This window comes from Microcebus murinus, chromosome 21 (assembly GCF_040939455.1).
Source record: "Microcebus murinus isolate Inina chromosome 21, M.murinus_Inina_mat1.0, whole genome shotgun sequence".
Classification (NCBI taxonomy): domain Eukaryota; kingdom Metazoa; phylum Chordata; class Mammalia; order Primates; family Cheirogaleidae; genus Microcebus; species Microcebus murinus.
Window position 1 is genome coordinate 24499447 of NC_134124.1, and position 143367 is coordinate 24642813.

At 42.5% G+C, this 143367-nt stretch overlaps 3 protein-coding genes and 1 non-coding gene across 10 annotated transcripts; 1 reads left to right on the plus strand and 3 right to left on the minus strand.

Annotated features, from left to right (window-relative positions):
• Positions 1-23497: 23497 nt before the first annotated feature.
• Positions 23498-42714, minus strand: C1QTNF2 (C1q and TNF related 2). Of its 2 annotated transcripts, XM_012786341.3 has the most exons (4): positions 42549-42714; positions 29776-29850; positions 27706-27958; positions 23498-24280 (listed from the first exon to the last, which is right to left on the minus strand). In XM_012786341.3, the coding sequence occupies exons 3-4, from the start codon at positions 27947-27949 to the stop codon at positions 23667-23669; spliced, it is 858 nt and encodes a 285-aa protein (XP_012641795.1). In that variant the 5' UTR covers positions 27950-27958; positions 29776-29850; positions 42549-42714; the 3' UTR covers positions 23498-23666. The 2 variants fall into 2 exon arrangements, with proteins under 2 accessions (XP_012641795.1, XP_012641794.1); XM_012786340.3 differs by lacking the exon at positions 29776-29850.
• Positions 42715-58370: 15656 nt separating this feature from the next.
• On the minus strand, positions 58371-69025 carry FAM200C (family with sequence similarity 200 member C). The gene is made up of 3 exons (XR_012914001.1): positions 68589-69025; positions 67687-67764; positions 58371-65324 (listed from the first exon to the last, which is right to left on the minus strand). It is a non-coding gene; the product is annotated as a family with sequence similarity 200 member C (transcript).
• A 2041-nt stretch (positions 69026-71066) lies between these two features.
• SLU7 (spliceosome associated SLU7) lies at positions 71067-86396 on the minus strand. 3 transcript variants are annotated; one of them, XM_075996255.1, is made up of 16 exons: positions 86281-86396; positions 83834-84019; positions 83038-83191; positions 82616-82696; positions 82162-82326; positions 81126-81194; positions 78216-78263; positions 77919-78050; positions 77581-77678; positions 77355-77422; positions 77082-77221; positions 75983-76144; positions 74154-74258; positions 73931-74002; positions 73700-73816; positions 71067-73046 (listed from the first exon to the last, which is right to left on the minus strand). In XM_075996255.1, exons 2-16 carry the CDS (start codon positions 84001-84003, stop codon positions 72867-72869), a joined length of 1761 nt encoding a protein of 586 aa, XP_075852370.1. In that variant the 5' UTR covers positions 84004-84019; positions 86281-86396; the 3' UTR covers positions 71067-72866. The 3 variants fall into 3 exon arrangements, with proteins under 3 accessions (XP_075852370.1, XP_020139240.2, XP_075852371.1); XM_020283651.2 differs by having other exon boundaries at positions 83834-84014; positions 86281-86369; XM_075996256.1 differs by having other exon boundaries at positions 83834-84009; positions 86281-86363.
• Positions 86397-89151: 2755 nt separating this feature from the next.
• Positions 89152-97712, plus strand: PTTG1 (PTTG1 regulator of sister chromatid separation, securin). 4 transcript variants are annotated; one of them, XM_075996257.1, is made up of 6 exons: positions 89152-89310; positions 89722-89823; positions 90124-90307; positions 92437-92540; positions 96705-96863; positions 97576-97712. In XM_075996257.1, the coding sequence occupies exons 2-6, from the start codon at positions 89733-89735 to the stop codon at positions 97653-97655; spliced, it is 618 nt and encodes a 205-aa protein (XP_075852372.1). In that variant the 5' UTR covers positions 89152-89310; positions 89722-89732; the 3' UTR covers positions 97656-97712. The 4 variants fall into 4 exon arrangements, with proteins under 4 accessions (XP_075852372.1, XP_012641801.2, XP_075852373.1 ...); XM_012786347.3 differs by having other exon boundaries at positions 89153-89310; positions 90124-90308; positions 92447-92540; XM_075996258.1 differs by having other exon boundaries at positions 89303-89353.
• Positions 97713-143367: the final 45655 nt, after the last annotated feature.

Below are 143367 nucleotides of genomic sequence, written 5' to 3' on the forward strand. Positions count from 1 at the left end.
AAGCTATTATGCCATATAAGCAAGGCAATCTTTTAAAAAATATCCAAAAACATCATACTACTAATATTAAATGTGACGGTCAAGTCTAATAATATTCCTCTGATGAAGTAGGTTTTTAGCATCAAAAGCTTTAGGTGGAAGGTCAGATGGGGCCAGGCTTGTGTCCACAGTCCCAGAGTTTTGGGAGGCCAACGTGGGAGGATTGCTTGAGGCCAGGAGTTTGAGACCAGCCTGGGCAACATGGCAAGTCCCGGTCTTTATAAAAAACATTAGCTGGGCATGGTTGTACATGCCTGTAGTCCCAGCTACTTGGGTGGCTGAGGATTGCTTGAGCCCAGGAGTTTGAGGCTGCCGTGAGCTAGCTATGCCACCACACTCCAGCCTGGGTGACAGAGTGAGACCGCTGTCTCTTAAAAAAAAATAAATGAAGTCAGATGACCTGGATTCATATTCCAGCTGTACCACCCCTGTGAGCTGGGTCACCCCAGTAAGCAAGACTCTTAGTTTCCTCACCTTGAAATGAGGAGAACAACAGTACCTACCCCTGGATTGGTGGAAGGATTAAGTTCATCCAGCTAATATTTATTGATACCTGTTATGTGTCAGGCACCATGCCAGGCTCTTGGGAAGTATCAGTGAACAGAAACAGCCACGTCTCCCATCCCTGGAGTGTGATAAAAGAAATAACAAAATTAAAAAAATTAAAAAAAAAAAAAAAGAAAGAAAGAAACAGCCACGTCTCCCATCCATGGAGTGTGATAAAAGACATAACAAAATAAAAAAAATTTTAAGAAAAGGCCAGGCGAGGTGGCTCACGCCTGTAATCCTAGCACTCTGGGAGGCCGAGGCAGGCGGATTGCTCGAGGCCAGGAGTTCGAAACCAACCTGAGCAAGAGCGTGACCCCGTCTCTACTATAAATAGAAAGAAATTAATTGGCCAACTAATAAATATAGAAAAAATTAGCCAGGCATGGTGGCGCACGCCTGTAGTCCCAGGTACTCGGAAGGCTGAAGCAGCAGGATTGCTTGAGCCCAGGAGTTTGAGGTTGCTGTGAGCTAGGCTGATGCCATGGCACTCACTCTAGCCTGGGCAACAAAGTGAGACTCTGTCAAGGAAAGAAAGAAAGAAAGAAAGAAAGAAAGAAAGAAAGAAAGAAAGAAAGAAAGAAAGAAAGAAAGAAAGAAAGAAAGAAAGAAAGAAAGAAAGAAAGAAAGAAAGAAAGAAAGGAGGGAGGGAGGGAGGGAGGGAGGGAGGGAGGGAGGGAGGGAGGGAGGGAGGGAGGGAGGGAGGGAGGGAGGGAGGGAGGGAGGGAGGGAGGGAGGGAGGGAGGGAGGGAGGGAGGAAGGAAGAGCCATGTCTCCATTTATGAAGCGCTTACACTCCAGTGGGGGGAATGGATCAGGCAGCACACACCAATGGTGCCTGCTATACGGCTGCTCGGCCACAGCTGTAGGGGGCAGTTCTGACCCTCCTCGGACACCAGAGACTTCTCCAATGTAGCTGAAACTAGCTGGGCCTTCAGGCAGGCACCACCTGGAAGTGAGGGCGTTAATGCCCCAGGGAGACAGCCCTCAGCCGATGGGGATGAGAGTCAGCGGATAAAGGCTTTGGCCTCCCACTTTTCGAACAACAACTCTGGGAGGTATTCTGTATACTCCTGTACGTCTGAGTACAGGTGAGACTGATAAGCCCCTTCACCTTCACCTTGAGTCTTTCCCGTATCACTTTCCTTGCTTTTTGACAACACGTTCTAAATAAACTATCTGCATCTAAATCTTTGTCTCAGTCTCTGCTTTGGGGAAAATTCAAAGTAGAACAAATCACAGACAAACGGAAACAAGAAAATGCAAAAGAGTGAATACCATGCAGAGAATTAAAATGAGTGTGAACAAAGTGAGTGATCAGAGGCCACCTGGCACTGGGGCCATGGGAGGCCTCTGCTGAGACCCGAGAGATGGGAAGACGCGCAGCCACGTGCAGACGAGGCGGGCAGAGCGCTTCGGGCAGAGGGAACAGCTGGTGCAGAGGTGCGGAGCAGGAGTGCACTTGCCATGTTGAAGAACAGAAAGGCCAGGAAGCCGGGAATCTAGTGGGTGAGGAAATGGGGTAAAGAGGAAGGCCACATTGGGAGGGCCTTTGCAGTATCCAGGTTCATTGAGTTGTGACTTCATTTCATGTATGAGAAGTCACTGGAAGATTTTAAGCAAAGGAGTAATATGTATTAATCTGCAGTTTCTCCCTGGCTGCAGCATGAGAGTGGGGTAGAGAAGAAGGCAAAGAAAGGGATGGAAACAGGACCCCTGGGAAGTGGTGATGGTGTCTTGGACAGAGGGTGTAATAATGGGGATAAGAGTAGAAGATTTGGAATATATCTTGTAAAAAAGGGCAAACACAGTAGTGCCCACTGTAGGCCAGCCATTCTTCTAGCATGGAGATATAGTAAATCATTTCATGCTCATGAAATCCCTCAGAGGTGGGTGCTCTTATTAGCCCCATTTTACAGATGGGAAAACAGAGGCACAGAAAGATTGAGTAACTTACCCAAGGTCAACCAGAGCAGAGATTTGAACCCAGATTTCTGGCTCCACAGTCAGTGCTCTAACCACTGCACACTCCTGCCTCCCTAGAGCCACCCACTGACTGAGGGATCAGATGGGAGGGGAGGAGGAGGCAGGCATTTAGAAAGATAAATGAGAGACCAGAGATGAAACTGTATGTACCATGTGATTAAGACATTTCCTATATAAACTATACACATATAATATAATGTTATAAATATGTTTTTAAAAATCAGAGTCGATAGCATTAAGAGAAGAAAAATATTTTTTTTGAGACAGAGTCTCACTTTGTTGCCCAGGCTAGAATGAGTGCAATGGCGTCAGCTTAGCTCACAGCAACCTCAAACTCCTGGGCTCAAGGAATCCTTCTGCCTCAGCCTTCTGAGTAGCTGGGACTACAGGCATGCGCCACCATGCCCGGCTAATTTTTTCTATATATATTAGTTGGCCAATTAATTTCTTTCTATTTACTGTGGAGACGGGGTCTCACTCTTGCTCAGGCTGGTTTCGAACTCCTGACCTTGAGCAATCTGCCCGCCTCGGCCTCCCAGAGAGCTAGGATTACAGCATGAGCCTCTGCACCCGGCCTATCATCCTCATTTCAAGATGAGAAAATTGAGGCACAGAAAGGTTAAGAGACTTGACCAAGATCACACAGGTAAGTGAAGGAATTAGACTAGAACCTGACACTTCAGCTCTGGAATCTACTCTCAGAACAACTACACTGGCCTCTCAGGATGCACTAACTTCACACACTGCTGACGTCACTGAGCAATTATGCCATATTTCCTTAGGCAGTGTTCTCCGGTGACACCGGGCATCAGATCCACCTTGAGGGTTTGTTAAACACGGATGGCTGGAGCCCACTTGCTGAGTTTCTGGATCCACAAGAAGGGGTGGCCTGATGATTGCCCCTTTTAAGAATGGCCAAGTGACCACATGTACTCACCAGCAAATTGGTATTAATGGATCAACACCTAAGTGGACATATAGGAAAAACATTTATCAAGTGTCGGGCGGGTGGGAGGGGGGAGGAAGGGATGGGTATATACAAACACAGTGAGTGACATGTGCAATGTTTGGGGGATGGTCACGCTTGAAGCTCTGACTTGAGGGGGGGGAGGGGCATGGCCAATATATGTAACCTTAACATTTGTACCCTCATAATATGCTGAAATAAAAAAAAAAAGAATGGCCAGGTGAAGCCCCTGTGCTGGCTAGGCCCCACCTGGAGGACTGTGGCCCTAGTCCACTCATCCCTTCCGCTCACAGGCCACCATTTCACACCTTTTCTCAACCTCCAACACCTTGTCCCCTGTCCTCACTCTTGACTGATGAGTTTGCCTCTGAACCCACTAAGAAAACAGGAGCAAATGAGAAGAGAACTCTCACCAGCTCCCCTATCACGTTGCCTCACCTCTGTACCTGTGCCTGTGGGCCGCCCTCCCTCCTGTTATTGGGGACAGGCCGCCTCCCTACCGGATCACTCCCACCCCTGTATGAACACACCATAACTTCTCCCACTGTAAAACAAAACAAAACAGTACTTCCAATTCCCCTGTAGCTGCTTCTCTCTGCATTACAATAAAACTTCTCAAAACAGTTGTCTGTAGTCCCTGTCTCCAACTATTCACCTGTCCTTTTTTAAATTAAAATGTGTTCATTGTGATAAAAATATATACAAGATACAGTATGCCCTTTTAACCATTTTAAGTGTACAATTGTACACTTTAAAGAATGGTATTAATTACCATTCACCAATTCTGCAACCATCTCCAGTTTCCAAATCTTTTCCTATGTATGGAAAATCCTAAAGAGTGCACATGGAAGCTACTAGAGCTAATAAATGAATTCAGCAGAGTCTCAGCCTCCTGTTGTTTCTTGAACCTTCCCCAGGTGTGTTTCGCCTCCATTCCTCCACCCAAAACCCTCTTCCAAAGTCACTCTGAGCTCTATCTTGCTAAAGCCAATTGTCAATACTTGGTCCTTGTCTTAATTTTCCCGTGTGTCCATCATCTGATAGGGTTGATCATTCCCTCTTTTTTCTAAGTGCATCTTTGCTTGACTTCCCGGCTTGGTCGCCACTGCCTACTTCTCAGTCTCTTTGCCGGTGCCTCCTCATCTCCCATACTCCACATTCGAGAGTGTTCCAGGGCTCGGACCCTCCTCTTCTTTATCTGCATCTTCTCCCCTGGTGGTCTTCTCTAGAACCACGGCTGGCAAGACCATCTATAAACTGAGGACTTCTAAATTTGTATTGTCAGTCAAGGCCTCTCCTCTGAACTCGACCCGCATATATTCAACCATCCACTCACCATCTCGACTTCAGTGATGATGGTCCTAAAAAACATACATCTATGACAAACCCCTGGAACCTGTGAATGTGACCCCATTTGGAAAAAGGGTCTTTGCAGACATAATTACAAATCTTGAGATGAGAAGGTCACTAAGGTGGGCCCCAAATTAAACACAAGTTGTGAAGCCTCCTGCTAAGTGCTTTCTTTTAGCTTATGTATATTGCTTGTTTTTGGGAAGTTGGGTTGAGCGGGCTGATCCCAGTAAATTTTGGGATGAAACAAAAGGGCAAATGCATGGGCACAAGGGGCCAGCCAATCAATGTAAAGGTCAAGCTCATGGGCACAAGGGACCAACCAATCAATGTAAAGGTCAAGTGTGTGGACAGGTTATGCACCTAGGGTATAAAGGGCTCCGCCCCACAGTGGGTCTTTGTCCCAATAGAGGCCGCCGTATCGGTGCTCTGGGACTTGGACCCTAGCTCAAGCTAGTCAATAAAACTCCTCTTGATGATTTCAGCCTCAGTGCCCCTGTCTCTTTGTTCTGTGGTACTACAGTTTCCCACTCTAACAAAGTGTCCCTATAAGAGACACACAGGGGACAAACACAAAGAAAAGGAGGAGGCCACGTGACTGAGGAGGTGCCGATTGGAGTGTGACAGCCACCAGAAGCTGGAAGGGGCAAGGAACAGATTCTCATTTAGAGTCTTCATGGTGAGCACGGCCCTGCTGGCACTTGGATTTCAGACTTGTGGCTTCCAGAACTGTGAGAGAATCAATATCTATTGTCTTTTTTTGAGACAGAGTCTCATTCTGTTGCCCAGGCTAGAGTGTTGTGGCATCAGCCTAGCTCACAGCAACCTCAAACTCCTGGGCTCAAGCGATCCTCCTGCCTCAGCCTCCCAAGTAGCTACAGGCCTGTGCCACCATGCCCAGCTAATTGTTTTCTATGTATTTTTAGTTGGCCAATTAATTTGCTTCTATTTTTAGTAGAGATGAGGGTCTTGCTCTTGCTCAGGCTGGTTTCGAACTCTTGACCTTGAGAGATCCACCTGCCTCAGCCTCCCAGAGTGCTAGGATTACAGATGTGAGCCACCTCACCCGGCCCAATATCTATTGTTTTATTTTATTTATTTATTTATTTTTTGAGACAGAGTCTCACTTTGTTGCCCAGGCTAGAGTGAGTGCCGTGGCGTCAGCCTAGCTCACAGCAACCTCAATCTCCTGGGCTCAAGTGATCCTCCTGCCTCAGCCTCCCAAGTAGCTGGGACTACAGGCATGCGCCACCATGCCCGGCTAATTTTTTTTTTTGTATATATATTTTTAGTTGGTCAATTAATTTCTTTCTATTTTTAGTAGAGAAAGGGTCTCGCTCAGGGTGGTTTCGAACTCCTGACCTCGAGCAATCCGCCCGCCTCGGCCTCCCAGAGTGCTAGGATTACAGGCGTGAGCCACCACGCCTGGCCCATCTATTGTTTTAAATCACCAAGTTGGTGATAATTTGTTATGGCAGCCCTAGAAAATTAATACAGCTATCTAATAGACATCTCCAATTTAACATGTCCCAAAACAAGTTCTTCATTGATCTCCTTCCTGCTCCCACCCACAGAACCTGCTTCTCCCAGGAGCAGTCTTTCCCATCTCAGTAAAGGGCAGTTCCAGGTCAGGGATGGTGGCTCATGCCTGCAATCCTAGCACTTTGGGAGGCTCAGGTGGGAGGATCACTTGAGGTCAAGAGTTGGAGACCAGTCTCACTCAGCTAGAGCAAAACCCTGTTTCTACAAAAAAAAAAAAATAGAAAAATTAGCTGGGCATCATGGTGTACCTATAGTCCCAGCTACTCGGGAGGCTGAGGCAGGAAGATCGCTTGAGCCTAGGAGTTGGAGGTTGCAGTGACCTTTGACCTTTGACCACTGCACTCTTGCCCCAGGCAGTAGAGTGAGACCCTGACTCAAAAAAAAAAGTTGTGTGTGTGTGAATTCCAGCCTTTAAGTTGCTCAGGCCAAATCCCTGATGTCATCGTTTACCTTCCCCTTTCCAACACACCCCACGCCAGCAAACCCTGTTGGCTCTATCTTCAAAGACAGCCAAAGCTAGACCATTCCTTCCCTCTTACTTGCAACCACCTGGGTCCAAGCCTGCATCTCATCGTCTCTTGCTTGGATTATTACAACAGTCTCCCCTCCCCCTGCTTCGTCCTTGCCCCTCACAGTCTACTCTCGAATAGAGCTGGGGTGTTGCTGTTCTAATCTAAGTCAGGCGTCATCACGCATCTGCTCAAAACCCTCCAGAGATCCTGTCCCACTCAGTGTAAGAGCCAAGTCCCTACAACTTCCTGCAGGGGCCTACAGGCGCTGGGTGCTCGGAAGGAACTTCTCTGATGTCGTTGTCTGCTGCTCTCCTCCTCTGTCACTCGGCTCCCTGAACCCACTGTGCTGGTTCCCACCTCAGGGACCTTTCAATGGGAATATCATCGGGGGTTTGGGAGGGAGCTGGTAGAATTACCAGGCTACATTTTGTGTCATTTGAGATTTGTAGGCACGAATTTAAAGTGAGACCCAATCAGCTCAGTTGTGTTCTCTTTACCATTCACTTGGGAACGAGTGAGTGGAGAAAGAGGAGGATTGGGTTTGGCCGCACTAAGATCTTGCTAGGGAAGTGGGATGAAAGGAGAACGGCAGCCGGGGCAGTGGCTCACGCCTGTAATCCTAGCTCTCTGGGAGGCCAAGGCAGGAGGATTGCTCAAGGTCAGGAGTTGGAGACCAGGAGTTTGAGCAAGAGCAAGACCCCGTCTCTGCTATAAATAGAAAGAAATTAATTGGCCTGTTGGGCCGTAGAAATGTACAGCCCGTTTGGGAGAGAGAGACGACCGCCCAAAAAGACTCAGAGTCCAGAGGCTTGATGCAAGAGAGCAAGAGGATTTATTTCCAGCGCGCGCAGGGGCTAAACAGCATCACCAAGATGGGGAGGCTGCCGCCCCGAAGCTCTCAAGCTTAGGGTTTTTATGGGGCGAGACCACATGCAGGTGGCCGGGGAGTTTAGGGTGGGGAAATTCCAGTAGCTCCATGTTGCACAACCAGTTGCACGACCACTACCCAATTCCGAGAACTTGCAATGGACACTTAGGGGAAAAGATAAAGAAAAAGGGAGGGGTAGGGGTCTTAATTACCTATGAGCAAGCATAGTTACAGAAGCGAAAAGCTGGTTAGGCTAGTTTGGGCCTTTAGGCTAGTTTGGGCCTTTAGGCTAGTTTGGGCCTTTCAGGCCAACTAATATATATAGAAAAAATGAGCCAGGCATGGTGGTGCATGCCTGTAGTCCCAGCCACTCGGGAGGCTGAGGCAGATAGATTGCTTGAACCCAGGAGTTGAGGTTGCTGTGAGTTAGGCTGATGCCACGGCACTCTAGCCTGGGCAAAAGAGTGAAACTCTGTCTCAAAAAAAAAAAAGGGAGAAGGGCAAGGGTATTAAGGCCATTTGTATAAGGGAGTGATTATAATGTCGAACCATGAAATCTCTGCTGGGTAAGAGGAAATTAAGTTGGGTGATGCATGTAAAACACTTACTACAGGGCCTGGCACGTTGTAAAAGCCCAGTAAGCATGAGCTGTTATTACCACAAGCATTCGTTCTGAGTTTACTAAAAGTGCTCTTAAACCTAAAAAAGTCCTGGCAAAATGAACCGCAGTACCACACGCTAGCCTAGCACTTGTCATTAAACCTCAATCCATATAAACAAGAGGTGGCTTTGAAGATAGAGCAATAAAATCCAAGACAAGGATAATACTTAAGCAATCTATATGTATATATATTAGATATAAATAAATAAAAGGTATAATTTTAACATCATCCCTGCCAGAATGGAATGTCATTATTGGCTTTTCAACCCTAAGACTCTGTAATGAGCAACATGCGAAAAACATATCCAAACACATTCTTCAATTTAAATACATAAATATTTACTTCCTCCTCCAAATATTTCAGCCTGATAGTATTGTGACTGTCCCTTCGATGTGTGCCTCATTGTACAAATCGTCATCGACTTGCTTTCAGCTATCCATTAATGCTGACACAGAAAGTGTTTTCTCATCTGTTACCCAGATCCGCCAAGTCGCAAGCTGTGGTTGACTAATTGGAAACACACAACCAAATGGATCAGCTTTATCAGCGTGTTCCAGGTACCCAAGGCCGTGGCCCATTTTCCTGGAGCTGCAATATTATTCAAAAGATTTGGCTAAGAAAAACATTTCATTTTTAGGTTCATACAAATAGAGATGTTAATAAGGAGAATGTCAAAATCACGTATATTTTAAAGATTTGAAACATTTCAGCAAAATTCAGGAGCTGGGCCCTGGATCAAGAAATCAACAGATGGGAGTTATAGTAGGCACGCCATCTGCCAAGTCAAGGTCCCGCTAATTTAGGACTGAGACAAACCCTCTGCGACAACACTGCGGTGGAGGGAATTATCTCTGCATTTTTGCGCTGAGCACCTGGGCGCATGGAGTTGCCAGCTATTAAAATGAGGGAGCTGGGGCTGGAACCAAAGGCCGTGGGTTCAAATCCCTGATTGTTTACTTCTAACTCCGAAACTGAAACTCGGTTTTATTATCTGTGGGGTGGATGTGATAACTCCGAATTTCCTCAATCCTATCATTCCCTTTTTTTTTTTTTTAAACATTTCTGCCATTGAGAAGGTGTCTTCAAATGAATCTATTTGAAGAGGCAGTGCTTGTCTTTTAATGGGAAAAAATCTTCTCAAGTTGAAAGCATTTCTTTTACATGGCGTTGATTAAAACTGTAACAAAGCAGATAGGACCCAGCTCATAAAGTTGCTGCAGAGGATTAAGCTGGTTTGAATGAGATGTTGTTTGAAAAGCTTTTAGGAGAGTGGGTCTGGCCCTCCAGAGGGGTGAGGGGAGGCAGAAGGAGGGCAGAGGCTGCAGCCTGAGAATGTCCTACTTCCCTGTCCCCGTGTGCCGCTAAGATTTCCATCATCACCTCATCTGGAGCTTGGCTGAAAAAGGAGAGGGAAACCAGCCCTACCCGGCTCTGCACGACTATTTCTTATCTATAATTTATTGTAGCTAGGTCCGGGAATGTGCGTTTCTCTTGAGCTTTTCCCTACCCCACCCCCCTGTTTTTGTTAGTCCCCCGTGAAACCCACTTGAGGACAATGTCAGATTCTGGCCCACCCCATTAACATCTCTGCAGGGGCGTCTGGAGCTCACACTTATTTCCTGTTTACATATGAGTAATTTGTTTAAAACCATTGTTCAAAACACTCCAGGGGCCAGCTGCCAGGTCAATGGTCCATAATGCCAGCCACGATCTGCCCCCCCCCATTATCTCTCTGACCAGACTCCAGTCACTGTCACGGTGGCCTCTTGGCTATTCTTTCAGCACACCAGGCATGCTTCCGTCCCAGGTTTGTGCATTTAACGTTCCCTCCGCCTGAAATGCTGCCTGCCATCCCCCCTACCCCAGCTATTCTCATCTCACCTTCTAAAAGGTCATTAGTCAAATGTCACCTTTGCATAACACCTTCTCTCCCCACCCCCTACAGTTGCAACCCAATTTTTTTTGTTTTTTATTTTTGGAGACAGTCTCGCTTTGTGAGTGCCGTGGTGTCAGCTTAGCTCACAGCAACCTCAAACTCCTGGGCTCAAGCAATCTTGCTGCCTCAGCCTCCCGAGTAGCTGGGACTATAGGCATGTACCACCATGCCCAGCTAATTTCTTCTATGTATAGATGGTCAATGTATAGTTGTCAATGTATAGACCAACTATGTATAGTTGGTCAATTAATTTCTTTCTATTTTTAGTAGAGACGGGGGTCTCGCTCTTGCTCAGGCTGGTTTCGAACTTGAGCAATCTGCCCACCTCGGCCTCCCAGAGTGCTAGGATTATAGGCGTGAGCCACCGTGCCTGGCCTGCAATCCACTTTTAACCAGCCCCCTCTTCTCTCCCCTACTTTATTTTTTCTCTCTAGCACTTTGACCATTTAACACACTATTTTATCTGTTCAGCTGGTTTATTGCCATTCTCTGCATTGGAATGTAAGTTCCATGGCGGAATCTTTCTCTGTTTTGTTCACTGCTTTATCGCCACTGCCCCGAACAGAGAGCTTGGCACATATAGGTACTCAGTAAATATTGTTAAATAACATTCGTAGGAGGCCATGGGTTTGGATTGAGCCCCTGCGCTAGGCCCAAATGACCAAACCAAAATGAAGTCACTGGTGCTGAAGTTCCACGGCACCAAGCCAAAACTAAGTTGCTTACCTGAGAAATCAGGAGAGAGAGAAAGATAATTGCCAAATCCCCAAACAAACCAGTTTGAGCTGGCATGATAAGGAAATCCCCTCTGCTTTAACCTTTACAAGGAAAGTAACTTTGAAACCACCAATACACTTTTTGTTCCCTGTTTCTGTTTTCCGCAGCCCCGTTCTGCCTAGGAAACAAACTCCTCCTCAGCTCATTCAAACACTCATTCTATTTTATAGACTATGAGGTGTTGCCTGATTCTGCAATTGCAAATAAAAGCCAACTGAGATCTTTAAACCAAATTTATTGTAATTTTTGTCCTTTGACTATATTTCCATCACCAGTCTTTGTGTATTTAGCATTTCCCTTCGTCAAATTAGGACTTTGGGCCAAAAGGGATGAATGTTTTTTGTATTCTTCATCTAGGTTGTTGAGTATATCAACAGTTTCTTCCTATTTATTGTTTAGTAGTATTTCTCAACCATTCCCCCACTGAAGGGCATCTGGGTTGTTCCAGTTTGGGGCAATTATAATAAAGAAAGCTGCTACAAATAATTGTGTACAGGTTTTTGTGTGAATGAAAATCTTCATTTCTCTGGGATAAATGCCCAGGTGTATAATTGTGAGTTGATTTGGTAGTTGTGTGTTTAGTTTTTTTAAGAAAGTGCGAAACTGTTTTCCAGAGGGCTAAAACATTTTATTTCTTCACCAGCAATGTATGAGTGATTCAGTTTCTCTGCATCTTTGCCAGCATTTGGTATTGTCAATAATTTTTATTTTAGCAATTTTGATAGGTGTGTAATGATATCATGGATTTAATTTGTATTTCTTTAATGGCTAATGGTCTTAAACATCCTTTCATGTGTTTTTGTTTTTTTTTTTTGAGACAGAGTCTCACTTTGTTGCCCAGGCTAGAGTGAGTGCCGTGGCGACAGCCTAGCTCACAGCAACCTCAAACTCCTGGGCTCAAGCAATCCTCCTGCCTCAGCCTCCCGAGTAGCTGGGGCTACAGGCATGCACCACCATGCCTGGCTAATTTTTTCTATATATATTAGTTGGCCAATTAATTTCTTTCTATTTTTGGTAGAGACTGGGTCTCGCTCAGGCTGGTTTCAAACTCCTGACCTCGAGCAATCCGCCACCTCGGCCTCCCAGAGTGCTAGGATTACAGGCATGAGCCATAGAAAGTTCTTCTTCAGGGTAAGTTGAACTGTTCTTACAGCTGCAAGAGTGATGCAAAGTGAGCTAGCTAGCACCTGCACACGCAGTGGGAGAATGCAGAGGAGGAATAAGAGGAGAATCCTGAACTTTGGGACCCAAATCTGTTTGATACAATATTTTATAATGCTCCAGAAGTAGACATTATTTTTCTTATTCTGGACAATAAGCAAACCTGCCCTTATTTTTGCTAGAGGCAATCACTGTACAGACAAGTTTGGAAAGATAGCCTGGAACAAAGATAGAGCCTCTGCTCATGAGACCAGCTGAACTGTGAGAGACCCATGGAGAACTGTCTCCCAACAGTTTATACATTTTAATTTTTATGAATAGTAATGGTTGCGTTTAACAACCAGCTCACAAAATTCCTGAAAATGTAACAATAGATTCTCAGAATCTAGTACAAGCTGGTTTAAGAGGGGAAGAAAAGAAAGGACAAAGAGAGAAATCCCTCTGTTGATTTTACCAGCTGGGAGCCCAGAAGGTAGGAAATGATGCCCAGTGGTTGGAGGGAGCTTTTTGATTGTTTGTTTCTCAGAATGGTTATGATTATAATGAAAATTATAATAATGACAATTAAAATTTAAATGACAGCTATTCCTTTTTTTTAATTTCAGCATATTATGGGGGTACAAATGTTAAGGTTACGTATATTGCCCATGCTCCCCTCCCCCCACAAGTCAGAGCTTCAAGCATGACCATCCCCCAAATGTTGCACATCTCACTCATTGAGTTTGTATATACCCATCCCCTCCTCCCCCGTCCCACTTGCCCGACACCCGATAAATGTTATTCCTATATGTCCACTTAGGTGTTGATCCATTAATACCAATTTGCTGGTGAGTACATGTGGTGCTGCTTTTTCCATTCTTGAGATACTTCACTTAGTAGAATGGGTTCCAGCTCTATCCAGGAAAATACAAGAGGTGCTATATCACCATTGTTTCTTAAAGCTGAGTAGTACTCCATGGTATACATATACTATATTTTATTAATCCACTCATGAATTGATGGGCACTTGAGTTGTTTCCACAACTTTGCAATTGTGAATTGTGCTGCTATAAACATTCGAGTGCAGGTGTCTTTTTCATAAAGTGACTTTTGATCTTTTGGGTAGATGCCCAGTAGTAGAATTGCTGGATCAAATGGTAGATCTACTTGTATTGCTTTAAGGTATCTCCATACTGCTTTCCACAGAGGTTGAACTAGTTTGCAGTCCCACCAGCAGTGTAGGAGTGTTCCTCTCTCTCCACATCCACGCCAGCATTTATTGTTTGGAGACTTTTTGATAAAGGCCATTCTCACTGGAGTTAAGTGATATCTCATTGCAGTTTTGATTTGCATTTCCCTGATGATTAGAGATGTTGAGCAGTTTTTCATATGTTTGTTGGCCATTATTCTGTCTTCTTTTGAGAAGTTTCTGTTCATGTCCTTTGCCCATTTTTTGATAGAGTTGTTTGAGTTTTTCTTGCTGATTTTCCCGAGTCCTAAATAGATTGTAGTTATCAGCCCTTTATCGAAGGTGTAGTTTGCGAAAATTTTCTCCCATTCTGTGGGTTATCTGTTTGCTCTCTTGACCATTTCTTTGGCTGTGCAGAAGCTTTTAATTTGATTAGGTCCCATTTATTTATTTTTGTTGCTGGACAGCTATTCTTTATATTACCTGCCATGCATTTTTGGACTTTTAAAAATCTAATTTTCAGGCCGGGCCTGGTGGCTCACGCCTGTAATCCTAGCACTCTGGGAGGCCAAGGCGGGTGGATCGCTCAAGGTCAGGAGTTCAAAACCAGCCTGAGCAAGCGAGAGACCCCCATCTCTACTAAAATTAGAAAGAAATTAATTGGCCAACTAAAAATATATAGAAAAAACTAGCTGGGCATGGTGGCGCATGCCTGTAGTCCCAGCTACTTGGGAGGCTGAGGCAGGAGGATCGCAGGAGCCCAGGAATTTGAGGTTCCTGTGAGCTAGGCTGATGCCACAACACTCTAGACCGGGCAACAGAGTGAGACTCTGTCTCAAAAAAAAAAAATCTAATTTTCACAATGATCTTATGATTAAGGACCATTACTATCCTCATTTAATAGATGAGAAAACTTAGGCCACAGAAGTCAAGGAAAAAAGCTGGGGCGGGGAGAAAATTGTCTGGCAAATTGTAGTTCTGAGGAGTTAAGAACTCACAGTCCTGAAAGCAACTTTTCCAGTCAAAACTGGTACCAACTGGCATTATTTGCACCCTACCTGCCTTCTCTTTGTCTCTCTCTAAAGCAGGGCCCTGTGGTGGAATGGTGGGAAGGGCTGAGGGTGGAGCCTTCTGGTCTCTGTCACTGATGTCCTATGTCACCTTGGGCAGATGGATCTATCTCTGTATCTCTGTTTCCTCATCTGTAAAATGGGCTCACAGTACTTACTGCTTTGCCGGTCTTATTTATTTATTTATTTATTTTGAGACAGAGTTTTGCTTTGTTGCCCAGGCTAGAGTGAGTGCCGTGGCGTCAGCCTAGCTCACAGCAACCTCAAACTCCCAGGCTCAAGCAATCCTCCTGCCTCAGCCTCCCAATTAATTTCTTTCTATTTATAGTAGAGACGGGGTCTTGCTCTTGCTCAGGCTGGTTTCGAACTCCTGATCTCAAGCAATCCTCCCACCTCAGCCTCCCAGAGTGCTAGGATTACAGGCGTGAGCCACCGCGCCCGGCCTGCTTTGCCAGTCTTGAGTAGTTATCCTAAGAATCAAAGGTGTGTCGGAATCATCTAAGATTATGGATTAAGCCTTGTCACTCCCCAGATGCATGACTTTGTATGAGTCAGAAAATCTCTGGCCCCCCAAATTTGTTTATATTATGAGTTGGGCCACTTGAGGTCACCATGAGCCTTGTTAGATTCTGAGTCTATAAATGAGACAATAGCTCCAAAAGGGCCCGGAAAAGGCGGCAAGCAGCCCGCAGGGGTGAGGTATTGTTTTTCCCTCCCCTCTGCCCATCTCTTCCCACAGGTGTGCAGCCACTGGGCTAAGAGAGGGTCAGGTAAGCACTGTGGCTTGAGTCTTTGGACTGTAGTAGTGATGGCAGTTCAGGTGGGACTGGTCTCCCGGGAGGCAGACGAAACATCCCCCAGATACCAGAGAGGAGATGGCCAGAAGCAAGGGGTTCAGGCACAGCCTGGCTTTGAGGCCTGCCACACAGCAGCTTCTCAGAACACCTGCCAAAGAGCCAGGCCTGGGTTCTAGGGCCAGAGGTGTCCCCAGGCCACCTGGTGCCCACTAGCAAGCTGCTTCATCCTCCAGAGTAGCTGTCTCTTCCTCTAAGAAATGGGGACGGAAGCCCCTCATAGAGGTTGTGAGTGAGGCTCCCATGAAGAGTATATCTCAACATAAATTCAGCATCAATCATTAATAATTGTAGCCAGTGTGATTAGTGGCAAAGCTGGGAGTAAGGTGTTTGACTTTCAAAGCAATAACCCTGTGTGGCTGGGCGTGGTGGCTCACGTCTGTAATCCTGGCACTCTGGGAGGCCAAGGCAGGAAGATCACTTGAGGTCATGGGGTTGAGGTTGCAATAAGCAATGATGCTGCCACTGCATTCTAGCTAGGGGTGACAGAATGAGACTCTGGCTCCAAAAAAAAAAAAAAAAAAAAAAGCAATAGCCTCTTCATTTTTCATGATAATAACAAGCAGCAACCTCAGCAGATGGGTGTTGTTTCACTCCCATGTTACAGATTGGAAAACTATAAAATTGAGAGATTGGGTCCCTTGCCTAATGTCACACAGTAGATGTGTGTGGAGCCTGGATTTAAACCCTAGCCCACCTGACTCCAGAGTTCTCGCTCATCGTTAACCATGAGGTGTACTGTCGCCTGTGGCACCCACGCTACCCAGGGGCAGCAAGCAGGTGGACAAACATTTGGTGCATTCCGACTGCACACTGGGCCCCCTTCTAAATGCCAAAGGTGTGAAGGCCTTGCCTCTAGGGGACTTTATACATTCTAAAAGGAGATAAGATATACACATAAACAAACACACATGTTAAGATGTATTTAATATAAAGGGCTATAAAGATAATTAAACAGGCTCTGTGCTGAGGAATGAAGGCAGCAAGGAGAGGCAATGGCTTTGGGGAAGGTGCTTGAGGAGGTGGCCATCTGAGCCGAGAACTGCAGGAGGAGAAAGAGGCAGCCACATAAACCGCTGGAGGAGGGCGATCCAAGGCCAGGCACCAGTGAGTGCAGGAGTCTCGAGGGGGGAATGAGCTTTGCACGTTCAAGCAATAGGAGGGAGACCAGGTGGCTGGAGAGAGGAAGAGGAAGAGGTCATATGTCGCAACGTGCCCTGAGCAGCAGAACCCTCGAGAAGCCAAGCAGCCACAAGGGTCAGGTGTGGAATGTTCTCTCAGGTTTCTTTTGTTTTTTGAAACAGAGTCTCTCTCTGTTGCCTGGGCTAGAGTGAGTCCTGTGGCGTCAGCCTAGCTCACAGCAACCTCAAACTCCTGGGCTCAAGCAATTCTTCTGCCTCAGCCTCCCGGAGTGCTAGGATTACAGGCATGAGCCAGTGAGCATGGCCTCTCTCTCTATATTTTAAATGGCCAATTAATTTTTTTCTATTTTTAGTAGAGACGGAGTGTTACTCTTGCTCAGGCTGGTTTCGAACTCCTGACCTTGAGGATCCGCCGCCTTGGCCTCCCAGAGTGCTAGGATTACAGGCGTGAGCCACCGTGCCCGGCCCTCTAAGGTTTTTTAACCACTCAGCCCTCAGGCATGGTCACCCCTGGCCTCTGGGGGATCTCCCACAGCTCCTGACACTTTCAAAGGAGTGGATCGGTCCCTGGCCAACAGCTGGCAGCATCCAGCTGTGGCAGCGCCCACTGTGCACCTGCTGACTTCATTTCTTCTCCTCCTAGCTTGTTTGCAGGCTGGGTCTGGGCCAGAGGGAAGATGGCTGGCAGAGCTCGGAGAAGCAGCCTTGAGGACTTGGCTCTCCCAGCCCAGCCATTAGAGCTGACACGTGTTACCAAAGTCCCTCAGCCTCCATCTGTCCGTTCTAGAAATCCAATCACCTTGGGGGAAAGGCTTCTGGCCGCAGAACTGGTGAATCATGAAATCACAGAATATCTGAGCTGGAAGGGAACTCAGAGATTGCCAAGTCCAGCCAGAGAGACGGCTCTCTGCTGCAACAGCTCTCCCAAAGGTTTTCTGTACTGTCGCCTGTGGGTCTCAACCTGCCTGTGTCACAGCTTCCGTTGGGGTTTCCGAAAATTCCCAATGCCCAGCTGCACCCAGGCTAATTGCATCAGAATCACGTGGGGTGGGGGTGGGGGCAGCAGGATTCAGATTTTTAACACTCCGCCCAGGTGACTCCAACGTGCATCCAACGTGAGGACCAGGGATGTGGTCCCTTGCAGCCTCCTGGCTGTCAGGGTGCTGCAGCAATTATGACTGTGACCAGCGAGGTCAGCAAGACTTGGATTTGAGCTCCTGCTCTGCAACTTCTCCAACTGGGTGACCACAATTGACTTTCTGAACCTCTCTGAGCCTCTATTTCTTCATCTGTAAAAAGCATGTCATGGTAATACACCTACCTTGTAGGTTGTTCTTAAGGCCAAATGTATTAATCCATGAAAAGTACATGGCACAGTGCTTCATTCCTACCCGGTAAGAACTTAACGCATGTCAGCTTTCATTGTTTTTACTTTCCCAAGCTCTAGCATTTTGTCAGAAAGTTCTTTTTTTTTTTGAGACAGAGTCTCACATTGCTGCCCAGGCTAGGGTGAGTGCCATGGTGTCAGCCTAGCTCACAGCAACCTCAATCTCCTGGGCTCAAGCGATCCTGCTGTCTCAGTCTCCCGAGTAGCTGGGACTACAGGCATGCGCCACCATGCCTGGCCAATTTTTTCTATATATATTAGTTGGCCAATTAATTTCTTTCTATTTTTAGTAGAGACTGGGTCTCGCTCAGGCTGGTTTCGAACTCCTGACCTCGAGCAATCTGCCACCTCGGCCTCCCAGAGTGCTAGGATTACAGGCATGAGCCATAGAAAGTTCTTCTTTAGGGTAAGTTGAAATGTTCTTACAGCGTAAGAGTGATCTTCTCAAAACCTAAGGCTAGGCCGGGCGCGGTGGCTCACATCTGTAATCCTAGCACTCTGGGAGGCCGAGGTGGTAGATTGCTCGAGGTCAGGAGTTCGAAACCAGCCTGAGCAAGAGCAAGACTCTGTCTCTACCAAAAATAGAAAAAATTAGCTGGGTATGGTGGTGCATGCCTGTTGTCCCAGCTACTCGGGAGGCTGAGGCAGGAGGATTGCTTGAGCCCAGGAGTTTGAGGTTGCTGTGAGCTAGGCTGACACCACGGCACTCTAGCCCGGGCAACAGAGCGAGACTGTCTCAAAAAACAAAAACCCAAAAGCCTAAGGCTGCTTACCTCACCTACCCACTTAAGATCATTCTGTGGTTTTCTATTATTGTCAAGTTCAAGACAGAATTCTTTAATTTGACCTACCAGACTTCAACGTCTGGGCTCTGCCCTCAGCTTCCCATCTTGCACTCTTTCCCCCATGACCTGGGGGAGGGGCTTCTTTGATTCCCCCACAAGCCATGGTTTGTCCCAACACAGGGCCTTTGCCTATCATGCCCCTCCCTGAAAGGCCTTCCCCCAGCTTCCCCCAGTCAACTCCCACTCACCCTTCCGCTCTCAGCTCTGTTGTCACCCCACCAGCCAAGTTCTCCTTGACATTCCCACCAGGACAAACCCTCACCTTGCCATTCCCTTGGCATCGTGCTGCAGCTGACATTTATTTGCGTGATCATTTGTCCAACATCTGTCGCCTGTGCTAGACTCTATACTCCAGGATGACAGAGACCACATTTGTGTGTTGCTGATCCCAGGATCCCTAACTCAGTGCTGGGCACATAGTTAAGGGTCAATAAATATTTGTAGAATAAACAAACTGGCCTCATTTGGCCTCTTTTTTTTAAAGACAGAGTCTCACTCTGTCATCCCAAATAGAGTGCTACGGTGGAGTCATTATTGCTCACAGCAACCTCAAACTCCTGGGCTCAAGCGATCCATCTGCCTCAGCCTCCTGAATAGCTGGGACTACAGGTGCGTACCACCATGCCTGGCTAATTTTTCTATTTTTAGTAGAGAGGGGCTTTCACTCTTGCTCAGGGCTCAGGCTGGTCTCAAACTCCTGAGCTCAAGCGATCCTCCAGCCTCAGCATCCCAGAGTGCCAGGATTACAGGTGTGAGCCACTCGGCCTGGCCCCCATCTGGCCGCATGATAAAGGCCACCAGTCGTTTAAGTTCTGCCCTCTACAGCTCCTCAGAGCAGTCATGCTTTCTATCCCAGGACCACCCTGCAGGGGTGGGTGGGCACCTTCCAGACTCCCACGATTCTCTCCCCAAGGCTGAACAGCCATTGCTCCTATGGCAGGTGGCTCTTCCAGACCCTCCACACCCTGCTCTGGACAGATTCGGGTTGTAAGCTGCTTGGAACCAGCCTCAACACTAGGGAATGGGCAGCTTTTCAAAAGCAATTTGCCCATACGGTTCTGCCAAGTGACGGTGTGGCCCTGAGGTTGTTCAGGATTAATGTCCTAGTTAGCCGTTCAGCTCTGAGGCCCTTGGTCTCCAGGTCATTAAGCTCATGCATTCAATGGACATCTCACTCTAGGAAGTATCGGCTTGAAAACCACTTCAGGTGGGGATGCACGGGTTTACAAGTTTACAAGGGCATCGGCAAAGATAAATACCAGGATGAAGCTGAGATTTTCCCTCTTGTTTTTAAATCAGGGCCAATGTGAAGCAAAATTATGAATTAGATGAAGAATGTCTGAAAGAAAAAAAAAATGCCATTTGCCTGGAGCCATCTTGGGGCCATTTCTAAAACATTCTCTTTGGGAATTCGCAGAGAGGCTGTTGGGAGCACCCTCAGGCGCTGTGGCTGAGAAGCCCGGCCTGCAAGGTTACCTTCAAACTCACCCTCAAAGCTTCATTTTCAATGCCACATGGGCCTGAGGACAGCCGTGGAGGCGACACCAGGAAGCACACAATGTCCCACACCCCACTAAAGGGCAGAATTGGAGTCTTTTCTGTGCCAGTTTTCCCATCAGCGCGGCCCAGGGAGTGGCAGAGGCGAGGAGCTTGTTCAAAGGCCAGACTCGCAGGCCCCACGGTGGCAGCTGTCCCCTGGGGAGATCCCGCATCTGAGCCTCTGCACAGGTTGAAGTGGCAGATAGATCCTGACTCCTCACCTGGCTTGGGGACCCGGCTGCATTCCCTGGCCTTGCCATGGCAAGCGCTTAGGAGACGTCTACTGGATTGAAATGAAACCTTCAATGGATCGGACAAGAGCCCGCTTTGTGGGAGGGGATCTAGAAAACAGCCTGAAGAAAGACCAGGGTTGGGAGACCTTCCAGCCTCCCTGCAGCAGGACTGAGATTTGTGTAGTAGACGAGCTCCCTCCAGTGGCGAAAGTGAAGATGACAGGCAGGAGTGAAGAAAAGCGTTTCCAGTGGACTACTAGGCGTGGCTGCCCGGCTTGGTGTCTCATGGTGCAACCTGTCTTTGCACGACTCGCCCTCCCTTGCCTCTCCCTAATCCCAGCCCTGCCAAATCATAACTTAAAATTTGATATTTTGTGTATCATAGTTTTTTGCATTAATTTAAAATATTATATATATTATATTAAAATATTATTTGTATTGATTACTGAGTTTTTTGGCATCTTCTTAAATTATGTGTGAGGTGAGTGTTTCAATTGCCTCCCACCCGCCTCTGCTCCTAGTCATAGTTCTCACCTAGAAGTCAGCCCAGAAGGTCTCCCTAGATATATGCAGAGCACCCCCCTCATTTGTTGGGTGAGCAGGGAGGGCCAACGAGGGGCAGGGCCTGGCCTGTTGGGAAACACCTGTGGGCTGTTCCGTGCACCACAATCATGTGAGCTGCAGACTCCCCAGCTTCCTCCAGACTGGGACGCCTGCCGTTCAAAGTACATCCGAATGAGAAAAGACCATTGGATCAAGGATGATTTTATTGCACAAAGATGTACCGGGTTCTGCGTGCAGACCGAAAGGCGGGACCTGGTTGCCGAGGCCCGCTGCAATCAGCCAGCGCTCAGAAGAGGGGCTGGGGCTGCAGTGCATCTGGGAAGGCCACTTGCCTTGGAATCCGTTCCTCATTTGGGCCGCCATCCTGCATCATTTACCTGGAACCTCCAAGTGGCTCCCCAAGAAGGCGGCCACCCTCAGAAGTGTCAGGGGATAAAGTAGCACTCCTCCTTGCCATCAGCTGGCTGCCAGGAACCCCTCAGCTGCAACACCTGCTTCTGCCCCACCTGCCACGAACCCCATCTCCAGCAACCCTGCACCCCATCCAAGGAAGACAAGCCCCCAGCCCCGAGACCTGGAAGATCTCTGCCTCCATCTGCTCCACCTCCACAAGAGTGCCACGTCTTCCCCCATCATCCCACTGCCTTCCCTAAGCAGCCCTCGGTAGGTGCCAAGGGGACGTGTGTTCAGTCCAGGCCCAGAGTGGCAACCACAGAGCTTTGGGGGGGCCTGCACAGCTTGCTCGGGCTGGATAATTGCCCATGCCATAAAGGGTTAAGTCGACTATCTTCAAATGCCTATGTCCCTGGGGGAAAGAAGAGGAAGTGGCTAAAGGCTCTCCTAAAAAAAGATAAGAAAAAAAGAAAAAGAAAAAAAGAAAGAACTGTTCACAAAGGTCCCCCTCAAGCTCAGAAGCTGGCTTCTTCCAACAGGGTGCCTCAGGGAACCCTGACCCATGCATTGATCTGCTTGGCCCACTAAGCCCATCCTGGGCTTTTTATTTTTAAAATTTTATTTTTGTAGAGGTAGGGTCTTGCTATGTTGCCCAGGCTGGTGTGGAACTCCTAGGCTCAAGCCATCCTCCCACCTCGGCCTCCCAAGTCTATGGGATTATAAGCGAGAGCCACCGGTGCCTGGCTCCTTCCTGAGTTTTTCAGACCCACTTTAATCCCATACCATTTGTGGCCCAGTGAGAATAAAGTTATTATTATTATTTTTTGAGACAGAGTCTTGCTTTGTTGCCCAGGCTAGAGTGAGTACCATGGCATCAGCCTAGCTCACAGCAACCTCAAACTCCTGGGCTCAAGCAATCCTCCTGCCTCAGCCTCCTGAGTAGCTGGGACTACAGGCATGCACCACCATGCCCGGCTAATGTTTTCTATATATATTAGTTGGCCAATTAATTTCTTTCTATTTATAGTAGAGACGGGGTCTCGCTCTTGCTCAGGCTGGTTTCGAACTTCTGACCTTGAGCGATCCGCCCTCCTAGGCCTACCAGAGTGCTAGGATTATAGGCGTGAGCCACTGCGCCTGGTGGAGAATAAAGTTATTTTAAATAACCACCATTTTATTTGTGAAGGGGCCACTCCTGCCATCTTAGAGCAACAGCTCTCAGTATCATGCTGTGTCTCACTCACTGAGAACCAGGCCTGCAAGACATTTGTAACGAATATAAAGTGCTCGAGTCTGTGACTGAGTGGACTCATGCATCGAGCAGATTTGAGCTCATCCCTGTATCAAAGCCTCGCTCCCTCTTGCATTCCGATAAGCTGTCTTGAGTGGAATGAACTCTGCCGAGGCCTGTGAGGTTCTGCATTATCTCGCAGCCTCAAGCCTTGTGCCTCCTTTCTTACCTGGGCCTCTCCCTCTGGCCAAGCTCCTACCTGTGTCAAGGCCTTTGAACTTGCAGCTCCCTTGGCCAGGAGACCCCTGCCCCCAGACCTTCCCATGGCTCTGTCTCCCACTTCCTGGCTCAGCTTAAAAAGGAACCTCTTCCTGGTTGCAAAAGTCTTAAGGGAGGCTTTGGGGGAGGCAGGTGGAAATAGTTTGTTCTCGATCTACGTGACGGTTACAAGGTGTGCACGTAAGTATAAATTCACTGAGCTGTCCACTTAAAATCTGTAGACTTGCACTCTCTCCTGTTACTCCTACTGCTCTCAATTGTGCCATGTTCATTTCCTTCCTGCCATAATAATTACATTCTTTGTTTATTTGTAAATTGTACCTCCTGCTAGAATGTAAGCCTCATGAGGACATTCTGTCTTGTCCATTGCTGTGTCATCCAGAGGGTAGCACAGTTCCTGCTAAACAGTAGATACTAAAAATAATTAGTGAATGAAGAGATGGATGGACGAATTAAAAAAGCTTGGATTTAATGATGGAGATAAAAAGAGGCAGAGGAGGTCAGTCTGAGGCTAGAAGCTCCTTCAGCCCCCAGCCCCCTTACAGTTTAGGGGTCTTGCACCATATGCCCAAGTCCAGATGCTATTCCCTGCTGGGAGGCCCAACCTCGGCGTGTCTACACCTCATTGGGGTTGTCCTGGTCGGCGTAGATGAGGAAGCCCGTGAAGAGGCTGTCGGTCCAGTAAGGGTCATAGAAGAGCCCATTCTGCTCCGAGTAGAAGATCTGCAGCCAGACCTCGTCACCCTGCTTTAAAGCCAGGATGGTGGAGCCCGAGGCCACGTCGTGGTTGCCGGTGTTGGCATCGAAGGTCCGGATGCGGTACTGGCCGTTGTGCACCAGGCCGATGGCCAAGTGCTTGTTGGCCAGCGTGATGTCGTAGGTGAAGTAGTAGATCCCTGGCACGCTGCAGACGAACTTGCCGCTGGAGGCGTTGTAGTGGCCGCCCTCGTTCATCAGGATCTTGTCAAACTTGATGGGCAGCCGCTCCCGTGGGTAGCTCTTGGTCACCGCCACCGAGAAGGCCGACTTGGCGCGGCCACTGCCGCAGCTGCAGGGGCCCGGGAGGCCTGGCTCCCCCTTCTTGCCCTTGGGCCCCTTCTTGCCTGGCGTGCCATGCTTCCCAGGGGTACCACTGACCCCCTTGGGGCCTCGGGGGCCAGCCCGCCCAATGGCCCCGGCTTTGCCCTTTGGTCCTGGCTTTCCCCGGTTACCTGTCCGGCCAGGTGGACCTGGAAGACAGAGCAGCTGGTGTTATGGAGGGGCCGCCACAGGCCTAGGCAGAGGTTATGGGCCTTGGCTTTCCATCCTGGGAGCGGGAGCCGGTGGGTAATGGAAAGACCAAGAAGGCTTTGGAGGGAGACACCCAGAAATGAGTGTAAGTCCTGATGGTGTAACTGGGGCTGTTCTCCCAGCCTTATCTGGAAAATGGGAATGAGGATACTTACCTTCCAGAGCCACTGTGGATCATGGCACAAAAAGAATAACAAAACAAATTCCCACCTTTCCTTGTCCTGCCTTCTAAGAAGAGTCTGGCTTGTCTGCCAGATCAATCCTTCTAGGGGCTATGCTGATATTGGGCTGAGAGGGAACTGAAAGAAGCCTCTTCATTTATTCCCTTGATCCTGATAAAATCCCTGCCTGGTGCACGAGGGCCCTGTCCACATGTACTAGGGTTTTATTGCAGCATTGCTTATAAAAGCAAAATAATAGGAACAACTAAATGCCCATCCAAAGGGCATTAATTTAAAAATTATGGTCCATCCATACTGTGGAATTCTACACAGGAGTTAAGAAAATGAGGCGCATTTACGTGCACCATGTGAAACCTCTAAAATATCTTGTTAAGAGGAAAGAACATGTGGCCGAACCTTTTATGTTAAAAGGAATCCACAATGCTAATTATTTCTATACCACTTAAGTGTATAGGAGAGGCCTGGCCTATTGCGAACACCCACTAAATACTAGTTGACATATCTTACAGAACATTAATATTTTCCTGTAAGATTGCCTTTTAGCTTTTAATACTCATATTTCATAAAATGTACATTTCTCTCAATACAGCTGTTGACCATTTATTATATAGAAAACACTTAATTTATACCCCTCCACTCAGTACAACATATATGGATAAAGATTTGAGTTCATTGGACACAAAACAACTGTTTGTTACAACCAACCATATGAACTGGGTGATCAAGGAAGAGTTGCGTTAGGCATTTTACATCCTAACAAGGTACTTTATTTCTTATATGTATACATGGAGGCATTTCACTGTGTTTTAGAGTTTTGAGTTAAACTGTAATGCATTTAAATTTTTCCTAGTTTACATAATTGGGAAATAGGTTTCCAAATCACATTTTCTCACTGAACATCTAATTTTCAGGAACAGATTCCTTATGTTAAGTGCCTGGCAATGCCTGGTATTATTTTACACATATGTAAATACACAGAAAAAGGGCAGGAAGGACACACACCTAACCAAGGGTGAGGGGAGGGTGAGAAGGGGTAGTAATTAAGGACTTCTCCTTTAGTGGTATTGGTTGAATATATTACAATGAGATTGTATTTGCATATTATTTGTGTAAATAAAAATAATAGGGGCCAGGTGCGGTGGCTCACTCACATCTGTAATCCTAGCACTCTGGAAGGCCAACGCAGCAGGATTGCTCAAGGTCAGGAGTTCGAAACCAGCTTGAGCAAGAGTGAGACTCCGTCTCTACTAAAATCAGAAAGAAATTAATTGGCCAACTAAAAATATATAGAAAAAATTAGCCGGGCATGGTGGTGCATGTCTGTAGTCCCAGCTACTTGGGAGGCTGAGGCAGGAGGATTGCTTGAGCCCAGGAGTTTGAGGTGGCTGTGAGCGAGGCTGATGCCACGGCACTCACTCTAGCCTGGGGAATAGAGTGAGACTCTGTCTCAAAAAAAAAAAAAAGGAAAAAATTATACTAAGAAAGGTCACAAAGCTGCTCTTTGAAAAAATGAAAATAAAATGTGGGAGAAGGGGCTGAGAGAAGAGGAGGAGGAGGAATCGTTTTGGCTTGGAGTTTTTGGGGGGAGATAAATAGATAAGAAAGCTTGCCAGGAAGTTCTACCATGCATTTTATGAAGTGCTTACTTCTTTATGACTTGTTTGAGAGACTTCAGGAAAAGCTGACTTTGTTTTTCACGACTTCTTTGGAGGTGGGTCTGTGTGTGTGGTGAGGGTGTTGGACGTTATCCTGAACTGATCCCAGGGAGACAGGGAGACCTGGCTTTATCTGGGTTACCTAGGCCAGGACTCTCCACCTCTCAAGACTGCCTTCCTTGGCGTGGTGGCTTAGTTCTCAGCAGAGACTCAGTGCATGGTAGAAGGGATGACAAAGCAGCCCCCTGCCTACATCGTCACAGCTCTTGATTAAGGGGAAAATGTCAACTACAGAGACTCTCTCCCTCAGGATCCATAAGGCAAATCTCAGGGGAAACTCTAGCTCGTCCTGCTTGGAGCACATGCCCAGCCTTGAGTCTACCACTGTCATCAGGGAACTGGATACCAGGACACCAGTGCCTAGCACACTGTAAGACCTCCTCAAGTCAAAGCCATTATCGTTACCTTTCTAGTTATTTTTCTGGGAAGGAGGTACTTTTTTTTTTTTTTTTTTTTTGAGACAGAGTCTCACTCTGTTGACTGGGCTAGAGCGCAGTGGCATCAGCCTAGCTCACAGCAACCTCAAACTCCTGGGCTCAGGTGATCCTCCTGCCTCAGCCTCCCGAGTAGCTGGGACTACAGGCATGCACCACCATGCCCAGCTAATCTTTTTAATATATATATATTTTTGTTGGCCAATTAATTTCTTTCTATTTTTAGTAGAGACGGGGTCTTGCTCTTGCTCAGGCTGGTTTCAAACTCCTGACTTTGAGCAATCAGCCCGCCTCGGCCTCCCAGAGTGCTAGGATTATAGATGTGAGCCACCATGGCTGGCCGGAAGGAGGTAATTTTAAAGAAGTTTGTTTGTAGGAAAAGGCCTGGATTTGGAGCCTGCTACTAGCCTGTTACGTGAGCTCAGTAAGTGATTTAGGGGGTACCATTTATTCCATGTCTACTCTAAGCCCACTGCTTGACATGCTATTGTATGTCATGCTATTTTGTATGCTATTGTATGACATGCTATTTTATTTCATTTTTACCGCAACCCTGTGAGGTTGCTATTATTATCCCTAATTTAGAGATGAGGAAACTGAGGTTTGGAGAGAGGTTAAGTAGTTTGCCAAAATTAGTATCCAGGTTGGTTTCCAAAGTTTAAGTTCTTGCAGCTATGACATTCTGTTCTCAACTTGATTGCTCTGTTTCCTCATCTGCAACATGGAGATAATAGTTAGTTTTATGAGCCTATAAGTTCCTTTTGGGGCTATAAATTGGGTTTCTGTGACTTGCAACCAAAAGCGTTTTGAATAATGCTTTAGGAGACTTGCCCAAAGTCACTTAGCAAACCGAAGGTACAGCTGGGGCAGGAACACAAGATTCAATAACCACTGTTCCTTTTCGAATACACTGCTTTGTTTATAAGGAGATAGTAATTCGACTTATAATCAAAGGGATTAATACCAGTTTTAGGAATTTCAGATGCTGTCAGCCCCAGGTGGGAACAGGAGGGGTAGGCTCTGGGCTTCTTACCTTCCTCTCCACTGTCCCCCCGGTCCCCGTCCTGGCCATCCTGACCATCTTTGCCAGGAAAGCCCATTCGTCCCACCATTCCTGAGGGCCCTGGGGCTCCCGGGGGGCCAGGTGGGCCCTGGGGGCCAGGCAGGCTGCAGATGAGTTGAGGGGAGCCTTTCTGGAAGTCCCTGCGAGCGAAGGCGCCAATCAGCGGGTCAGCAGCACAGGGGAGGGCACAGGCCAAGAGCACCCAGGGGATCATGGTGGTGACCTGTGGGAGGCAAGAGAGCTGTGGCAGGTGAGTGTGGCCACCGAGCTGAGCTAGTGGTTGGTCAGAGGGGATGCAGAGGAGGAGGAGGAGGAGGAGGAGGAGGAAGAGGAGGAGGAGGCAGCTGGGATAGACTCAACTGTGTTCTGTCTCTTGCTCTTTCTTACATCACACACAAATAGTTGGACAGAGTGTTGTCATATGGTGAGGACATATTTGGACAAGCTGAGTCATATGCCCAGCATACACTTTGGAGGGGCCTTGGGGGTGAGGCACCCATCATCAGACCATCATCTTCTGTAGTGGCCGAGATGGATGCAGGACTTATGGCCCAAAGACTGACGACTGGAAGGAGATGTGCATGGAGAGAAATGATCCATAGTTTCATTCAAATATGTGGCATGAAATGAAATCAAAGTCATGCAATTAGCAGGTGACAGGGCTGGGGTTTGAACCAGGCCGTCCAGATCCAGAGCCTGTGCCTTCCTGTCCCAGGCTAGATTGTGCGCCCTTGAGGCTGACAGCAGCAGTAGCACGATCCCACCAGAGATCAGTGCGATAGGCACTCAGGGCTTATCCACTTCCTGCCACTGACTGTGCATATGCAGAAACTGAGGCCTAGAGCAGAAATAGGCAACTTATCCAAGATCTCTCAACAAATTGCTTCTGTCCCTTTGCAATCAACAGCCTCTACCCAGAGAATGAAACCAGGAGGGAGAAGACTCCAGGCATAACTTCCTGCCATGGGGATGAGCTATGAAGTGGTACCTTGATTTGTGACCTTAGTTAGGCAAGCCCTTTTCCCTTTCTATTTCTCAATTTCCCTACCTGAACAACAAGGGGTTGGACTAGAGAAGTGGCTCCCAAACTTGAATGTGCATCAGACTCACCCTGAAGGCCTGATAAAACATAGATTGTTGGGCCCCACTCTCCAATTTTCTGATTCGTCAGTTCTGGGGTGGGGCAGGGCAATTTGCGTTTCTAATAAGTTTCCAAGTGATGCTGCTGATAGTGGTCTGGGGACCCCACTTTGAGAACCACTGGACTAGGTGGTCTCTAAGTTTCCTTGCAGCTCTGATACCAAGCCTTTCAAGCTCCAATCTGCCCACTCTTTCCAGATGTGAAGCACTGTTGGCTTCACTGTTTCCATTCAGTCTTTGGCTTCTGAGTCTTCTGTAGAACCTCCCAGCTGTGGGGGTCATAGATTCAAGGGTTGCATCACACACAGTGTGCATCCATTCTTAAAGGATCTTGGGCAGGCCCCCACAAGCATACATATAGACCCTGGAAACCCCCAGACAGGAACACAGAGCCAGGGCCCCAAGACAGAACCGCTACTAGGGTGTAAGGAAGGCATGTTGGGTCTACATAGAGGAACAGACGTGGACAGAGGTACATATTAGCTTTGAGTATCTAGTCATCTGGAAAGATGGCAAAAGAAGGCTGAGTGGATGAGTGTAAGAGGATGTTAAAATTGAAAGTCCGACTTGGGCACCAAGACAAAGGAAACACTGCATGCCAAATTGAGGTCAGGCCCGAATGCAGGATTTACAAAAGAACAGTTTAAGACCCCATCCTCCAGCTCTTGGCACTCACTCTTGTCAGATCAAGAATTTTAAAATGTGACCCATGTCATTGGAGTGGGAGGGAGAATGGACCACGTCTGAGGCCTGCAGGAAAAAGTTAGAAGAGAGAGACCGGCAAGCTGCCTGGGGGGAAGGGTCTGACTACATTGCCTTCTCACCCTCCCAAGGTAGATGGAAGGTACCAGAGGCCCTGCCAGCTTCACACTTGGCTGGGGGAACAGGAGGAAGTCTCACCTTTGAATGAAGATTGAAGTGTGGACGCCTGGATTGGAGATTCAGCCAGGCAGAAGGGGGAGCTCCCCTCACTGGCTAAATTACAAGAGGGAAGAAGGAGGCAAAAATAAAGGTGTAGGTTGATTATATTTCTGGTGTCACACTTGCTCAACCTAGATCACATAAATATAATAATAGTAGAGGTGGTAGGCAGATAAGGCAGGTGCTTTTGTAAAACTGTGGCCTAGACACTCCGCAGGCCCTGCGACTAGCCATCTCTCTCCCTTGCCTGCTTAATGAGTCTTGGAAAGAAACTGGCTAGTGTTACCTGACAGCTGCAGCACATCTGGGGGCCCCAGAATAGAAACTGAATTTTTAAAGTAAGTTTGAAATAGTTTAGAAAGTTGCAATCTACAAACATTTTGGAGTAGGGAAAGAGGGAGGAAGGAAGTGGGTGGGAGCGAGTCTTTGCGGAGGATCAGAATCCTGCAAATGGCTAGATGAAGACAGGCAGGAAAGGCCCAGCCAGATGAGAGCGGGAGGAGACAGAGGGGGACCATCTGTCGCAGTTGACGACGATGACGCAGTAGATGGTGTCCACGCCCAGCTACACGAGAAGGGGGAGGGCTTGCTCTCTGGCCCGTCTGCCCTGTGTCAGCCTCTTTGGACAAAGAGGGGACTCCTCTCTGCAGCGACAGCTGGGTCTGGGCAGGCCCAACCCTCTGGGTGGAGGAGGGGGGGCGGCCTGGGACAATTTAGGAGGAAGGATTTTCTAAGCTGGAATCTAGAGGCTCCTGTAGCCCCAGAGGAGTCCTGGCAGCTTGAGCCAGGAACTGTTTTGGAAATAATGGTGGGGAAACTAGATTCTGGTTCCAAACCTAGAGGGAGGGAGAGGAGAATCTCCTTGCCTCCAGGGTACCTCCAAGAAAAACAAGACTCCAAATAGCTCTGCTCCCAGCCTGCGCCCCACCCTCACCCACTCTACAATGGTGCTGAGAAAATCTGGGTTGGGGTGCTTAGAGCAGAGCCAAGGCCCCAAGGAATCCAGATGGATTAACTCTTCCAGTGCCTAGTAAATAAATTTAGGATCACAAACTTGGGGAGGGCTCCCAGGGACCTGTCTTCTCCAACCTCTTCAGTTACAGATAGGGAAAGCCAGGCTGAGCCAAACTGATTTTATCACACACCTACCCCATTCCAAGCACTGTGTGAAGCTATTTGCCTGCACTGTTTTATTTGAAATTTACAGTGAAGCCCATGAAGGCAGTATACTTATGTCTCCATTTTTCCAGAGGAAGAACCAGATGCTCCAAGATGCGAAGTGATTTAGCCAAAGTCGCACCATCAGGGAGCAATGGAGACAGCCTCCAAAAACCCACGTCTGAGCATCTCTGAAGACTATGCTTACTCCACTCTACCTTGCTTCCTTCCCCTGCTAAATTATTCCTATTTCACAGAAGACTCGAAATTCGGAGAAGCTAATTTGCTCATGTTTACGAAACTAGTTAGCGGCAGAAGTTATATTTGAACTTGGGTTTGGCCGACCCTGGTACCCAAATGCTTTCCATTATGTCAGCATCTCTTCGATTTTTCCTCCCAAATAATCCAAATTACAGAAGAGACCTTGAAGCATATGCCAAAGCCGCACACAGCAATAGAGAAATTGCTTTGATATCCTGTAGTTTACTTTACAATTTTATACACACACAAGCACGTACTACATGACTTCAAAAATGTAAAAGTGATGCTATTCTCTCTCAGGATACTTGAGCAAATTGATGCTTGAGGGAGACCTGTCCTTTGAAAGGGTCATATTTGGCTTAGCCAAGATGAAGGGTAGGGGATCAGGGGGGAGCCTCTTGGGCCCCCACTCCCCACTGGAAGCCCCCGAGTGTTGATGGGGGTCCTGCCGAGGCCTGAGCTGAAAGTTCAGGGGGTCACTCCCCAAGACCCTCCAGTACCTGCTGGCTGCACAGAAAAGCTTGGAACCCTTGCCATGGCCCATAGGGGCCTAAGGACCTGGCCTCTACCTCCACTCCAACCTCAGCTACCCCACCCCTTCCCTCCACTCCTCTGGCCTCCCCCAGACCAATCTCCACTCCATCCCAAGGCGCCAGCCCCTTAGCCAGTAACCTAGTGGGCTCCACTCTTTGGGTTTGCTGGCTCTTTGTCTGTTGTGTTCTGGCTTAAATGCCACTTCCTCCAGGCCATCCCTGACCTGCCCTCTCAGGCAGTGCTCCTTTGATTCCAGCACTTTCTTTCTTTCCTGGCCCTTACAACAACTTGCCAGTATTCACTTTATTCCCATTAAAATGTAAGCCCCATAAGAACAGGGACTTCAGTGGGCCACCTGGCTTCAAACTTCCCTGCACACAGGGGGTGTTCAAGAACTACTGGCTTAATTAATGAACGTCTGAGATGCTGACTCTGCCCTCAAGAAAATCCACAGCGAAAACAAGGTAGTGGCATAAATCCAGAAGGGAACTGACACCCTTGATTCATATCACTTCTCTTTCTTCTTTCACTTTTGCTAACTAAAACTAGATCTGATCCCTCCTTCCTTGTGACCTCCTAGAGTAGAGGGGCTATGTCTTTCTCTCTCTGCCCCCTGGGGTGGGGGCTGGCCTTGCAGAATACCGTACTATAGTAGATGCTCCACCATGAGTTGTTCGATTGATCAGGAAAAAAGTATCAGTCCTTCCTCAGCTTTTAAAAAACTATCTTAGTCCCTAAATTGTCCTTTCTGGGGGTGGAAAGGTGTGAGTTAAACAGAAAAGGCTTCATTACAGTCTTCCTGCTGAAGGGGAAAAAAAATGTTAGTTGGTTAAATCCCAGAAATGGAATCATGAGGTGCTAAACTTGGACGAGTTCTTAAGTCTGGTTTTAATCTACCCAGTCCCTGGGCTTCTCATCTCTCAGTTAAGTAGCTAAACATTCATAAATACACATGTTCTAGAAAAACGCTAGGGGCTAAAGGGCTGCAGCCTTAAGTCCACTATCAGGAAACAGCCTTCCTCCTCCCTCCCTTTTGCTCTTGGCCCATAGAACATGGTCTTCTGGTTGATTCCTGAGGGTCCTTTGCTCAGACTGTGGGGTGGAAGGGCCAGAACTGGGGACATTGGCCTGTCCCTGATTCTCCCAGTAGGTGTCTGCCAGCAGAAACTCCAGGAACACTTCTCTGGGCCTTGAGCAAGGCTTCTAAGCCTGGGTGCTGAACAATCTCCCCTTGCAGATTGGAAGACATAAATTATGCTCAAATAAATTTGACCTGTTTGTTATCAGGTTTTGACGTGCTGACAGGTAGGGGTGGTGTTTAACTCAGTGGTTAAGTGCCATGGGAAACCCAGCCTCTTGGTTTCTTCAACTATCCAACGGAGCTAGTAGGAAACTTACCTGAGGGAGTTTGTGTGAGAAATGAGATAATGCATTCAAAGATTGTAGCTCAGTGTTTGACGGTTGCAGAGAACTCAGCCTAAAATGCCCCCTAATCCTAGCTTCCTCCGAAAAGCCCTCCCGTAGCAGCCAGCCTTGTCCTTCAAGAGTGAGGTCTTAATACCACCTCCTCAGAGAACCTGCCCTGATCACTTGATCCAAAGCATCCCACAAACCCCTGCATATGCTCTTGTATCACCCTGTTCTTTGAAAGTACTTGGCCCATTTGTGATTATGTACTTATTTTTTTTTTTTTTTTTTTGAGACAGAGTCTCACTCTGCACAGGCTAGACTGCCTTGGCATCAGCCTAGTTTACAGCAACCTCAAACTCCTGGGCTCAAATGATCCTTCTGCCTCAGCCTCCCAAGTAGCTGGGACTACAGGCATGCGCCACCATGTCCGGCTAATTTTTCTATATATTTTTAGTTGGCCAATTAATTTCTTTCTATTTATAGTAGAGATGGGGTCTCGCTCTTGCTCAGGCTGGTTTCGAACTCCTGACCTCGAGCGATCCGCCTGCCTCGGCCTCCCAGAGTGCTAGGTGTATTTGTTTCTTGACTAGTTAACTGTCTGTCTCCTCCCCTGAATGGAAGGTCCGGGCCCTCCATGTTGCTCCCTGTGGTACCACCGGAGTCTAGCATGGTGCCCATGAACACAGTAAGTGCTCAGCACAGTTGCTGAACAGCCTTGAATGAAGAAGTGGTCACTCTTAAAATTAATAAACTATCAACAGGATCACAAGGATCTGGATAAAAATGAGGATGGCAAATTCACACTTGGTTACTGAGGAAAACCCTGTGAGATGACTGGTCTTGGATTCGGAAGACCCGAGTCTCAGTCCTAGTTTTGTAACTTATTGGCCATGTGACTGTGGAAAAATCATTTCACCTTATCTGGGCCTCTATTTTCTCACCTGTAAAATGGAGATAACTTGCTCAGGCTGAGTGTGGTGGCTCATGCCCGTAATCCTAGCACTCTGGGACGCCGAGGCAGGTGGATTGCTTGAGGTCAGGAGTTCGAAACCAGCCTGAGCAAGAGCGAGACCCCGTCTCTACTAAAAATAGAAAGAAATTAATTGGCCAACTAATATATATAGAAAAAATTAGCCGAGCATGGTGGCGCATGCCTGTAGTCCCAGCTACTCGGGAGGCTGAGGCAGGAGGATTGCTTGAGCCCAGGAGTTTGAGGTTGCTGTGAGCTAGGCTCACACCACGGCACTCACTTTAGCCTGGGCAACAAAGTGAGACTCTGTCTCCAAAAAAAAAAAAAAAAAAATAGATAATGGGTGTGAAAGCAAAACATGATACGAAAGTTACAGCTTTATTTAAAATTGTAAGTGCCACCAACTGCAGTCCTGAAGTCCCACTCCTGGAGTGTTTTGGAGGAGACCTAGTCCTGGGTGGAGGGGGACACCTGAATCCAACCTGGTGGGGCAATTCTCCCTGTGTCCAGAGTTAAAAGGACAAGGCTGCCAGTTGGAATGAGACAGTGCTTACTTGCAGATGAAGCCTGCTGAAAATCCGCTTTGATGGAGTGGGAATACTACAGTGAAAAACACCCCACACCCTCCTCGAATTCTAGGAAGTAAATTGGAAACAGCCCTCTCCAGCTTCTCTGAAAAGCCAAAGAAGTCGACTGGAGGGGAGAGGGGCTGGCTCCTCACACACCACACACGAAATGTCCCCTTTCCTGGGATCTTGAGATGGAGGCCCACTTGGAAACGCTCCAGCACCCAGAGTGTAAATAAAAAGGATTAACAGTTATAGGACCCACTTTCCAGAAAATAGCTGATCTGTTGTTTTCTCTCATTCTCTCCCCCTATTTCTGGCTCAGCCTAGAAAAAGAGGTCCAAGGACAAATCTGACCTAAAGAGGTCTAAGAAGCCAGGGGTTTGTCTCAGCAAGCATTCCTGAAAGCACACAGGAAGTCAGCCTGGGTGTTAGAGCTAAAGAATCATATCTTCTGACATATACACTCCCCGGCTTTACAACCCAACCAACGTGGTGCATAATGTGGTGAGCAGTGGGGCCCACCCCTCTGGGCCCTGGGCTGCTCCACATCTGAGCCCCAGCTGCCTGCCCTGCACAAGGAGGACAAGAGTCAGGTTCTGGGGTGGCTGAGGACAAAGCCATCCAGCTTTGGCCCTGCGCTTGGCTGTTTTCTGCCACGTGGACACCAAGGAACTGCACTGAGAGAGAAGAATGCAGCTGTTGTGCAGGATGCGAGGGGGAGAGATGGAGGCCGAGGCTGGTCGGATTCCTGTATCCAGCGTCTCTGGAGGGCCAGTCTCCACGCAGCAGACCAGAGCGGTGGGGGAGTGTGTGTGAGCAGCCCTGTCCAGAAGGAAAATGATTTAAATGGTCTCATTGCCCCATTAAAAAAGTAAAAAGAAGGCTGGGCCTGGTGGCTCACGCCTGTAATCCTAGCACTCTGGGAGGCCGAGGCGGGCAGGGATCGCTCAAGGTCAGGAGTTTGAAATCAGCCTGAGCAAGAGTGAGACCCCCGTCTCTACTAAAAACAGAAAGAAATTAATTGGCCAATTAATTTAATTTATTATAATTTAATAATTATTTAATTGGCCAATTAACTTAATTTATATAAAAATATATAGAAAAACTTAGCCAGGCATGGTGGCGCTTGCCTGTAGTCCCAGCTACTCGGGAGGCTGAGGCAGGAGGATCACTTGAGCCCAGGAGTTTGAGGTTGCTGTGAGCTAGGCTGATGCCACGGCACTCACTCTGCTACCCTGGGCAACAAAGTGAGACTCTGTCTCAAAAAAAAAAAAAAAAAAGTAAAAAGAAGGTGAAATTAATCTTAATGTTATTTAGCCCAATATTTTCCAAATCATGCAATCAATGTAAATTTTATTAATGAGACATTTTACGCTCTTTAATTAGCGCTAAGTCTTTGAAGCCCACTGATGTATTTTAGCACTTGCAGCACATTTCAATTCAAACTGGCCACATTCAAGCGCTCAATAGCCACACAGTGGCTATTATATTAGCTCCAGCTTGAGTTCAAATCCCACAAACTAGCTGTAGAAGGACCTTTTACAAGTTACTTATCCTCTGTTCCTCAGTCTCCTCCTCTCCAAAATAGGGATGGTAATAATAGTACCGACCGTAGAGGGTTATTATGAGGATCAAATGTTTCTAGAAAAAGGCTTGGAATATGGTCAGAGGTATAAAAGCATTTTCTACTATTATTTTATCATATCTTAACTCTTCTGAAAATCAAACAAGATAATGGATGTTGAAAGTAAAACATGATAAAAAATGTAAGACCTGCTTAAAATTGTAATTATCACTAACTGCAGCTGAACTAATAAAAACAGTCCTGACCTCCCACCCGGAGTCCTGTGGCTTTTCAGGCAGAGGCCCCTATATCTTCTAGTCAATCCTCATTTTCTTTCTTCCTTTTTTTTTTTTTTGAGACAGAGTCTCACTTTGTTGCCTAGGCTAGAGTGAGTGCCGTGGCATCAGCCTAGCTCACAGAAACCTCAAACTCCTGGGCTCAAGTGATCCTCCTGCCTCAGCCTCCCGAGTAGCTGGGACTACAGGCATGTGCCACCATGCTCGGCTAATTATATATATATATATTAGTTGGCCAATTAATTTCTTTCTATTTATAGTAGAGACAGGTCTCACTCTTGCTCAGGCTGGTTTCAAACTCCTGACCTCAAGCAATCTGCCCCGCCTCGGCCTCCCAGAGTGCTAGAGCTGGCCCCCATTTTCATTTAAATTAGCGTGAGCTGTGTCTCTGTCAGTTGCTACCAGATGAGAGTCCTAGGGAGACTTGATCTTTGCTTCTGCCTGCTGTTCCGTCCCGAGGGACCTGGGATGCCCATGCTCCATCGCACAAAGACCAGTGGGTCAATGGGACAGTGTTTGGCTCATCAAGTGAGAGGGGCCAAGTGGGGTACCATGTGTGCGTGCTTGGTACCACGCTTTGGCACATGAATACCCAATAGACAGTGCCCCTTATTACACTGCCTTCGAGGCCAGACAGTGGGGACTTTGAGGTGAAAAGATGTGCTTGCTGCTCCTGTAGGGCACACTATGAGCCCTGTAACGACCTGGGCACATTTAACTATCCGGCTACACTGAGGGCCCAGCCTGGCACACCTGTGTGACCAGGGGAGAAAACAAGCTTCCCGGAAGCATCTAGATGTAACAGAATCCAGGAAGAGGCAGGTGGCAAGGGAAGAAAATTTGGGGGCTGGATGATCCCTCCAACGATATAGAAGGCACCATGTTTGAAGATCTAAGAACAGAGGGAGAGGAACAAATTCTGAACCTTGAAGGGCTGGGAGAGGAAACGCTAAGTTTTCTTTGACTTTTCTGAGCAACTTCCATGGAGTCACTTCCGGTGAGTCCCTGGTGGGCACTTAGGGTAACCCTAAAGACATGTTGTCTGATGTGTAGCATTAGAGAAGCACAGAGCTGGTTTAGTAGTTAAAAGATGGTTAAGAGTCATTTTCTAGCTGTTTGACTTTGGGCAAGTTATTTAACCTCTCTAAGCCTCAGTTTCCTTTGTCTGTTAAATGGGAAAAATAATACTCTATGGTCTCATTTGAATTTGAAACAGCACAATGTAAACTTATTGATTGTTTTCACTTTATGTATAAAATCTGAAATAACCCCAAATCCCCAAATTAAAAGTTGTCACAAACCTTATAAAGCAGTGTGAATTGTATTTACGTTATAGCCACATAATAGCACTATCCTAACAGGTAACAGAAATACCTGCCATCCTTCAGCAGGTGGGTTTTGAATCATACCAATTTTGAATTATTGGCGGTCTTCAGGAAGGTTTCCCTGGAGTCATCTGATTGCCCGAACCTCCCTTCTAGAGTAATTGTGAGTAGTGAGTGAGATAATGCAGCCAGCAGCCCAGAGGAAGCACTCAGTAATAGTAGTGTTATTCTGATATAATCGTTTGTGGAGAGAGACAATATAAAAGGAGAAGGTTGCTACACACATGTGGATAAACAAACAGATTTGGTCTGCTGTTTCCTCATTTGTAAATGGCATGTGGTATAATGGTGAGCCTATGAAGAGTATAATTGTTAGCTTTGGCATAAACAGCAACGAAGGCAGTTATAATAGCTAATGCTATTTTATTTCACAGCATGAATGCAAAGGTACAGGGTTTCTACAGATGTGCCCAACTTTAAACAAGGTTGTAAAATTTGAATTTAGTCATTCAATGATCAGCTTTTTGTTACTATTGCAGTGTGCAAGAACTGGCTGAGAGGGATTAAAGAGTTACGGAACACAGTCCTGCCACTGAGGAAATGACAGTCTAGACAAGTGGTGATCAACTGGCTTATCAATGGCCTCATTCAGACCATGGGTTATATTGTGATTATTGTTTTTGTTTTTTTTATTTGAAATTGTTGTCAATGTAAAACTTGGGAGATTTTATGTTAAAATAAAACTTTCCAGCTTTTCTTGAGAACCTTAAAGATCTGGCAATGCTGAGCATGCATTCTGGCAGGTCACCAACTGCTTGCCCCTTGAGACAAGGTATTATGGGCTGAATTTTATCTTTCCAAAAGTCATGTTTTTTTTTTTTGAGACAGTCTCACTGTGTTGCCTTTGCTAGAGTGCCGTGGCATCAGCCTAGCTCACAGCAACCTCTAATTCCTGGGCTCAAGCGGTCCTTCTGCCTCAGCCTCCCGAGTGCTGGGACTACAGGCACACACCACCATGCCCGGCTAATTTATTTTACTATATATTTTTAGTTAGCCAATTAATTTCTTTCTATTTTTAGTAGAGATGGGGTCTCGCTCTTGCTCAGGCTGGTTTTGAACTCCTGACCTTGAGTCCGCCTCAGCCTCCAAGAGTGCTAGGATTATAGGCGTGAGCCACCTCGCCTGGCCTTCAAAAGTCATGTTGAAGTGCCAACTCCTAGAATCTCAGAATGATTGGAAATAGGACTTTTAAGGTCCTTATAGGTTATTAAAGTAAAATGAGTCATATGCGTGGGTCCGAATTCAATGTGATTGGTGTCATTATAAGAAGAGATTAGACAGACACACACAGAGGGACAACTATGTGAAGACACAGCAAGAAGATGGCCATCTGCAAACCAAGAGAGAGGCCTCAGAAGAAAGCAACCTGCTAACACCTGATCATGGACTTCCAGCCTCCAGGACTGTGAGAAACAAATATCTGTTGTTTCAGCCCCTCAGTCTGTGATATTTTTTTTTTTTAATTTTTAAAAATATTTTTATGTTTTCTAATTTTTTTTTTATTTTAGAGATTATGGGGGTACAAATGCTTTGGTTGCATAAATTGCCTTTGCACTGCCTGAGTCAAAGCTACAACTGTGCCCATTCCCCAGACATCATGCACCGCACTCGTTAGGTGTGAGTTTACCTATCCCTTCCTCCCCCCTACCTGCCCAACACCCAATGAATGTTACTTCCATATCTGCACATAAGTTTTGATTGACTAGTATCAACTTAATAGTGAGTACATGTGGTTTGTTTTTCCATTCTTGTGGTATTCCACTTAGAAGAATGGGCTCCATGTGGCATTGTTACGGTGGACCACGCTGACTAAGACACAGAGTCTGCATTCTTCAGTGTCAAGTTCTAACCACTCCCAAAGGTCATGCATTCGGTTCACATGCATATCGTGTACAACCCCTGTCAGCATCTGAGTTTACAACCCCTAATCTAGAAGAGGAGAGTAATGATTCTCCATGAATACTGGAGAATACAAGGCTTTGCTGTTCATATTTCCTTTAATTCTCCTCACAGTTCTAAGAGGCTGCTATGCTACTGCATTCTCCACTTGGCAGAAGAGAAAACAGAGCTCAGAAAAGTGAAAAATCATTTTGCCCAGGTCAAAACTGGAGTGGAACCCAGGCTTGACGACTCAGGGCCCAGCACTCACGTCCTTCTACCATGGCCCCTCTGCTAACAGGGTGAGTTGCTAACAGGGCAGTGGTGTGTGTGTGTATGTATATGTGTGTTATAGAAGTAAGCCATTTATAGAAGTGAACAAATCCGGAGGGGGATTATTTGCTTGAAAAAATATTTGGCATTGAATTCCTTTCCCAAGTAAATCCAGACTAGAACTTGATTAACAGAAATCTGGTTTATGCAGGAGTTCGTCTCATGGAGGCAAAGTTAAGGTGGGCAGGCCTTTGACCTGGAAGAGGCAGTGGGGAAGCTGTGAGTATGTAGAGGGACTGTGTTACCCCTGCAATGAGCATTCAGGAGCAGGAAGCATCAGAGACAGACTGCAGGAGAGAATGTCCCAACAGCAGGGTCAGGACGAGAGAAGGAATAGCAAGACAGGGAAGATCTGTAGAGAAAAAAGTGACTTCTTGGGGAACTTGTCGAATATGTGATAGAAACAGAGTAGCTTCAAAGAAATGACCCTAGATTGTGGGGAGGAAAAAAAAAACTCAATTCACTTGTATAATGACACACTATGACATTATAAGAACAAAGCAGGTCAATATATGCAGATTTGTAAACATAGCCAGGATACACTGTTAAATGAAAAAAGCAAGCTGCAACATAGAATGTAAAGGATGATTCTCTTTGAGTTAAAAAAAAAGACAGACACGTAAATATATATAGTATATATATTAATACATATATATGGAGGAGAATTTCTTAAAGGAGACAAAATTTTGTTTAAAGGGCTACCTTTCAGAATTGGGAAGGAGTGTGTGGGCTTTTACTTTTCACTTTCTCCTTTTTGAACTGTCTGGATTTCTTATGAACATAATTACTTTTATAACATTTAAAACCTTAAATCCTAAGCTTTAAGGATTAGAAGACGGGCAAAGGTGGTATCCCTGCTAGGAGACAGGGAGAAGTCAGATATTTGGGAAGAAACAAACTCTGCAGTGAACCTGATGTGTCAGAATGAAGGGCAGAAGTCATGTTCAGAAAAGTGTGGAGGGTCTGAGGAGTTGGCAGTTGAAAGCAAGAGTAATAGATATAATTTCTAGATAACAATAAATTAGAAGAAAATGGTACAGATGGGAGGGCAGAAATAAGGATACGAAAGGACAGTTGTTTTTTTTTTCCAAGACAGAGTCTCACCCTGTTGCCCAGGCTAGAGTGTCGTGGCGTCAGCCTGGCTCACAGCAACCTCAAACTCCTGGGCTCAAGCAATCCTGCTGCCTCAGCCTCCCGAGTAGCTGGGACTACAGGCATGTGCCACCATGCCCAGCTGATTTTTTAGTATTTTTAGTTGGCCAATTAATTTCTTTGTATTTTTAGTAGAGATGGGATCTCACTCTTGCTCAGGCTGCTCTCGAACTCCTGATCTTGAGCAATCCGCCCTCCTGGGCTTCCCAGAGTGCTAGGATTACAGGCGTGAGCCACCGCGCCCCATCGGAGACGACAGATTTTTAACAATACTAACTGAGCATCAGCCTTGGGTTGACACGTATAAGACAGTCATCACTATTGCTGCTGGCAGAAACCTGGCAGAAACACAGGATCTTTGAGAGGTGGCCAGTCTAAGGAAGGGACCCTTGAAGGGTTCCAAGCAAGGCAAGTCTGTGGTCAAAGAGCAGAGGAGAATGACACCAAGGCTGTTTAAAAAGTCTCATAGTGATAGGGGAGAGATCTGGGCTGGGAGACCAGTAGGGACCACTGCGGTACTTCAGTTGAGAGACAAGGTGCTGTAACTGGGGCAGTGGCAGCGGGGATGCAGAAACAAGAACAAAGCATATACATACAAGGCTTGGAGACAAGCAGTTTGGGGCAGGAGGTAGAGTGCAGAGAGTTGTAAAGAACTGGGTGCAAATCTCTGCCTGCCTGCCATTCAGTACCTTTTGAGCTCAGTTTGCCTGACTGTATAATGTATTTAATTAAAGAAATGTGAAGAGTAAATGAGATAATACACTCAGTAAATGTTAACTACTGTTGTTAGCTCGGGTATTGCTCTTACCCTTACCAGGGTTCTAGTCCCTTTATCATCAGTTGCTAGCTGTGCAACCTTGGGCATGTCATTAATGCCTCTGAGACCGGTTCCTCGTTTGTAGATGGGGGGACAACCTGTTGCCACGAAAACGAAAGAGCCCGCAAGTAAACTGCTGGCAAAGCTTGGCACAAAGTAGGAGCTCAATAAATGGGAGAGCTACAAGTATCACCGTCCTAACGGGTAAATCACTGAGCATAGAGCCTGGCACACAATTTGCACTCAAGAAATGTTAATTCATGTTATAATTCATAAGGAACGCCGCCCAGCCCGCAATAAGGGGGCGCTCGCCGCACTCACCCCTTCCGCTTTCCCCGCCCCCAGCCGCCGCCCGGATACCGCGTATCTTCCCCCTCCCCGCGCGCACTTTCTGCCCGGGCGGCACCGCCGTGCAGGGCACTTACCCTAGCTGCTGCCGGCCACGTCCAGGGTCGTCGCGGCGAGGAAGCTCTCGGCCGGCCGTGCTCCTAATGCTCCGCGTCCCCGCCTTGCGCAGCGGCTGCCGCCGGGCCAAGCGCCGGCCCCAGGCATAGTTTTCCCATCCCGTCATGGGCGGGAGCGCCCTCCTCCCGGTCACGTGGGCCGGCCCGTGGCGGTTTGGAAAAAACTTACAGTGCTGGTGACGACTTGGCTGTGTCGAGGCATCTCTCTGCGTGCAAAGCTTGTCAGTGTGTTTGAAGGTTTTGTGCAAGAGCGTTTCCCCGTGCGTTTGCAAAGGGTGTCAGTACGAGTGCATGTGAAGAGACATCTGTCTGTGCGCATGTGAGAGTTTATCTCACTGTGGATCTTTGGAGTGTGTGTAGGCATGGCAGCTTACAAGAATACATTTCCCTGTGTACTAAACGTGTCTGTAAATTGAGAGGGATTATGGATCCTATGTACGTGTTCAGTTGTGTGTGCGTGCATAATTGCACTTACCCAGATGTTCATCAGGGCCTGGGTATGCACATGTCCAGGATGGCAGCTTGGTGTATAACTGAAGTGCACTTCAGTTGCTGGCTGTACACCTAGTGGCTAGATATCTGTGTGCTGGGTGCATGTTTAAATGTGTGTGAGTGTGCATAAACACGTGTTTGTGTGTATGTGCATAAGGTCTGTGTTGCATCTGTAATTGTGCAATGGCTCATTCTGTATGTTGATATCGCTTGTGCGTTGGTGTGGATTTTGTCTGGATGTGGGTATACACACACATAATAGTGTGGACACAGGTAACCCTGTTGCCCAGCCCTCATCTCTCTCCTACCCAGAAGTCAAGGCTTTGCTGGCCTTGCTAACTCTCTAGCCCACCCTCGAGTCATTTAGAGAGGTATATTATATACCCTACTGGAGGGTCTCAGTTCCCAAGACAGGCAGAGCAATCCTGTTTAGGTAGCAAGTAGACACTGGAGAAAAGGAAAATCATCAGAGGGCTGGCTTTTGCTTCTCTCTGTTCCTTCCATTGCTTTCTTCTACTAGCTGCCCATATTTCACTTGGCTGCCAGAGCATCTGGTTAACAGCTGGTATGAGACAAGGTTTACAGTCAGAATTTTAATGCACATATGCATTCGAATTCTAATGCTGGATCCACTGCCCTACACAAGTCAACCTTATAGATGGTGTTTCATTTTCTGAAAAGTGGGGAAATAATATTACCTGCACTATCTTTCCCCCCAAATTTGGGACACTCACCTATAAAGGTGTTTGGTAAGCCATTGAACAATGTAGAAAATCATTACTAATTATTACATAAATACTGTTTGGGGATGAAAGTTTCTAGGCTCAATATTCATTCAACAAATATTTAATAAGCATCTATTATGTGTCAGTCCTGAGCTAGATGCTGGGGATAGGAGAAAACCAAATAGGCTTGGTGCCTGCTCTCATGCAACTTGGAGTCCAGTGGCAGTGACACAAGAGGTTACAAGTGAAGTGAGTGTTCCTGAAGAGAAAAACTTTGAGTATAAAACTGGGTGGTCAGAGGAAGGCTAGAAGGGTTCTTCTGCATCTTCACCTGAACCCTAATTGGTACATCATGTTATGAACTATTAAGTGCCATGAAAGTCAGGGAAGGAAGATGAGCGTGGATCAGAACAAGCAGGGAAGAAATCCAGAGAACTGCTGTCTTTCCTCTTTCCATCCTTCTATGCTGAACCCCATTTCAATCCAATCATTGACCTTCAAATTAATCCATGGATTACACATGAAACAACTAAAATGCACCAGGCACTCCACTTGACGTTGGGGTCACAGTGATGGGCAAATAATGAAGGCCTCTACCTCCACAGAGCTTATGAGGAGACAGACATTAAACTAGCACTCAAATAAACATGCAATTCAAAAGTGTGGTAAGAGTTATGAAGAAAAAGGAGATCATCTATGGGAGAGAAGGGTGGTATGGAGTCTGTGAGAAAACTTTTTGATTGGGAATTTTGGATAGATCTCTTTGGTAGGTAACATTTAAGCTCAGTCCCAAAGGATAAAAAGTGGGTAGCCATAAAAAGTGCCAGGCAGAAGAAACAGTATGTAAAAGCTATATTAGCCTTTCTAAACATCTTTCTCGTGTTCCTCCATGTAATAACAGAGAATAAAGCCTAAACTCCTGAAGCCTTTTTTGTTGTGGGGCTGTCCTGTGCATCGCAGGATTTTTAGTAGGAGCTCTGGTTCCTGTCCACTAGGTAGTACCTTGTAGTAGTAGCTCCCTTGCCTCCAGCTGTGACAACCAAAATGTCTCCAGACATTGCCAAATGTTCCCAGAGGGGCAAAGCTGTCCTCTGTTGCACACCACTGTGCTATATATAGCCCTGCTCTGGTCAGAGTGGTCTCTTTCTGATTCTCAAATGCACCTTCAACATTTATGTTTCTTCATCTCCAGATATGTGGTTCCCTCTGATTTGTATCTGCTCTTTTGCCTCTCCACAAAGTCTTACCCATATGTCTATTAGAGCTGAACGTTTTTCTACCGGGGAACTCTGTTTGGATGACTCTCATGTGTTTTGGGCCATAAGGAAAGAGTGGTCCATCCAAGTGCTCTGCCTGCCCTCTGGCCACAGAGGCAGAGGCGTATGAATTACATACTCTTTCCTTTTCTGCCTGGGTAAGAGTAAAAATGGGCCGGGCGCTGTGGCTCACACCTGTAATCCTAGCACTCTGGGAGGCCAAGGCAGGCGATCACTGAAGGTCAGGAGTTTGAAACCAGCCTGGGCAAGAGCAAGACCCCGTCTCTACTAAAAATAGAAAGAAATTAATTGGCCAACTGAAAGTGTATAGAAAAAATTAGCCGGGCATGGCGGCACATGCCTGTAGTCCCAGCTACTCGGGAGGCTGAGGCAGGAGGATTCCTTGAGCCCAGGAGTTTGAGGTTGCTGTGAGCTAGGCTCACACCACGGCACTCTAGCCCAGGCAACAGAATGGGACTCTGAGGGTCAAAATGGTGGGCATTAGACCCAAGTGAGCCAATCAATAAGTCTTTCCATGTGTTCTCCATGAAAAGTTGTTGCTTTTCTTCTGAATTGTTAACTACAAAGATATAATTCTGTGCTGCCAGAAGCTGTATTTTCCTGCCACGTGGAGAGAGCCTACTTTAACGGCAGGAGACAATGACATCAATACATAAATAGAAGCAGATTCAAGAAGAACTGAAAGGTGGAGAGAATGCAATGACTACGTTATTAAACCCTTTGTTCAGATACTTGGACTAAAACAGTCACATTCTCATATTCTTTTTCTTTCTTTCTTTAAGCTAGTTTGAACTGTCTCTGTCAGTAACCATGGAAAGAGTCCTAATGCAATATCCTTCAATTCCTTGTTCAGATCTCTCTTCTTTCCTGAAGTTCTCTCAACACAGAACAGTATGAAGAAAATGCTTTCTCAGAATTCTTAACTAGTGGTTTGCTGGATCTCAGCAGCCAATTCTGTGCTTCTCCTCCCAACTCTGAGTTCAGTGAGGCCATGTTGGTAGCTTGAAATCATCACAGTGGGAGTAATTATACCAAAACTGGGAAATGCAATTGGGCTGTCTTCCTTTCACCCCACTCCCCAGCCTGTTCACCTGCACACCACCGTTAGATTTAGATCCCTTCTCAGTTGTACCACCTACTTGGATAGTAATCATGCACTGATTTGTGTCATCTTTTGGTTTTTGAAAATGGTGAAATTGAGAGGACAAGTACCCTCTATGCTGCATCTGAATCTTCAGAATCTCAAAAAAAGGAAAGGTTTTGAGAAATAATCTGGTCCATGGCCCTCATTTCACACACAAAAACAAAGAGGTCCAGAGTCCTTCAGTGACTTGATAGTTGTGGAGCCAAGATGCAGAGAGAGTTCAAGATCTTTTGACTTACATCCATTATTAAAATGTAGGCTTTTTTTTTTTTTTTTTTTGCCATTTTTCAACCCTTTCTCCAATTTTGGTACAAAAAATGTTTAAAAACTACTGATGAATCATTCCAAACAGCTGATGGCCAAGACCCAAGTTGTCATATGCTCACTTTCAACAAGGGGCTTTGCAGCTGTGAAGTTCTCCAGAGTGAGATCATTCCTGACGGGGTCTCAATAACGTGGCAGTACTGGGGAGACAGCTGTTATAGGGAGGACTTGTTGCCATTCCACAGACTTCTAAGACAGCAAAGCTGGGGAACTATACTCACTGTTGTAATGTCGTTTGAGGGAAAAGATCAAAATAGCTTAGGTTAAAAGACTACAATGTTAAAGGAAATGTTGGCTGCTCTGTGTACTGTGTCACTTAGAATGAAACAAGATCAAACTCCAAATAAAGCTTGCAGATTTATAAAAATTCAAAAAATATATAGCAGTTCTGTTTCCAGGAACTTATTCTGAAAGTTTACATATGGATATTCATTGCAACCTTGTTTAAACTAATAAAAGACTGGAAACCATCTAAATGAACAGCAATAGGGAACTGATTTAATAAATCAATGCACATACATACGTAGAGGCAGAACTCTATGTACTGTATGGAATTATCTCCAAGATATATTGTTTAGTGAGAAAAATAAGTGGCAGAACCATGTGTATATTTTGCTACTATTCAATTTAAAAAAAGATAGAAAAGGGGAGGAAAACACACAAACATGAATGAGTATAAAAGCATAATCTATTTCTGGAAGGAAGTAAGAAATTGTAACACATGAAGTTGTCTCTGGAGAGGGGAACTAGAAAACAGTGGTGTGAGAGAGACTTATTTTTCACTGTATGTTTTTGGGAACTATTTGATTTTTAAAACCATGGGAATATGTTACTTATTCAACACTCCTTCTTCAATAAAATAAAAAATAAAAGCGTATGCTGCATTATAGTTTTTGAAAATTCTTCCTTTGCTCTTACTGGCTGGATCTGAGGATATGGCAGAAAGTTTGGACAGTTAATAACAGTAACCACCTTACATTATATACTTTCTTTTAAAAAAAACATTTAAAATAGTACTTTGCTCCATCTTCCAAATTTCGGACGAGTATTTCCCCCGTTATCAGCTGAAGGAACTGAGGCACAGTGGCAGGCCATCTTCTTAAGGTTACGCACTGAATGAGGGGCAGAGTTGGGATTACTCAAATCTTGGGACCTATGGGGTGGCAGACAGCTTCAAAAAGCAGAGTACTTTTCATGCGAAGGAAGAGAAGAACCAGAGAGTTCTGAGAGGCTTTTCTTACCTAAGGCTTCAGGAAAGTTAAAGCCTTGAGACAACTAGAGTCCCAGTACAAATGAAATCAGACCAAAATAGACACCACTTACATTCAACGGGAAATGACCCAGAAAAGTTCCAACTGGCTTCCAGATGTAACTTGAAGGGCCTCAGCTGGAGAGACTTCATTTTGGAATCTGATGCAAAAAGCTCTTGATGAGGTTTCTCAACTCAGTGTGTGGATCAGAAATGAACAAACATTTGATTTTAAGAAAATGCTCTGCTAAGACGGTCTAGAGGCTTCTGCTTTGTAGAATCAAACTTTGAGAAAGTAGTATATGAAATGAGTCTAGAAACAAGCTTTGCCACATTTTGCCAGCATAATTTTGTGAGGGAATATGAGAAATAAAGGATTCATTTCTGCCTTTTGGCTGGAAAGAAAAGTAAAAATCCCAGATTAAGGAAATGAAACATGATTAAACTGCATAAATGAGATTTAGCTAGTGGCTGGAAAGAGATACTTTGCCTGTTAGCTGTTTTGAAGTAGATGGAGACTAATTTCTCTAAATCTTGTATTTCAAAAGACTTATTTTAAAAGACATATTTACTTTAAATAACACTCAGAAAACACTTAGCTCTATATACCTCATCCACTTAATTTACATGCAGTAAATTTAATTTACCCACAGTAAATTAAAAATCTTGAAGCATACAAGAATGTGTCTAGTATGCTAACATTGTGAAGAAAAAAAATGTTACACACACACACACACACTGTATATTGCATAACCATCTCTTTAAAGATACATAACCTGGTAGCAGTAGCTGCCTCTGGGGAGGAGAATTATGGAATTGGGAGATGTAACGGGAGTCACAGCTTTCACTGTATTGTTGCAATTTATCATATGCATGTATTACAGATTAAAAATAAAACATACTCCAAAGAAAGCTCAAAGGGAAAAACATAGCTTTATAATGGAGAGATTTGGTAGCCACTCTGTTAACCAAGTAAGCAAATTTAGCATTACCAAAGGTGTAACAACCTGACATTATGTACCCACTAATATGATACTAACCTGAATCTAACCAAGCCTGTAGACCTAACTTCTGATTAGCAGAAAACTTCTAGAATAGTGGAACTAAATAAAATGGCATAAAATAAAATAATCAGTTCAGTGAGTGAGATACTCTTCAAAATGTTAATGTAATGAAAAAATAGAAGGGTAGTTGAAATTTCAGGAATAAAAATATTTTGGGTGTAGTTGGAGGAACTTTGATATGGTCTGAGTATTATGCAATATTATAATGGTTTTGTGGTTACATAAGATATTGTCCTTACTTTTAGGAGATGCATGCTGAAGGATGTAAGGGTGAAGACATGTAACATTGGGAACTCACTTTAAAATGACTCAGAAAATGTAGGCGTGCACACATACACACACACACACACACACACAGTTATTACAGTTTTTAAGCCGTAGTCTCTCAGCTCCAAACTCGGCTATGGTGACGTCAGGGTCTTTGCAAATCACATTTCTCCTTTGCCAGCTGGCCTTCTGTTAGTCTGCCAACAGGGGGCACTAGAGGAAGACTGGAAATCTAGAGTGTCAAGGAACTTGGTCCTTTTTGTTTTGTTCCTGTTACTGTCAGGATCACCAAGCAACAGTTCCTTCACCCCTGCAATGACAATTATTTCCTATACGAGCAACTGGTTCATTTTTTTCCCACAACCCCAGAACCAGAATCATTACACTTCTTCAGACAACGAGTATCAGCTGGCAGATTCTCTCTGTCTCAGCTCTGTGGGACCCTCCATCCAAGATTCTGTGTTTTAATAATCCCAAATTTTTTTCCATGTTCACCTGGCCATAGGGATGGTATCTGCTTTGTGCATTTATAACAGTATTTCTTTAACTTTTCCAGCTCTCCAATACCTGGTTAATATTTCTTTAAATTCTCTCTGTGAGAGTAACTGGTATAGTTGCTTTCTGCTGAATGATGAAGAAATTGGTATCAGGACTCTCAGAGATGGAATTCTTGAAGTGTTTGCATCTTTCTTTAGACTTGAATGCAATGTTGAGCTCCTTGTCATGGAACTAGGATGCTGGTAATCCATGGCATGGAGTGGCACTGGTTATTCAGTAGATTATTGTGATAAAGAGCCCCCTGAAGCAGGTATCTTGGGTGCCCAAGTGGCTGCTGGGAATAATGACGACTATAAGGACTGTGTGGTGGAATGCCATCTTCTGAGTGCATTGGAGTGCTTACAGAAAGAAAATGTCACACTCAGCTCTTTCAAATCTTAGCTCAAGTCCCAGAACTAGATAGCACCCATGACAGTCCTAAAAGTATCTCAAATCCCTTGTAGCTGCAAGAACAACCTGCTGAAATTCAGAGACAGTATTTAATTCTGAGTGTTGCAGAATTAAATGTAAGTTGAATTTGTAGCCTAGATCTCTCAGTGAAAGTTAGGGTGAGGACTGGGAAAGTGTCCCCGAGACTTCAAATGAGGACATCTGTGTGGACATGGATGAAACTGAAAATCTTAGCCTCTGAGTCTTCTTTGCCTTCACTTTCCATGTCTGAGATTACCCTTCCTTTGCTTGAAGATTCTGTAATAATCTCACCTGAGGCAGGTGCCTTTCAAGGAGATGCCTATGTTCTTCAAGACATATCCCAACTACTCCTTGTTGCCACCAGACCCCAAACGAGGGTCAAAGTCAGCATATACCAAGGGAACAAGTACAAAGTCTGATCTTTTTTTTTTTTTCTTTTTTAAGACAGTCTCATTCTGTTGCCTGGGCTACAGTGCCGTGGCATCAGGCTAGCTCACAGCAACTTCAAACTCCTGGGCTCAAGTAAGCCTACTTGAGTAGGATCGAGTAGTAGTCCTGAGTAGCTGGGACTACAGGCATGCACCTGTAGTCTGTAGCCACCATGCCCAGCTAATTTTTTCTATGTAATTTTTTTAGTTGTCCAGCTAATTTCTTTGTATTTTTTTTAGTAGAGACAAGGTCTCACTCTTGCTCAGGCTGGTTGTGAACAAAGTCTGATCTTGAAGGAAAGATTTCATAATCAAAAATAACTGCAAGATTTTTCTAATTTATATAGGCAAAAACCTGATGAATATGTGTGGGAATGGGATTCTAAGAGCGTTAGCCCAAAGAAGGCAGAAATATAACAGGCCAAATTTACTGATATGGGCGTAATTATTAGGGATTCTGGATTTAATGAGCTAACTTGTATTAAGAATTCACTTACTTGGTTGACAGAAACTTGGACTAAACAGTGAACTACATATAACGAGTTTGAGAATCCCAGAACTTCCTGGTGTAATGTGGAGAAAAGAATCCAAAGACTCAGAGAATCTTAGTGATCAGGCAAATGTTTTGTTTTGTTTTTTTCTCTATACCAATTTGTAATGACCACTAGAAGCAGTTTGTTTTTACCTGGATGAGCCAAGAGACCACCTTCACAGACTTGCCTTAGGGCTACATCATTTTACTGACTGCTAAAATGTAGTCTGCAGAGATCTTGATCATCTTGACATTTCACGGAGTAATTGATGATATTATGCAGACTGGATCTTACAAGATAGTAGCAAGTACTTCGGAGTCTTACTAAAATGCATGTGAGTCAGAGAATATGCGAGATAAACACCACAAAAATTCAGGGACTCACAACCTTGGTTAAGTTTCCTATGAGCTAATAGTCTGGAGCATGTTGTAATATCCTCTTCAAGGTAAAAGACAAGTTGCTGTACCTTGCATTACCTACCACTACAGCAGATGTACAGGGCTTTTTGTCTTTCGGAGGCAACATATACCACATTTGAGTGGTGTTGCCCTGACCCATTTACCAAGCAACCATAGACTGCTAGTTTTTAGTGTAGACCAAAACACAAAAAGGCTCTGCAGCAAGTCCAGGTGGTAGTGCTATTAACAGCTACTCTGCCACTTGGTGCTTAAGACCCAGTAGATTGAATGACACTTGAATATGGTAAATAGAGATTCTTTATGGAGCCTTTGGAAAATGCCAATAGAACTGAAGCATTGACCTCCAAGGTTCTGGAGAAAATCCATACCCTCTTCTGTAGATAACTATCCTTTTGAAAAATAGCTTCTGGTTTGTTACTAGGCCCTGTTAAGAGTGAGCACCTAACCATGGGAATGGGTGTTATCTGATCTGGAAAGCCATAAATTGGAGTCTGCACAGCAGCAATCTATTATCAAATAGAAATGGTACAGAAGAGACAGAAATTAAGCAGATTTGGAAAGCACAAGCAAGTTGCCTAAGAAGGTGGCTTAACTCTTTTGACTCCTACTTCTGCCGTAAGGCTTCTTTTTTCTCAATCCATAACCTTGGCTGCATGGGGAGATCCTTATGACCAGCTGAGTAGGAGGAAGAAACTTAGACCTGGTTTATGGTTTATTCTGACAAATATGCTAGTATGAGCTAGTTGCTGCAAAAACTGTTGTAGCATTACAACCCCAATCAGGTATGTCTCTGAAAGATTCTAATGAAGGGAAATGTTCCTAGGGAGAATTCTGAGCAGTACATTTTGTTGTCTACTATGACCAAACTGAGCAATATCCAGAAGTATAGATCTAAACTACAGTAGTCAAGAGGAGTTACTAATGGTTTGATGGATGGTAAGGGAATTGGAAAGAATAGATCTAAAGAAAAGTGACAAGAAGGTCTGGAGGAGAGATATGTAAATGGACGTCTCAAAACAGGCAGAGAATTAAAGATAACTGTGCTCCAGGTGAATGCTCACCAAAGGACATGTGGCCATAAGAATGCACTTTGCAGACTTGTAACTATAGGACTACAGGGAATGTAATTAACCAAGGGCCCCAGCTGCTGCACTCTGAAATTCATCATTGCATTTGTGCCAGTTCATGCTTCCCAGGGGCTACTCCCAGCAAATGTCTGAGCATGGCAGGAATACTAATGTATGCCTATTCCTGGTATATAAGGTCTCTTGTGATGGCTGACTTTGAGGTCTTCTTAATTGCCTTGCTGAGCCTAAACACACAGAGACATCCATTCACTACAGAGGATGCTCTCAATAATCAGTAAGACCAGATGAAACACTTTTCACATAGGCCAATGGAACAGATTAGGCTGTAGCAGTCCCCAACGGTTTTGGCACTAGGGACCATTTTCATGGAAGACAATTTTTCCACAGACTAGGGGCGGCAGGGCAGGGTGGGGGGAGATGGTTTCGGGATGATTCAAGTACATTACATTTTTCTTTTTTTTGAGACAGAGTCTTGCTCTGTTGCCTGGGCTAGGGTGTCATGGCGTCAGGCTAGCTCACAGCAACCTCAAACTCCTGGGCTTAAGCAATCCTTCTGCCTCAGCCTACTGAGTAGCTGGGACTACAGGCATGCGCCACCATGCCCGGCTAATTTTATCTATGTATTTTTAGTTGTGCAGCTAATTTCTTTCTATTTTTAGTAGAGACGGGGTCTCACTCTTGCACAGGCTGGTCTTGAACTCCTGACCTTGAGTGATCCTCCCGCCTCAGCCTCCCAGAGTGCTAGGATTACAGTGTGAGCCACCACACCCTGCCTCAAGTGCATTACATTTATTATGCACTTTATTCCTATTATTATTACACTGCAATATATAATGAAATAATTATACAACTCACCATAGGTTGAGTACCCCTGGATTAGAGAACCTAAAAATAAATCTGTGTATTTATAGCCAACTCATTTTCAACAAAGGTGTCAAGATCATACATTGGCAGGAAGGCAGTCTCTTTAATAAATGGTGCTGGGAAAACTGGATATCCATAAGCAGAAGAATTAAACTAGATCCTTATTTTTCACCATATATAAAAATCAACTAGGCCGGGCGCGGTGGCTCACGCTTGTAATCCTAGCACTCTGGGAGGCCGAGGCGGGCGGATTGCTCAAGGTCAGGAGTTCAAAACCAGCCTGAGCGAGACCCCGTCTCTACTATAAAAATAGAAAGAAATTAATTGGCCAACTAATATATATATATAAAAAATTAGCCGGGCATGGTGGCTCGTGCCTGTAGTCCCAGCAACTCGGGAGGCTGAGACAGCAGGATTGCTTGAGCCCAGGAGATTGAGGTTGCTGTGAGCTAGGCTGACGCCACGGCACTCACTCTAGCCTAGGCAAGAAAGCGAGACTCTGTCTCAAAAAAAAAAAAAAAAAAAAAAAATCAACTAAAAATGGAGTTGATTTCTAACCTAATGATCTCCCAAAGGCCCCATCTCCAAATCACACTGTTACACAGATTAGGGGTTAGGACTTCAACATATGAATGTGTGGGGGACACAAACATTCAGTCCATAACAGAGTGTGGCAACAGACTGATGCCCATGGAACTTATTGGTTTTGTCATGTAATTCATCACCCAGAAGTAGCTGGTCTGTGAGAATGATGGAATGATCTACTTAAGACTCCAATTACTTGCAACTGAGAGAAAATACCCTAAGGTTATTTATTATGAGGTTATATCTTATAGGATGCAGTATGTGCTTAGAATTGGTAATTCAACAAATATGGTCTCCCACTCCAGGCCAGGATAAGAATCTAGGAATAAAGCGGGCATGACTCATGTTACTATTGCACTCAATAATTCCATTCACAGAACTTTTGCTTCTCATTACTGCAACTGTGAACTCAGTTTGGAAATCTTGTTTCCCAAGGGAGTAATGCTTCCATCAGGGGACATAACAGTTCTATTGAACTGGAAGTTGAGACTACCACTGGTTATTTTGGGCTTGTGCTTGTGAGGGTTAATCCCAGTGGACCTGAATGCACAGCACCAACTCCTGATGAAGGCATAATAGGTCTTGATTAATAATGTTGTTTGGTAATACACATGGGGAGCTTCAGGGTTTTTTGTACCAGTTTGTCAACACTGTTTAATAGCGAGATGGATGATTTACACCTGGAGACCTCTGCCCCTCCCTCTCTCCTCCTTCCCCAGTGACACAAAAACTTCGTAGCTGGGGCTTGTTATGAAGCAAGAATATATCCGTGTGACCATCAGGGTATAAAACCCCATTTTGGACCCTCTGGTCCTGAGGTGTTCCATGCTCATACTGGTGATTCTTGATCCAAAAGAATGTATCCCTACGCCTTCTATTAATTTCCCATTGCTGCTGTAACACTTCACCACAAAATTAGTGGCTTAAAGCAATAAAAATATATTTATTATCTTACAGTTCTGGAGGTCAGAAGTCCAGAATCAGTCTTATGGTCTAAAGTCAAGGTGTCAGCAGGGCTGATTACTTCTAGAAGCTCAAATGGAGATTCCATGTTCTTGCCTTTTCTGACTAGTAGAGGCTGCTTGCAATCTTTGCCTGGTGGCATCTTCTTCCATCTTCAAAGCTAGCACAGTAACATCTTCAAATCTCTCCCTGACTCACCGACCTTTGCTTCTGTCCTCCCATCTCCTTCTTTGACTCTCCTGCCTCCCTCTGAGAAGGACCCTTGTGACTACAATGGGACCACAGGATAATCTGGGATAATCTCCCCATCTCATTCCCTTCAATTAATCACATCTGCAAAATCCCCCTTGTCACATAAAGTAACATATGCATAGGTTTCAGAGATTAGGACACAGACATCTTTGGGAGTCCATTTTCTGCCCACCACAGGCTCTGACACAGGGAGGACAATTAAAGCTCACAACTGTCCTCACCACACCACTTGGCATGAAGCAGACATTGGCTATGATGTGTAGCCTTATTTTAATGCTATTATATTGTATCCTTTTCCTGTAATAAACTATAGATCTGTTAGCTTTGTCATTCTGGGTCTTGTTCTTTAGCCATTGAACTTTTGCACCATTAGCACTGGGCTCCCCAAGTCGCTGAACTAATAGGCAAAGATTGGAGACACTTTACTGGCTGGCGTGACTGACTGTCTCCAAATGGAGAAATTGGGTTGCTGCTACACAAAGGGAGAAAGACTATGTATGGGACACCAGTGGATGCTCTTAGGACACCTCTTAGAGCTTCTATGTCCAATAGCAAAGATTAGTAAAAAGCAATCATTCTTTTCCAATTTGGATGCCTCTTATTTCCTTGCCTAATTGCCATGACTAGAACCTCCAAGTACAATGTTAAATACAAGGGGTGAGAGTGGACATTTTTGTCTTTCCTGATCTTACGGGGAAGGCTTTCTTTTACCACTAATATTAGCTGTGGGTTTTTCATAAATGCTCCTCAAGCCGAGGTTTCCTTCTATTTTGTTTTTTTCATTAAAGGATACTGGATTTTGTCCAGCACTTCTTCTGTCTGTTGAAATGATCATGTGGTTTCTTTCTCTCTTTTTTGAGACAGAGGCTTACTCCGTTGCTTTGAGTACAGTGTTGTGGCATCAGCCTAGCTCACAGCAACCTCAAACTACTGGGCTTAAGTGATCCTACTGCCTCAGCCTCCTGAGTAGCTGGGACTACAGGCGCACACCACAATGTCTGGCTAATTTTTATATTTTTAGTAGAGATGGGGTCTTGCTCTTGCTCAAGCTGGTCTTGAACTCCTGAGCTCAAGCAATCTTTCCACCTTGGCCTCCCAGATTGCTAGGATTACAGGCATGAACCACCATGCCCAGCCCATGTAGTTTCTTTTATTCTATTAGTTTGATGTATTATACTGACTAATCTTAATGTTGAGCCAATCTTGTATTCCTGGATAAATCCCACTTGGTCATGGTATATAATTTTTTTTTTCCCCGACAGAGTCTCAATCTGTCACCTGGGCTAAGAGTGCAGAGGTGTCATCACAACTCACTGCAACCTTAAACTCCTAGGCTCAAGTGATCCTCTTGCCTAGCCTCCTCAATAGCTGGGACTATAGGTACGTACCACCACACTCAGATAATTTTTGTTTTTTGTAGAGATGAGGTCTCTTGCTCAGGCTGGTCTCCAACTCCTGAACTCAAGTGATTCTCCTGCCTCAGCCTCTCAGAGTATTAGGATTACAAACGTTAGCCACTATGCCCAACTTATAATCTTTTTTATATGTTGTTGGATTCTGTTTGCTAGTATTTTGATGAGGATTTTTATGACCATATTCATAAAGAATATTAGTCTGTAGTTTTTTGTGTGTGGTATTTTCCTGGTTTCGTATCACAGAATGCATTAAGTGTTCCTTCCTCTTCAATTTGGAAGAGTTTGTGAAGAATTGGTGTTCTTTAAACATTTGGTAGAATTCACCAGATGACAGTGAAGCCATCTGATCCTGAGAATTTTTCCGATTACTGGGCTTTTTTGATTACTGACTCAAATCTCCTTACTTGTTATAGCTCTACTCAGATTTTCTATTTCTTCTCCAGTTTTGGGAGTTTGTGCCTTTTACAAGTTTTTCCATTTTATCTAGGTTATCTAATTTGTTGGTATACAATTGTTCATAGTATTTCCTTATAAGCCTTTTTGTTTCTGTAACATTGCTGGTAATGTCCCCTCTTTCATTCTTTTGAGTTGTGGTCTTTTTCCCCTAGGTGAGTCTAGCTTAAGGTTTGTCAATTTTGTTGATCTTTTCAGTGGACCAACTCTTGGTTTAAATGATTTTTCTGTATTGTTTATTTATTTCTACTCTAATCTTTATTTCCTTCCTTCTGCTTGCTTTGGGTTTAGTTTGCTCTTGTTTTTCTAGTTTCTTAAGGTGGAACTTCAGGTCATTGAAGATTTTGCTTTTTAACATAAGCATTTACAGCTGTATATTTCAGTATTATCTTTGTTGCATTCTGTATGTTTTGGTATGTAGTGTTTTTGTTTTCATTTATGTCAAAGTATTTTCTAATTTCTCTGTGGTTTATTCTTTGACCTACTGATTATTTAGGAGTGGTGTGTTATTTTATGCAAGGATTATTACTGGTAGTTAACTTTATAATTTAGTTTTTAGGCAACAGAATACTTTGTGGGATGGCTACTAAATATGAGAAGTGAGTTCAGACTTTGTGTCTCATTTTGGGGAGTGAGGATGTATCTGTTTGTTAGGAAGGATAGTTATGTCTTAAAAGAACTACCAAGCTATATTTATTGTATAGAAACTGAAATATGTATAGAAGGGTATAAATGGATGTTGAGTAGCCAAAGGGTCTTTATCGCCTTTATCTTTCTTTATCACCTAGCTTTCTGTTAGGCTCATCATACTGGAAGCAATTCCAGTAGCAGCAGCTGATTTAAGTTTTTAGTTTTTTCTCACTTCCAAAACCAGTCTCATCATGCCCTCTCAGATGGCTGCACCAGCAGTCTAGCACCTGTTCTTGACTTTTAAGCTGATAAAACAATACCATTCAAGCAGGGTCCCCATACCAAAATGGGTCTCATTTCCAAGGACCCTTCATCCAAGCTTCTAAGTTTCAATAATCCCAACCTCTTTTATTGTTTACCTAACCCTGTGATGCTGGCTGCATCCTGCATTTACTTATCTTTCTGATACCTCAGTATCTCCTTTCACCTTTCCAGTTCTCTAATATCTGGTTGATGGTTCTTTATAGTGGATTTTATTTGTTTAAAAACTGGTATGGAAACAGAAATCATACCAGTTTTTTTTTTTTTTTTTCATGGAACTTCAGTTCTGTGATGTTCCATGAAAAAAAAAAAATAAAAAAATAAAAACTGGTATGATTTCTGTTTCCTTACTGGATCCTATTTGATACATACACCTATACACTTATATAGACAGATAGCTATGGCAAAATGTTAATTTTTGAATTTAGAAAATAGGCACATGGGTGTTCACTGTATTACTCTTCCAACTTTTTGGTACATTTAAAATCTTTCATAATACTGGGGATAAAGGCTCTAGAAAATTTGGATAGGGCTTTTGTTAGTAAAAGGATAAACAGGAATTGTAATTGGTCCATAAATCAAACTGATGGCACTACAAAAACAAAACACCCCAAACCAAAACAAAAACCCAAAGTCTAGTTTTCTCTTTATATCTAGAAAGAGCTCTTCACAATGATGTCAGTGCCACCAAAATTACGCAAATAAAATATGGCCTCTGTGGAAAAAGTGAAAGGGTTTTGTAGGGAAAACCTGTTTCATCTTACAGGGGAGAAAACTGAGGCTCAGGACTGGTAACTGATGTCCAAATCACATAATAAACTTAATTGAGACATCATTTTCCCATTACTGATTGTTAGTAAGATTGGAAAGCAAGTATATGAGGCAAGTCAGGAAACAAATAGGCTTAAGTAAAAAAGGGAACACATTAGTGCATATACATGAAAGGAAAAAAAGGTATAACTTTATTTAGAGGCTACAGTAATGCCATGAGAAATCTTTTCCCTTTTCTTGGCTTCTCTGTTAGATTTATTCTCTGGCAGTTTCTCTGTATAAGGTAGCAAAATTGACCATTGGAAGTCCAGACACATCCTGCTAATTGACATGTATAGCATCTTTCCCATTAATGCCAGCAAAAGTATTGGAGCTAACTCTATTCGCCAAGATGGGGCCATATGGACTTAATGGGAGTTGAGGGGAAGGAGAGTTCCTTAAAGAAAAATCAGGATGCTATTATTTTAAAGAAGCAAGTGGGTTGGGTGTAGTGGCTCATGTGGTAATCCCATAATCCCAGCACTCTGGGAAATTGACATGGGAGGATTGAGGCCAGGGTTTAAGATCAGCCTGGGCAACAGTGAGACTGTCTCTACCAAAAAACAAAAACAAAAAAACCCAAATATATATATATATATATATATATGTAAACTGGGCATGGTAGCTCATGACTATAGTGCTAGCTGCTCGAGAGGCTGAGACAGGAGGATCACTTGAGTCCAGGAGTTTGAAGTTACAGTGAGCTATGATCATGCCATTGTACTCCAGTGTGGGCAACAGAATGTAACCCTGTCTCTAAAAAAAAAATAAATAAATAAAATAAAAGCAAGTGAATGAATAAATGTGTTGAACAGGTCAAAATAAGATGATCATCTGCCAGATCTTTTGATTCCCATATGCTGACAGATACAAAGTTTATACAGCTAGTAAGTAGACAAGCCAGACAGAACTCAAATCCATTTCTGAATTTCAGTAAGATCTGTAGCAAATTTGTAAAAACAGAAGGAAAATAACCTTAGGTATACCTTTTTATTCTTAGAAGACAAAGTACAAACTATAACAAATTAGACAATAACCTTATATTGCCCTTCAAGTTAAGGTAGAGTTTTAAAGCTTTAAATTTGACTTTTCTAAATGCTTGGTAAACATTAAAACCAACCTTACAATATTTTGATATAATTTAGTGCTAAAAAGACTCTACACTATAAATATCCAGAGCCAATTTTTAAAAAGATATAACTCAAGTATTGTTTTGATTCCCATTGGATCATGTCTGAAAATGCTGATTAGTTCACTGACTTCAAGCAGCTTTTGGTAGCTTAGAAAAGCAGCCAAGGCCGGAGGCGATTGCTCACTCCTGTAATCCTAGCACTCTGGCAGGCTGAGGAGGGAGGATCGCTTGAGGTCAGGAGTTCAAGACCAGCCTGAGCGAGAGTGAGACCCAGTATCCACTAAAAATAGAAAAAATTCGCCGGGCATGGTGTCACATGCCTGTAGTCCCAGCTACTCGGGAAGCTGAGGCAAAAGGACTGCTTGAGCTCAGGAGTTTGAGGTTACTGTGAACTAGGCTGAGGCCCTGGCACTCTAGCCCAGGAAACAGAGTGAGACTTTGTCTCCAAAAAAAAAAAAAAAAAAAAAAAAGCAGCCAGTATGTCAAAAATCCACATGCTCAAGCCAATTTTTTATAAAAAGCCATTTATATCTTCTCTTTTCCAACTTTGTTTCCCAGTGATTTCTTGCAGGCTGGTAGTTACTGGCTCCACTAGAGTTCTGTCTGTCAATTTTGAGCCAGCAGAGGCTTAGGCAGGACATTTTCAATTTGAGTCACTAATACCTTTCTAGAGATGTTTAAAATCAGGTATTTGGCTAAACCTGTAATGAGAGTTAAGTTTGCTTTTAACCAAACTTGCACAGAGAGTGACATCTGCTGGTCATAAAAATTACCACTGTTATCCTGTCTTAATTCCTTTTCAAAATTTATCAATGACTCTATTTAAATAGTAAAACTATGAGAAAAACAATGATCTCTTCCTTGGGAAAAAAAGAAATTAATGTGTATGAATTTTTCTTTTTTTGAGACAGAGTCTCACTCTGTTGCCTGGGCTAAGTGCTGTGGCGTCAGCCTAGCTCACAGCAACTTCAAACTCGTGGGCTCAAGTGGTCTTCCTGCCTTGGCTTCAGGAGTACTTGGGACTACAGGCATGTGTCACCTCACCCAGCTAATTTTTTCTATTTTTAGTAGGGATGGAGTCTCACTCTTGCTCAGGCTAGTCTGTAACCTCCTGACCTCAAGCGATCCTCCTACCTCAGTCTCGGCCTCCCAGAGTGCTAGGATTACAGGTGTGAGCCACCACACCCAGCCAGAATTTTAGACTAAAAAAAGAAAGAGGCCAGGCGTGGTGGTTCATGCCTATAATACTAGCGCTGTGGGAGGTGGAGGCAGGCGGATCGTTTCAGCTCAGGAGTTTGAGACTAGCTCTGAGTAAGAGCAAGACCCCATCTCTACTAAAAAAATAGAAAAAAATTAATTGGCCAACTAAAAATATATAGAAAACATTAGCCGGGCATGGTGGTGCATGCCTGTAGTCCCAGCTACTTGGAAGGCTGAGGCAGGAGGATCACTTGAGCCCAGGAGTTTGAGGTTGCCGTGAGCTAGGCTGATGCCACGGCCCTGTAGCCTGGGCAACAGAGTGAGACTCTGTCTCAAAAGAAAACTCTAAATTTCTTCATCATTTTAGCAAACACTGCAGTCTCTCTCATTTGATCAGAAGAAAAAAAATAGTTGTAAAATCTGAAAATGAATTCAAAACCACCTAGCAATTTCCTTAAGAATGTCCTTTGGATTTTTGTTTCAGAAAAGTAATTAAGTCTAAGAGAGAATTCTAATAGATTCAATGAAAGAATGGCTATCAAAGGTCATTTTATCCTAGTCCTTCTATTTTATTATTAGGTCCCAGGCTTCATACATGCCCTTGCGCCCATTTCTACATCCTTCCTATTTTTAGAACTGCATACAAATTAAACTTTATATATGTACATCTAGATTTATTCCTGTGTTAGTTTTGGAAATTTTTCCCACTGTTTGTGAGGGGAGAATTTTCCTATTATAACATGGAAAGTTAGAACTTCTATTCTGTCACTATATTTTTAAAGGAAAAAAGGAATGTATTGATATTTACTGATAAAATATAAACTTTGATTTATACTACACAAGTTGCATCTCTAAATTTGGTAGTCAGATTCTATTTCCTGTCACAGTTTTTAAAAAAATTTTAGTACTATAAAAATGTAGTGATCATCCACCTTATAATTAAAACTTTTGGACATATAGGATTCTTTCCACGTGATAAATTTCTAGAGGAAAAAAATCTCAAAGAACCCTGTTATTACAGTGATATAATAAAAAATTGAGAATGGTAGAAGATGGACATTTTGTAAATTCGATTCTTCTTATCTAGAGGAGTCAATATATAACTTCTAAAGTTGATAAAACTACCACATGTGCTTAGTATGAACATATTACTTAGAGATATGGGTGGAATCACAGGAAGTTAAAGTGGAAATGGTTACAATAATTGGGCAAGAAGGGGATTGTGGCTTTTCCTCACAGGACTCTCTATACCATTTTCCCCTCAGTCTTGAGTATATACTACTTTGATAAAACATTAAAATTTTAAAATAAAAATGTAAATTTATTTAAATAAAAAATAAATTTTGCCAAATTATCATCCAGAAAAAGTGTACTAAGTTGGATTCCCATGAGGAATTTTTGATGGCCTGGAATTACTCCAGTGATTTCATGTCAATTTATTTATAATTTATACTCTAACCGACTCAAAAATTTTGAACTTAGAAAAAAATGCATATAGTCCAAGATGTGATATAAATGAGGAGCTTGGAGTAAAGAAAAAATAAGTGGAGGAAAAATTAGATTAAGCCAAAGGACCAAAAATTCCATTGGAATTATCTGGAAAGCTGGTTAAGAATGGGGATCTTTGACATTACTGCAGACCTGGAAAATCAGAATCTCTAGGGGAAGGCTCAAGAATCTTACAGCCTTGATGACCTAGAGTCCTAAAGTAATTTAGAAGACAAACAGTAACTAATACGATATTAGCATATTTATTAATATCATGGTATTTAAAGCATGGGATCTAAGGGAATAGACACTGTGAGACGAACTCCAAAGAGTATATTTAAAAATAAGTCTTATATAAGCTAGATTATCCTTTTTCCCATTATATTTTATAATCCTCTTCCTATTTCATTAACCTCCCCATAATAACACAAAAATGGGAGGATTTGGTCATTTTGTCCTTTGACTTTTGGGAGGTCTTCTCCTTCTCTTGGCTCAATTCCTAGCCTATTATTAAACCATTCAGTTGGATATTCTAGTGCTTGAGTGTCTTTCTTATGTGCCACATCAACAGGTTAAACAGATACTCAGAATTAGAAAAATCTTATGCATCAACTAGGTAGTAGTACTTAATCTTTTCTGCAGTTTGTGTTCTTATTCTCAAAACACACTTTCACATGCCTCATTAAAAGTTGCTAAATTTTTTAAACATAGAATTCAGTATACCATAAATATAAAAGGAAAGAAAGAATTGTAGCTTAATTTTACAATATTAAGAATATATTAAAATTATACATTAAAAAAGTATACCAGCTTACAGTGACTTCTGCTGTAGATGTAGCTTTTGTTCAATGATGTCTGAGAAACGAGGAACTTTTTTTGAAATAGCCACACGAATGTCATCACTCAGATTAAAGCAGCTTCTGGACTTTGTTTTAAAATGTAAAAGTGATGAAAATCCCAACTCACAAAGGTATGTAGTTGCAAATGGTGTAAGTATTTCTAGAGCTGTCTTTGCCAGGTTTGGAAACACTGTGAATTGAGCACACCAAAAATCCTCAAGCTTCATTGTCTCAAATTCCATTAGGATTTGGCCACTAGCTCGTAATTCAGCAAGATCATTTTTCATTAAATAACCATCATTGACAAAATCAAGATTAAAAAGAAATGGATCTAGTATCCATTTACTTGCCTCATCAAGATCTCCAATAGAGAAATATCCATGTAAGAAGTTGCTCAACTGTTGCAGATGCAGTGTTATTTCAGCTGCAATAAATACGTCTTCATTATCTGAAACAATTATTTCTTCAAGAAAAGGAAAGTTGGTAAAATTTCTTTTCTCAATTCGTTTTTGCCAAAATGGAAACTTCCTAACAAAAGCAGATAACTTCTCCCTAGCTGATACTGTGTTCATCCCAGTCCTTTGCATAGAGGCGCTAAGTTCGTTTAGGTGTTTGAATAAATCTGCAAGGTATGCTAGGTGAATTTTAAACTCTTTATTTTCAAAGACATCAACTAAATTACTGCTTTGGTGGTGAAGAAACTGATTTATTTCTTCATACATTTCAAAAATATGAGCAAGTATTTGGCCTCGGGAAAGCCACCTCATTTCAGTATGGAAAAGGAGGACACTATATTCTATACCAATTTCTTCAAAGAAGGCCTGAAATAGTCGATGATTTGGAGCTCGCCCTTTGATGAAATTTATTACCCTCACCACGGTAAACAGAGCATCCCTCAATTTTGTAGGCAATGTCTTTATGACAAGTGCATGAGGATTCAACAAACAATGTGTGATCATGATATGAGGTACCTCTTTCTTCACACAGGCAACAAATTCTGAATTTTCTCCTAACAGAGAAGAGGTACCATCAGTACAAACAGAGCCACATACATCAAGTGCTATCTTATGTTTCAAAAAGAAATCTCTGAAGAGATTGAACACATCTATTCCTTTCATGGTTAACTGCAATGGTTCACAGAACAGGAATTCTTCTATGATCTCTCTTTCTTTTATATATCGCACAAATGCCATCAGTTGACTGCAGTCATCCATGTCAGTTGTCTCAGCAAGCTGAATACCCACTTTAAGAGAACTGGCTTTGATATCTTCTAGAACTTGCTGTAAGATATCCTGGCTCATTTCATCAATTCTAGAATGGATCACATCATCTGATAAGGGTACCTGCTGAAGCTTCTTTTGTGCATCTGGTCCCAAAACTATTTGTGCTATTTCCAATGCACAAGGTTTCACTAATTTTTCAGCTATTGTATGAGGATTCTTCTCCTTGGCACATAAATATGCAAACTGATATGACGCTTGTAATAAGGCATCCTCATGAGATGCAACTCCAAATGCTTTCAAGGTTTTACTCTGATCAGATGGTGTAGGCATATGCTTCAGGCTATTGAGATCATGCCCAGCTACACCACCATGCTGTCTGTTAAAATGGTCTGACAGTTTTGATGGCCTGAGGTCAGCATTTGAAAATACTGAGTTACATAACACACACTGTGGGCGCTGAGTTCCATCAACCTCTGTTGTACAGGTGAACCAGTAACGAACATAGTCATCATCCCATTTGCGTTTCTTCGACATGGCACACAAAAATTCTCAGGTAGTACTCCAGAGATGAAACAGAATTTTGCTTTGGGAGTAAAATAACCCACACATTAAAAATCAGTTGGCTAATGGAGTTTAAACAAAGCCACATCACCTGCTATCTTGTCATCACATGCTATCCTGTACATGTTAAATATAACCTGCAGTTTGAAGTAAGCCATGACAGAATGACAATGCAACTTACAGCTAGTAACTCATGGCTAATGAGTTAGCCTGGAATAAATGAATGCCAGCAAATTATACATGGGAGATTTGAGCTTAGCCAAGTTATAAATACCAGTAAGTCCTTTATTGGTGAATCTTACTATGTTGCCCAGGCTGGAGTGCAGTGGCCCAATCATAGCTCTCCGCAGCCTCCAACTCCTGGGCTCATGTGATCCTTCTGCCTCAGCCTCCTGATTAGCTAGGACTGCAGACATGCACCACCATGCCTGGCTAATTTTTCTATTTTTTGTAGGAAGGGGTTTTGCTTTATTGCCCAGGTCGGTCTCAAACTCCTTGGCTCAAGCGATCCTCTCACCTCAGTCTCCCAAAGTGCTGGGATTACAGGCCTGAGCCATTACATCCAGCTAGTTCTTTTTAATAGTTAAGTGTTAAAGAGGTCTGTAAAACTATTTGATCCTTGAGCAGCTTTGACTGCAACTTAAGCAGAAAATTTCAATCAGGTCTTTAAGTAAGCCACCTTTGACACCAAGGCAGGCTACAAATTTGGCTTAGAGGTTCCTGGCTGCCAAGTGTAACATACTATCAATCCATGAGTTGTCCATATATAAAAGTGAAACAATTTGCTCAGGAGAAACACGACTAATTCCTTTTACTGAGACTTAAGAAAAATTCGTCTCATATGAGAACACCCTTAACTACAATAAGAAATTTCACAATGCTTTTTCATCTAAGTTTTTACCCCTCAGTAAAAAAGCCGAAACAATAGAATGAGAATAAACAGCATTCTTAAGGTTGAGTTTAAGACAAAATTAGAATATAGAAAGCAGTGGTTCTCTAGTTTAGTAAATGGAGGAATTATCTGGGTCCCTTACTAAAATGCAGATTCCTGGCCCCACTCCTAGAGATTCTGATTCTCTAGCTCTAGAGTAGGAGCTTCCAAATAAGCATTTATGTAATGTTTATTAATAGTAACTAGAACAGTGATCTGTAACAAGAGATGCCCACCACAATCACTGGGAACCTTTTTGAAAGTATACATGTCCCTTTACCTTAGAACTAATAAATCATCTCCAGAAGCAGGACAAAGGAATATGAAATAAAAGTAGTCTGGATGATCCTGAAACACATCCTAGTAGGAAGTCAGATTTAGAGGAATGAAAACATATCCTTCAAACCAATCCCTAGTTTGCACATATTCCAGGTTGCCATTTAAACAGTCCACATGCTTTAATAGGCATTTAAGTTTTCTGAGTTGATGATGGCCTCCTCTAAAAGTTAAGAGACTTAAAGAAAGCCATGCCTTCTCTCTTTTTTTCTCTCCTTAGCAAAGAGTAAGGGTATAAGCCACAGCTAAGCTCAAACAGATCTTAGAAAACAATTCTATTTCCCAGATCAATTAGTAATCCCCAAAGTTTTCAAAGTTTCGTGCAACAGAACATGGCTGAAATAATTTAATAGGTACACATTTAAATCAAAATACCCACTTTGACCATAAAAAAAAAAAAATCACAGTAAGTAAGCCAACAGCTGGATGTGGTGGCTCATGCCTATAACCTAACTACTCTGGAGGCTGAGGCTGGAGGATCGCTTGAGCCCCGGACATTCAGACCAACCCAGGTGATACAGCAAGATCCCTTCTCCAGAAAAGCCAAGAATATCTACTTAAAGCACTAGCTTTCTAGTGAATCTGCCAAGATGAACTAGTTGTAAACTGTACTTCTATGTAACTTAACAAGTTGGTCTGTCATATAGTTGTTTGTTACAAGCCAGTTAAAAACTGGAGTATGTCTGCCAATCAAAAAAGGCAATCTGAAGTTTAAAGAGTTAATCTAATCTAAACCTCCATCTCAAGGAATAAGACTCTACACCACTGTGTCATTAATTATAATAATTAATTAATGACAATAAAATGACATCACCATAAAAGTGTCTACTTTTCTGTATTCTGTTATGTATATTTACCATGTATATTTGGAGAGGCAGAGGGAATGAAGGAAAAGCTTTGTTTAAGGCTCATTAGAAACCATTACAGGAACTGTTAAGAGTTCATTCCTATCCACCCTAACTATGGTACTCAAGTAAATTTTACGATTTACAATTTACCTGTTTTGAACAAAATATTTCTTAGGAAAATCCATTTACAGTATTTATAATATTATTCTCCATCCTACTCAAAAAGGGAGGATAGCAAGAATTTTCAAGATCCTCAAAGATGAACTTACCGCCCAAGAGGCTTTCTTGTGTTTTAGAACCTCACAATTTTCACTTGCTCCTTTGTGGTATTTAGGAATTACAATATCCTAAAAAATGTAAACATCAAAAAAGCATCATCATAATAAGGAATTATTGTTAATTTAAACAGGTATTAATTTAATGGCATTGTGGTTGTGTTTTTAAAAAGCCATCATTTGTTAGAAATACGGACTTAATTATTTTACAAGTGAAATAATATTTTGGATTTCCTTTGAAATACTGTACTTCAGCACACACACAAAGTGGGGTGGAGATAAAAGATGGGCTGAAAGTTGGTAATTGTTGAAGCTGGATGACAGGTACACATCATGACACCATTCTTACTATTTTAATGTAGACTGGAAATTTTCCGCAATAAAAAGATAAACAAAATGCATTATCTTAAGACAGATATTCATTTTAAGAATGATTCTTCTGAGAGAGATGTAGAATGGAAGACCTGATATATGACAAAGTAGAATGTTTCTGCAAGTTTATGAAGGGTAGATACGAAAAAGTATCACAACTGAGAGAAAAATCAGTTAAAAGTGAACATTCACACGACAGAAATCTTCAGGGAATGCTAAAATACAAACATTCCAGCAGTGAAAACACCAAAAGTTGAGTTGCAAAACTAAAACTCCAAACCAGATACAATTCAACTTTTATCTAGCTACTGCCTATGCAAGTGCACAGTAGGCGCTGGTGTTTGGGAGGCAGAGGATTCAACCATCGCGTTTTACAGTTAAAATCAATAGTCAGGGGAAAGGGGGCGCGGGAGTGTGGCAGCTCCGCAGACGCTGCAGAGACTAACGCCTGGGATCGTGGCTCTGTCACTTACAGGCTGGGACTTTTCCAAGCCTCAGTCCTTCGAGGGAGTAACAGTACCTACCTTCCAGGGTTGCTGGGAGGTTTAATTATGAGAATGCATGCAAAGAACACGTAGCCCTTAACTGACAGGGCCTGGTGGTGTTATTGTGAAGGACGGAGATTTTTAAAGCCGGCCGGGCGAGCGAAGGGCGCCAGCCGCGAGGGAAAAAGGACGCCGCTCGGTCTCCGCCCGCCCGTCTCCGAGGAGCCTGAGGCGCAGGCCCCAGGGATGCTCGGGCTTCCTTTAGGCGCCCGCTTCAGGTTCCAGTCCTGCCCTCCGCTCAGCCTGGACGCTCAGCCTATGGCCATCGGAACCAGTCCAGGCGGGGGTTCCTCAGGTCGGAGCCCCCAGCAGGAACCTGCGGAGCGCGGGGAAACAGCGAGATGCGGAACCAGCTCCACCTCAGCCAGGCCAGGCTTCCATCCGGGTTCTCCCGGCTGCTTCCCGCCGGCAGGCTAGGCTAGGCATCTTCCCGCACGCAGGCGCAGTAGCAACCGGCTGAGGGGGCCGGCGGGCTGGAGTGGGGAGCATGCGCACTGGGCCTCCCCAGTTAGAATACGTGGAGCTGGAAATTTTTTCATTATTGTTCACTAGAAAGAGTGAACTCTAGAATTTCAGGAATGTAAGGTACTCTAAAGCTCACATAATTCTTTTTAACATTCAGAGCACTTATATCCAAATTTTTTATTGTGTCAGGCTTTGAGCTTGGAGATGATAAAACTTGACAATTACCATGTTCCACGTGGAATTAATGAGGAAAAAGAGAAGGAAGCTTATTGTATTTCCAAATTAAATATTCAAGCAAATAGGACAGGCTTTAAATTCTATTAAGATATTCAAAATTGAGGATATGCTTCCATAGCTTGTGTCCTGTTGCCCATGCAGTTTGCTTCGCCTCCCCATAAATTAGAGCATGTAGCTGAATTCTCTAAGAATCATCATCCATCTTAAAGATTTTTAATTTTGTTAAAAAAATTTTAACCACATGATTTTAAAGTAATAAGCTCATATTAGGGAGGTTTTAGAGAAGAATCCCAAAGTAGAAAACATTGAAAGAAACAAATCCAAATATAGTCCTCTTTATTATTTTGGGGGTATTTTCTTCCAGAATTCTTATATTCATTTTTGTACAATGAAACTTGTTAGAAGCATTTCACAAATGCTGGTGTGGGGTGAGGGCAGTGTAGGGGATGTCAAAGAATGTGGGACAAATGCATCATTATCAAGTACTGGGGTGAGCCTGTTAAACATTGAAGGCCTCCGTAAGGTTTTTGTTGATGTAAGAAGCTGTAAAAAAACAGCCTTCCTGGGCCAGCATGGGTGGCTCACGCCTGTAATCCCACCCCTTTGTGAGGCTGAGGCAGGAGGATTGCTTGAGGCCAGGAGTTGAACAGCTTGGACAAAATATGAGGCCCTTCTCTGCCCCTAATCTCTACAAAAAATTAAAACAATTAGCTGGGTGTGGTGGTGTGTGCCTGCAACCATAGCAATTTGGGAGGCTGGGTGGGTGGCGGGGGGCAAGAAATCCCTTGAGTCCAGAAGTTTGAGGTTACAGTGAGCTATGATTAGGCCACTACACTCCAGCTTGGGAGACAGAGGAAGACCTTGTTTCTTAAAAAAACAAAGCAAAAATCAAAACAAAACAAAACCCACACCAGACTTCCTAGCCCAGAAAATAGGGCTTTAAATACTAGAAAAAGGGTAGGCTTCAGAATCTGACTCTTGGCTCCAACACTTTTAACTATTTGGACTTGAGCAAATTACTTGGTGTCGTTAATTCCATGAACTTATTGTAAAACAGAGAGATCATCTGTTACTCACCTCATGAAGTTCTTTTGAGGTAACAGGAAAATCACAGTACACAGTTTCTGCACCCAAAAGGCAGTTATTGAGATAATAAAATCAAAGCTCATATTTGAATAATGTTCTAGGTGTTACCCTTTTTCCAAAATGAAACAGCAGACAAAATTCTTCTGAAAATCAGAGTAGACTGAGCCTCATCAAGAGGGGACAGAGGTGCAGAAAGTTTAGAGCATGTTTTTTTTTCTTTTTTCTTTTTGAGACAGAGTCTCTCTCTTGCCTGGGCTAGAGTGCTGTGGCATCAGCCTAGCTCACAGCAACCTTGTACTGGGCTCAAGCAATCCTTCCGCCTCAGCCTCTCGAGTAGCTGGGACTACAGGCATGCACTACCATGCCTGGCTAATTTTTTTTCCATATATTTTTAGTTGGCCAATTAATTTCTTTCTATTTTTAGTAGAGACGGGGTTCTTGCTCTTGCTCAGGCTGGTTTCCAACTCCTGAGCTCAAGCAATCCTCCCACCTCAGCCTCCCAGAGTGCTAGGATTACAGGAGTGACCCACTGCGCCTACCCAGGGCATGTTTTTTGAGATAAAGGATGCTGTAGTTTTCTAACACAGACTCACAGATGCTGATCCAGTTTCCCTGCCAGTCTTATAATCTACTTTTCTGCCAAATATTAGAAATAATGCTACAAGTCACTCACAGTTAAGTATCATCATTTATATATCTTTAACAAAAGATAAAATATAAAATAGACACACCAATATCAGACTTTATGTTGAACCATCCTGTTAAGGCAGGAATATGAGAACAATTTTTTGTATCCTTAGAGATCTACTTGCATTGCAGTTTTAAATTCATACTAGTCTAAATATAAACACCATATGTATCCATAGTACTTGACAATTTTACTCAGTTACTCTAACATCACCACTATTTCTGAGATGCTGACTTAACCTAGTATTCTGCAGGTGGTTTTTGTTAGCTTACAAAAGCCAGAGAGTTGCTAAAAATCAATGTACTCATGTCAGAGGTTTTATAAATTTTTATTTAATTAATTTATTTATAATAAATCCTTCATTGGACATGTCAGAGGTTTTTAGCAGGCTGTTTTCACTGATTCCTTTCTGTTAGTATTATCTTCACAATGCTCTTAGAAAAGACTTGGGGATCATGACAATTACAGTTACTAATATCCCTAGATATTCTTGCAATTCTTTGAAGGAGCCAACTTCAGGTTTTGCTTTTTAGAAATTTTACAAAGTGACAGTTGCTGGCTATAAAGATTAGGATATTCTATAGTTTTAAACAATCTAATATTCATGATTGCTACATAAAGGCAACCATAATCAAAACAACAAATAGTATCATAAACCATATATCTTCTACGATAAGAAAAGGATTTTTTTTTTTTTTTTTTGAGACAGAGTCTTGCTTTGTTGCCCAAGTTAGAGTGAGTGCCATGGCGTTGGCCAAGCTCACAGAAACCTCAATCTCCTGGGCTTAAGTGATCTTTCTGCCTCAGCCTCCTGAGTAGCTGGGACTACAGGCATGTGCTACCATGCCCGGCTAATTTTTTCTATATAGATTAGTTAGCCAATTAATTTCTTTCTATTTATAGTAGAGACAGGGTCTCACTCTTGCTCAGGCTGGTTTCGAACTCCTGACCTCGAGCAATCCGCCCACCTCGGCCTCCCAGAGTGCTAGGATTACAGGCGTGGGCCACTGTGCCAGGCCAAGAAAAGGATTTCTATGTCTAAAGGCTTATGTCCAGAATGCCAAAAGATCTAATACTAATCAGTCAATATTGACCTAATGATGGGAAAATAGTTATTTCACTCAAAGGACACATTTCATTTTAAGTATAAGGTACAAGGAAATGTATTAACAATCAAAATTTTATAACCAAGTGAAAAACAGTTTTATTACTACACAGATTTACATGGGGAAGAAAGATATTTACATGTTCTACAGATTTCCTTTCAGTGATCCAAAGCCCAAGGTAGAATAATTTTTTTTTTAACTTCAGACCAGGAAAACCTTAGAAGGCAAAAACAAATGATTAAAAATAAATGCAATTATAGTTACTGGTAATTAAAAAAAATGAAGCCCTAGTTTTTAGAAAGAGTAATCTACCTTCAAAATGAGTGCTAATACTAGATAAAGGGAGACAAAAATTGAAGAAATAAAGTCTGAGGCTTAATAACTTCAAACTCTGACACTCTTGATAGGTGGAGAGCCAAGGCCTCTTTCCACGTCACTAATATAAAGTTGGAAGCAAAATCTTAATCCACATTTAATGTACCTCCTTTTTGTTTTTCTTCTTTGTTTCTTCAGTGTGGAAAGGAATGAATTTACTATGAGACTTCTGAAAGATTTATTAAAGTTAGGCAGCAAGAAGAGTAGCCAAGAACTTTTCTATCTACAACCGTAAGCAAGAAGCCAAAAAGAACTCATTAGTTGCATCTATCTTGGGTGATGATCTTCTATGACTAGTAACTACTGTCCGAGAAAAGAGGCCATGGGGTCATCTGGCCTCTGACGTTTCATTCTATAGGCCTCCATTTCCTCTTCCGTGGGTTCCCGAGTTTCATATATGCTATTGTAAGGCCGCTTCCTCTCATCAATCTGCATGATCTCTTTGACGTGAAGAAGACGGGCCTCCTCTGCATTCAGTGCCTGCAGTGAGAGGAAAAAAATAAATGAGTATCACAGCTCTATATTAGATCTCTTTTCTTCAAAAGTGGCAGAGTACCACAAGACCCCACTGAATATGAATTGCTGTATCAAAAACCTAGATTGCCTGAAGGAGCTCAGGAGTCAGCCTTTTCACTGTTAAACTACAACTAATTACTATTTGGCTCATATGATTTTTTCAGAGAGCACAAAACATTTTTAGTCAATGTTAAAGAAATTGTATTTAATAACAAAAACTAAAGGAGGTTTCATTTTACTAACACAAGCCCACAACTGATGCTTCTGGTAGAGACTGCAATTCTGACTTTTCCTCAAGGACTTGCTGAAACTTACAAATTATGGAGCCAGAAGGCAATTCTTCCTAAGCAACATGTCAATTATTCTAAAACAGTTTTATAAAGAGCACATTTCTTCTGTCCATTAGTGATATTTATTAAATACTCTAAGAAGAAGGCAATACCTAGACTTGCACAATCTCTATTAATATAACCTGGGCAAATCAACCAGACTCTGGCTAGACTCCTTTCATTATTTTTAAAATGAGTTTGGAGACAGGACTAGATCATTTCCTAAGGTCCTTACAAATAAAGAATAATGCTATTTGTCATTTTTACTATTTAGACTTCACCAAGTACCTTTTTCAATTTTTCATGTTTCTTTTCTTCATCATCACTATCTGAATTGCTCTTTCGATGCTTCCTCTTTTTCTTTTTCTTCTTCTTTTTCTCCTCTTTTAGTTTTTCTTGATGTAGCTGAGAGGGAAGATCGAAATACAGTGTTATTAATGTGAAAACAAAACTACAGTGCAAGTTTTTAAGTTCTCCCTCCAGGTCTTAAAAATTTAGGACAAATGAATATAGACTTACCTCCATAAGGGTTTGAGGCTTTTTTACAGATTCTTCCCCAGTTATGTCATTTATAATACTTTCCTCTGAATTCTGTGGGAAAATAATATGTAATTTGAGTGTCACAGTTACCAATCATCTGAGAAAAAGTTAAAATTTGAAACATGAGAAAATATGATTCATACAGTTTGACTTAGGAGCTTCGGTGTTTTATGCTTTTAAGAACCAAAGGACAATTACTCACAATAATCTCCTTTCCAGCTTCTCCAGTGCAATAGGAATACTTGAAAAAAGAGTGACAGCATTTGTATCCCCATCGGCCTTCTTTCCAGTAAGATCCCCAGATATGCTACAGAGAGAGAGAGAGAGAAATTACTTAAAAAGGAACCTAAAACTAGGAACTTGTATATAATGTTGACAGGAGCATAAAATAATACAGCCCTTTTAAAGGTAATATGGAAGGCTGGGCGTGGTGGCTCACGCCTGTAATCCTAGCACTCTGGGAGGCCGAGGCGGGCGGATTGCTCGAGGTCAGGAGTTCAAAACCAGCCTGAGCAAGAGCAAGACCCTGTCTCTACTATAAATAGAAAGAAATTAATTGGCCAACTAAAAAAAATATATAGAAAAAATGAGCCGGGCACGGTGGCGCGTGCCTGTAGTCCCAGCTACTTGGGAGGCTGAGGCAGCAGGATTACTTGACGCCAGGAGTTTGAGGTTGCTGTGAGTTAGGCTGACACCATGGCACTCACTCTAGCCTGGGCAAAAAAGCGAGACTCTGTCTCAAAATAAATAAATAAATAAATAAAAAAGGTAATACAGAAGAAAAATTATGGGGATTCAAGGACTGGCCAACAAGAAGAGGGTGGCCCAACCTCAAGTATAAGAAGCAGGCATTGCAGTTAAAAGGTCTCAAATTTCATTCCCAAAAGCCTATGAAAACATTTAGGATATTTGACTTTCTTGAAAAATTATGGAGTGGGAAATTCTGAGCCCATATTCCCACTTGGCAATAATTGGCTGTTGCTGAACAGTAGATGCCCTTATTAGATAGGGTTTGTATTCACTAGTTTGTACAGTTTGCCTGGCTCACTTTACTCATATACCATCACTGTCCTGAATCCTATAGGTAGTTAGGATTTTTTACCTCCAACTTAGACAATTATAATCTGGTTACTTTAAGACAACAGCAAATGCCAATATATGCTTTATGATGTGATGCAACATTAAAGGTACTGTATCACCCATTAAGAATTCTTGTCTAAATATTTAACTTATATCCAATCAAGCCTTTAGACCTGAATTCCTGTTTATAGGACATATGTAGGATAGAAGAACAAGTTATATGATACTACTAGGATACAGTCTAATACAGAATATGAGACAGTTTACAACATCTGATCTGTAAAATGGTCACTGTTGTGAAAATGGGAAGATATACTCTAGAAGAAAGACATAATAACCAAACAATGATCAAAAAAAACTTCAAAGGGATTCTGACTAAAACAAACAAAAAGGCTACTGAAGGCATTTTTGTGTATATTTTGGAAAATGTGATTAAGGACTAGATATTAGATAATATTAAGGAATTATTCTTAGAGATTACTTAAGTTGTTAAAGAAAACAAGCCATTAGTGTTAATTTTCTGAAGTGCAATAATGGTAATGTGGTTACATAGGAGAATGTCCTTCTTTTTAGGAGATATGTGATAAAATGTTTATGGATGAAATATGACATCTGTAATCTCCAAATGTTTTAGTCAAAAATATATAAATATACTATGTATATGTATGTATGTATATATAGCTATCAGCATGCACACATAAATACACACTTAGACAAAGCATATATGGCACCACGTTAATAATTTTTGAACCTTAGTGGTGGGTATATAGGCAAACATAGTAATATCCTTTCAAAATTTTCCTATTTTTGATAAAATTCTATGAAACAAAATTAAAACGTTTTATGAAAAAAAAGCAGGATAGTAATGGTTGGCTAATGAAGTTGTAATAGAAAAATACAATACAGAGCAAAGCTAACAAGGACACAAAATGGTTCTAGTTTAGAACATACTGTGTGATTGTGGATCTTCACATCCTCCTCATACTTAGAGCAGGCAACAGCCCGCTCCTGTCCTTTGATGACTGTCCCATGTCTTGAGTACTCCACATAGTCTTCAGTCTGGGCTAAAAGCAACTCAGGTGGAGGGGCATCCAAATGTTCTTGGCCACCATACTAAAAGGACATTGGATATTATTCAATATATTTTATAACAAAGATTTGCATTTAAATCTAAAGTCTTTATTTCTAATCAGAAAGAAAAAGGAACATTCTTTACTGGGTTTTGTTATAGAAAGCACAGTGGAAAGAAAGGCCACCAAATTTTCATAGGGAAATAAATGATGTCTTAGCTGCTATTCATTTGTTGAGTGTGGTAGGTTACAGGATGGCCATAAAAAAATAAATTAATTAATAAAATAAAAAGATGGCCATAAATTCCTTTTATCTTTCAATACACACCTTTTTGTCACATTGCTGCTCCTGAATCTGGGCTTGGCCATGTTACTTGCTTTGGCCAATGAGAAGATGGTAAATGTGATGCAAACAAAGGCACTTATGTACTGCAGCATACTTTTATTGCTACTCTCTGGAGCATGAGAATGCCAAGTAAAAATGCTGGGTTAGCCTATCAGAGGATAAGAGATCATGTGGGGTGGACATGAGCTGTCCCAGATGAGGTCCTTTTAGGACAATTAGCCTGCTAACTGCTAAACACAAATAAGGACATCTCAGATCATCCAGCCTCAGCCGAGCAAGTCCAGATCAGGAGACCCAGCTGACACACAGAATTGTGAAAAATAACAAATGTTTATTTTAAAGTACTAAGATTTGAGGTGGTGTGTTTTGCTGCAAAAGCTCACTGATACAAAGTGTATACCAACTAAGATGATGGAAGGAAAGGACTATTCTTCACCAATTAAGAGGGGTTTTCTCAACTTCTTTTGATGTAAAGGAAAAGAAAAAAACAAAGAAAAAAAATAAGTAAATAAAAGAAAAAAGAAAAAAAAAGAGAGGCTCTTTTTGTACTGTATTCCAAATGTAAAACTAATGCTCATTAACTAGTAAGTTCTCTTTAAGGAAAGTTCTTCTTCAGCATTTTGGTCAAAATTACCTTTTCCAGGATGCTTTCTTTCTGCTGTTCCTTGAAGTCTTCTTTTTTGACTTTGAAGGACTTATACAACAGCTCTAGTTTTGTAGGATCTGCCTGCAGATGCACTTCAGATCCCTTGTCATAGGCTTCCCAAGCAAACACTAGAGTAATTCAAAACATATTAATGAGTTGCCAACTACATTACTGCATGCCTCATGAAAACAAGCTTTAGAAAACAATTCCCAACTTCTTATGAGCTAATAAAAAGTGCCTTGACATACAGTAAACACTTACACTGTGTCTGAGCCATTGAAATGGTGTCTCCTGTGTATCTAACGAAGTTATCTCCCGCATAACTCACTCTGTAAATACAAATTTTAAAAAATTGTTTCAGGGATTGATTTAAGAAAAACTGATTTGTAAAATTGAATCTGAATTAAAATGAATCCCATCTATGGTTGGGTCAGAAAAAAATTAACTTCCCTCATCTTGAAATCTGTAAATTTAACATGATACTTACTCATCTGGATTCTTTCCAGCATTGGCATAAGGATTCTCTCTCATCGCTCTAGTTTTTGGATCATAATAGGCAGAATTTGGATCTAAATTCCTTAAATACTAGAAGAAAAAATGTTTAAAAAATGAATTAATGTTTATTTGCAGCAAAAAAGATCTCAGAAGACTAGGAGAGGAGTTGAACATGATCAGTTAAACGTGTGTGCATTTCTGGGGTACAAGTGAAAAGACAGGCCAGAATATCTTATCCTAGAATGGCTCTGACTATATTATCCATAGATAAAATTTAGGCTCGGAAGACAAATATTTTTCAAATGTCTATGTTAAGTTGGCAAGACTTACTTTTGCAATGTCTTCTCGAATCCTAAGATTCCGTACAGTAATTCGTCTCTTAGAGTCAAAATTCTGTCCAGGCATGTCAATATCATCTGCATATTTATCTTCATCCTCATCTTCACTATTATGATCTTTTTCCTGAAAGGAGAGGGGGAAAAATATTAAGAAAAAGAGAGAGCAGCATCTAGTTCTTATTTTCCTTTCCTTTCCTGTCATTTGTGTTCTTTAAAAGATTATTATTATTATTAGCCATCAGAAATTAAAAATTTTAATGTATACCCAGAGAGGGCAAAAATTTATTACCGTCTGAGAATTTGGTTCCTCTTCTCCCCACTGGTGTTTTGGAGAACTCTGCATCATGAAAGAAGAAAAAGAATTTGTAATTTTATTCTACTTAATCCATTGATTAATGGTTTCAAAACATAGTCAAGAATACAGAAATTCTGAATACAAGTATATCACTGTGAAGTTTATTAGATTATCTACAAAGCCAGAACGTTTCTGGTAAATTTTCCTTAATACAGGATTATGATCACAAAATAACATGAAGATGACCAAAGTACCTGATACATACTAATTTCCAAATGTGTTAGTCTTCAGACATACCATCATGTTCATTACACCTTACTAGTTTTTTAGGTAAGTCCAAAAAAGAAAATGTTACTAGGATTATATAATAAGTATCTTCATAGCCAAAACAACCTCTGTAAAGTTTGAGCAATGAAGGAATCTTCTCAGTGGACACAATATTGTGATTTAAGGAGAGTACAAAATCCTTGTCACAAAGATAAGGATCTTCATTAAGAAATTGGTCAGGATACTTTCTAACTCACAAAATGCCTATAGTAAAGTGGTCAGTGTTTCATCATGTTCTTTTACAAATGCTTCAAAGATGAAAAAGAATACTTAAATACTTTATAGTATTAGTGAGGGGATGTGGAAACAGGTGTATGTATATATAATATATCGATAAAAGCATAAACCTGTATAGCTTTTCTGAATGGTAGCTAAATGATACATCATCAAAAATTCATATATATATATAGTCACTATATCAACATTTATACTTGTAGGAATTTATCCTAAGGAAATAATATGTCAATTATATAAAGATATACGTATAAGGATGTGATGTGCAGTTTTGTGTATAATATCAAAATATTGGGGAAAAAAACAAATTAACAATAAATGACTGCTTATATAATTTATTGTATTCAATGGAGGAACACTGAACAACCATTAAAAGTGATTCTATCCAAGGTTCAGAAAAATATGTATAATTTCCTAATTTTTGGTTTAAAAAAGGGGGGAAGTGAAAAGGGGGTGAAAATAAGAGCATATATTTGTATTTATTCAAGAACTCTCAGGGGAGCTACAAAAAAAGGGGAGGCTATGAGGAGGTGAGCTTAGAGACAGGCTGGATAGAAACAAGAATGGTTCCTTCACCGCACGTGCAAAAAATAAATAAATAAATAAATGGAAGACTTTTCACTGTGTGTCTTCTTAAATTGTTTTAATTTTTGAACCATGTCAATTTTTGTAAAAATAAATGATGCTATAAGTCCATAAATATAGACAGAAGACAAGTTTCTGTGGTATTATATGCTGTTAAATTTTAAAAAAAAGGTAATAAATGAGTATATAAACATGAATCCAGTAAAGAAACACGTTGTATTATAATTGTACATCGGAATAGATATCTAGAGGGGCGGGAGACCTGCAAAGACCTACTTCAAAATGTTCATAGTTAGCACAGATGATATTTATTTTCTTCTTTATAATTTTCTATTTTTTTCACTTAATACGTATTACTTTCTTTCAAAATCAGAAATATAAGTATTTTATAAAAAGTAATTTTTTTGGCCTTCCCACTAGCTGCTAGTTCAACAAAAGACATTTACGTACACAGCTGTAGCAAAAGCTAAGTCTCTATAGTAGAGATTGCTCTACTATATGCAGTTCATCTTAATATCAAAGCATCCAAATGGGCAAAAATCATCAATCCTCTACATTCATTTAAGTATCCTTACTGGGAAAATAAATTACACTATGTTTACAACAAACAATAAGGAATATGTTAGAACAACAAAAACAGGCCCTTCTTTCCTGTCATGTCATAGTCAAAAATAAATGGAAAAAAAAGAAAGAAAAAAAAGTAGAAACAGGTCCCTTTCCTTTTTTCAGAGTTGGTAATAATTAACAATAATTATAAAAATAGGTATTGTCATCTCTATTTCAGACATGATAAGCAGAGACTTAAACAGGCAAATTAACCAGGAGCAGAGCTGGATTTTAGACACTTATCTGGTAACTTCTGCTGTTAACATGCCTAATAAGTTACCTCAGTAACTGCTTGCTTGGTAATTACTTGAGTTTGTAACACATACATGCTGAGCATCCCTTTTAGAAATTTAAACTTGAAAACTCTAAATGCTTATTTATTTGTGCCAATAATTTGTTAAAAAGAAACTTTTACAATTCTAATATGCATAATATATTTACTAAGTTGGTAAGAATTTTTAAAAAGAAAGAAAAACTGGCTATAATAGACTTTTTATTCACATGAGAATTTTTTGCTCAGCTGTAAAATTAGCACATATTCATTGTAAAGATATGGAAAATACTACAGAAAAAGATAATAAAAGTCACTAATTCTACATTAAATGAAAACTGGTATTCTGGTCTTTTTTTCTGTGGGATATAATATCTGTTCACGTATCATTAAAATATAAATGTTATCCAGTGTTAATGAAGTCTTGAGAAAAGCCACTTTAAGAGCTAAGCAATACTGTATCATGCAGATGATATCATGCAGATGACAAGGGCTTACTTAACCAATTCTCTGTTCTTGGACATTTAAGCTATTTCAATTTCTTTACTATTATAAAAAATACTGCAACATCTTTGTATATAACATTTTTTCTAAATTCTAGAAAATTCTTTAAGATGGATAAATCTAATAATTTAATTCCAGGAAAAGTATGTATGTATATATATACATTTATATATTTTATGGCAATATTCTCCCTAAATTGATTGCATCAATTTATACTATGAACCATATAAAAAGTGCCAGTTTTACTCTTTCCCCTCAATCGTTATTTCTCTCTTCCTTTTCTAACTGAAAAGATATAAAATGAATTCTTGTTTCAATTTTCATTTCTTTGTTTAAAAGGGGTTTAACATTTTTTATTGATCATTTTTATTACTTACAGCCTGTTCTACTAATTTTCCTGAGGCTAATTCCTCTTGGAGTTTCTGGGCTTTCAATGTTCGTTTTGCCTAAAAGAAAAAAATTTAAATTTTACTTACAACATTCAAATGACCACTTTAATTTTTATATATTTAAAATGAATAACTTTATGTTGTTTTTAGAAAAGGTCACTGAACAAGGCTATCTTTTTGAGATTCCTTGGAGCTCTACACCTGAGATTCTCAAGAACAGGAGTTACACACTCCTGTTTGAACCAGGCATCGATATAAACTGAGCCAGATGGCACCAGTGGTAAACGGCAAGGAGCAAGCCCTGACAAAAAAAGACAGCTGCTGTATAACTCCAGATGCTTGACTCTTGCCAGGCAGGCCCAGGGTTACTATAATATTATAATGTTCAAGAAAAGAAATCTATATTTTTATATGAAATTTCATGATTTTAAAATGTTACTCTAATACTCTGGTTTCTCTTCAGATCATATAAATCTTTCGCCTTTCAAAATGTTACCTCTAACTAAAAAAAGAAAAGGCAGTGTGACCATGGCTTTGAGGGAGTGGGATGAGTAGGTGAAATCATAACAGTAAAAACTGAAAATAAAATAAAATTTTCTGAAACAATCTGTTCCCCTTCCACTAATCCCAAATGTTATATGATACAACTATAAAATAGGTCCACAGGCAAACTACAGCCGTCGGGCCATAAGTTTCTGACTTCAAAAAGCCAAAAGCTTTGTATACTCATCTATTCTCATGCTTTCAGTATTTTTTGCTACCTAAATCAGGAAGTAAAGGACAATATAAGAATCAAATGAAAACAAACTGCTGCCAAATAGAGCTTGCACTCTGTTTATTTCCACTATTCAATATTACAATTACAAAGGTAGCCTATACCTATACTATACCACTACTACTATTTTTAAAAATGTTACCATTTTTACAATGCTTCAGGACTTGAATAAAAGAGTTGCTAAATCAGAGATACAGCAAAATGACAATTTTTTAAGGCCAGCAGCAGGAAAGCAGGGATTTTGCTCACCAGATCCACTTTGGCATATTCTTCTACAATTTTCATGTGTTCTTCTGGATTGTAGCCATTCCACCGATCCCTCTTCCCATCATAGTCAAACATTAGTTGAGGTTGGACATGTTCATCTGGAGCTATATTAGTACCTGTAAATTTAGCTCCAACTCGCCTAGGTCTCTGGAAAATACAGTAAGATTTAATCTTTTCCTAAGCATATATAGCCCAGAGGAAAATTTCATATAACCTTTACAGAGTGGGCATGAACATATCATGAGACTTTATAATTTATTCCATTATCAGTTAGTCCTACAGCAGAAAGTTTTGTTGATGCTGGATCAATTCAACTTGAACTAATTTTTATTTAACTTGTACCTAAATATAGGCAATTTTAGAAAGAGAGAAGTTCTCCGACAAGGAAAAAAGAAAGACTGACAACAGTTTTCAAAATTTTCAAAGGGGAACTTACCTCAAAGCAGTCTTTCTTTTTGTGTGTCATGGCCCCACAATTTTCACATGCTCCTTTGCGGTACTTTGTAATTATGGAATTCTATAAATGTATAAAAACAAAACACCAAAGAAAATATCTTATCTGAATAAGTTGGAAATAACTTTGGCTCTTATAACTATTTTGTCTAAATATTCCTTTGGGAAAAGGAAAACCAGTTAGAATCATCACACATTTATAAAATGACGAAGTTTAAGGACTTTAGCAATATAAAATTTATATAAGAAAATACAGAAACTAAAGTTGTATGCATTATGAATTTCAAAACTGGATAAAGGGTTATATATTCTGTTTCTACTTTATATAGTATTGCATTAAAGGTTCTTATGCTAAGTTCTTAAAATCTCAGTACCCATGAGGATATATACAGGTTGCTTATATACCTCTTTTACACCCCTCTTGTACCATTCTCCGGATGAGCTGTACTGCTTTTGTTTCTCTGGTTGTGGTCTCTGGTGCTTTAACGTAGGTCTTTTTGATGGATCAATATACCATGGCACTGAAGAAATATACTGAGGAATATGAGGGTTGATGTCTCTGTTTAAAAAAATTTAAGAATCAAGTTTGAATAGAATCAATATTACAATTGCAAAGGTAACCCATACAGAATCTAAGCATAGAAATATTGCAGTGGGAGGGGAGATAGAATATGGTTGCTATTTCTATAAAAAAGGACAATTAAAAACAAAGAAGTAATTTATTATTATGGTAAAAAAATTTCCAACCAAGAAACTCAAATCAGTGATGTAACAAAGGGGGAGGAGAGAAGAAGGAAGACAGACATATGTGTTGGTGATCTAAATCTTCCATCAGAACAAGAAGTCTTGCATCAGATAATGTCTAGAGTTAACTGATTAACTGATTAGTTGTGTAGGTATTATTATTTAGAGATGTAAAAGTAGCAACAAGAAAAACTCAAAATAGATTTAAAAGTAGTCACTTCTGTGGAGCAGAGCAGGAGTGAGAAGGGTGGAAAAGGACTGCCGCTGTTCATTATGAGCCCTTCAGTGTTACTTGATACCAAAACATTACTGTCTGTGAGTTTGATAAAATAATAAAACCAAAAATGATATAAATGATAAAGATAGCTTTCTCTCAAAACAAAGAATGAGAAACTGATGAACTACATAGACATGAATTTGAATTCTGAATGAACAACTCATTTAAAAAATTACTTACTTTCCTTCTTCATCAACTTCTGCAGGAGCATTGCCCAATTTTCGCTGTTCTTCTAGCTCCTTCTTCTTTCTCCAGTCCTCTCTGGTCATTTTCTTTGGTTCTTCCAAACTCATTTCTTTAGACCCCATTGGGGGTGCAGCATTAACTGCATCTACAACTACAGCTGCCATGGTTACCTGGCCTCCCCTAAGAAAAGAAAGAAGTCATATTTACAGTAGACTTTCTCATTATTTAATGTTAGATTCTTTTTTTTTTTTTTTGAGACAGAGTCTCACTTTGTTGTCCAGGCTAGAGTGAGTGCCGTGGCGTCAGCCTAGCTCACAGCAACCTCAAACTCCTGGGCTCAAGCGATCCTCCTGCCTCAGCCTCCCGAGTAGCTGGGACTACAGGCATGCGCCACCATGCCCGGCTAATTTTTTATATATATCAGTTGGCCAATTAATTTCTTTCTATTTTATAGTAGAGACGGGGTCTCGCTCTTGCTCAGGCTGGTTTTGAACTCCTGACCTTGAGCAATCCGCCCGCCTCGGCCTCCCATAATGTTAGATTCTTTAAGACTAAATCAGTACCTCTTTCATCACTCTAAACTTGACTGGTGGACAAGTTCAATTACTTCCAAGGCTTCAACAGCCATAATATAACACTGTTGGCTTTCTATTTTTCTACACCAGACTTTCATCTGAGCTTCAGATACATATATCCAATTGCTGACCTGACCTCTCCTCTTAGAGGTCTCAGAGACACCTAAACTCAACACATCTTAGTTCAAACTCATGATCTTCCTTCTGAAATCTCATTTCCTTTCACTGTTCCTTATCTCAATAAGAGATAATACCATCCATCTCTTTACATAAGTAATTCAGCTTATTCCCATTTTTATTTCAATGCTAAGAATTATTATTTTTATCTTCTGAATATCATTCAAATTCATCTGCTTCTTTCCATTCTCAATGCTACTACCTTAGTGCAAGTTATTCCTTTTTCCTACTTACTGGCCTCCTGATTCCCTCCAACTAATTCTCCACGCTGCAGTGTTAATTTTTCAAAACACAAATTTGATCATGGATGTCCCACTGTCCAAGCTTAAAACCCTCCGATGCAGCACCACCCAAGAGAAACACAATGTCAGCCCCATATGTAATTTTATCTTTTCTAGTAATCATATTTAAAATGTACATTAGGACACAGTGGGTAGCAGTAAAAAAAAAAGTAAAAAAATAAAAAAATAAAAAAAAAATGTACAAAAAAGATAAAATTACTTTTACACAATCTGAAGAGAAGCCAGAGTATTAAAAATCACTTTTGCAAAGTTTTATTTAACCCAGTATACCCAACATATTATAATTTCAAATTTCAATCAACATAAAAAAAATCAAGGCAGTCTTTAAAAGCCGCTGTAAATTTTACACTTATTAGGACTTGCTATATCTCCAGCCTCAAAGACCACAAATAGTTTCCCAGAGAAACTATTTACTACCTTGTCTCCACTCTGCTTGGGCCACCTCAACTAAGACACTGATGTTATAAATAATGAGCTTGATCACTATATTATTTACTGAATGAGTGCATAAATGCTCTTCCAGAAGCATTTACTGGTAACCATGTAAATTAGCAAGAAGTTACTGACAAGGTCCTAGACTCCTAAATAACTAAAAGGATAAAGATCCAATGGATCTTACCATTCTTACTATAAAAACCAACATCTTTTTAACACACCTACATGGTTCACCATGGTCTGGCAACTATCTACCGTCATACTCACCATTACAACTGCCCCCCTATTTCTTCTCTACCAACTACAGACCTTGTAGTTCCTCTTAACACACCAGGCTCCCTGTAGACATTAGGCCTTTACACAAGCTCTTTCTCAACAGAAAGTGCTCAATAGCTAGGAGTCTATGATGCTGCTCAAAGGTGTTTTTTCCTCCTGTGTCTCTGACCTATAGAAAATCTCCAGATGTTTATGTAATATATGAACAGAAAAGGCCCAATTATACTCTTTACAAAGATGCTTTCATTGAACTCTCCATAATACCTCCGTGAAGTAGGACCATCCCTACCTAACGCGAAAAGCTGAAGCTCAAAGAAATTTTTCTGGCGAGGAAACAAAGTCTGTCATCTTGAGTACTGGAAGCGGCTTTTCACGCTTGCAGCCTAGAGATCGCTCAAGATGTCCGAGGAGAACTTAAAACATCCGCGACAAAGGGGACACTCTCACAGTTATCCCGACTCTTTCCCTGAAGGCGCAGTCTTGGTCTGGCTGGGCACGAGTACCATTCCTGTGCCCTAGAACAGCGGCTTCCTCCTCAGCCCCTGGTGCTCGCTCCCTCCTCTACCTGGGGCTCATCACTCCCGTGACGATATACCTAATCATCAGGAGCCTTTGATACACTTTCTGAGGTTACCCAACTTTCCCTCGTCTGCAAATTTTACGAATATTTTCTTACTCAGTCCCGCCGCAGCCGACCCCAAAACCATCCGACAGAAACGAAGCCAATCGCGCAATGTTTACTTCCCGGATTCCTGCCCCTTTCCCGGCAGGCGCTGCGGTAGCTTCCGGATACCAACACATGCGCACTAATAACTTCCGGGGGCTTTGGCTGTCCCGTGCCGTGAGTCTCGCGACATTTCGAGGTGTGCGTATAAGTCTACTTACGTGAGGGCCGGGGTTACGAAGATTGAGCACTTTATTTTTGGCTTCTATTCGTGAACTCTCTCTCTCTCTCTTTTTTTTTTTTAGAATCGCAGAATTTTAGGACGTTAAAAAAAAAAATTAGGGCAGGGCGCGGTGGCTCACGCCTCTAATCCTAGCACTCTGGGAGGCCGAGGCGGGAGGCTGGAGGTATGGAGTTCGAGACCAGCCTGAGGAAGAGCGAGACCCCCGTCTCTACTAAGAACAGAAAGAAATTAATTGGCCAACTGAAAATATATGGAAAAAATTAGCCGGGCATGGTGGCACATAACCTGTAGTCCCAGCAACTCAGGAGGCTGAAGCAGGAGGATTGCTTGAGCCCAGGAGTTTGAGGTTGCTGTGAGGTGGGCTGGCGCCACGGCACGCACTCTAGCTCGAGCAACAGAGCGAGACCCTTTCTCCAAAAAAAAAAAAAAATTAGTACCCAGAACAGACAACAACTTAAGCCTCAGTAGAAGACTATGAAATGAATGCGGAAGTTGGTGACCGTATAACTAAAATAAACAGTTAAAATTAGTATTAGTTAGTAGCCAGGCTGTGTAAAACGCTGGGGATGTGGTGAACACAGAGTTTCTTTACTTCCTGGAATTTACATCATCCAGTGTTTTCCACCTAAAAAATATTCCTAAACTTGCTTACTAAATCCCAATTAGCCATAACCACAAGACATAAATACCAGAGAGTACATTTCCCAGGGGAATCAGAATGCGCTGGGCAAGAGGGATGAATTTTTTGTAACATTTGGAGTCCCTCTGGAGGGTTCTGGGAGGGTTTGGGGAAGCAGAGATTGGCTCTGGATGGGTTGCTGTTTGTAAAGCAGGACTGGGAGTTACTGGGAGTAACTAGGGACTAGGTGCTGTTATGAATGAGAGCGGTTAAGCAATTGGGTATCCCCGGTAATAAATGCGAGTAGCAGAGTTGGTCTGGGAGCATCAATAGTAAGAAAATTGTGTTTATTCAAAGAGAGGGTGGTTATGGTTTACAGCTGCTCCATGATCTTAGAAGAAACAATGCTTCCTGTTGGTGGGGGAAAAAAGAAGAGGAAGACATCCTAAGGAGATAAACCTTGCACCTGAAACCTTAGAAGATAGAGAGTCCCCCCTAGGAAGCTGTAGGTGTTTTGCAGATTTAATCTAAAAAATTAATACTTTTGTGTGCTGATGATATAATATGGACATGTGAAATTTAGAAATACAGGGAGAAAAGGGGCAGGGATAAAGGAAAAAGGACAGGGAAGGGACAGTAAAGGTATGCATGGGTTTTTGTCTTTTTCTTCGCTTTAAGTTAGAATCTTTTCTTTTTAATGCCTCACATAGTGTCCAGAATTTGTTAGGCATTCAGTAAATATTTGTTGAATGCATGAGTCATTTAATCAATTTGGTCCTGAAATGCCAGGGAAGAAAGGATGATGAACTGGCATATATTGAGAACCATGTTTGCCAGGGGTAGTACTGAACCTTTTGTGAAAGAGTAGTATAGGGTCAAGTCCTCTCTCCCTGTTTATCTGCAGGTTAAAATGTATTTGGTGACCTGTAGGAAGTAGAATTTTGAATGACATAGCCTTAATCTTTTGAATTTATTCCTTTCTCTTGTATTTGTTCAATATATTCCCATTTACTGTAGAAATAAGAAAAGGTCATTGACTTTTTCAAGCAAAATATCTTCTAATATCTGGGAAACTGGAATTCCTTTTCTATATGTTTATTATTTCTCTGATCTCTTGTTCCCTGGCCAGGCCCTTCCAGGCAGCTTTGATGAATATATTATTGAAATGTTAGAGGATGAAAATAAATGGTATCACTATTAAATGACATTACAGAATTTTAAGGAAAGACTACATTATGTATTCATTAGGATCATCACTTTGTTCCCAAGACAGGTTTGTGATGCCGTAATAGAAACAGCATCCTAGCCTGAAGTGTTGAGTTCTCCAATTAGGGAATAATCAATCCATTTTGAATCACAAGCATTACAGAATGACTCAAACACTGCTGTTTTATCTATATTTACATTTCTTAATATTGAATTCTGCTCTGCTAGTAGTCTCTAGACTCAATATTGGTTGTTTTCCCCAATATTGGTACAATATTTCTATTTATTTTAAAAACTTTCTACAGTGCCATTTATTTTATTTTTTTGAGACAGTCTCACTCTGTTGCCCAGGCTAGAGTGAGTGCCATGCCGTCGGCCTAGCTCACAGCAACCTCAAACTCCTGGGCTCAAGCAATCCTCCTGCCTCAGCCTCCCGAGTAGCTGGGACTACAGGCATGCGCCACCATGCCCGGCTAATTTTTTCTATGTATTTTTAGTTGGTCAATTAATTTCTTTCTAATTTTTTAGCAGAGACGGGGGCTCGCTCTTGCTCAGGCTGGTCTCGAACTCCTGAGCTCAAGGAATCCACCCGCCTCAGCCTCCGGACTGCTAGGATTACTGGCTTGAGCCACCGCCCCCGGCCTACAGTGCCGTTTAAATAAAAAGACCTTAAAGCAACAAAACAGCCTCATTGGGTCAGTGCTTCGGTCCATGTAGCACAATAATACGGAGAACAAAAAGCCTCTCAGGTTTTTTGAATGTTAGAAGATTGGTAGTTTTTTCCTTCCCAAGAAACACGCCACAAACGCCGAGGAAGCGCTTTCTGGGCGGAGCCCCGGCAGTTTAAGTTCCTCCTATTGGCTCTTCTTGGAGACCCCGCCCTCAAGTCCCGCCTCTCGGGAAGACGAGCCAATTGGGTCGCGAGTTGTGGTTTAAACCGGGAGTGTGCCGGGCCCGTTAGCAGCGGTCTTAGGTGAGTTTGGCTGTGCAAGCCGACGTGGGTAAACGGGAGCGGCGTGAGTGGTTGGGCTAGCCGGGTCTAGGGCTGGAAATTGGGGCTGGGCGGGGGGTTCCCTGGGGTGTTGATGGCTTCGAGCCTGGTTGAGCCGCGGCCTCGGACTGCAAGCTGTTACCTGTGGCGATTCTCTTCGGAAGGGTGCCAGCTCCAAACCGCCTGCTCCTCAGTACCTGAGAGCCTCTGACTCAGGCTGGAAGACTTAAGAGCTGGGTTAAGTGCTTTTTGGCTCAAGCACGCGCTCCTGTCTGTGATCAGCTCTTGTTTTTGTGTGGGCATACCTAGGATAAAAAGTTTGGTCTGTTCATATACTTTAGCTTCTCTCGCATTCCCCAAATTCCCAGTATCTAATGTATTTCTCACCCTTAGAATAATCCAGAATGGCTACTCTGATCTTTGTCGATAAGGAAAATGGAGAACTAGGTACCCGTGTGGCTCCTAAGGATGGGCTGAAGCTGAGGTCTGGGCCTTGTAAGTATACAAGGCTGCAATCGGATACCCTGGTATTGTGGGTGTGGGTGAGGCATTTAGTATACTTTGTGGGCAATTGCAGTCAAGTTTGTTATCGGCCCCATTTCATGTTCAGTAGCTTAACGAGATGATTTAGTAGAGTACTGAACCTCAGTGCTATTTGGCATGCCGTAGCCATGCCACTGCCAGAAATGGAGGTTGGGTTTGGGGGTGATAATTAGGTCAAGTTTATATACACAGCATTCAAGTTGCACAGGTATTTGCTGCTCACATATTCTTATGGTAAGAATTTTTCTTCAGCAACCAAAGCCTCAGATGGGAGATCTCAGGTTTCAACACCGCATGTTGGCAAAATATTTGATGCTCCACCAGCCTTACCTAAAACTGCCAGAAAGGCTTTGGGAACTGTCAACAGAGCTACAGAAAAGTCAGTTAAGACTAATGGACCCCTCAAACAAAAACAGCCAACCTTCCCTGCCAAAAAGGTAAGTGTTGGCTATAAAGACACTGTTTCAACTTTTATGCACTTTTGGCTCTTAACGTGACTATTGACATCCTACCTGGCTTTCTTCCCTCTGAGTAGAAGGGAAATATAGTCTAGTAAACATAGATTAACAGGTGAAGCATATTGTCCTTGTGGACTTCTCTGTACCTTGAAATTGGAAGTCTCAAACTCAGCTAATGCATATTTTTGCCTCACCTGTCCTTAACTAGTGTCATGAAGCAGATTAGTATCTACTTTTAGTTAAAGTACCGAGAGAGATTACATTGCTGATATAACTCAGGTGCTGCCATTTTCCTCCTTGCCTTCTGAGCAATCACCAGCTTGTTAGATGACAATTTACTAGCATGTTGATCTTTGAGTATGGGTCACAAGCTACAGGTCTGTGTATCCCAAAACGAGAGGATTTTGCTATGAAAGATGACTTTAGCATGTGGATTAACACTTCTTTTTAGTAACTGTTTTGTTTAATTTGTATTAAGAGAATTATGTGTATGCGTCTTTAGACAAGGAAGGATATCTTTTTTTAAGAGACAGGGTCTCACCTGCAACTCGAATGTTTATTGTAGCACAATTCACAATTACAGAGATGTGGAATCATCCCAAGTGCTCATCAACTCATGAGTGTACTAACAAAATGTGGTATATGTATACCATGGAGTACTAGTACTCAGCCATAAAAAAGAATGCCTTTTGTAGCAATTTGGATGGAACTGGAGACCATTATTCTAAGTGAAGTATCTCAGGAATGGGAAAACACCACATGTATTCTCTAATAATCTGTAACTAATTGATGGGCACATATGGGCACAGAAAAAAGTAAAAATCGTTGGAAACTAAGAAGGAGGGAAACCTACCTAACAGGTACAATGAACACTATTTAGGTGATGGGCACACCTGTAGTCCTGACTAAAGCATTATAAAAGCTATCTGTGTAACGACATTTGTACCCCCTTAATATTTTGAAATGAAAAAGACAGGGTCTTGCTCTGTCACCCAGGCTGGAGTGCAGTGGCACCATCATAACTTGCTGCAACCTCAAGGAAAGGATAATGTTTTTAAAAAAGTGAATTGAGGCCGGGTGCGTTGGCTCACACCTATAATCCTAGCACTCTGGGAGACTGAGGCGGGAGGATCGCTCAAGATCAGAAGTTTAAGACCAGCCTGAGCAAGAGTGAGACCCCATCTCTACTATAAATAGAAATTAATTGGCCAACTAAAAATATATAGAAAGAATTAGCTGGGCATAGTAGTTGCATGCCTGTAGTCCCAGCTACTCGGGAGGCTGAGGCGGAAGGATTGCTTGAGCCCAGGAGTTTGAAGTTGCTGTGAGCTAAGCTGATACCACCACACTCTAGCCCAGGCAACAGAGTGAGACTCTGTCTCAAAAAAAAAAAGTGAATTGACTTAAAAATGTTAAATATGGGCATTGCAAAGATGTGGGGAAGAATGAGACTGTTACACCACTTAAGTGTGGGAAACTCTGCTGTAGGATTTCCTCTGGGTATGCACATTTGAGGTGACATAAATCAAGAATATGCAGGCTTCCATTTTGGCTTACTTCTATAGTAGACTGTCTACCTGCTAACTCCAGATTAGGGAATTATTCATGTTCTTCTAAAGTCCTTGACTGTCTTTTGCTGTTTCTTAACTCAGTGTATTTGAGGAACATAAACTTGTTTTTAAATATTAACCAAGCAAATAATTAAGGTAACACTGGAAAAAAATCATACTTCTATAAGCCAAAATTCCAGCTTTAAGGATTAGCTACTCTTTTGGGTGACTCACGCCCATTTTCTCCTCTGTTAGGTTGAATAATTAAGTTGATTAGCTCTGAATTAACTCTGTTCTGCCTTAATGACCTATGCTGACAGGTGCTAATACTGAAATTTCAGACTTTTAAGCCATGCTACTAGCACTGTATTTATTTTATTATTTGAATTATATTTAGGTATAATCATATGAACTAAGGAATATGGCTGCTTACAAGGCAGCATGAAATTGGCAAATTTTAAAACGTGGTGAAGCAATCATGTTTTGAAGAGCCCTACTATCTTCTGTACTAATTGGTTGATGAGGCTTCCACTCTCACTAATCTATATTTTCTTTGGGTTGTTCCAGGTGACTGAGAAGACTATTAAAGCAAAAAGCTCGGTTCCTGCCTCTGATGACACCTATCCAGAAATAGAAAAGTTCTTTCCCTTCAATCCTCTAGGTAGTATCTCTTGGTATTGCAAAAATACTTTTGGCCTTTAATTTCTTTTAGAATTCAACTCAGCTATAACTTGATGTGAACATGATGTGACCTAAAACTATAACGAGACTGTCTGAATCTGGGTTGCTTTGGACAAATATACTTTTTGGTGGAATTATTTGCAATGTATCATCTTAAGTCAGGAGGGAATATAGGAGCAAAGATGTAGAGAGCATTGTTCCTGTTCTCAAAAGCTTAGCACCGAAGGGGTAGGTAAGATGTACTCATTAGTACTGAACAAGTGTTAGTATGGACAGTCTTTCTAGCCAGCTTTTTTTCAAAAAAAAGTGGGCTTTATGTCAAGTTGAGCAATGCCTGAGAGTACTTTGGTAGAATTGTTTCTTTGGTTGGAAAAATCTATGTAGACAGTGAAGATGTGTTTTTCAAACTTTTTCAACCTGCTACATGTATCTGAAATATTTCTGTTAGAGAAACAGCTTTTCAAGCTTTAATTGAACATTTGAGGGAGAGGCAACCATGTGCCGAGCACTATTAGGCTTTGGATGCAGTGGTTAACAAGGCAGGCCCCACACCCTAATTGTGCAGCCCACAATTTGGAGGGAAAGTCAAACATTGAACAGATCATCTCACTATGAGCGTGAGGGAGAAGAAAGCATTGTAGATCAAAGTGTGTGCAAAGATCCTGAGGTAGGAAAAAGGACCAGAGTGGTTCTGGGAAATGAAGGACAGAATGAAGGAGGATACAAGTAAAGTGTGGGGGCAGATCAGGAGCTGGATTTTTTTTTTTTTTTTTACACTTTTAGTGAAAGGGCATTTAGTCATTCTTTTCCTAACATACACTCAGGTAGTTCTGGCTTTTATAAATTAAAAACAAATCTACAATTTGTATTCTTAAAATTATATTGTTGTGAGTTTGTGAGTATATACGGAGGGAAATTCTAAGGATTGCTGAGTTAAAGGGTGTGTGATTAAGTTTTAATAAAATATGGGACATCTATGCTAATATTACCATTCAGCTATTAAGGAAAATGAGGTAGATATATGCATATTTACCAGGAGGGAAGACCATAATATCCTGGTTTGAGGAAAGAGATATTGCCAAAGTAGTGTTACCAAATCCACCTATAGTGGATGACAGACAGTGTCTTCTCCCATGATCTCTAACTGCAATGTTTTAAAACTCTAATCTTTGCCGAAAAGGCAATGATATCTCATTGTTAGGTTCTGTGTCTTATTGGCCATTTATAGTTTTTTCTTCCTTTGTGTGTGTGTTTTTTTTTTTGTTGTTTGTTTTCCTTTGACTATGTGACTTTCTTACTGATTTTTTTTTTTGAGACAGAGTCTCACTTTGTTGCCCAGGCTAGAGTGAGTGCCGTGGCATCAGCCTGGCTCACAGCAACCTCAATCTCCGGGGCTCAGCGATCCTACTGCCTCAGCCTCCCGAGTAGCTGGGACTACAGGCATGTGCCACCATGCCCAGCTAATTTTTTTTTTTGTATATATATTTTTAGTTGGTCAATTAATTTATTTCTATTTTTGGTAGAGACGGGGTCTTGCTCAGGCTGGTTTCGAACTCCTGACCTTGAGCAATCCGCCCGCCTCGGCCTCCCAAAGTGCTAGGATTACAGGCGTGAGCCACCACGCCCGGCCTGATTTTTTTTTTTTTTTGAGACAGAGTCTCACTTTGTTGCCCAGCTAGATTGAGTGCTGTGTCATCAGCCTAGCAACCTCAGTCTCCTGGGCTCAAGCAATCCTTCTGCTTCAGCCTCCCGAGTAGCTGGGACTACAGGCATGCGCCACCCATGACCGGCTAATTTTTTCTATATATATTTTTAGTTGGTCAATTAATTTCTTTCTATTTTTAGTAGAGACTGGGTCTTGCTCAGGCTGGTTTCAAACTCCTGACCTTGAGCAGTCTGCGTGCCTCAGCCTCCCAGAGTGCTAGGATTACAGGCGTGAGCCACCACACCCGGCCTGATTTTTGTTTTTTTTAAAGGCTTTTTGTGGATAAAGAGATTAGCCCTTACAGATGAAATGTCTAAGGAAAAAAAGAAAAAAAACATAGAATTAGCCCTGTTATATTGCAGACTTCTTAACTCTGGAGTGTTTTATATGTTTATGGTTTCCTTTACAATTCTGTGGTTTCAAATTAAGTAGTCACATGTCACTCAGTTGCTTTTTGACTTCTGGGTTTTAGTATGCTTGAAAAAAGAGCAAACTAATTCTTGAGTATTTAGGCTTTAGAGAACTTTCACACCTAAGGATAAAGATAAGGAGAACGATGATTTTTAAGCTTTTGAGAAAACAATCTCCTTAAAAAGATGAAAAACTCAATACTTAAATCATACTTTTGTTACTGTCCGGAAAATTGATGGTTTTAAATAATTCCTAAGAAGTAAGGCACTTAGACTTCATGAAGGAATATCACCTAACACAGTGGTTCTCAAACTTTTTGGTTGCAGGACCCTTTTGTACTCTTAGAAATTGAAGACTACAAAGAACTTTTGCTTGTGTGTTCTTATATTTTCTGTATTAGAGATTAAAACTGAGAAATTAAAATATTTATTAAGTAATCCATTATATTAGTGTAAATAACACATTTTTCATAAAGTAACTTTTCCAAACCAAAAATTTAGTAAGAAGAATGGCACAGTTTAGTTTTGAAAATTTGCTTAATTTGGCTTAACATAAAACAAATGGATTCTTATCAAATTCTATATTCATCTTGTTGCATCTGTTTGATTTAAAGTATTTGAAAAACACCTGGCCTCATGTGGATATGGTAGTTGGGAAAGAGAGGACCATTTTATTTATTTATTTTTTTTTGTATTTTTTTTTTTTTTTAGAAAGCTATGAGTGGGGAGAGAGGACCATTTTAATCTTTTCAGATAAGTGTTTATAGTTTTTTTTGCTACTACACTAAAACTGACAAGTGGCTGTTTCTGAATGTATAATTGCAATGTGGAATCAGAAACCATATCAATGAGCGTTTTGTATCCTGACAGTAAAATCCACTGTTTTGCATTTGGAATGTATCTTTTACCTTTGTATTTATCATGCACTGATCATTTAGAAATATTGGTTTATTGGCCAGGTGCGGTGGCTGATCCTGTAATCCTAGTACTCTGGGTGGGAGGATCGCTTGAGCTCAGGAGTTCGAGACCAGCCTGAGCAAGAGTGAGACCCCCTCATCTCTACTAAAAACAGAAAAACTTAGCGGGGCATGGTGATGAGCACCTGTAGTCCCAGCTACTGAGGAAGCTGAGGCAAGAGAATAGCTTGAACCCAGGAGTTTGAGGTTACTGTGAGCTGGGCTGATGCCACAGCAATAGAGCAAGACTGTCTCGGAAAAAAAAAAGTTCACTGAGATATGTAGATACCCAAATGTTGAGATATTTCATTATACAGTATTAAAAGCACATTCATTAATATCACAACTGATCTCATCAGAAAAGTCTAAGGAAACTGTAAAGCTAATGATTGCAGATAAATTTTCCAAAATTCTAGTTTTTTTCTTGACATTTTGAATTCTGTCATTGGCAACAAACACTGTCAGTTGTCCTTGAAGTCACAGAATTTTTCTTTTTTGAGAAAATGTGACAGATACCCCAAATCTGAGTGACCATAGTCTGTCTTTCAGTTCTTTCAGTAAAAATGATGTTCCAGGAAAACGTCCTCTAGTTTAGCTAGCAAGTCATATAATTGCACAAATCCTTTTTCTTTGAGATGATCATTATTCTTTGGTATGCAGCAGAAGTGCTTTATGACATACTTACTTTATCATGCAGCATGTTAAAAAGACATCATCTCGAGCTGAGAGCTAATAAAATTAATACCTTTTATTGCATATGGTAAAGTGACATTAAATGAAACTGGCTTTTTAATTTTTTTTTACTACAAGTGAATAGTGGTGAAGGATACAATGACTACTAATACAGTTTATTGCCACTGTCTTGATTTGTGTTAAGGCACCAGCAGTTTTTTTTTATCCACTAGTGCCTTTGTACCATCATTGGAAATATCAACACAGTGGAAAAAGGTGTTCATATTATCATGAAAATGGTTTTGAAGTCATGGACCCTCTGATAGGGTCTTGGACCACCAGGGGTATGGTGACCGTGCTGAGAACTACTGCACTGACAAAATACTTCCTCTTTGAGACAGATTTTGAGAGTTTTGACCTGCCTGAAGAGCACCAGATTGCAGACCTCCCCTTGAATGGAGTGCCGCTCATGATCCTTGATGAGGAGAGAGAACTTGAAAAGCTGTTACAGCTGGGCCCCCCTTCACCTGTGAAGATTTCCTCTTCACCATGGGAATCTGGTGAGCAAGGGCCCTTCTAGAAGGGCGGCAAACAATCTGTTTTCATTACTGTGGGGATAGCTGTGCAGGAAGGTTAGTGAGTAATTTCTATCCTTTGAACTATAGGGATAAAATTTCGGAATAATGAAAACTATTGTCAGTTGGTATTAATTCTTAGTCCCAAATGCCCCAGTAAAAATTAAGTTATTCTGGAACAGTTATTTATACAGTCTTAGATGCAGCAAGAAGAGATTAAATCTAACATATCTTCTTAGGCTGTAAGCTGAAGTGTATAATAAACTTGCTTGGAATGAGGATTCCAAGTTATATTCAAAGATAACATAGGATCAAGACACCTGCGCTATATCATAGAATGATAGTACCTTACTGCAGAAGGTCTTAGGTTAAACTGGTAGTCAAGAGCCATCATTATGTTCTTTGTTCTGATGAGATAACTTGTACTAATAAATTACATTAATGAGACTGTTACTCTTACTTTGGTCTCTAAGAACAGTAGAGATTCAGTTACTTCTAAGACTTTTCCTAATGAAGGTCAATTCTGGGGCCACTGCCACATTCTAAGAAATATATATGAGGAGTGGGTAGAGGTAGGAATTCATTAGACGAAGGGAAAAGTGTGAATTTATGATTAAAGATGACAGCTGATATCTGCATTTTTATGGACAGTGACTCAAGGATTTGCAGAAATTTAATGAGAATTTCTGTTTTCTAGATCCGTTGCAGTCTCCTTCAAGCATTCTGTCGACCCTGGATGTTGAATTGCCACCTGTTTGCTATGACATAGATATTTAAAATTCTTAGTGCTTTGTAGTTTGTCTGTTTGTATTAATAAAGCATTTCTTTAGTAGATTCTAGTATTGTGGTTGGTTGGTATTCCTTGGAGTTTACTTAAGATAGTATGAAATGTAGCTATGTAGATAGTATGAAGTGTTTAGGCTATGATCTGATAATAGAGATTTGTCTGATTTATAAAACTTAAATCCCTTTAGTTTGTTTAAACAGCTGATTTTAGAAGCTGCCATTGTTTTCACTGAAAAGTATATCCCTCAATGTGTGTACTTTATTGCCTTTTTGTGGCCATTAAGTAGTGACAGTTATTAGATCTCTTAATTAGAAGAGCCACTTCTAGCTCATTAAGTATCTATTGCTAGGCATTCTTTATCGCTGGTTCTATTGAGATTCTAATGACTTTAATACTCAGTATTCAGTAATCAGAATTTGAAAGACCCTAAATCTTCTGAGAACTCAGCCTCCTTGGGATCTTTAATTAGCTTCTTGAAAGATCACTGCAAATAATTTACTGATAGTAAGATCTACTTTATACCTATAGGAAACTGTATTTAGTTGTTTACTCCATGTTAGACATTAAGTATTTGAGCATTATTGTGTTTAATATTTGATACTACTTTTTTTTGAAAGCATCAGTTTGAAAAATGACACTATTTTTCAAATGAGGACAATGAGGCTCAGAAGTTCATTGATTTGCCAAAGGCATGAAGAGCTAGAAAACGAGAGCTGGTATTTTGATTCCAAAGCTGAGATTGGAATCAAAGTAGCAATCACAAATGGTTGCCTATGGGTTTTCTTTTTTGGGGGAGAGGGGTAGATGATATTTTAAATTGTTTCTACTGTTTAAAATTCCAGTGTTTTACTACTCTGGTTTTAGAGCTTAAATTGGAAAAGCAGATCTGTCCATAGTAGGCTCTGTTTCCAACACTTGCTGGGCTGGCTGTGGAGTGCTCACTGCCTTTTTTGTGGAGTGTGGGTTGTCAATTCCACAGACCCTATGGTAGGTAAATGGCCTTAAGGGGGAACTGGAGTATTCCTTTTTGTCTCTCTTCTCAGATTTAGCCTGCTTAACTCACTTTACTTGCTTGGGCCATGTAGTTAATTGAATTTGATCCTTGCTTGATATTAAGCTTTACAGGAAGCCTTTCCCCTGAAGTATCTGTAGCATCTATAATCAGGTTAGATGCAAAGCCCTTTTTTGCCATTGTTATTGGAGGAAGCTGAAAGATATTAGGCATGAAATACTAAGAACACCTACATCTCCTGATATGACTTAAAAACTTTTTACTCTCTAAATATAACTGAAAATCAGTCTGAATTTCTGGAATTAATACAAAGGCAGACCTCTAGGAGAAGAGAATACAATAGGACTATTACAGCACTTGGCTTTAGGGGAGTGTATTAGGTCTAGTGTCCTCAGATATAATAGGGCTGCTGAAAAAAGGTATAGTTTTGAATGGCTTTCGTACTCTGCAATACAAACTTGGTTGTCTCAGGATGACCGAAGCCTTCAATGGGACATTGGATTGTTGTCACTTTAGGGGAGTAAGGGGACTAATCAGTCCCTTGCCAAATAATTACTGTCCTCTGGATCAGAACTGAGCATGGAATGAGGTGACCTTTTCATCTGCTATTAGATTGCAATGTGCTTAATGTTTCCAGACTTTAATTGAGAACTTTAAGCAGATGCTCCTCCATTAATGTAGATAATTTGCACCTTGTGGGGATTGTTGCTGTTTTGTTTTTTAAACACAATTCTAACATCTGTTGAAATAAGACAAGACTATTCATACCTTCTCTACTTTATAAATTTCTACGTTTCTCCCCACCAATATTGCCTTCCAGGGTACCGTACCTCTTCCTGGTAGAGGAGCTAACAGGAATGCCCTCATCTTGCTACCCCTTATTCTTCAGGTCTCCTGCATCTTGCATAAGCTGTGTACCTCCTGCTCTTATGGGCCAGTCCCTCCACATGTACCTAGTCGCCTCCCTCTTTCTGTGGTTGCAGCCTCTCTAGGCTCCACTCCATCACTGAAATCCCTTCCTTGTCTCTACATCTTTCTTTAGCTAGGAACTTGTCTGTTTTAGTCTTCAGTGGTAGACTGTGAAAGCTCAGCCTTGGCCTCTTCTCTCACTCTACAAACTCCCTGTGTGACCTTATCGATTTCTGTGGTTTAACATAGCACTGGTGTATCTCTAACTTGGGTCTCTCCCCTCAACATCAGCTTTTATCCATAGTTGCTTGAGATCTCCAGTTATGTCTAAAATGGAACTTTTGATCCTCCCAAATCTGCCCTGTGCTTGCCTTCTCTACCTTAGTAAGTGGCATTTACTCCTATATCACTAACCTGGACCCTATCCTCATCAACATCTCTTTTCACATCTGTTCAACAACCAGGGATTGAGAATTCTGCTCCTGGCTGCATTCCTAGTTTGCTCACTTCTCCTCTACGCTTGTGTGCAAGCAGTCTCAGGACACCAAACCTGCCTAACAGGGTGCCTACCTCTGCTCACCCACTTCCTGTCCATTCTCCACCCTCCTCTAGAGTGACATTTTCAAATGCAAATCTGTCCCCTGGTTAAAGCATTCCGGTTCTTTTTATGCCTCAGATAAAATCTCAGCCTTGGCTCTGTGTCATCTGGGCCCTGCCTGGCGCTTTGCTGTCATCCTGCTCCATGCTGGTCCTACCCAGAAGCCAGCTGTACCAGCCTTTTGGTTCCTGAGTGCACCAGGCTTGCCTGTGGCTCAGAACACTGCAGGGCATGTGCGTCTGGTCTTATGACTGCTGCCTTCTGGGTCGCGTTTGTGGCTCAGATTCCCCCACCCATCGTTGGTTCCACCTAATGTCAAAAGGGCCTGCTTCTTCCCAGCTCTATTGTTACTATGTCCGACCGCCACCACTTCTCACCTGAGATGTTTTAACAGCTTCCTGTTCCTACTTTAATATTTCTTTACAAATCCATTCTCCAGATGGTGGCCAGGCTGAGCTTTCCTGTTCAGCAGATGTGATGGTATTGTTTACTTTTATTATTTTTTTTTTTGAGACAGAGTCTCACTTTGTTGCCCAGGCTAGAGTGAGTGCTGTGGCGTCAGCCTAGCTCACAGCAACCTCAAACTCCTGGGCTCAAGCAATCCTACTGCCTCAGCCTCCCAAGTAGCTGGGACTACAGGCATGCGCCACCATTCCCGGCTAATTCTTTTTTCTATATATGTTAGTTGGCCAATTAATTTCTATTTTTATAGTAGAGACGAGGGGATCTCGCTCTTGCTCAGGCTGGTTTTGAACTCCTGAACTAGAGCAATCTACCCGCCTCAGCCTCCCATAGTGCTAGGATTATAGGCGTGAGCCACTGAGCCCAGCCTGGTATTGTTTACTTTTAATTTCAGACATTGTGGTTCTCAACTCAAAGTTCGATTTGAGTACTTTTTATATTTTCCAGGTCTCTACGTTTTGAACACATGTTTTTGAAATCTTTTAATGTCCTTATCAGCTAATTTTAACATCTGTGTCAATTCTGGGTTGGTTTTAATTGTTTTCAGTTTTTTTTTCTCTTTTTTTCTCATAGTTGTTTTTATACTTCTTTTGCATGCCAGACATGGATTTTGCCTTTTTTTATGCTAGGTGATTTTTACATTTCTATAAATTTTGTTCTGGGATATGTTTAAGTTACTTGGAAACAATTTGATTCATTTGAGTCTTGCCTTTAAGTTTTGTTAGGCAAGACCAGAGCAGCGTTTAACATAGGGCTGATTTCCCCTACTACTTAGGTGTAAAACTCTAGGACTCTACCCCATTGTTCTCTGAGTTACAGGGTTTTCTGATCTGGCTGGTGGGAACACATCATTTCCTGGCCCCGTGTGAGCTCTGGACATTCTTCCCTGTAGCCTTTTCAGCTGGTTTTTCATGTTCATGCTGATCTCTGCTCTTCTGAATGCTAACAGGGAGGCCCTCTACACTTCCAGGGCTCTCTCCCTCTCTGGCCAGCGCTCTTCTCTCCAGTGCTCTACCTTGACTCTCTGCTCTGTCTCTTAGACTGGGACTCTGCTGGGCTCTGATCTGGTTCCTCTTCCTTCTCTACTCTGAGGCCTGGGGCAGCCAGTGGGCTCACCTTATTTCACATTCCAGGGATCAAGTTGCCTGACATCTACTCTCTTGGAAGCCATTGCTTCATACATTTTCATCCTGTTTTTTTCTTGTTTTAGGCAGGAGGGTAAATCTGGCCCCTGTTACCCCATCTTGGTTGGAATTGAAAATTTTCTCTAGGTGTCATTTGCTTTTGCTTTTTTTTTTTTTTTTTTATTGAGGCAAAATTCACTGTTTTAAAGCTTATAATTTTTTGTTGTTGTTGTTTTTTGTTTTTGAGACGAAGAGCCTCGCTTTGTTGCCCAGGCTAGAGTGAGTGCCGTGGCGTCAGCCTAGCTCATAGCAACCTCAAACTCCTGGGCTCAAGCGATCTTTCTGCCTCAGCCTCCCGAGTATCTGAGACTACGGGCATCTGCCACCATACATACCCAACTTATTTTTTCTATATATATTAGTTGGCCAATTAATTTCTTTCTATTTATAGTAGAGACGGGGTCTTGCTCTTGCTCAGGCTGGTTTCGAACTCCTGACCTTGAGCAATCTGCCCGCCTCAGCCTCCCAGAGTGCTAGGATTATAGGCGTGAGCCACCATGCTGGCCTAAAGCTTATAATTGAGAGGCTTTTAGTACATTCAATGTGTGCAGCCATCACCACTATCTAATTTCAGAACACTTTCATCACCCCAGAAAAGAAACCTGTACCTCTCAAGCAGTCACTCCCTGCTTTATTTGCTCTTTAATGGTGCCCTCTGGAATGAAGAAGTCGCTGAATGTGGCTCACGAGGCTGCGAGGTGGCTCCTTGGGAGATGCTGTTTTCTCTCCTGATTTATCTGGCTCACACCTATCCACACTCTGTCTCTTCTCTGAGATGCTTCTACTGGAAGCCTTTCCCCATACCCCAAGATTGGCTAGGTGCCCCCTAATTTGCTCAATTAGCTCCAGACACTTAGCTGCCTCCTGGCACTCACCATGCTAAGTTGTATCTGCCTACTTTGCCATCTCCTGCTATGCTAGGAGCTGGGCGAGGTCTGTCCTGTTCACTGTAATATAATATTTTCATGCCTCGCATGAGGCAGGTGCTCTGGGACTTGTTGGAATGAGTGAAGATGTCATCAGTCCCTGGGCATCCAGGCTCCTAGAGACCCAATGACCGAGATGTAACTACTGTTAGCATCTTGTGGTGTCAGGGCCAGGGAGTTTGCCTTCAAGGTTTGCAGAGAGATAGTGGTAGTGGCAGAGTGCAAGACTAGGAGGCCAGCCCCTATCCCTGCTAGACAGTTCCTGGGCCTGTTGATCTGCGTACTGCTCAGCCAAGATATAACCTGTTTCCTGAGACGGTCCAATTCCTCAGGGGGGAAACGTGAACTGGTTTTCTTTCTTCAGTAACTGCTACCAACTGTTCAGTTGACTTCTCCTCCCTGCAGGGAGGTGGGTGATGCTTAGCAGCATTCAGAAAAATTTTGTAGCTTTCCAATTTTGGTTAAAATTAAATTTTAGTTTAGAATATAAGCCTGAGTCCTGCTCATTCTAAAAGGAGGCTCAAAGTCATTTCAGGCTCTCCTCTCTCGCCCCCAACACAGTTGACAGCTGGGTCAAAGCCTGTGTACATTCTGCTTGACATATACCTCCCTCCTCCCCTTTGAGTGTTGGGTGCATGCCACTATGCCTGGCTAATTTTTCTTTTTTTTTTCTTTTTTTTTTTTTTTTTTGCAGAGACAGGGTCTTGCTCAGGCTGGTCTCAAACTCCTGGCCTCAAGCAATTCTCTCATCTTGGCCTCCCAAAATGCTAGGATTACAGGCACAAGCCACTGCACACAGCCCCAATGTTTCTTTTACTGATTTCTATTTTTATTTCATTGTGGTCAGAAAATACTTTCAATTTTTTTGAAGTTTTTAAGACTTGTGGCCTAACATATAGTCTATCCTTAAGAATGATCTATGAGCTGAGGAAAAGAAGCATGAATTCTGTAGCTGTTAGATAAAATGTTCTGTAAATATCTATTAGGTCCATTTGGTCTATGGTGCAGATTAAGTCCAATGTTTCTTTGTTGATTTTCTGTCTGGATGGATGATCTGTCCACTGCTGAAAGTGGAGTGTTGAGTATGTTGTGGTCTCTCTGTTTAGCTCTGATAAGATTTGCTTTATATATCTGGGTGCTCTAGTGTTGGGTGCACATATATTGAGAATTGTTATATCCTCTTGGTGAATTGATCCCTTTCTCATTATATTATGATGTTGTCTCTTTACAGTTTTTTTTCCTTGAAATCTATTTTATCTGATAGAACTATAGTTCTGCTCTTGCTTAGTTTCCATTTGTATGGAATATCTTTTCCATCCCTTTACTTTCAGTCTATGTGTGTGTTTATAGGTGAAGTGGATTTCTTATAGACAACATGTAGTTGGCTCTTATTTTTTAATCCACTTAGCCACTCTGTCTTTTGATTGGAGAATTTAGTCCATTCACTTTCAATGTGATTGATAAGTAAGGACTTATCAATTATTGCCATGTTATTTGATTTTTGGTGGTTTTGTTGTCCTCTCTACCCTCCCTCCCTTTGTTAAAAGTGATTTTCTCTGGTAGTGTGTTTTAATTTCTTGCTTTTTATTTTTTGTGTATTTGTTGTAGGATTTTTGATTTGAGGTTACCATGAGGCTTGCAAAAAAATTTTATAACCAATTATTTTAAACATATTATAATACAACTCTGCTTACAAAGAAATAAGCAAAGAGAAGTCTAAAAGAAATTCTACCTTTTAACTCCATCCCTCCTTGCTTTTTAGCTTTTTGTTGTTTTCATCTATATCTTTTTATAATATCTCTCTCAAAAAGTTGTAGTGATTTTTGATAGGTTTGTCTTAGTTTTCCTACTCAAGATGTAAATGGTTTATACATGGCAATTATAGCAATATTCTGTATTTGCGTACTTTTACCAGTGAGTTTTAAACTTTCAGATGATTTCCTACTGTTCATTAACGTCTTTTTCTTTCAAAATGAAGAATTCCTTTTAGCATTTCTTGTAAAACAGGACTAGTATTGATGAAATTCCTCAACCTCAACTTTTGTTTGTCTGGGAAAGTATTGATTTCTCCTTTATATTTGAAGAATATTTTTTGCAGAATATAATATTCTAGGGTTAAGATTTTTTCCTTCGGCACTTCGAATATGTCACGCCACACTCTCATGTCTTATAAGGTTTCCTCTGAGAACTCTGAAGCCAGACATACTGAAGCTCCTTTACATGTAATTTTTTTCTTGCTTCCCATAGGACCTTTTCTTTATCCATGACATTTGAGGGCTTGATTATTAAATGTCTTGAGGTAGTCTTGTTTGGGCTAAATCTGCTTGGTGTTCTGTGACCTTCTTATACTTGGATATTGATATCTTTAGGTTTGGAAAGTTCTCTATTGTTTTTTCTTTAATTTATTTGTAGTACCAGGTGGATATTGTTATTTCTTTGAATAAACTTTTTACCCTACTCTCTCTCTCTACCTCCTCTTTAAGGCTAATAACTCTTAGATTTTCCCTTTTGAGGCTATTTTCTAGATTTTGTAGGTGTGTTTTATTTTTTCTTTCTTCTCTTCTGACTGTGTATTTTCAAATAGCCTGTCTTTAAACCCACTAATTCTTTGTTTTGCTTGATCAATTCTGCTGTTGAAAGATACTGATACATTTCTCAGTTTGTCAACTGAATTTTTCAGCACCAGAATTTCTGCTTGATTTTTTTTTTTTTTTTTTTGAGACAGAGTCTCACTTTGTTGCTCAGGCTAGAGTGAGTGCCGTGGCGTCAGCCTGGCTCACAGCAACCTCAATCTCCAGGGCTCAGTGATCCTACTGCCTCAGCCTCCCGAGTAGCTGGGACTACAGGCATGCACCACCATGCCCAGCTAATTTTTTGTATATATATTTTTAGTTGGTCAATTTATTTCTATTTTTGGTAGAGACGGGGTCTCGCTCAGGCTGGTTTCGAACTCCTGACCTTGAGCAATCCGCCCGCCTGGGCCTCCCAAAGTGCTAGGATTACAGGCGTGAGCCACCATGCCCGGCCAGCTGCTTGATTTTTAAAAATGATTTCAATCTCTTTGTTAAGTTTATCTGATAGGCTTCTGAATTGTTGTCTTAATGTTCAGTTGTTGTCTCGATGTTGTCTTGTGTTCAGTTTGTTGTGTTGTCTTACGTTGTCTTGATGTTCAGTTTGCTTCTTTAGGGCAGCTATTTTGAATTCTTTGTCTGACAGGTCATACATCTCCATCATTCCAGGACTGGTCGATGGTATCTTATTTACTTTCTTTGGTGAGATAATGTCTTTCTGGATGTACTTGAGGCTTGTGGATGTTTGTTGATGTCTGAACATCGAAGAGTTAGGTATTTATTTTAATCTTCATAGTCTGGGCTTATTTCAACCTGTCCTTCTTAAGAAGGCTTTCCATATATTCAAGGGGGCATTGAGTGTTGTGATCTAAGTTTTTGGTCACTACAGCCATATGGGTGCGACCCAAGCCCAATAATGCTGTGACTCTTGCAGATTCCTGGTGGTACCACCTTGGTGGACTTGGGTAAGATACAGGAGAATTTCCTGGGTTTCCAGGCACTTTCTTCCCTCATTCTCTGCACTGGGCTGCTGGAGTTGGGGGAGGAGTGATGTGGGCACTCCCTTGTGGCCAACACAGCTAGGACTGCACCAGGTCACACCTGAAGCCAGCCCAGTCTCACCCAAAACCTGTGGTGACTGTTGCCTGGCTACCTCTGATGTTTATTCAAAGCCCAAAGGCTCTTTAGCAAGTGGTGAGTCCTGCCAGGACTGGGTCCTTCCCTTCAGGGCAGCATGTTTCCTTCTGGCCCAGGGTGGGCCTAGAAATGCTGCTCAGGAACTAAGACCTGGACTCAGGGACCTCAGGAATCTGCTTGATACTTTATTTTACTGTGGCTGAGCTGGTACCAAAGTTGCAAAACAAACTCCTCTGAGCTCTTCCCTTTCCTTTCCTCAAGTGGAAGAAAACTCTCCTTGAGCTGCACTGCCTGGAACTGGGGGAGGGGTGACACAGGCACTGGCATGGCCACTGCTGCTGGCGTCTCACTGGGTCATGTGTACTCCAAGTCCACTGGCTTTGAACCAGCACAGCTGTAGGAATTGCCCAAGGACTGTAACCTTTGTGGCCCGACTACTTTATGAATTTATTCCAGGGCCCAGGTCACTTTTTTTGTCAGCCAGCAGTGGGGCTAGCTGAAACTTGTGCTTGGGGCAGAGTATTTTTCCCTCTGGCTGGGCCGATCTAAATGTTCCCTCTATTGGCACTGGCAGTATTCTGCCCTGTGATGTGTTCCCCTGTGACAGGGTGGCCAACCCAAGGTCCAAAGCAAAGTCCCACAATCCCTTCACCCTCCCTCCCCCAGGTCCACAGATGCTTGTTGATGTCTGAACATGGAAGCATGTTTAGCACGGCTGGAGAATGCGGGAGGGGTGGGTGGCGTAGGTAAAGCAAGACTGTCATTTCTCTCCTCTTCTTCAGTGTCTCTTTCCTTGATATAATGTTAAAACCAGGTACTGTGATCATTTGTCTGATTTTTGGTTCTTCTGAAAGCACCTCCTTGCATGGATAGTTGTTGAATTTGGTTTCTTTTTCTTTTTAATATTTTTTTTGAGATAGAGTCTCACTCTGTTGCCCAGGCTAGAGTGAGTGCCGTGGAGTCAGCCTGGCTCACAGCAACCTCAAACTCCTGGGCTCAAGCAATCCTACTGCCTCAGCCTCCCGAGTAGCTGGGACTACAGGCATGCACCACCATGCCCAGCTAATTTCTTCTATATATATTTTTAGTTGGTCAAGTAATTTCTTTCTTTCTTTTTTTTTTTTTTTTTTCTGAGGATATTGAAGTCTTAAAGTAATTTCTTTCTATTTTTGGTAGAGATGGGGTCTCGCTCAGGCTGGTTTCGAACTCCTGACCTCGAGCAATCTGCCCACCTGGGCCTCCCAGAGTGCTAGGATTACAGGCGTGAGCCACCACGCCCAGCCTGAATTTGGTTTCTATTGGGCCACTTTGCCTCGTGGCTCCCCCCACTGCCTCCCGGTGATCTAATGACCACTGGGGTCCTTTCCACTCCCTTCGAGGGCCACAGAGAACCAAGATTGGGTGAAGCTTTCTCAGCATGCCACATCAGAGGGTCTTCAGGCTCTGCAGGCCTGGGCTACTCCAGCAGGTGTTCCACCTTGTGAAATCTCTGGGCCAGCACAGGTACCAGTCTCTGAGTGCAAGTCAGTCCCCACATGCTGTCGGTCCTCCCATTCTCCCCGTGGTGCGGTAAGAAGACTGAAATGAACATGTGGCATGTTTTCAGGCCCACAGAATATTCCCTCAAGAGCCTTCTCTCTCTCTACTCTTGGCTCTGTTGGCACCAGGGTGGGCCGACCACTTCTGCAGTTCAGCAGACATGCATCTGGGGGTGAGGGGCCAGTCTTCCCTTCTTGAAGATCTCAGTTTTTATATGTTCCTTTAGAGCTTCTCATAGCTGCAGGAAGGAGAAGCAGCCCCCTTTCCCAACATGGACACAGCTTTTCTCTGCAGACACCCCAAAAGCTAACCACCTCCTCTCAGGTCTCTTCCTTTCCTGATGGCTGATGCTCTGAGGACTGGCAGCTCTCAGCAAGCCCGGAGCTAACTTTAGAATATTCTTCTCTTAGTAGCTTTTGGGTACCTTAGCCACATGTGTCCAAGCAATAGGAAGAGTCAAACAGCAGAGCTGTCCCTCCCCTCCAGCTGGAGTGAACTCATGCCAAGGGTCTTGTTTACTCCAGGCAAAACTTGGAAACTACAAGGATAAATGATCAGTGTGTTGCTTGAATATAGCAGGAAGAGTGAGAGCAAAGTGGTTCCGTTTGTTCCCGCGTGCACAGGCTCCTGGGAGGATTTGTGCCTATGCTCCTTCGTAAAGAGGCCTCTTTCTCCTGTAAGAGGAGCCTGGGACTGATGAGCCACTTCTCTCAGTGCACAAAGTGAAACAGACCACAGGTCCTGCCTTCGTCTGGTGCCCAGGAGTGGGAGTGGGTTTCCATGGTGATGGCACGCAGCGGCGTTGCTCACCTCCGACTTGCAGCCTCACTGCAGAGGTGGGAGCCGCCTGCCATTGGTATGCTGCTCAGAGCCCAGGCCGGGCTAGCTCCTGGCTTCCTGCATGCTCGTACCAACGTGCTGGAAGGGACAGACAGCACTGTGAGGACACTAGCCCAGATGTGTGAGGCAGGGGCAGGGCACATGGCTAAGAAGCATCTTCATCTTCCTAGAGAGATTAAAAGTAAGCTGAGTACAATGGCCTGTGGTACTAGTTCCAACACTGGGCATTGACTGGAGCTGCACAACACAGTGTTTGTCAGTCCTGCATCGCAGTAAGTGGCAGAGTGTCGTGGTGAGATGTCTGAAGGGGCCAGGTGGGGGAAGAGAGGGAAAGGCAGGCACAATTCATACCTGGAAAAAGAGGCAGAACTGGAGGCCAGGCACGGTGGCTCATGCCTGTAATCCTTAGCACTCTGGGAGGCCAAGGCAGGTGGATCGCTTAAGGTCAGGAGTTCGAGACCAGCCTGAGCAAGAGTGAGACCCCTGTCTCTACTAAAATTAGAAAGAAATTAATTGGCCAATGAAAAACATATGGAGAAAAAATTAGCTAGGCATGGTGACACTTGCCTATAGTCCCGGCTACTCGGGAGGCTGAGGCAGGAGGATCGCTTGAGCCCAGGAGTTTGAGGTTGCTGTGAGATAGGCTGACGCCACAGAACTCTAGCCTGGGCAACACAGTGAGACTCTGTCTCAAAAAAACAAAAACAAAACAGAACTGGGAATCAAGGAAGCAGCAGACACAAAAGCACACAGCGCTTTGGCACCTAGCAGATACTCAAACAGAAGCCTCTCGAGTTTTATGGGAGGACTATGTTTCTGAAGACCTTGCATCACTATTAAAAATGTGCATAATTTAAGACTAATCCTGACATGCATGTTGTATTTGTGCGAGGGCTTCTATAATAGAATACCGCAGACTGGGTGGCTGAAACAACAGACATTTATTTTCTCATAATTGCAAGGCCAAGGTGTGGCAGGGTTAGTGCCTTCTGAGGGCTCTCTCCTTGGCTTGCAAATGTGTCCTTAGCCTCTGATTGTTTCCCCTCCCGGTCTTTGCTCTGTGTTTGTGCCTTAATCTCTTCCTCTCATAATGACACCAGTCAGATGGGATTAGGGCCCACCCTAATGACTCCATTTTAACTTAATTACCTCTTCAATGGCCCTATCTCCAGATACAGTCACATTCTGAGATGCTAGAGGTTAGGTCTTAAACATATGAATTTTTTGAGGGGGGTTGTGAGGGACACAATTCAGTCCATAACAGATGTCATGTATTCCCATTAAAGCAGAATAGTTATGTGGCAAAGCCATAAACATAACTTAAATTTCACTCTTAAACCAGTTTGACATTAGATAATTCTTGATAAATTCTAAAAAGTTGGTCAATGTTTTGTTTAAAATTTTATGTAGAAGGTGAGATTTAGTAATCCTTTTAGTTTATTTCATTTATTTTTTATTTCTCTTGATCTTGGACTTTTAATTTTTATTATTTCAAACCTGCATAGTCCAATTTCCTTCATTCGTGCAAAAAATATCTATCGTGTGGCCATTATGGGTCCTAAGGATAAGGCACTGAACTAAACAGACAAAAGTCTCTGCCCTCTGTTACGTAGATAGTGAGGGATTCCTGGTCTCTTAGGGACAAAAGTGGATGCTGTTGCTTTGGTGCAATTGTCCTACCTGGGAAGAAGGACAAGGGGGAGGTGAACACAAGTAGGGTGTTCCCTCCTCCCCCATCTTGGTCTTGCCCCACCTTGGTCCTGCCCAGAGCTACTGCCATACCTGGGGGAGGCGGGAACACCCTACAAATCTGCCAATTAGAACTTAGCATGCCAACTGCCAAAGGATGCAAGGACTCTAGCCCAAGGGCCAAGCAGCATAGGTACCATAGAGTTGGAAAATTGAACTAGAACAACCTGCATGCATGCAACTCCCACCTGTCCAATCAAAGTGTTTCCATGGTGACGTCTCAGCCACTAGGGAGGTCCCAATCCAGGCACTATAAAACAAGATGCAAGGTCATAACCAACCTTTTTGCACCCTTCCTTTTGCTTTTCCTGCTGTGACACTGGGTCGTCATCTGTGGCCTATGTATCATGCTTTGTAAACCTATGTCTTGCTCTTGCTCTATAATCCTTTCTCTTGTCAATAAACATCATTTTTGTGCTTGCCTTACTTTGGCATGTCTGGTCATTCCTGGGCTGTGAGTGTGCTAAGAACCTACATTTCAGACTAAAACCTGACACTCCCCTCCTGAAATTTACATCTTAGCCAGAAGAAATAGACTATCTACAAAACATTAGGTTAAAAGGTATGCTAGAAAGTGATAGGTGACATGGAAAAAAATTAAGTAGGGAAGGGGGTAGATCATGTGGGTGAGTGGGTGAATGAATGGGTAGAGGAGTTGCAATTTTAAATAGAAAAGTTATAGAAGGCCTCATTTGTTACAGCAAGTGTTACAGCAACTAACCAGGGAAAGAACCCAGCGGCACAGAGAGAATCAGAGAATCAGCCTTTATTTTGAGGGCGGGCTCAGAGGGGCATGACACCAAATTCTGAGCCCTGCTTCCTTATTTCTCTCCAGTCTTATACATTTCTTAGGTTACACACAACCAATCAACTATGAGCATGCAAAATTATCCAATCAGCGATGGGATTCAAAAGCATCCAATCAACAGTTGGATCCCAAAGCATCCAATCAGCAGTAAGCTTCACATGTATCCAATCAGGAGTGGATTTTGCCTCAGGGCACCCCCAGGGTGGGGGAGGTGGGGGTGGGGCTTTTCCCTATCACACTGAGGAGGTGCTTTTGAACAAAGATTTGAAGGAGGTGAGAGAGGTACCCTGAGGACATCTTGTGGGGGCCTGTGAGGGTGGCTATCCTGGAACAGAAGAGAACATGTGCAAAGGCCCTGAGGTAGGAATGGGCTTGGAATGTTTGAGGAATTGCACAAAGGTCAGTGGGGCTGGAGCACAGTGAGAGGGAGAGGAGTAGGAGACAGTGCCAGAGAGGTGGGCAGAGGCTGTGTCACAGGTTCTTAAGGGCCATGGACATGAGTTTGGATTTTAAATGTACATCCCTGGGAGGCTAGTAGAATGGGACAGAGTAATGTTGAACTGGGAAGATGGAGAGTGGGGTGCTTGAAGATCAGATAATCAGATTATGGAGAGTTTGAAGTTTGTGGTCATGACAATGCCTGGGAGATGACCATGGGAGTGAGTGGCTGAGGTAGATGAAGACAAGCTCATTGAAGGAGAATTGTCAAAGAACTGTGAGGACAGGGTCTTGGAAGGTATAGACAGAATGAAGGAGTGGTATTAATATGCCAGTGAACTAAGGACAAAATCTTCAAGGAGAGAAGAGAATGAACCAGGTGTTTGCAACAAGACAGGTAGAAGATCGTACTGTCTGATGATGTGAAAGTCCCCGCCAGAGTTTGGGGGCAGAGGGAGAGTGTGGGCTGGGAGCAGCCATAAAGATCCTAGAGGACATTATCACACCATGCTACAGTCCTGGTGAGGGGATGGGTGGAGCAGGGTCCCCTCTTCAGCTATGTTGATGGGGAGGCCAGATGAGGAGGGACGACAGCCAGGGGAGCCCAGGCTGCCTCCAGGTATGAAATGTGATGTCTTTTATAAGACTGCTATTAATGACTCATGTTTATATATTTTAATGAACATATGGGGGTATCACTTCTTTTTTTTTTTTTTTTTTTTTGAGACAGAGTCTCACTTTGTTGCCCAGGCTAGAGTGAGTGCCGTGGCGTCAGCCTGGCTCACAGCAACCTCAATCTCCTGGGCTCAGCGATCCTACTGCCTCAGCCTCCCGAGTAGCTGGGACTACAGGCATGTGCCACCATGCCCGGCTAATTTTTTCTATATATATTTTTAGTTGGTCAATTAATTTCTTTCTATTTTTGGTAGAGACGGGGTCTCGCTCAGGCTGGTTTCGAACTCCTGACCTTGAGCGATCCGCCCGCCTCGGCCTCCCAAAGTGCTAGGATTACAGGCGTGAGCCACCGCGCCCGGCCTATCACTTCTTAATACTGGGCTCTTAGTCTGGTATTAGACTAATTGGGTGAGGACTTTTAAGTTCTGTCGGGCAGTCTGTTCTCAGTTCTTGGTGTGCTCTTGGCTGAAGAATGACCAGACACAGCCATAGCAAGGCCAGTATGAAACGAAGTTTAGTGAGGAAGAACAAGAGAAGTTTGTAGAGCAAGAGCAAGATATATTTGCTACAGAGATAAACGGGCCCCCTGTCATAACAAGAGGCCCTGGTTAAGATCTGGGGTCCTGTTTTGTCTGAATTGAGCCCATCTTGGGGTTCAAACATCACCATTGAACCACTTTGATGGACAGTTAATGACATGGTAATTAGCCTTAGGTTACTCTAGGTCATTTTGCAGACCCTATTGTGCCTGGGCTGTCTGGCCTGAGGGCTGGGAATTCCCTGCTTACTGTCACAGATTGGCGGGTTCCTCCTTCCTCCAGGTGTGGCAATTGCTCGGGCAGGATCAGGGTGGGGCACATCAAGACACGGGGCCTGCCCTTGTCCTTCTTCCCCGGGTGTGGAAGTTGCTCCAGGCAGCACCAAGGCAGACACTGCTTTTGTCCCTAGGAGAGCTAGAGATCCCTAACTCTCTACCTTAGACATGGAATATAATTAGGACTAAATAGATTATGTTCCTTGGTCTTTTTTTTTTTTTTTTTTTTTTTTTTTTTTTTTTTGAGACAGAGTCTCACTTTCTTGCCCAGGCTAGAGTGAGTGCCGTGGTGTCAGCCTGGCTCACAGCAACCTCAAACTCCTGGGCTCAGCGATCCTACTATCTCAGCCTCCCTAGTAGCTGGGACTACAGGCATGCGCCACCATGCCCGGCTAATTTTTTTTGTATATATATTTTTAGTTAGTCAATTAATTTCTTTCTATATTTTGGTAGAGACGGGGTCTTGCTCAGGCTGGTTTTGAACTCCTGACCTCCAGCAATCCGCCCGCCTCAGCCTCCCAGAGTGCTAGGATTACAGGCGTGAGCCACCGCGCCCGGCCGTTCCTTGGTCTTTATATAGATTAGGATTTTATCTAGGATTAAAACCTGGGGTCCCTTCTTATTGCTTTGAAGGATTCCATCTTGGGGTTCATCATTGCTCTGACAGCTGCATCCAGAGCATAGAGAAAGAGTTGCTTTAGAAGATGTGCAATTGCCAGCAAAAGAGCAGGAATGGAGGGAAAAAAGAGGATGAAGTGGAGTTTGCAAAGCCAATAAGGACGTTACAGGTGGAATGAATTCCCTGGAGATGTCACTGTCAGGAGGGCGGAGCCCTTTGTTCATTCGCCTTATGTTTTTTCTTTTTTTTTTTTTTTTTTTTTTTTTTTGAGACAGAGTCTCACTTTGTTGCCCAGGCTAGAGTGAGTGCCGTGGCGTCAGCCCAGCTCACAGCAACCTCAAACTCCTGGGCTCAAGCGATCCTCCTGCCTCAGCCTCCCGAGTAGCTGGGACTACAGGCATGCGCCACCATGCCCGGCTAATTTTTTATATATATATCAGTTGGCCAATTAATTTCTTTCTATTTATAGTAGAGACGGGGTCTCGCTCTTGCTCAGGCTGGTTTTGAACTCCTGACCTTGAGCAATCCGCCCGCCTCGGCCTCCCAAGAGCTAGGATTACAGGCGTGAGCCACCGCGCCCGGCCCATTCGCCTTATGGACAGTGTTGTACAACAGTGCTTCTCAAAGGGTGTCCAGAGACACTACTGGTCCCAAAGACCCTTTAGGGGTACATGATGGCAGAACCATGTCAATAATAGTACTAATTCCTTGGAGAGTATATTTCCTGTAAAAGAAAAGAAAAAAGAAAAAGAAAAACAATTAAAAAAATAATAATAGTACTAAGATTTTATTTGCCTTTTTCACTCTCATTCTCTTACAGGTGTACAGTAGAGTTTTCTAGAAACTATTCCAAGTGTGATATCACAGCAGTAAACGCAGAAGCAGATAGGAGAAATCAGCTGCCTTCTTTTAAGCAATATATTAAAGGGATTTGCAGAAATATAAAACAATGCTAGTCCCTCACTAAATATTTTTTGGGAGGGCTTGGGAAAATAATTATTTTTCATAAAAGTATGTTTAAAAATGTCAATCATGTTAATATTAATAGGTTTGTTATGATAATGTTTAAATCAATGAATAAATATTTAAAAATTTCCTCAGTTTTAATTTCTAATACTGTAAATATTGGTAGATATAATTCTTATAAACAAAAGCTCTTTTTGGTCCTTAATAACTTTTCTTTTTTTTTTTTCTTTTTTGTTAATAACTTTTCTTAAGAGTGTAAAGGAATCCTGAGATCAAATAGCTTGAGAACTTCTGGTCTGGGCTCTTGCTCACTAGACCAGCGGTTCTAGACCAGAGAGTTCTAACTCTCTGGAGTTAGTGTGCATGGGTTCAAATCCCGGCTTTGTGATTTGGGGCAAGTTATTTAACCTCTCTGAGACTTTATTACCTTATCTGTAAACTAGGCTACCTCATACAGTTATTGTGAGCAACCAGTGACATAATGTATTCTCATAGTGCTGGGCACAGAATGATCATGTCATAAGTATATTATTTCAAGGAATTTATTGAATACTGTATCTATTATATGCATAACCCTGTGTTACATACTGTGAAGGATATAAGATGGCCCAAGTCACAGCTCCTACTCTCAAGAGGCTTGCTGTCCACGAAGAGATTTCTGGATCTGTAGTGGACATCTTTGGGTTCAATTCCTGGCTCTACCCTTGGCTAACCAACCTGACCTTGAGCAAGTCACTTGAGCTGCTGGGTAAAGTCAGATCATAAAGGCATCTACAATGGTCCTCTGCGTAAATCCTCACTTGCAAATCCTCACAGCAAATCCTCACTTGTATCTTGCAGGCATCACTCGGCTTCACACTTGGTTTTGTCCTTCCCTTTGAAAATTAAGTCCTCTGCTTTCCACCTTTCGTCTCACGCTAGCGTAACTATGCCACTAGAGGGCGCCTCCTGCCTTCTTATCCAGTCACTTGCTGCTTTCTCTGATTTGGGAAATGTTCCTTCAGCTAAAATGGGTGGCAGGTTGAGATCTGATGTCTTTAGAACATTCTCAGCTTGACGGGTGTGGTGAGTTTTGCTGGAAAATCCTGACTCTGTTTTTAATCAGTCAATGCATATTTACTGAGACTTCTTTAAATAAAGCTGGAGTGGAGAGGTTGGTGGAAGGGAGATTTAAATCCTAAGCGTTTATCAACACTTCCTGCCAGATCTGTGCTGGGTGCCTCACGTGCACCATCTCACGAATCTCAGGGCGGCCCCACTGGGGTGTGGGTTGGCACAAGCATTCGCTTTTTGACAGCCGGAAACTTGGGCTCTGATTGGTTAAGCAACTTACGCAGCCTCCCCGCTGGAAGGCACACTTGGCACTACGAAATGACCTCCTTAGGGGTCTGTCCCACCCTGGCTGTAAGTAAACAGGGAGGCAGACGGTCCAACTGCTCTAGGACAATGATTCCCAACCTTGTCAGACACAAAAACCCCTTGCTGTGTCATGTATTTTGTAACATCCTGTTTACTGTCCTGAAGTGGTATCCATAGGCGGTGCGCACTCACGCTTACACGTCTACTTACATGTAATAATACAAAGGAGATGTAAAAGGAAAGCGCTTCGTCACAAGCATCAATCAGATTTGAGTATCTATCAGAGACCTGCCTGTCTGCACCAGAAGACAAAACAGGCACGGGCGCTGATTTCCAAAGTGTCCGCCAGGGGGCGGCACAGCGCTGCCGGAGCTGCCACCCGCTCGCTCGGGCCCCGCTCCGCGGCGGCAGTGGGCTGATTCCCCCCGCGGGGCCTCGTGTGAGCCTGCACCTGCCGTCCCCGAGCGGAAAGGGGGTTGTGGCGGGGGAGCGACGAGAGGGGCTGGCAGGGCATGCAGCTGACCCCCGGGTCGGTGCGATGGATTTCTAGCCGCATGTACCCACCACGAGTAGAGCCATGAGCTCTAAAGTTTTAGTTTTGTTCCTGAGTTGTTTGCTTACAAAGCCTTAGTGCAGTAGCACGTTTGTTTTCATTGACGTTGGTTTTTAGTTTGCTTTGTATTATAGTAAACTGATATGAACCAGCCAGTGATCAGGATTCATTTAATATTTTTCTTTGAACTGTCTCAATTTTTCTTTAGCCCAAATACATATATTAAATGGAAATTTTAATGTATTATATAAATTAATATAATATTTATATCATATATAATCTTTATATAATTATGTAATTTATATAAATGGAAAATTTACATCACTTGACAAAATTGGAGGGTAACAAAAAACAAAGAAAACAATGTTACTAGATTCTTGCTAAGGTAGATACTGTTTCCTACTAAAGATCCAGGCTCTGTTTTTCTTTCTTTCTTTCTTTTTTTTTTGAGACAGAGTCTTGCTTTGTTGCCTAGGCTAGAGTGAGTGCCGTGGCGTCAGCCTAGCTCACAGCAACCTCAAACTCCTGGGCTTAAGCAATCCTCTTGCCTCAGCCTCCCGAGTAGCTGGGACTACAGGCATGCGCCACCATGCCCGGCTAATTTTTTCTATGTATATTAGTTGGCCAATTAATTTCTTTCTATTTTTAGTAGAGACGGTGTCTCATTCTTGGCTCAGGCTGGTTTTGAACTCCTGACCTTGAACGATCTTCCCACTTTGGCCTCCTAGGGTGTTATGATTACAGGCGTGAGCCACCATGCCTGGCCTCTTTCTTTTTTGTCCCAATTCGTAATGCAGATCCAGTCACTCTCTTAAAAGGGCCAGTTTAGCAAGTGTTTCAGAGCTGTTAAAGACTTACCAACATCTAACTGACACCCTCCTTAAAGTAATCAGAAAGACCAAAGCAGAAGTGAGAAGGGAATAGTTTTCTCATTAAGTGGATCAACATTATTTAAAGCTTTATCTATGTACCCCTGAAATCATCTCCCATATAATAGTGGACAAAATATGTGCCACTGTGCCACTGTGGGGACATAGTGGATGGCTTCCTGGACTTGAGTTGAGAGATCAGTCTCCAGCTGTGTGTCCCACACTTTTTGCTTGCCCTCTCTGGGCCTCTCTGTCCTCACCTGAGGAGGTTAGAAAAGATGACCTCTCAAATTTTTCTGGAGCTAAAGGTCTAAGACTCTCCAAAGTTCTGATCCTACTGGAAGGAGGTAAAGGACTTCGGGAGAACATCCTCTTGTTTTGTGCTTAGAGTCTCTGAAGGGGGTAGGGACAGCTGCAGATTCTCAAAAGCCCCAGCTGACACCCTTTTCTCCTGGGAGGCAATTTAACCTCTAGGAATAGCTGAGAGCTTAGAGCCTGGAGTCTAAGAGACCTGGACTTAAATCCTTGCTCTGCCTTCTACTAGCTTTGGGACTTTGCGCAGGTTACTGAATCTTGGTGGCCCCAGTTCCCCTATCTATAAAATAGGAACAATAATGGTATTTATCCTTCCTGTGAAGATTAAATTACAGTATGCATGCTAAGTTTTCCCACAGTGCCGGGCCCATATATTTGCTATTATTGTAGTAATTCCTAAGATTTGAAAAAAAAAAAAAAATGAAAATAGGAATTGCTGAAAATAGGAAAAAATGAAAATAGGACTTAAGCCATTGGAGAAATTATTTGTTGGCCCTGTCCCCAATATTTTTAAACCGATGCAAGGAAATGAATGTCATAGGTACCCAAGAAAGGGAGGCCTTCTCTGAGAAAGTTGAGTGTGAATGTATATAGCTGTTCCACCCACATGTGGCCTGGGTGATAATGTGAGGGTTTAGTGTATCTGCGTGGGTTTCGGAATTTAAAAAATATTAAGATTTTTTTGTTGTTGTTTTAAAGCACTAGCTGAGCAACTCATAGCTTTCCAGCCCACGGGCTTCCTGATCTCTGCTTAGGCCCTATGAGTAGGTGCCTGCAAGTATGTATGGGGGGAACTGGAGTGTGGGGTAGTGTGAGTTCACCCCTGGTGGCCCTTGGTCCACTCCACCACCAGTGCAGGCCTCCTCTAGCCTGGGCGCTGGGTAGGGTGGCTGGGGCAGTGAACACCTGATGTTTGGAAAAGCTGCATTGACCATGCTGGGAAACTCCTTCTTGTGAGGGCTTTGCTGCCTGTTCTGGAACATTCCTGACCTGGTGGAATTCTCCTGATGAAGGCATTGAGAATTCTGGTATTTGATCTGTGGACCCAGATTTTCATCCCGACCTGACCTCTAATTAGCTCTGTGACTTTGGGAAAGACAATGAACATGCCTGGTTCTTCCTTTCCTTATTCTTATTTGCAAAATGAAAGATTGGACCATACTAGTGGTTTTTAAGTTCAAAATTTTGTTTGTATGTTTGTGTGGTAGGTAGGTCTCAGGGCCTTTTGACAAACTGAGGGTTATAGACCCTCTCTCCAGAAAAATGTAGGTCCCCAAAACATTTTATATAAAATTTCAAGGTGTTTTAAGGCCACCTCCCCCCATGCTGAAAACCCATCCGTAGATTCCAGATTTCGAACTGCTGATTCTTGCGTATAAGCTTCTGTGAAGCCCATGGCTTCCAAGTTGGCTTCCCTACTCAACTCAAACCAAATGAAGATTCTGTTCATTTGTAAACCTCTGTTTAGTGTATTCTCCTTCAAATCCCAACCAACTCAGCCATGCTCAGCCCAACAGGGCCTCGGAAGAGATGTGCTACCAAGGCCTTCATATGTAGCAGTCCAGGTATTCCCTGCACAAGGTGTCCCTAGCTGCTTGCCAAGCCTTTTCCTGATTGATGTGAAGATGGGACATGGGCCAGGAGCAGCCTTTGTGACACATATTTGAGCGCCAAAATATAAAGTCCCATTGGAGATTCTCTATCTGAAGGCTTGACTTGCATCTGGTTCTCCTTGTGTGGGCTCAGTGGACAGTATTAACTAGTGGCTAGGGCGAGGGACAAGGAAGATGGAAATACACACTTAAAGAGGACTCGGGCAAGGCCAAGCTCCTGGAACTAGTTGGGACTCTTGTGGGAAGTAACTGGATCCACTGGAGTTCTTAACCGAAGACAACAGAAACCAATCCTTGCTGACTTAAGCCAGGAAGGGACTTATAAGAAAATGTCAGGTGGTTCATAGACATTCCAGGAAAGCTACAGAAGAGGCATCGTATAAAAGATGCTAAGACAGAGGTCAGGCCTCAGCTGGGGTAGCAGTCTGGGTGATGATGACACAGTGCCAGCCTGGCATGGGTGCTGCAACCATCAAAAACCCCAGCTTACGCCACCACCTCTAGTGACACAGGATGGAGGGTGATGCTGTTGTCACCATCACCATTAAAATGAATTCTCTCAGGCCTCATTTTATTGCATATGTACATCAGATTGGTTGAACCTAGGCCATGTCCTCAGCCATCTCAGCTGCGAGGGATACAAGAAAGTGAGTGACTGACATTTCCAACGTCTGTCGTGGGAGGTGCTCTCTGCTTCCCACCAAGACTTTTAAGTGGGGGAATTCCTCAAACAATCAGAGGCAGCCCTCCAAAGGCAACAATCACTCTGCAGAAACCAGCGTGAACTAGCTTCAGTAAAAAAAGACTCTTGCAGGTTAGAGGTGTCTTATGAAACCAAGGATGGCAGAGAAGCCAGACCACTGGAAGAGCTTGGAACCAGGTACTCGAACATCAGAGAACTCTTTCCCTAGCTCTTGTCTCTCTTTTTCTGTGCTGTTTCTTCAGTTTTTTTTTTTTTTTTTTCTCTCTGCATTCTGACATTTTATTTTCTCAGCCCAGGAGCTAGGATCAAGTGGTAAAAATGGGGCCTTTGGAAAGGCTCCCTCCCATGGCTCAAAGGGTACCTTCCAGAAAGGTGGACGAGGCATTCGCCATAAGGGATGGCTTCTACCTGCCTTCATGCCTTCATTCTGGCCACCCAAGATGGGTCTCTGCTCTTTGATACTCTTTTCTCCACCACCTTCTGTTGGGTTCCTTTTGATAGCCTGAACATCCTTGTGTCTCTCCCAGACTGCGGTTAGAAGCTCATATATTCCTAGAATGTTATGTCTTCCTCATTTTACAGATAAGTCTGGGGTCTAAGAAATTAGGTGACTTACTTGAGATTCTGACTGTCCCATGAATGAGTTGGTATGTAGTCAGAGCTTAGCATGCAGAAAACTCTTAATAGATGTTAGTTATGTCACTGGGATTTCTTCTAGTCCAAAGCATATTTCTTTCATCTTCTCCCTTTCTCTCCCTGCTCCCTTCCTCCCTTATTTATTCATTCTTTCCAAAAATATGTACTGCGGCCTTCTGTGTGCCCAGAAACATTCCAAATGCTGGGAACTCATCCATGAACAAGGCAGACAAGATTCCTGCCCTCCCAGGGCTTTTATTTCAATGGAAATCAAGTAAACAAGATTATTCCTGATGGTTATAAGTGCTTTGAAAGAAATAGAGAAGTGACAGGGGTTGGCTCTGGGGGTGGGCTACTTTTGACAGGATGCTGGGGGAAGATGCCTCTGAGTTAGTGATTGGGGACTGAGGGCTGAAGGATGGGAGCTGAGAAAAGAGAGAACAGAAAATGCCACAGCCTTGAGGTGAGAGCGAGCTGGAGTTCATTAGCAACAGAAAGAAAGCAGCCCCCATGCCTGGCACGCGATGGGGGAGAGGGTGAAGGGAGGAGATTGCAGAGGCCAGCTCAGGAATGGCTTTGTAGTGGCACGATTAATCTAAGCACAAGCGGAGGGAAAGCACAGGAGTGATTTAAGTAGGAGAGTGTCATGATCTGATTTAGATTTAAAAAGCTACTTTTATTAGACTACTTCAAATTGAGAGACATTCTACAACCAAACCAAACTAAACAATGACAACACCAAAACTGGCCTGCAGTTTTCAAAATGTCAACGTCATTGTGATCCTTTGCCCATTTTTTAATAAGATTATTATTATTATTTTGCTATTAAGTTGTTTGAGTTCCTTGTATATTCTGGATATTAATCCCTTGTTGGATGAATAGTTTGCAAATATTTTCTCCCATTCAGCAGGTTGTCTCTTCACTGTGTTGATTGTTTTCTTCGCTGTGCAGAAGCTTTTTAGTTTGTTGCAGTACCATTTGTCTCTTTTTGTTCTTGTTTATGCTTTTGAAGTCTTACCCATAAAATCTTTGCCTAGACCGATGTCCTGAAGTGTTTCCTTTACATTTGAATAGACGTTTCTCAAAAGAAGATATACAAATGGCCAAAAAGCATATTAAAAATGCTCCACATCGCTAATCATCAGGGGAATGCAAGTCAAAACCACAATGAGATATCATCTCACCCCAGTTAGAATGGCTTTTATCGAAAAGACAAAAAATAACAAATACTAGCAGGGATGCAGAGAAAAGGGGACTCATACACTGTTGGTGAGAATGTAAATTACTGGAGTCACTATGGAAAACAGTATGGAGTTGTTTTCAAAAAAGTAAAAATAGAGCTACCATATGATCCAGCGATTCCCACCACTGAATATTTATTCAAAGGAAAGGAAATCAGTACATCGAAGAGATACCTGTGCCCTCATGTTTATTGCGGCTCTATTCACAGTAGCCAAGACATGAAATCAGCCTAAACATCCACCAGCAGATGAACTGATAAAAAAAAATGTGGTATACATACACAATAAGATATTAATCAGCCAATAGAAAATGAAATCCTGTCATTTGTGGCAATATGGATGAGCCCAGGGGACGTTATGAAGCAAAATAAGTCAGGCACAGAAAGATAAACATTGCACATTCTCATTTATACATGGGAGCTAAAAAAAGTTGAGTTCATAGAAGCAGAGAATAGAACTGTGGTCATTAGGAGCTGGGAAGGGTGGGGTGGGGAGGGAAGGTAGGGAGAGGTTGATTAACGAATACAAGGTTACAGCTTGATGGGAGGAACAAATTCCAGTGTTCTGTAGCACTGTAGGGTGAGTATGGTTAACAGGAATCTAGTGTATATTTTCAAAAAGCTAGAAAGGAGCGTGTTGAATGTTCACAGCATGAAGAAATGATAAATGTTTGAGGTGATGGATATGCTGATTACCCCGATTTGATCATCACACATTGTAGACACATGTATTGAAATATCACTCTGTATCCCATAAATATGTATGATTATCACATGTCAACAAAAAATAAAAGGAGAAAAACGTCAAGATCATGAAAGACAAAGAAGGGCTGGGGAACAGTTCCATATTAAAGAGACGTGACAGTTTAATGCAGTTGGCAATTGTGGGCTGGGTCCTGGATTGAGAAATAAGTTGGTACAGGAACGCTACAAGGGGAACTGATGAAATTTAAAATTGGACTCTTTTTTTTTTTTTTAGATAAAAGGATTGTATTACTGTTAAATTTCCAGAATTTGATAACTCGACTGTGGTTACGTAAGAAAATGTCCTTGTTCTTAGAAAATACATGTGAAAGTGTATGGGGTAAAAGGGCTTGATGTCTGCAACACACTCTCAAAATATTCAGAAAAAAAGGTATGTATTGGGTGCATGGTAAAAGCAAAGTGTGGAACAACATTGAAAGTTGGTGAATCTGCATGTAATCTAGAGTTGAGTTCTTTGTACTCTTCTCACCACTTTTCCATAGTTTTGATTATTGATATGGCTAGGTTTAAGTCTATCATCTTACTGTTCATTTTCTATTTGTTCCATCTGTTCTTTGGTTCCCTTTTCCTCTTTTCTGTCTTCTTTTGGAGTGAACATTTAAAAAATAATCTTCTCTTTTTTTTTTTTTTTTTGAGACAGAGTCTCGCTTGTTGACCAGGCTAGAGTGAGTGCCGTGGCGTCAGCCTAGCTCACAGCAACCTCAAACTCCTGGGCTCAAGCAATCCTACTGCCTCAGCCTCCCAAGTAGCTGGGACTACAGGCATTCACCACCATGCCCGGCTAATTTTATATATATATTAGTTGGCCAATTAATTTCTTTCTATTTATAGTAGAGACGGGGTCTTGCTCTTGCTCACGCTGGTTTCGAACTCCTGACCTCGAGCAATCCTCCCGCCTCAGCCTCCCAGAGTGATAGGATTACAGGCGTGAGCCACCGCGCCCGGCTAAAAAATAATCTTCTCTGTTGCCTTATTTTTTTTTTTTAAGTGTTATAAAATTTATTCGTGTAAGCATTCAGACATTTGCAGGTGGGATCTGTTGCCTTATTAGCTATAACTTTTTTAAGTGGTTGCTTTTGAGTTTTTAAGTCTGCATCTTTAACTTGTCGCAATAGACTTTCAAGTGTTAAAGTCACTTTACATAGAGTGTAAGAACCTTGCAACAATATACTTCCATTTCTCTCCTCCTGGCCTTTGTGCTATTATTGTCATACATTTTTACTTCCTAATATGTTATAAACCCTGTATTATGTTGTCATTATTTTTGTTTAAACAGTTAATTATCTCTTAAAGAGATTTAAGTAGTAAGAAAACTTTAAAAACCTTTTTCAGTGTATTCTTTATTCCTTTGTGTGGATTTCCATCTTTTTTCCTTGTGTCTGAAGAAACTTCTTTCAACATTTTTTGTAGTGCGGGTCTTTTGGTGATGAATTCTTTCAGCTTTTGTACATCTGGAAAAGTCTTATTAAAGAATTCTGAATTCACAGTGGTTTTTCCTTTCAGTGCTTTAAGGATTCTGCTCCATTGTCTTCTCATTGGCATATTTTTTAGGGAAAACCTGCTTTTGTCCTTTTCCTTGTTGGTCTATAGCTAGAATGTCCTTTTTGTCTTCCCTCCCTCTGACATCGATTTTGAATGATTAGATTATGATGTTCCTTGGTGTCATTTTCACTATTTTATTTTATTTTATTGTGTGTTTGAGGTTTGCTGAGTTTCTTGGATGTCTGCGCTTATAATTTTCATCAATTTTTTTTCATCCATTATTTCTTGAATTTTTTTTTTCTGTCTACTTCCCTTCTTTTGAGGACTACCATTTCATGTATCATAGGCCTCTTGAAGTTGTCCCATAGCTCACTGATGCTCTGTTTATTTTTCCCAGCCTTTAACTTTCTGTTTCCATTTTGTAGAGTTTCTATTGGTATGTCTTGAATTTCACTAATATTTTCTCCCACAATTTCTAATCTGCTCTTACTCCCATCCAGTGTACTTTCCATTTTAGACATTATAGTTTTCACTTCTTGGAATTTGATTTGGGTCTTTTAAAAATATCTTCTATGACTCTACTTAACTCTTTCAATATACAGGATACATTATAATTCCTGTTATAATGTTCTTGTCTGGTAATTCTAACATCTGTGTTAGCTCTGGGCAAGAAAGTTCAATTAATTGACCTTTCTCCTTATTATGGATCTTGTTTTTCTGCTTCTATGTATGTATGTATATATATATATATATTTTTTTTTTTTTTCTTTTTTGGATGCCAGACATTGTACATTTTAACTTTTTGGGTGCTGAATAGTTTTGTTTTCCTGAAATATTTTTGCTATTCTGGATATTTTTCATTGTTAAATGTTCTTGAGCTTTCATCTAGGATGCAGTTAAGTTACTTGGAAACAGATTAATCCTTTCAGACCTTTTAAGATTTGGTAAGCAGGATGAGAGCAGCATCTAGTGTAGGGCCAGTTATTTCCCTCTACTAAGGCAAGAGCCTTCTTACTACTCTATCCAATGCTCCATGAATTATGAGGTTTCCCAGCCTGGTGGGAGGGAACAGGTACTACTTCTGGCCCAGAGTGAATGCCAGGGCTCTTCCCTGTAATTCTTTCAGGTCTTCTTTCCCTAGCCTTGGGTAGTTTTTGTTTTTGTTTTTTTTTTTGTTGTTGTTTTCTTGTTTTATTTTTTTCATATGCATTCAATGTATGCATTCCATACTCTCCTGAATACTCAAGGGAGACCTTCTGCAGGACGCTGGGGTGCTCTCTCTGTGTACCTGCTTCTCTCTGGTACTTTCTCCTGTGAACTCTAGTCACTGTTCACAGTGGCTCTTGACTCTGTCTTAACTCAAAGGAATTTTCTGGGCTCTGCCCGGCTTGCCCCTCTCTGTGTTCTGGCCTGGAAAGTCTCATAAGGCTTTATTTTTTTTATTTTTTTATTTTTTCTCATAAGGCTTTAAACTGGAGCAATTGAGGGCTTGCCTCCTTTGTTGCCACTTCTCAGACATCACTGTATTTCACTGTCTTGGAAACCTATGTTTTGTATATTTTGTTTAGTTTTTCAGTTGTTTCAGGAGGCAGAATAAATCTAGTTCCTATTGCTCCATCTTGGCCAGAATTAGATAGTATTCTATAAGCTTGACATTATTTAAAATAAAAAGTTTAAAAAATAATTCTAATTGCCATGTGTAGGGGAAGAATAGAAACAGGGAACCAGTGGTCCAGGGAAAGAGAATGGATGCTTGGAATTGGCTGGTGACAGTGGAGTTGGAGAAAAGCAGATGCATTGGTGATTTGTTTTGGAAATTGTCTCAGTTGGCTTGGACTGCTATAACGAAATACCACAGAGTGGGTGGCTTAAACAATAGAAATTTTTTTCTCACAGTTCTGGAGTCTGGGAAGCCCAAGCAAGATTAAGGTGCCAGATAATTTGGTTCCTGGTAAAGTCTCTCTTCCTGGTTTGCAGAGAGCTGACTTCTTGCAGTATCCTCACAGCATAGAGACAGTAAGCTTCTCATGTCTTTGCTTATAAGGGTCCCAATCCCATCATGAGAGCTCCACCCTCCTAACCTCATCTAAATGTAATTATCTCCTAAAGGCCCCGTCTCCAAATTTCACATCACACTAGGAGCTAGGGGTTCAACATTTAAGTTTGGAGGTAGAGGATAAACAATTTAGTCCATGGAAGAAGCAGATTTATAAGACTGGCTATTGGAGTGGGTGGCCAGGAATGAGTGTGAGACTTGGTCTGACGGACATGGAGGAGTCAATACTTTTGCATCTTACTTTCTTGATCATTTACCTCTTATGTCTTGACTTAAAAATACCCAGCAATATGTTATGTGAGGAAGGTACTCCCTAAAGCCAAATGGCATTTCCTTACTGGAAAACCAGATGTTCATAAACACCTTGATAAACTGTTCAGACACTTTATACCTCATGCACTCAAATGCATTGCATGGTCTATGACTAAGGACAACCATTGGTCTTTGGAAAAACATTTAATTTCAAGTTTCATAGAGTCATTCCAAGTTTCTGCTTTCCAAAGACTACATTTGAATTGGGCAAAACTTCCCATTACCTCCAATTTTCAGGGGTCAGTATTCTTGTTAGGGAAGGAAACATATGGTGTCTGTTGAAAAAGGCTTTGCTGTGGGAATGTTTATTAAGGATGTTGTATTAGAAAAGTCAGTGACAGAGCCTTTGTTTTTATCACCTTTTTAAAGCTGAATCTGGCCCAGTCAGAGGAAGCAACCCCAAGAGGACCAAAGGACTCTGTCTGGTCCTCTGTCAATGATGCTAGACCAGATACTTGACCCCAAATCAGCCAATGAATGGTTTGTAGCATCCTGTGATGGGGCCTGGTATCCAAAGATGAGCTTGCCCATTGGAGTCTCTCTTTACTGGGAATTTTGATCTAAGAAATACCCGAGAGAGCTGAAGTTGTAGAAAACCTGGAGTGGTCCTGATGCAACCGGTGAAAGTTATGCTTTTTAGTGCACATAGGAGTCACTTGAGATGCTTATTTAACATGCCTATTCCCAGACCTCAGCTCCAGAAATGCAGATTTCGTTGTTCTGGGATGGGGCTCAGGCACTGGGGCAGTATTTTAAACCATGCCCTGAGTGATTCCGATGCATCTGATCCAGGACCATATTTTTGGCCTCTAAAAAAAAATAATTAATTTTGTTTCATGTAATCTTGTTTCTTAACTTAAAAAGCATTTTTTAAACTTAAAGTTGCAGGAAAAGAACTTCTGTTTACCTTTTAACCAGATTCACCAACTGCAAACATTTGCCACACTTGCTTTATTCTTTCTCTCTACAAACACACACGCATTTTTTTCTGTACTATTTGAGAGTAGTTTGCATACATCAAGCCCCTTTACTCCTAAACCCCTCAGTATATATTTTCTGAGAACGAGACTATTCTCTTACACGATCAAAGTGCAGTGGTGAAATTCGGGAAATTTAGCATTGATACAATACTCTTATCTGATCTTCAGCCTGATATCACTGGCTAGCCTGATAATGTCCTTTATACAGCCCAGGATCCTTTCTAGAGTCAATAATTCACTTAATTGTCAAGTCTCTTCAGTGTCCCAAGGAGCAAGTTTGAGAAACACAGGAATGGCAGAGGCCCAAGAGAAAGGGCCACCTGCTGCATGTCCCTGGGCCTCTTTGGATGAGAGCCAGCATCTGTCAGACTGCCCTCTGGAATGGTTCTGCTTTTCCCGATGTCCCACTGTGCTTCCCGGATTCCCCTACATCCTGCCTCATTATTTACCCAGCACTTTCTTCCATCCCTCCATCGCTTGCCGCAAACAAAATAAACAAATCTCTGTTACATGCAACTAATAGAGTGGGAAAGGAAGGAGGAAATGAATGCAGAGAAAAAGAATGAGAGAAGTAAGTGGTAAAACAGAGTAAAGCAAGCTATCCTGCTCACAAACTCACAAATTACTAGGCGACCTCGGGCTGGGTACATAGTGTTTTGAAGAACCAAAATCAAAATAAAACTGGCTCTACTTTACTGTGTCTCGAGGGTGAGACAATGGTTATTATGGTCTTGGGGGCTGTTATTACTGCCTAGTGAAAAGATGAGAGAAGTCTACAGACGGAGTTCTATACGTGTGGATGTCCCACTTTGTCACACTTGCATATCAACCTTCACATGGATGTTTGCACAAGGTTTTATTTTTCTTTTATTAAGAGAAGAGGGGTGAAAGGAGGAACTCAGTGCACATGACATTGTTGGGGCTGAAATGAAAACCCCTATTTAGAAATCTGATACAAATGCAAAATCATCATTTCAAATCAAAACTTGGCTCTGCCTCGGTGGCTGGACTCGTGCTTCTGCTCAGGCTTTGCGAGGACACTCCCAGGCCCATGTGACTCGACACAATCCTTCCAAGTGTGCAGACTGGACCCGTAGGGGCGGGGGCCGCTGCTGCTTCTTGCTGGCCCTGAGAAATGCCCAGAGAGTCAATCTTTTGCATGAAGTCCAAGCATGCGACCTCATTACCTGGCCCCACTTCCACCTACTCCCCACCTTCCATTCTCCATGCAGCCATATGCCATTTCTGTAGCTCCTCCAGCTCTCAAGGCCACCGTGCTTGTTGTTTTCTCTGCTTAGAATGTTCTTTCCCGGTCTTTGCCTTTTTAAATCCTATTTCGCTTTCTGTTCTCAGCTTTGAAACCAAGTTCTAAGCTTTAGAGGAAATCTCAGTTTGGAGTAGGGACCCCTACTTGAAATCTCAATATCCCATGAATTCTCCTATCTGAGCATGGTCGTGATGGTCTGTCAACCTGCCAGGACTCCCAAGTGGATTTTAAGTACTGTGAGATCCAGGACTGTGTTTTCCTCACTGTTGTGTGGCTGGCTCATGGCACAGCTGCTGATGTGCAATGAGTGCTCAGTAAATGTTTATTGAAGGACTTAAAGAGAAGCTTGCTCAGGGCTTCTGACAGGTTAGAAATTAAAACAAAAAGAGCAAACTGTGTTTGGCAACATTATACATACGGACATGTATCCCCGTTTCCCTCTCCAACTGTCAGGGAAAGCTCAGGTTTATTGCATTAACTAGAAGTCTGGAGTTTTTCTTCAACTTCTTCCTCACCTTCCCCACTAAACACCCAACTGGTCATAAAACCTTAGGGAGTCCATTTACATCCTAGGGTTACTCAGATTCCATCTCTCACTTCCATTCTCACTGCCACTGCCCTCATCGCCTTCCTTATTGGGTCAAGAAATTCCACTGCTCCTCAACCTTCAGTATCTACTTTGTTCTGAAAGCTCCTCCTCCCAGCATTTGCAACCTCACCCTCATTGACCCCTGGTCTCCCACGATGGAGGTACCCACTCTGGGTTCTTTGTCATTCCTCAGACATTTATCGCTGTTTTGTCTGAATGCATGTTGTTTTCTCAGCAAGGAATTCCTGTCTTTTCTTCTTTCCCCCCCTCTGCCTATTGAAGTCCTACTTATCTTTCAAGGCTTAGCTCAGATTCCTCTTCTAAGCTTCTTAAGAAAAAGAATACCCTCTACTCTGAATCTATTTTGTTCTTTTTTTTTTTTTTTCTTGACAGAGTCTCACTCTGTTGCCCAGGCTGGAGTGCCGTGGCATCAGCCTAGCCCCCTGCAACCTCAAACTCCTGGGCTCAAGGGATCCTCCTGCCTCAGCCTCCTGAGTAGCTGGGACTACAGGCATGTGCCACCATGCCCGGTAATTTTTTCTATGTATTTTTAGTTGGCGAATTAATTTCTTTCTAGTTTTAGTAGAGATGGGGTCTCGCTCTTGATCAGGCTGGTCTCGAACTCCTGACCTTGAGCGATCTGCCCGCCTCAGCCTCCCAGAGTGCTAGGATTACAGGCGTGAGCCACGTGCCCGGCCTATTTTGTTCTTGAGTTCAGATAGCATGTTTGGATGGGGAGGGAGAGTGAGTTATAAAAAACTAAGAGGTTCCTGATTTCGAGAGAACAGATTGGAATAGAGAACCTACCTGTTATAACAATGCCCCGTGCTTGTTGCACTTGCTCCTGTTTACTAAGAACCAGGGCTGGGCATTGCATCTGCTGTATCTCCTTTATTCTTCATACCAGCTCCAGGAGGGTGGGGGAGTGGCTGTTTGGATATCCTCATTTTACAGATAAAGAAGTGGAGGTGTGATCTGATTTTCCCACAGTCACAGCTGTAGGGAAGTTTTGGATCCTCAGTGCACCTTGAATGTACTCCGCTTCCCTCCAGAGGTTCAGACGTTATCTGGGTGGCATGTGCTTGTCCCAGCTACTTGGGAGGCTGAGGCAGGAGGATTCTACTGAGCCCAGGAGTTTGAGGTTGCAGTGAGCTACAATGACGCCACTGCACTCTACCCAGGGCAATACACTGAGACTCTGTGTAAATAAATAAATAAATAACACACTGTAAAAATACAACAACAACAAAAACAGACGTCATCTGCCGTGCCCTCCTAAAAGAATAATCCAAGTCTCAGGCATCTCCGCATGGCTAGTGCTTGTGGCATGTCACTTTGCACATAATAAATGCTCTATCAATCTTTTAAATGAATACTTTCTAATTGGCATTAACAGAATATGATCTTTCATCATCTTCTATCATTAATATTGATAACAATATAGTACATAAATGTGGCCCTTTTGTTTATTTAAATAGAAATTCTGCGCATAAATAATGAAAAAATTAAGCAGTACGAGAGTGTATAGAATGAAAATAAAGTTTCATTTCCTTTTACTCAAGCCACCTAGTCTAATCCCCAGAGATAACCGCTGGTAACAGTTTCTTGTTTACCCTTCTGGGAAAATTCCATGTATAAATCAGCATATGTGAATATAGATTTCTTTGCAAGAAAAAAACAACACCCAAATGGGAGCCTGGTATACATTGCTGTGCATCTTGCTTTTTTCATCTAGGAAAGGGTTCTGGAGAACATTTCGTTTTGCATGTACAGATCTACTGCATTCTCTTTAAGGGCAGCCAGGTATTCTTTAGAACGGATGTACCCGTGATTGATTTGGTGGACATTTAGATTATTTCTCCTATTTTGATCTTACCAACAAAGCCGTAGGAAATACCACTGCACATACTCCTTTGCTCTCATGATGATTGATCTATATCCCCTTACATATAAATATGCCTCCTCGTGAGGTAGCTCTGAGCAGTTGCTCCCTTTTGTAAAATGGAGCATGGAGGTTTGTAAGAATTTTTTTGCCGAGTGTGGTGTGGTGGCTCACACCTGTAATCCTAGCACTGTGAGAGGTCAAGGTGGGACGGTGGCTTGAGCTCAGTAGTTCAAGACCAGCCTGGGCAACATAGTGAGACCCCATTTCTACAAAAAAACAGAAAAAATTAGCCAGGCATGGTGATGCACACCTGTAGTCCCAACTACTCAGAAAGCTGAGGCAGGAGGTTCCTTGAGCCCAAGAGTTCAAGGCTGTGGTGAGCTATGATCATGCCACTGCATTCTAGTGTATCTCAAAAACAAAAACACCAAAAAAAAAAAAAAAAAAACCACAACAAATTTTTTTTGAACAAAGGGTTGGAAGGAGGAGGTCAGAATTTTCCCCATTTTCAGAACAGAGCCCGATTGTAAGCTTACAAATATGAAAAGATTACAGTGCTCCCTTCCATAAGCAAAAATCATAAAATTAGTATAAAGACATCCAGAAAAGCTCAGATGTTTCCCCATGAGAAACCATCTTGGTGTTTTTGTTGAATTATCTGTTGCTTTTGAAACATTTCTTTCTTTGGTGTCCCTGATTTTCTGGGGCCCTTCTGTACTGGCTGGGAGTGAGGAGTGAAGCAGCACAAGGAACACTTGTGAGGACTGGCCATGGTCAGTGCTCAGAGAGAAACTGAGCCTGAATTCACAGCCTTCATCACAGCCACCAACTCGGCGGACGAGAGAACTGGGACCCAGAGAGATGCCATGCTACCACCGGAAACTAACATCATCTCAACACAGGCCTCCCAAACCTAGGCAACCACCCATAAATACATGTAGGCTTAATTCATCATTTTTAAATTTCACCAGTGCAAATAGGCAGCATCAAGACACTCATCAGCCTGCTCTAGGTCAATGGCAAATTAAATGTCAGCTGCCTCCTGCCCTGGAAGGATATGTCACTTGAGATGGAACTATGACTTACAATGTTCTGATAGGAGATGTGGAGAGCAAGAGTACACGGGTCTCGGAGGCCTGATGTGCGCTGACACTGTCTGTCACTCAGACATTCCGATGGCCACATTGGTAGCCTGGAGGATGACCGAGAGTTGCCTCTTAGATAATATTTCAAGCTGGAGGTGGTGCTATCCAGTGCCCTGTTGACACGGTTGCGAGAGCTCCCAGCCACTGCTTTGATCAAGCTACTATCTCAGCTGGCAATGTTCCCTGTTGAAAGAACCTTGTGAGTCAAAGCTTGTCCAGAGGAGATGGCAGCCTTGGTGGCTGATGTGAGTCGTTGGAGGCAAGGAAACTTCTGGGAGCTCCTTGGTGCATATGGCCCTCCTGTTTATTTTTCCTTCATTCCGGTTCAAGGGCTGGCAGCGTGGTATGGTGCTTGAGGGTAAGCTCAGGAATGAGGAATATCTGGATTCGAATCTTAGCTCCATGACACACTGCAGGGTGACCCCGAGTGAATTGCTCACACCTCAGTGTGTCGTTAGCTTGGAGCAGGAGCATGACTCTCTCAATGCTGTGTCTCCGTGTGAAAATAAAGTTAAGAATGTTGGACTATGGTGATTGATTAGTGGCTTCATAGGAATTGACTTGGTTTCAAACGTCCACTGGCTTGAATGGAAACTTGGGTTGTAGTTAGGTAGTCGTGAGCACAGTTCTGGGCCCAGGCTGCTGCCTTTCGTCCGTGCTGGGGTTTCTACCACCTTGCCACTGTGTGACCCTGGACACCCCACTTCACTGCTCTGTGCCCAAGTTTCCTCAACTCTAAAAAGGGATAACAATGGCACTTACTGAATGCACAAGTTAATGTGAGGATTGCATGAGATGCATGTGAAAAGTGACACAAGCAAATCACATCCAACTAGCACTGTGCTTGCAGGTGGAGGTCTTGTTTTGAAAGGCAGTGGCTAAATCTGCAACTCCTATACTCCCTTCTCCAAATACAATATGCCTTCCCTTTTTTCCTACTTGTTAACTTGCTTCGTTAAAAATATGCATGTAGGCCGGGCGAGGTGGCTCACACCTGTAATCCTAGCACTCTGGGAGGCCGAGGCGGGCGGATTGCTCGAGGTCAGGAGTTCGAAACCAGCCTGAGCAAGAGTGAGATCCCATCTCTACTATAAATAGAAAGAAATTAATTGGCCAACTGATATATATATAAAAAATTAGCCGGGCATGGTGGCGCATGCCTGTGGTCCCAGCTACTCAGGAGGCTGAGGCAGCAGGATTGCTTGAGCCCAGGAGTTTGAGGTTGCTGTGAGCTAGGCTGACGCCACGGCACTCGCTCTAGCCTGGGCGACAAAGTGAGACTCTGTCTCAAAAAAAAAACCAAACATGTATGTAATAAAGTATGCTCATGTGCTTATGACATTCATTCATATTTGTTCATTCATGGAATATTTATTGCACCTTACTATGTGCCAATTACTGTGTTCTGCTAGGCACTGGAGACACATCAATGAACACGACAGACACAAATCCCTGCCCTCAGGGAGCTTACATTTTAGTGGGGGAAGACAGATGACAACGAATATAGTAAATAAGAAAGTTACACAGTATGTTAGAAGGTGACCAAATGCTATGGAAAAAATGGTGGAAAGTGAATAAGGCAGAAGAGAACTGGGGTGTAGGTGTGATTTAATGTATGCAGCATCTCCTTAAGAAGGTACGATGTGAGCAAAGCCTTGAAGGAGCTGAAGGAGGGAGGCTGAGCAGAGTTCTGCAGAGCAGCAAGAAGGCCCTTGTCACCCATTGGAGAGGGCAGGGAGTATTGGTAGGAAGTGATGTCCCAAGGGGCGAGGTGAGGTGCAGAATTCACTGGGCCATTGGAAGGATTTTCATCCTTTCTGTGAATGAAACCAGATTCTCCTGGAGATTTTTGAGTGGAGCAATGACATGATCTGATGTGCTTTTTGAAGGATAATTTTTTTTTTTTTTTTTTTTTTTTTTTTGAGACAGAGTCTCGCTTTGTTGCACAGGCTAGAGTGAGTGCCGTGGCGTCAGCCTAGCTCACAGCAACCTCAAACTCCTGGGCTCAAGCAATCCTTCTGCCTCAGCCTCCCGAGTAGCTGGGACTACAGGCATGCGCCACCACGCCCGGCTAATTTTTATATATATATATTAGTTGGCCAATTAATTTCTTTCTATTTATAGTAGAGACGGGGTCTCACTCTTGCTCAGGCTGGTTTCGAACTCCTGACCTCGAGCAATCCGCCCGCCTCGGCCTCCCAGAGTGCTAGGATTACAGGCTTGAGCCACCGCGCCTGGCCTGAAGGATAATTTTAAGAAGTGACTCTTTTCAGCATTGTTTTTATTTGAGCAAAGACTGGAAACTACCTAGATGCCTATCAGGAAGGGGGGTGTTAAATAAATGCAGCTATAGAAAAGGAAGCATGATGCATATGGATATGGTACATATTATGGACTGAATGTTTATGTGCCCCCACCCCAAATTTATATGTTGAAGCCCAGTCCACGAAATGGTGCCTTTGGGAGGTAATTAGGTCATGAGAGCTCATGTGCTTTCTCTCTCTCTCTCTCTCTCTCTCTCTGCCATGTGAGGACACAGCAAGAAGGCATCCGTCTGCAAACTTGGAAGAGGGCTTTCACCAAGAACCTGCTCATGCTGGCACCCCGATCTCAGACTCCCAGCCTCTAGAACTGTGAGAAATAAATATTTTGTTGTGTAAGCCACCCAGAATACCACCCTATGGTATTTGGTTATAGCAGCCTGAACTGACTAGACAACATAGAGCCAAGAAATGTTGTCAAGCGAAAAACAACCAAGGTGCAATGTTTTGTATTATGCATACATACATAGATCTCAGTATTTGCATTAGCTGCCTCTGGAAAGATACACAGGAAACTGAGAGCCTACTCTGGAAGACAGAGTGAGTAGAATACTTTTTACTCTATGTGCTTTTGTCTCTTTTAAATTTTGAACCATGCGAATATATTACCTATTTAAAAAAAGAATTATTTTTAGAACAAAAATAAAAGTATGCATGCCTGTACCAAGTCAGATGATAGAATTTGTAAATAAAAAGTTAATAATTGCCTCCTTCTATCTTCCAGTTCCATCCCCTGAGGAAACCAATGTTGTACGTATTTTCATACCTTTGTTCAAACATGAGTATGCAAACCATGAACACATCTACATGTTCCTATTAAAGCCAAGAAACCAACAAAAATGAGAATATGTTATATTTATTGGTCTCCAACTTGCTTTCCCCCAGTGCTTAACAAAACACCATGGGCATTCTCAAGGCCAAGCCAGTAAACCTAACATTTGTTATTATTATTTTTTTTAGTAGCAAAAGCATCCATTATACTGATGTGCCATAGTTTACTTAACAAGACCTCACTTGGAGTGCATTTAAGGTATTTCCAGTGTCTTTGTGTGTGTGCATGTGGCTGCTACTTCTGACAGTGCTGTAATGAACATCTTTATTCATAATAATAGGCCTTTTCAACTGCTTTCAAATACCCCATCTCAGTTTTATGGGAGTCCTGTGGGGCTGGGGGCAGGCAGTTCATCCTTTTATTTGTGGAGCACTGTCGTGAGCCACAGGAAGAGCTGGGTTTTAGGCCAGCTCTGCCACTAACCAACTCACCGTGTAACTTTGGGCAAATCCCTCCCTCTGTCTGGGTCTCAATCCTTGCATCTGTCAAAGGGAGAATTGGACCATGTGATCCCTAAGAGTCTTTGCACTTCTCGGATCTTCATGGGATTGCAAGTTCCACAAGGAGACGGACCCTGTTTGTTTTATTCATTGTTGTTTCCTGAGTGTTAAGCGCATAGTGGACCCTTAACGAGCATTTGTTGAACAAATGCATGAATGAATTCTTTGTCCTGTTTAAGGTCTTGTAGCTCAATCATAGCAAAGCTGTGAGCTCCTGTTTTTTTTTTTTTTCCCCTCTACATCACGCTGCCTCCCACCTCTTAAATATCTGTGCCCTTGACCTTTACATCTCGTAACCACATGATCTTTTGCTCATCTACTGATACTCATGTGATGTGTGATTCACTGTCAATGTGTCTTTTACATAGTAGGCCAGGGTTCTAATCTTAGCCCCATCGTTTACTACCTGTCTGGCCCCAGGCAAGCTGTCTGATTCCGTTTTCTCCTCTATAAATAGGAATGGAAGTTCAGTACTTGCCATGCAGATGTGCTTTGAGATAAACTATCTATGAGAATGTGTATGAATTGGCCAGCAAAGTGCCTGGTGGATAGTGGGTGTTCAATAAATGGTTGCAATTGTGGTTTAAGCAAGTGTAGCCTAAATGACAGGCATTTGGATTCAACAAGTGTGTACTGGTCCCTATTGCATGTGAGACACTGGGCTAGGTGTTGGGGTGATTCGAAGCTGTGTTAGCAGATTCTAAGCTGTGCCCAGCCTTTCTAGCAGCTTTTCACAAAATCCCAGAAACATTTATATTGTAGTGGAATTTCATCAGAATGATTAAATATATTGTTGCAAATTATATTTCTTGCACTTCCCTCTCGGGTAGTTACTGGATTAACAGGCACATAGATATGCAAAGAACACAAAGTTTTATGCTTCTGACTTAGTTTCTGTGTTTTTTTTTTTATTCTAAACTACTGGATCATTTTTCATTTCCTGTGGTTGGCTTTGGAGGGTACCTTGGACATTGGGCAAGGGGGTTGCAATAGTTGAGGTAGGAAAGGCTGAGGGCAGCTGAAGGTTTATTTGCTTTCATTTTCTGTAAAGAAAATGAAAGGGAGTGTGAGACTCAACTCTTCATCAGATTCTGTTGATGAGAGAATGCCTGGAACATACTAAGCGTTCAGACAAAGAAAGGCAAAGGATTATCCATTTTAGAAAAGCGGGTCAATTAGGGCTTCTAATGTGCAAATTGCAAAAGACCAAACTTAACTGGAATAAATAACAGTTTATTGCTTCATAGTGCTGAGATGTTTAGCAGATCTTACCTCAGGTGAGGCCTGATCCAGGGATCCCAGTGATACCACCAAGAGCTTTCTTTAGCATTGGCTTCGTTTCAGCTCTTATATGAGGCCCGTTGGCACCTCCCTTACGGTAGCCGAATGGCTGTGGCAGCTGCAGGCTCCGTCTTCATACACAACACCCTCTAGGGGAGGAGGGATCTCCTCTGCAGACTCTTCACAAGCTTCAGGATTGCTTCTGTCTCATGGGCCTGAATTGGGTCATAGGCCCTCTCCTGAAACCATCATCAGCATTCAGAAGAATGGTTTAAGCCAATCAGTGCCCACCCTTGGAGGTGAGCGTAGGATCAATTCCACCCAAAATAACAGGGTAAAGAACAGGAGAGTAGTGATTTCATGAGGGTAATCTGAAATAGAGTTAGGAAGGGGAATGCATGCCAGGCAACCAATGCACTAGAATAACCAATCATTCATTTATGGAGTACCTCCTAAACATCGGTCAAGGCTCTAAACACTCATTTAATCCTAGTAAAAGCCCTGCGAGGTACCACTATTTTTTTCTAGCCCCAGAATGAGGCAAGAGAGGCAGACAGAGCTCAAGCAGTGGCCCATTTGGTACATGGAAGCGAAGGGACTGCGGCCGGGGCTCTGTCCCTTCCTCCACCTCTGCTTGCAACACTGTGTCACACTGTGACTCAAGTTGGGACCCACAGGTAGTGCAGCGCCACACAATCATTTCCTTAATACTGTTTGCTGTAAACTGCATTTTCCCTTGAGATGCTTTTGGAAGAAGATGATGTTCCCGTATTGCTCCGTCTGGATCATTCCACTCAGTTGAAAGCTTTTGGGTAGTTTCAGGACACTTTCATGCTTTTAGGAGTGCATGGGGAAGACAAAGAAATTTTTGCTTTAAATTATCCTTAAATTGCACTTATCTCTGATCATAAATATTTACTATGTGTTAGTGCATTGGATATATGTTCCTAGCCTTTCATCTGTAATCTTTTGCTAGCAGCATGGCTTGCATTGCTTTTCCTACCCTGAAGCTTTGAAGAGGCAGAGCAGACAGGCTTGTAGGGGGGAAGGAAGCAGCTTGGTAGGAAGATGTATATCAGCCTCTGCTTTCTGAGCTCCTTCCATTCCTTTTTTTCCTTTTCCTCCTCCCTCTCCTTCTTCCTTTCTCTCACATTAACAATTCCCTCCTTTGTATAAAAGCATGCTACACTTATTTTTTTTTTTTAATATAGAAAGCACAGATGAGAAAAGGTGAAGAAAGATCTCACATAGTCCCATCTACCTTCTATAAATAACTGCTGTTATCTTTTTGGCGTGTTGCTCCACTTCTTACAGATAAGAGCTGACAACATCAAGCATTTTATAGCATTATTTTCCCTTTTAACATACATCTAGAAGATATTTTTAATGTTATTAAGTATTCTTTAGCATCTTCATTTTAAATAGTGCTTATTTTATAGATGCACCATAATTTATTTAACCAATTCTCCACTTTGGACAACTAGATTCATTGCCAGTATTTTTTTTTTTTTTTGAGACAGAGTCTCACTTTGTTACCCAGGCTAGAGTGAGTGCCGTGGCATCAACCTAGCTCACAGCAACCTCAAACTCCTGGGCTCAAGCAATCCTCCTGCCTCAGCCTCCCGAGTAGCTGGGACTACAGGCATGCGCCACCATGCCTGGCTAATTTTTTTCTCTCCATATATTTGTTGGCCAATTAATTTCTTTCTATTTATATTAGAGACGGGGTCTCGCTCTTGCTCAGGCTGGTTTCGAACTCCTGACCTCGAGCAATCCTCCCGCCTCGGCCTCCCAGAGTGCTAGGATTACAGGCATGAGCCACCGCGCCCGGCCTTGTTGCCAGTATTTTGATGCTAAGACAGCTTTACTCGTGAACGTTGTTTGGCTGAATCCTTGCCCACGCTGTTGATGATTTCCTCAGTTTGCTGGGTGGGTCAGGGTGTGCTCTCTTGGCGAGTAATGCCTGTCTTTCTTTTGCTCGCCTTGCTGGGTGTGGCAGTCTTCACCATGAGTGCAAAGACGACTCACGGGTCCCCCGTGTGCTGTGAGTCGGACTCCAGCGTCTGCAGACTTCTGAGTGGAGAGATGGCCCTGCTGTAGGCCCACTTCCTTTGTTTCTACCTCCAGAGATGTGGCGATTTTCCATTTACAGATTTTCAAGGTGCAGGAACACAACTGGCATCATTTTTGTTTTCCTGCACTTTGATATTGACAGCATGGTACGATCTCTTTCCCTAGTGCGAGGCTTTCCAATAGCTCTCTGGGGGTCCAGTTGGGCAGAGCACACGTAAGATACACAGCAAAGATATTTAATGGCGATCTCTTTGTTCTATCATTTCCAGGGCCTGCTATGGACTATGTATTATGTCTGACACTTTACTGGCTTTTAAAATAAATTTAATCTTTAATGCAACACTGTCAGGCAGGGATTATTTCTGATTTTTTTTAGAAGAATGGCTTAGAGAGGTTAAGTTAGTTTTTCTCAGCCTGGCTCTTTTGATGACTCCCTGTTGCCTTTACAGGTGTTTAAACCAGTTGAAGAGACCAGTTGTGCACAAATGAAAAGTTAAAGATGTTGTACAAGGTATCTCTGGCTATCTGCCAGATAGCCCTATGCTCTGATAAAAGAAGGGAGAAAGCATGGGTTGTGCCAGCCAGCAGGATGTCTGGTGACCGTTATGATTTATATGCCCCACTTGGGGCAGAAGGGCATTTGGCTACGTGAGATTTTTCTTTGGATAGAGGCAGTCCTGCAGGGAGTGAACCCTCGCTTGAATCTGTAGAGACAGGGGTGAATTGAATCTCTCACCTGGCTCCTGGCTGAAATGCAAGTTGATCAAGACACCAGCTCTAACCCTCAACCCTGTAGCAGCTGTCTATTTGGGGAATTTCCTGGGTTTAAGAACCCTAAGCATCTCAGCTACCAAGTGGGTTGGAAACACAAACACTGTCATCACACTTGGGGGGGTTATTTTTCATAGCAGTCTACGTCACAATTTCCTACTACCAGATCAGAGAGTCTGAGGGCCAGAGAACTCAGGTGGAGACATTCCCATAATACTTGGGGCACAGTTGAGGGTCATCTTTCTGGTTTTACATTTTTGTACTTCTGAACTCACATCGTGACATTTAAAGTGAACAGTGGCGAGATTCTCAAGCCCCCAGTATGTGCAATGTAAAGCATAGAGCAAAACCATTACTTAAACGTGGAGCCAAGTAAAACATCAGGGACTCTGGACACTGTGTGTATGTGCTTTTCTGGAGTTCACGGGGAAAAAAATCAATTGGTTCCAAAATTCAAAAAGAAAAATACAAAATCAATGCTAGTAAATGTTTAATTTAATGCTTCCTCAATGTAACATCATAGCATTGAATTAATTTATTACCTTTAACTCTCATGTCAATGTTACTGCAGAACTGTGCAAGTCGAGGACATGGTTCTGACATTTGCAATTTTCAGGGAACAGTAGAGTCATTCCTTGGTATCCACAGAAGATTGGTTCCAGGAACCCCAATGGATACCAAGATTTACAGATGCTCAAATCCCTTATATAAAATGGTATGGTACTGAACTGTGCACAATGGTGTGGGTGCATTTTAAAATGTCTAATACAATTGGGAGAGGCGAGGAGAGAGTAAGGCACTCACAGGAAAGGGACTCTACTTGGAATTAAAATAAAAATGCAGGGCTCAAAAAAAATCTTCATACCCATGTTCAAGATCGCCTCCTAAGTAAGGGTAGACAATAGCTCCAATGCAATAATTCAGTTCGTTTTTGCATTTATGAGCACCTGGGGGGAATGCAGCGTGACATTTAGTTGGACTCCAAACCAGGAAAGGCACAGCTCTTGTCACCAGGGAAGATTCATCCTCACAATTCCCTTCCTCTCAGCATCTCTTTGCATTTAATCGTAGGAAGCTGGTTAGCTTGTCTGAGCGACCGTCGTCTGCACGTTTGTTTCTGTCATGTGGAGATGGCAATGCCCATCCCAGAAGCATTAAACGAGACAATGGTGGCGAAGTGCACAGCACTTTGCCTGGCATGTAAAGTAAGTTCCATAAATGGTGTTTGAGTTCACCTCCGCCCTGTCCCGCAACCAAATGAAACAAAAAAAATGATATACATTTTGATTATAAAAGGATGAGGCTGAATTCCTGTGTCATCCCTGAAAACCTGCCTCAAGATTATTTAGAGTCTATTTTTCCCCAGGCAAAAGGCAGCTGATGGAGGCCTACAGCTGGCGGCATATAGCTATTTAAATTCTGGCTCCAAGCATCCACATTCCTTTTTCTGGAAAACCATACCAAATGAGCCCCAGGTGTTGTGAAGGAGCCCTTAGGAACACAGAAGTGGAGCTAACCGACTGGCACGGGATAATGAACTTGTTAGCAGAAACCAGTCAGGCCTGCCTCCCACTTGCTCCATCTGAGTCTAGCCTCAGTCCACGGATCCAAATGACTTCTGATTTCTTTAAACAGAATTGTCACTAATTGACATTGTGCAGTTCTTAACCTTTTATAAAAGCTTCACAAATAGGTCATTTACTCCTTAATATGACATGGGATGGGTTAACAGTACTCTTTTTTTTTTTTTTTTTTTTTTGAGACACAGTCTTACTCTGTTGCCCTGGCTAGAGTGCCGTGGCATCAGCCTGGCTCACAGCAACCTCAAACTCCTGGGCTCAAGTGATCCTCCTGCCTCAGCCTCCCGAGTAGCTGGGACTATAGGCATGCAGCACCATGCTCAGCTAATTTTTTCTATATATTTTTAGTTGGCCAATTAATTTCTTTCTATTTTAAGTAGAGATGGGGTCTCGCTCTTGCTCAGGCTGGTCTTGAAGTCCTGAGCTCAAACGTTCTGCCCACCCTGGCCTCCCAGAGTGCTAGGATTACAGTCGTGAGCCACTGCACCTGGCCAGCAGTACTCTTAACTCTTCTGGTCACCTTGTGCTTCCTTCTATCCACCCAGTGTTCCAGCAAACCCTGCACGGTGCCCAGCTCAGAGCCAACTCAGATGTGGGGGTCTAGACCACACCCCAAGCAGCTCCCTTCCAATGGGACAGAGCCCCAACCAAGGGATAGTTTTGCCCTTTGAGAGGCAGTGTAGTGCAGCGTATGGGGTTCAGAGATTTGGAGACAGCAAACCTCAGTTCAAATCCTGGCTCTGCTAATTTCTAGCTGTGTGACCTTGGGCACAGGTTTGAACTCTCTGAGCCTCAGTTTTCTCATTTCTAATCTGGTCATAATAATATTAATAGTAAAATCTACTTTGGGGGGTTGTTGGGAAGATTAAATAAGAACATGTATGTACGTTCAGTGTCTGGCATATAGTAAGTGCTCAATAAATATTTGCTTTTTAAATGGGATCTATAATAGAAGTTGCAACAAACCTTTTGGAAGCCCAGCAAGATAAGCAATGGGCACCTTCTGGGGAGGTCAGGGAAGTGACTTCCTCTGCCTGGAAGCAAGATTCTTTGAAATGGCTCTTTTCTGTACCTGGGCAAATTTTCAGGTAGGAAGGCTGTATTTATCTTGACTGGGAATTTGAATTTGCAGTTGCACATTCCAAGGGCCTTGCAAGGCCTTTCTAGTTTGTGCAAAGGAGCAGCAAAGGGTGCCTGCAGAAGCCTGTACTAATTGTGCTAGAGACACTTAGGCAAGTGTCCCTAACCTCACCAAAGATAACATTCCCTTATCTGCAAAATGGAGATCATAATCCTGGCCATTTGATGTCACCGCTTGTGGCATCAGGA

Coding starts and splice junctions, on each gene's coding strand:
- C1QTNF2 (XM_012786340.3), bottom strand. CDS start 27,949: ATGATCCCCTGGGTGCTCTTGGCCTGTGCCCTCCCCTGTGCTGCTGAC. Junction 24,281..27,705: donor GGGGGACAGTGGAGAGGAAG/GTAAGAAGCCCA, acceptor TCTGTCTTCCAG/GTCCACCTGGCCGGACAGGT.
- SLU7 (XM_020283651.2), bottom strand. CDS start 86,311: ATGGTTTTGGGGTCGGCTGCGGCGGGACTGA. Junction 77,679..77,918: donor TTCGAGAAGACATTGCAAAA/GTAAGTCTTGCC, acceptor TTTTTCTTCTAG/TATTTAAGGAATTTAGATCC. Junction 74,259..75,982: donor TGAAGATCCACAATCACACA/GTATGTTCTAAA, acceptor CTCTCTCTGTAG/CATATCTGGGGATCTTACTG.
- PTTG1 (XM_075996257.1), top strand. CDS start 89,733: ATGGCTACTCTGATCTTTGTCGATAAGGAAAATGGAGAACTAGGTACC. Junction 92,541..96,704: donor CTTTCCCTTCAATCCTCTAG/GTAGTATCTCTT, acceptor TCTTTGAGACAG/ATTTTGAGAGTTTTGACCTG. Junction 96,864..97,575: donor CTCTTCACCATGGGAATCTG/GTGAGCAAGGGC, acceptor TCTGTTTTCTAG/ATCCGTTGCAGTCTCCTTCA.